Source organism: Pan paniscus, chromosome 9 (genome assembly GCF_029289425.2).
Source record: "Pan paniscus chromosome 9, NHGRI_mPanPan1-v2.0_pri, whole genome shotgun sequence".
NCBI lineage: Eukaryota > Metazoa > Chordata > Mammalia > Primates > Hominidae > Pan > Pan paniscus.
The window spans coordinates 69990611-70131086 of NC_073258.2; the positions used below are offsets into that span (position 1 = coordinate 69990611).

The following is a 140476-nucleotide window of genomic DNA, read 5'->3' on the forward strand; positions in this document are numbered from 1 at the left end:
CTGCTTTCTCCTTGCAGGCGCCTGCAAGTGGAAGGAAGGCTGTGAGTCTCCCTGCTTTGACTCTTGTTCTCTAACTGGACTATGGGCTTTCCAGGGAGTACCTGCTGTGATTTGGGGGTCTCTCCAGATCTCAGGACCATCAGAATCCCCCTCTGCATTGACTTCTCTCCTCTTCCTCTCCTGCGGTTGCTGATACCATGCAAGGCTTGTGGCTGTCAGTGACTTGTACCCACCTGCTTGTGTGCTGTGGACACCTTGCCATCTAGTCCCGTTGTGGCTATAGTTATCCAGAGGTTTTTGGTTTTTCTATCCTAGATGCTCTGTCAATTGTTGGGGAATTTGGGGAGGTGGAAAAAACTATGGCATCACTGTCCCATCTTCCCAAAATTGCTTTCAAACCCACTTACCAAAAAGTAGCAGAAACATTCATTATAAAAGCCACAGTGTGGATGGCAGCCCCCAGTGTTCTTCAGGGGAAATGAGAAGCTTCAAAGAGCAGAGCATGACATGTCTCAGGGCCTGGGCCCCTGTCTTGAGACTGCAGAGACTCTGTGGATAGAGCTCTAAGCAGGGCTGCCCTGTCCTGTTGCTGGGTTGTGCACTCCTCAAGTGCCCCTGGCTGAGAGGGTAAGTGGGGCTGAATCCCAGCCCATGCTGTTTGCTGAGTCCTGCGTCTGGTCCTGGGATGTACCCCTCCCACCTTGATAATGTACGCAGGACCTAGCAGCTTTCCTGACCATAGGGGAGGGGGTGGCTGTGTGGTTTTGAGGCCTTTTTTCTGCGGGGGGCGGAGGGGGGTCCCTGCAGGGAGGCCTGCAAAGCCTGAGTTCTCTCCCTGAGATGGGGAGAGCGACCACCAAGTTCCATGCATGTCCTCCCGGGTCTGAGCTGCACCAAAGTCACTTCTGGTAGAAACGTGGAGCTCCGGCTGGGCGCGGTGGCTCACGCCTGTAATCCCAGCACTTTGGGAGGCTGAGGTGGGTGGATCACGAGGTCAGGAGATCGAGACCATCCTGGCTAACATGGTGAAACCCCGTCTCTACTAAAAATACAAAAATTAGCAGGGCGTGGTGGTGGGCGCCTGTGGTCCCAGCTACTCGGGAGGCTGAGGCAGGAGAATGGCGTGAACCCGGGAGGCGGAGCTTGCAGTGAGCCGAGATTGTGCCACTGCACTCCAGCCTGGGGGACAGAGTGAGACTCCATCTCAAAAAAAAAAAAAGAAATGCAGAGCTCCCTCACCTCTGTCCTGACCCATGCTATCTTCAGCCTCATCTGGGAAAGAGGCTTCCGGGAACAGGAGCAGGGGGACCCTCAGCCGAGCCAGGAGCTGGATGAATCATGCTGGCTTGGCCCAGTCCACAGGGGCTCCAGGTAGAGGGACTCTAGAGCCACAGTCCTCCCGGAGGAGTTTCCCCAACTTTCCAGCCCCTGGCCCGCCATGGACTGCTGGGGTTCCCGGTTGGTGCGGGCCCTTTTCTGCCCCTCGGTTTGTGATCACACTGTTTTCTTTACCACTGTCCCTTGGAAAACTTCCATGCATCCTTCAGGGCCCAGCTCAGATGTCACCTCCTCCAGGAAGCCTCCTCATGAAGCCTTGCTTCTTAGCCCAAGCTCAGTTTGTCCCTTCCGTAAGTGCTGCTGCTCCTGACTCCATTCAACACGTGTGGATTCTATCGTGCATCCAAACACCATTTGCTGAGCAGCTACTATGTGTTCAGTCTCTGTGTGTTACCCTGGGGTAAATGAGACAGACCTGGCTCCTGGCCCCGGGGGGGTGTGCGGTGAGATTATCAGGGAGGGGCACCATGGCAGATATGCTGCTGTCCCCAGTGCCCAGCAAGGACCTGGCATGCAGGAGATGCTTCATGGGGGTTTGGTGCTGGGCGAATGTCCTCAGCGTGGAGGCCTCAGCCAGCACAGCAGGGGAGCAGAGGCTGTCTTTGGCATCAATCCCTGAGTAGCTTCCTGGTCCCAGCTGCTGGCCTGGGGGACACTGCCCACTCTCCAAGCTGCTCACATACATTAGTAGCCGCTGGAGATGGGTGGGGGCTTCTCAGCTTCACAGGGGCAAGGTGCAGTGGCAGAGTAGGCCTTGCCCATGAACCGCCAGGGTCCCCTAGCCGAGATGAGTTCCCTCTGGCAGGCTGTGGAAGGATCATCCCTCCCTGGGTGCGTGACCCCCAGCCCCGCCCGACCTCAGGTCTATCCCGGGGCCTCCCCTCCCACCTCCGAGCTCTGGGTCCCCCGCTGTAAAAAGCCTGCAAGGCTGGCTCAGAGTCTGGTCCCAGGGCAACTGTGGGGTTGGCCGTGGCCCCACCCTACTGGGTCTCACTCAGTCTCAGCTCACCTCAAAGCCCTGAGGTGGGAGTCCTGTGGAGCCCCTTTCTGTGCCGGAGCACACCCAGACTTTTCTCTTCCACCCTGGGGCTCCTCGTCTGAGGGCAGGGCTGCCTTTAAGACATCGTGGGGTTTGGCCACCCCAGTGCAAGCTGCCCCCACCACGGCCCCTCTTCAGGCCCAGGGGTGAATGGCTGCTTGCACCAGGTAACCGCAGCCCAGTCTCAAGCCATTGCGTCCCAGAGGCACCTGGTCCCCCTGGAGGGTTGGCCTTCTTCCCCTCTAATCCCCCCAGGCCTCTCCCAGGGACCTCTTAAAAGCACAGATCCCACGTGTTTCTCTCCCTTGCTCAAGACCGTCTGGCGGCCTTCTCCTTGCTCTCGGAGTGAGGTCTAAACCCCTCAGCACGGACACCAGGCCCCACGGGGTCTGCAGCTGCCCCTCACTTCCTCTGGGTCATCTCCCCTCAAGCTCACTGCTCCCAGCACCGCCCCTGCACACTGCGGCTCCTCCTGCCTCCCTGTCTGTACCCACCGTGTGGAGGACCCCTCATCAGCCTTCAGACTTCAGCTGAAGCGGCACCTCCTCCCAGAGGCTCTCCCTGTTTATCTCATTTAAAGATGGCCCTGCTGCGTGTGCGCTTTTGAAAATTGCACCATAGTTCGCTTACTATAAAATGGGCCCTCTTAAAAGGATACACTTCAGTGGCTTTTAGTATATTCACAAGGTTGAACAACCATGACCACTTTCCAATTTCAGAATGTTCTCATCACCCCAAAAGGAAACCCTATCCCCGTTAGCAGTCTCTCCCTGTTCCTCCCTCTTCCCAGGCCCTGGCAACTGTAAAGCTGCTTTTTCTCTCTCAGGACCTGCCTCTTCTGGACATTTCGTATAAATGGAATCGTGTAATATGTGGCCTTTCGAGCTGGGCTTCCTTCACTCAACATCATGTTTCCAAGATCCATCCCCATTGAAGCCAGTGTCGGAGCCTCACTGCTTTCTGCGGGCGAGTAACATACCGTCCGGAGTGGGTTACGTTGGTTCCTTTCATCAGTCCCTTGGTAGCACAAGTCCAGTTTGTACTTTTTATTTTTATTTTATTTTATTTTATATTATTTTATTTTTGAGATGGAGTCTCACTCTGTCTCCCAGGCTGGAGTGCAGTGGCACGATCTTGACTCACTGCAAGCTCCGCCTCCCAGGTTCAAGCGACTCTCCTGCCTCAGCCTCCCTAGTAGCTGAGATTACAGGCGAGTGCCACCACATCTGGCTAATATTTGTATTTTTAGTAGAGATGGGGTTTCACCACATTGGCCAGGCTGTTCTTGAACTCCTGAGGTCAGGTGATCCGCCTGTCTCGGCCTCCCAAAGTGCTGGGATTACAGGCGTGAGCCACCGTGACTGGCCTGTACTTTTTATTTATCTGTGTGCTTGTTTTTCTTTTTCTTTTTGTATTAATTAAAAAAAAATTGCCGTGTGCAGTGGCTTATGCCTATAATCCCAAAACTTTGGGAGGGCAAGGAGGGAGAATCACTGAGCCCAGGAGTTCAAGACCAGCCTGGGCGACATAGCAAGACCCCGTCTCTACAACCAAGAAACAAATTAGCTGGACGTGGTGGCACATACCTGTGGCCCAGCTACTTGGGAGGCTGAGGTGGGAGGATCGCTTAAGCTGGGGAGGTCGAGACTGCAGTGAGCTGTGATTGTGCCACTGTACCCCAGCCTGGGTGACGGAGCTAGACCCTATCTCAAAGAAAAAGAAAGAAAGAAAGAAAGAAAGAAAGAAAGAAAGAAAGAGAAAAGAAGACGAGTGAAAGTCCTAACCGCCTTTGTCTCTAAAAAACTGTTTTTAGAGACAGAATCTCACCCTGCCGCGCGGCTGGAGCTGCCATGCCATCACAGCTCACCGCAGCCTCAAACCTTGGGTGCTCCTTGTGTGTGGTTGTAGGGGGAGGGTCTGAGCTCGGCACTGCCTCCTTGCAGGGGTGCATGGTGCCACCCGCAGCACGTTTGCACTCCCCGACCCAAGACAGACTGGTGGTGCCCCCTTGCTGGCCCCTGCGCCCCTCCACGCAGGGAGATCTGTGCCCTAGGAACAGCTCCCAGCCATAGCCAGGGACCACCGGGAGTAGGGAGAACAGCCTGCTTCCCCACCTCCCTGATACCTCTGAGGCTTGTTCTATGTGGTCTCCCAGAAGTCTCCACGGGGCCTAGCCCCGCTGCCACTGCTGAAAACTTGCCTTATTTGGCTTCTCCCCTCCCCTGCGCCCCTTCCCTCTTTCCCTCCCACCCTTCCCAGGCTCTCCACCAAAACACACTACTTGTGCTCAAATCCTTGTCTCAGCGGGAGCGTCCAGGGCCCCGGCCTAAGAGCTGGCAAGACCCCAGCTTCCACCCCGCTGGCTGTCCTCCCAGCTAGGCCTGACTGGCCCCTGCTTCTCCTGGGGCTTCACCCCCAGGGCCCCTCCCAGCCTTTTCCCCTCTCTGTACCCCCAACCCCCTCTCCCGGGGCTTCACCCCAGGGGCCCCTCCCAGCCTTCTCCCCTCTCTGCACCCTCGACCCCTCTCCCAGGGCTTCATCCCAGGGGCCCCCTCCCAGACTTCTCCCCTCTCTGTACCCCCAACCCCACAGGCCTCTGGGCTCGGACTTCAGCCCTCACTTTCCCGACGCCACCCTAGTGACTCTCGTCCCCCACCGGCCCCTTCCTTGGCTGCCACCACAAGCCATTTGGTTCACAACATAGCAAATGGCCTGGGTCTCCCCGAATTCCTGTTGCTTGTGTCATATGCAAGAGAACTCAAAATAGCATGTGCAGCCCGCCCTGGCCTGGGAAGTATCTGGTTTTCCCAGGGGTTGGTCCCCAGGGCAGGACAAGGGGGTTTGCTCGCCAACGCCCCATTTTTGGGCCCTGTGCCCAGCTCACACGCTCTCCTTCCCCTCCAGGGCCAGGCTTGGCTTTCACTGTGCCCCTCGCTCACTGTGTGACCTCAGACAAAGCACACAGCCTCTCTGAGTCTTCATTTCCCAGCGTGCAACACAGGGATAATCCCTGGGCTGCTCTGGGCAGTAGTTTCAAGGTTGAAGTGTGACAAGGGATGGGAGAATAGCTCATGAGTTTTTTTTTTTTTTTTTTTTTTTTGAGACAAGATCTCTCTCTGTCACCCAGGCTGGAGTGCAGTGATGGGATCATAGCTCGCTGCAGCCTCGACCTCCCCGGCCAAAGTGATCCTCCCACCTCAGCCTCCCAAGTAGCTGGGACTACAGGCATGTGTCATCACACCCAGCTAATTTTTAAAATTTTTTGTAGCGATGGGGTCTCCCTATGTTGCCCAGGCTGGGTTTGAACTCCTGGGCCCAAGTGCTCCTCCTGCCTTGGCCTCCCAAGGGATTGGAGAATACCTGGTGATTTTAAAACAGCATTTTTTTTTTTTCTCCCAGAGAATGGGCATGAAGGGAAGGGGGTGGGAGGGCAGAAACCTGGCCTGGGGCCCTACCGCATGTCCCTTCTGTCTGCAAACCTGGGCCCTCACCATCATTATCCCCATTCTACAGATACAGAAACCGAGGCTCAGTGAGATCCTGGGGTTGCCAGAGCTCATGGGGCTGGCGGTGGGTGGGTCAGGGCACAGGCTTTGCTCACATGACCATGAGGCTGACGGTTTTTGCTTTCTTCCATGTGATCTTAGCAATCATCAGAGACTGTTACAATGAGCACGTTTGGTGTTATTCATTAGTGCCTAGGACAGTTCATGATATGTAGTAGGTGCTCAGTAGATGCGTGGGTGAATGAATGAATGAATGAATGAATGAATAAAAACCACAGAGCTCCCCTTAGAAAGACCGATACGGATACATGACCCCTGTGGATGCAGCTAAACAGAGGACACCCAGCTGCACGTGGGCAGTCGGCCTGACGCACCCGGAGCCGGGGAAGTAAATATGGCCAAGAAGCACCTGGAGCAGGTCCGGGGTGCTCAACCGCAGACGGCCAGTCTCCAGGCTGCGGGGACGCTCGGGTCCTTCTTGGGAGGTTCCTGCAGGGGAGCGGAGCTCCTGCCTCCCCAGGCATTCTCCGTCTTGGGAGACATTGATTTCAGTGCAGCGCTGGTGCCTCCAACTCATTGCTGGACCTCACAGAAGCCCCGGCAGCCTCCCCGGAAGACATCATTTCTTCCTCCTATAAAATAAAGGGGGAGAGATGATGGGCACTTTGGCCAAAGTAACACAACTGGGGCAGTTTTTGGAAGCCCAGGGAGGTATTTCTGATATTCAAACCAAGTTAGGTGCAACCTCTGAGTGCCTTGGGAGAAAAAGCTCCCAGTCGATGGCACCAGCCCTCGGCCTTGGCAGGACATAAGGGACCCTCAGGCTGAGCCAACATCACTGTCCCCACCAAGAATAAGTCTTTCTCCACTGCTGGTTCCAAAAGACATGCGTGACGGGCAACAAAAGCCACATTGGAGAGTGCAGCTGTGCTGTGAGGGTCGTTCTTGGTTCATTTATGGGGTAGCGGGGCGGGGGGAAGAGGAGGACAGAGTACTCTTATGACTCTCCTGGGTTGTTTTCTAGCCTAGGGGGAGGGTAGGGAATGGGGTTTCTGTGCCAGGGACCCCCTTTCTCATCGACCTCACACAACACTGGCTCACACAGCTGGGCCAGTCTCCTTCGCAAGAGGAAGCCGCTGTGTTGGGGACTTGGATGGCAATCCTATTCCCAGAAGAGGGGTCTTGTCCTAGACCCCAAGAGTGTGTTCTTGGATCTCTCGTGGGAAAGAATTCAGGGTGAGTCGCAGAGTATAGTAAAGTTAAAACAGTTTATTAGAAACCACTCGGCCGGGCGCGGTGGTTCGTGCCTGTAATCCCAGCACTTTGGGAGGCCAAGGTGGGTGGATCACGAGGTCAGGAGATCGAGACCATCCTGGCTAACACGGTGAAACCCCGTCTTTACTAAAAATACAAAAAATTAGCCGGGCGCAGTGGCGGGCGCCTGTAGTCCCAGCTACTCGGGAGGCTGAGGCAGGAGAATGGCGTGAACCCAGAAGGCAGAGCTTGCAGTGAGCCGAGATCACGCCACTGCACTCCAGCCTGGGCGACAGAGTGAGACTCCATCTCAAAAAACAAAAAAAGAAACCAAAGAAACCACTCTAGGCCGGGAGCAGTGGCTTGTGCCTGTAATCCCAGCATTTTGGGAGGCCGAGGCAGACAGATCACCTGAGGTCAAGAGTTCGAGACCAACCTGACCAACATGGTGAAACCCTATCTCTCCTAAAAACAAAAATTAGCCAGGCGTGGTGGCGGGCGCTTGTAATCCCAGCTACTTGGGAGGCTGAGGTAGGAGAATCGCTTGAACCTGGGAGGCAGAAGTTGCAGTGAGCCGAGATTGTGCCACTGCACTCCAGTCTGGGGGACAGAGCAAGACTCTGTCTCAAAAAAAAAAAAAAAAAAAAAAAAGCACTCATTGCAGAGTAGGGCCTCCTCAGGAAGCAAGAGGAGGAATGCTTCTATCTTAAACATAGTGCTTGCTTATACAGGCTGTTAAAAACAGTGTGCTTTATTACAAAGGCTTGTGATCAGCTTGTGACAGACTATTAGCATTATTTTCCTATGTTACTACTGATTTTAATAAGAATTTACCAGTGTACTATTATCTTTAAGAAAAACCTCTTCTGGCTGGGCCCAGTGGCTCACCTGTAATCCCAGCACTTTGGGAGGCTGAGGCAGGTGGATCACCAGGTCAGGAGTTTAAGACCAGTCTGGCTAAGATGGTGAAACCCCGTCTCTACAAAAATTAGCCAGGCACAGTGGCAGGCACCTATTATCCCAGCTACTTGGGAGGCTGAGGCAGGAGAATCAGTTGAACCTGGGAGGCGGAGCTTGCAGTGAGCCGAGATTGCGCCACTGCGCTGCAGCCTGGGTGATAGAGTGAGACTCCGTCTCAAAAAAAAAAAAAAAAAAAAAAAAAGAAAAGAAAAACCACTTCTTCTTCTTCTTTTTTTTTTTGTAGCCCAGGCTGGAGTGCAGTGGTGCAATATCAGCTCACTACAACCTCTGCCTCCTGGGCTCAAGCAGTCCTCCCGGCTCAGTATCCTGAGTAACTGGAACTACCGGCATGCACCACCACGCCTGGCTAATTTTTAATGTTTTTGCAGAGATAGGGTTTCACTATGTTGCCCAGGCTGGGCTCGAACTCCTGGGCTCAAGCAATCCACCTGTCTTGGCCTCCCAAAGTGCTGGGATTACAGGAGCAAGCCACATGCCTGGCAAGAAAAACTTATTCTTAACCCAAGAATGCTTTTTGTTCTTGAAAGATTGGGGCATTTCCATCAGTTCTGGGTCTTCAGTTAGTTAGCATCATCAACTCATTCTCTCAACCATAAAAAACATCTTGTGGGCAAGACAGCCCAACCCCCTGGAATGTAACCCAGTAGGTTTGGCCTTATCTGGCCTTTATTCAAGATGGAGTCACTCTGGTTAGGATGCCTCTGACAATCCCAGCGAGCTGCTGTGGGTTGACCAGTGTATTAGTCCATGCTCACATTGCTAATAAAGACATACCTGAGACTGGGTAATTTCTAAAGGAAAGAGGTTTAATTGACTCACAGTTCAGCATGGCTGGGGAGACCTCAGGAAACTTACAATCATGGCAGAAGGGAAAGCAAATATGTCCTTTTTCACGTGGCAGCAGCAAGGAGAAGTGCTGAGTAAAAGGGGGAAAAGCCCCACTTATAAAACCATCAGATCTCATGAGAACTCACTACCACAAGAACAGCAGCATGGGGGTAACTGCCCCAATGATTCAATTACCTTTCACTGTGTCCCTCCCACAACATAGGGATTATGGGAACTATAATTCAAGGTGAGATTTGGGTGGCGACACAGCCAAACTACATCAACTGGCCTGGGTCAGCCTCACCCTCCTGACATCATCCTACCCTGGGTGGGCCCTGGCCTCGTGTGAAGCAGTGGATGACATACCAGGGCTGCTTCCAGACACTGTGCCACCAGCCCTCTGGGCGATGCAACGTCACAGAGTCCCTCTAGCCTCGGCTTTCTCATCTGCCAACTAAGAAGAGTGACAGTGTCCTTGGCTCACAGGCTGGCTGTGAGAACCAGATGGGAAGTGGGGTGTGGGATCTTAGGAGGCATAGGAGCAGGCGTATACCTAAAGTCTCACCACTGTAAACTTCCACACTACATATTGTGGTAGGCCACCTTCTAAGATGACCCCCAAGGACTCCTACCTCTTGGTGGTCACAGCTTTGCTCTTCCCTCCCCTTGCAGGTGGGGTGGACCTGGGGACTTGCTTCTACCTGATAGAATACAGCAAGAGTGATGAGATGTCACTTCCGAGATTAGGTTGGAAGGATGGTGACTTCCAGCTTGTTAGTCTTCTCTTGGGCTCTTCTTGTTTGCTTGCTCTGGTGAAGCCAGCCACCATGTGGTGAGTTGCCCTGTGGAGAGGCCTATATGGCAGGGAGCTGAGGGAGGCCTTTGGGTAACAGCCTCTGAGAAACTGAGGCCCTCAGTTCAGTAGCTAGTGAAGAGCTCAATCCAGCCCACAGCCACTGAGCAAGCTTGGAAGAGGACCCTTCCCTGCGGCAGCTTTGTGCTATTGTAATATAATAAAGAGTGTATATCTGGTTTTCATCTAGGGTTCCTGGCATAGAGTTTCTAAAACCACTGGAATTTCCTAAGTAAAAGGGGTGAGAGAAGTGTCTTTTGTTACTCATGATAAGCCCCCTTCAACCATACTTGAGTTTATTCTAATGAGGTGACTCATGGAGGTTGGGGGCTGGTAGCCAGAGGAACCAACCACGTGATTGAGGGTTGCAACTTTCAGCCTCACCCCCAACCTCCAGGGAGGAGAGAGGGGCCAGAGATTGAGTTCAATCACCCATGGCCAATGATTCAGCCAAGCATGACTATGTGATGGAACCTCCATAAAAACATTGGGTCTCATGAGAACAACAGAATACAGAGAGCTGGTTTGGTGGACATATGGAGGCTCTGGGAGGGTGGTGGGCCCAGAGAGGGCATGGAGCCCCTCTCCCATACCTCGATTATGCATCTCTTCGATTTGGCTTTTCCTAAGTTGTATCCATTATAATAAACTGGTAATGGTATGTAGACTGTTTTCCTGAGTTCTATGAGCCATTCTAGCAAATTATTTAACTTGAGGAGGAGATTGTGGGAACCTTCAATGTATAGCTGGTCTGTCATTAGTGCAGGAGGCCCTGGACTTTCAACTGACATCTGAAGTGGAGGCAGTCTTGTGGGATCCCTTAACATGTGGGATCTGCATTAACTCCAGGAAGATAGTGTCAGAATTAAATGGAATTGTAGAACACTCACTTGGCGTCCAGAGAGTTGGTTGGTGTGTGGGAAAAAATATCCCACACACTTGGTGTCAGAGATGTGAGTAAAGACAGGTCAGAGACCTTGCGATGATTGCAGCCCTGGCTGACACCTTGATTACAACCTCTTGGGAGACCCAGAGTCTGAGGCACTCAGCCAAGCTGCATTCAGATTCCTGCCTAAGAAAAACTAGGAGATAATCAGCATTGTTTTAAACCACTAGGTTTTGGGGTTGTTATATGGCCATAGATAACTAATACACATATTTATTTCAACATCTCTTAGAAAAATAGAACTAACACATCAAGTTGAGTTTTAGTGTTTTATTACTTGCAATGAAACTAAGTAGAGAAAATGAATCAATGTAAATCAATTTGAAGAGAACCGTAAGATAAACAGAGGTACAGATGGGTGTGGGATGGCAAACAGCAAGGGGTAGAAGGACAGTGACTGAAGTTTGGTAAGCACTGAGCTAATTGAGCTGACCATGATTCCAAAGCCATAGTATGCGCGCTCAGTGTTAGGAATAATGAAGGGTTACCTCTGTCTGGGTGCAGGAGTCTACAGGGTGCAGCAAGTGCCTCCACCTCCAATGGTAAGTTGTGCCCTGCTGAGGGGGCTGCGTATCCAAATCATCCGGGTTCCCGCTGCCTGCCTCCCATAGCTCCCTCCCGTCCCTAGCTCCTTCTTGCCTTACCCCCAGCCTCAGTGCAGGCAGCACACCCATCAGGGAAGGAATGACTTTGTGACCTGTTTGCTGTAGCCCTGTGTCCAGTGGCCTGAGGGGACTGGAGATCCAGGAACCCTGGTTCTTTTTTTTGGTTTTTGGGATGGAGTCTCGCTCCGTCGCACAGGCTGGAGTGCAGTGGCACGATCTCGGCTCACTGCAACCTCCGCCTCCCAGGTTCAAGTGATTCTCCTGTTTCAGCCTCCCCAGTAGCTGGGACTACAGGTGCACACAACCACACCAGGCTAATTTTTTGTATTTTTAGCAGAGATGGGGTTTTGCTATGTTGGCCAGGCTGGTCTCGAACTCTTGACCTCAGGTGATCCGCCTGTCTTGGCATCCCAAAGTGCTGGGATTACAGGCGTGAGCCACCACACCTGGCCAGCATCCCTGGTTCTAGGATGGCTTCTGCCATCACCTGAACAGGAATTGTGGAAGGGTTATTTCTCTTCGCTGGGCTGAGGAAGAGGAACAGTGGTGGGTAGGGTGGAAGAGAAAGGAGAGAGAAAGATAAGGGTAGGGGATAGGTGGGACAGGGTCAAAGGACATCACTGCCCTGCCTCGAGTCCACTGCAGAACTGCCTCCCAGTCTGTGGCACCAGAAAGACCCATGGATGGGGCAGGCAGGAGGACTGGTGGCTTCACCCAATCTCGGCTGCAGATAAGGGGAGATCTTGGCCAAGCCCTTCTTGCCTCTGGGCTCAGTTTCTCCCTCTCTAAAAGGATTGCGGAGGCCTTTCTGGACTGTATAGCCTTGAAGGGGAGGTGGCCAGAGCCACTGAGTCTCTGCCCTTCTTCTCTGGGTCTGGGAAATGCTGTCATAGCCTCCTCTTTCTGGGTTCTGTCTCCTCCACTGGACCAGACAGACAAGGAGCTCTGAGGATGGGGCCGGGCACTCAGACTGTGCCTACTGGAAGGGTGCCCCCTTCACCAAGTGCTTCCCATTGGCCCCGCTTCTGACACATGTCATCTTGTTCGAATCCTCCCTACAGCCATGTGAGGTGCAATTCTCTCCCCACTTTACAGATGGGGAAACTGAGGCTCAGAGAGGGGGTGATGCGCCCGGCATCTCACAGCTGGGCCAGTGTAGGCGTGGAATCAGCAGAGCCAGCAGCAGATCCCCATTTTGCCCTCTCCTCTATTGTATCCACAGCACCTAGAAGAGCACACAGCACCTACGAGGCGCTCAGTAAATGCTTGCTGGGCAGGGCTTGCTGGGGGGTGGTTCCTGGTCAACCTCGCAGAGCAACTGGCCCCGAAGGAGCAGCTCGAGCCAGGTCCTGGACCTCCGCTATTGGAGGCACGTGTGTCTGGGAAGACCCCCTTCACCCAGCACAGGGGCTTGGGCTTGTTACACCCCCACTTCACGGAAGAGGCAACTGAGCAGCCGAAAAGTGCTGTGACTTGCCCGAGGTCCTGCAGAGGCTGGGCTGGTGTCTCACTAGTTTTTTCTTTTTTGAGATGGAGTCTCGCTCTGTTGCCCAGGCTGGAGTGCAGTGGCACGATCTCGGCTCACTGCAACCTCTGCTCCCTGGTTGAACCAATTCTCCTGCCTCACTCAGCCTCCTGAGTAGCCGGGATGATACGCGTGGGCCACCACGCCCAGCTAATTTTTATATTTTTAGTAGAGACGGGGTTTCACCATGTTGGCCAGGCTGGTCTTGAACTCCTGACCTCAAGTGATCCGCCCTCCTCAGTCTCCCAAAGTGCAGGGATTACAGGCGTGAGCCACCGTGCCTGGCTGTGTCTCTCTAGTTTTACTCCCAGGCTAGCACTGCTCCCTTGGTGACAGGTCCCTAAGCCAGGGCCCAGAACACCCACAAACGGTGACTGCCAGGCTGCTGTGAGGATGGTGCTACCCAGAGGGGCCCCTACACTAGCTCTTTCTCTCCCTCCCGAGACCCGTAAGTATGTGGCGACAGACTCACTGAATGCCGGTGAGGGACACAGCCCAGATGCCATCTGTCCGTGCCCCATTCTGGCTGTGCCAGGAACAGGACATTGCCATCCCAGTCTCAGCGCCCTCTTGCGGGACCTCACTGGGCCCTGCCCACATTGTTTGTTTCTGCTCCTTCTGAGCTCCCTCCTGCATCACGCTCCACATGGTGTAAGTAACTGCTTACTGGGAACCACATTCCACTAGGGCCTCTGGGGTTGTGTACCCAAACATCAAGGGAATTCTTTAGTGGCAATAAAGACAATTTATTGGGATGTGCCGTTTTTGCAGACAGCTGCGTGCATCTATTATTTCCTTTCTTTGAAATAAAAATATCTTATACTTTTTTTCATGTTTTAAAATGTATGCTCCTTGTCACAACAAAACAAAACAAAAAACAAAACAAAAACAAAACTCAAACCTGTGGCCACATCCTGAGATCTCTCTCGACCCCACTCTGTTCCCCAGAGCTGTGTCATCTTTTAAACATTTGCTGACTTAGGAGTTCAGTGATTTCATTGTTACTTTAATTTGCATCCCTTTGTAGCCTAATGAGATAGAGCTTTATTTTAGGCATTCCTCACTGATATTTCCTCTTTCTTGGGAACTTCTGGTTCAAGTCTTTTCCCATATGTGGAATTTAAGGCTGAATGTATGGGATTTTAAAGGCTCTGCAGGAAGCAGAATTTTGGCACCCATGATCTTCACTCCTGGTGTCCTGCCTGTGGTTGTGTTAGATGAGATGGCAAAAAGGATTTTGTAGATGCGATTGAAGTCACGAATGAGCTGATCTTAAATTAGGGAGATCATCCTAGATTATCTGATGAGCCCAGTGTAATTGTTACCAGAAAGAGGTCTTGATCTAGATCCCAAGAGAGGGTTCTTGGATCTCCCACAAGAAAGAACTCAGGGCAAGTCCACAGTGCAATGCAAAAACAAGTTTATTAAGAAAGTAAAGTAGGCTGGGTGTGGTGGCTCGTTCCTGCAATCCCAGCACTTTGGGAGGCCTAGGCGGGTGGATCACCTGAGGTCAGGAGTTCGAGACCAGCCTGGCCAACATGGTGAAACCCCGTCTCTACTAAAAACACAAAAATTAACTGGGCGTGGTGGCATGTGCATGTAATTCCAGCTACTCAGGAGGCTGAGGCAGGAGAATCCCTTGAACCTGGGAGGCGGAGGTTGCAGTGAGCTGAGGTCGTGCCATTGCACTCCAGCCTGGCGACAGAGCGAGACTCTGTCTCAAAAAAAAAAAAAAAAAGAAAAAAAAAAAGAAAAGAAAGTAAAGTGGTGACAGAACAGCTGCTCCATAGACAGAGTTAGGACGTTCCGGAAAGTAAGGAGGAACGTGTCCACCCTAGGTATAATACTCGTTTATATATAGGATGAAAAAAGATCAAAGACCATGAGGACACGTGCTCTGCCACTGGGGTTTGTGATAAAGAATTTTCCTAATTACTGTATTTTGCAAGAATTGATATTATTACCTTTAAAGCAAAATTAGGGATGCTTCTGTTCTGAAGATATCAGGATATCAGCACACTCCCAAGTCTAGGTCTGCTTAGTAAACATTATCAATCTGTTCCCTTAACTGTGAACATCTAGAGGCTGGGAATGCCTCACTTTCTGGGAATGCAGCCTGATAAAGCCCCAGCCTCATTTTTCCTAGTCCTCACTCAAGATGGAGTCGCAGCAAGTCCCAGCCTCATTTTCCCTAGTCCTCACTCAAGATGGAGTCGCAGCAAGTCCCAGCCTCATTTTTCCTAGTCCTCACTCAAGATGGAGTCGCAGCAAGTCCCAGCCTCATTTTTCCTAGTCCTAACTCAAGATGGAGTCGCTCTGGTTCGAATGCCTCAGACATAATCATATGAGCCCTTGGCTCACTGCAACCTCTGTCTCCCAGGTTCAAGCGATTCTCCTGTCTCAGCCTCCTGAGTAGCTGGGATTACAGGCGCCTGCCACCATGCCTGGCTAATTTTTGTATTTTTAGTAGAGACGGCGTTTCACCATGTTGGTCAAGCTGGTCTCGAACTCCTGACCTCAGGTGATCCGCCTGCCTCGGTCTCCCAAAGTGCTGGGATTACAGGCATGAGCCACTGTACCTGGCCTGAAAGCAGAGTCTTGACGAATTATTTGTACACTCATGTTCACAGCAGCATTATTCACAATAGTCAAAAGGTGGAAGCAACCCAGTGCCCATCCATGGATGACTGGATAAGCAAAATGTCATGGATACATACAGTGGAGTATTATTCAGCTTTAAAAAGGAAGGAAATTTGGACACATGCTACATGGATGAACCTTGAGGATTTTAGGCTAAATGACATAAGCCAGTCACAAAAGAACAAATACTGCAGGATTCCACTTAAATGAGGAACCTAGAGTCGCCAAAATTTTAGGGATAGAAAGGAGAATGGTGGTTTCCAGGGGCTGAGGGAATGAGGAGTCAGTGCTTAATGGGTCCAGAATTTCAGTTTTGCAAGATAAAAAGAGTTCTGGAGTTGGAGGTGATAGTTGTATAGCATCATTAATATATTTAATATCAATGAGCTGTACACTTCAATATAGTTATGTGAACTAAAAATATCTGAGACAGGTCTCGATCTATTTAGTAAGTTTATTTTGCCAAGGTTAAGGAGTGCCTGGGAGGCAGGTCTATGCCTTCCTCCAAGGATGATTTGTAGGACTTCAATATTTAAAGGGGAAACTGGCCAGGTGCGGTGGCGGAGGTTGCTGAGTGACCTGAGATCGCGCCACTGCACTCTAGCCTGGGCAACGAAGCAAGACTCTGTCTCAAAAAAAAAAAAAAAAAAAAAAAGGGGAAAGGGTGGATATTGGGAAAGAGGGAGAAATTTTAAAAATATGTGGAGAGATAAGAGACAAAGGTTGGGCCGGGCGCGGTGGCTCACGCCTGTAATCCCAGCACTTTGGGAGGCCGAGGCGGGCGGATCACGAGGTCAGGAGATCAAGACCATCCTGGCTAACACGGTGAAACCCCGTCTTTACTAAAAATACAAAAAATTAGCCGGGCGTGGTAGCGGGCGCCTGTAGTCCCAGCTACTCGGGAGGCTGAGGCAGGAGAATGGCGTGAACCCGGGAGGCGGAGCTTGCAGTGAGCCGAGATCGCGCCACTGCACTCCAGCCTGGGCGACAGAGCGAGACTCCGTCTCAAAAAAAAAAAAAAACAAAAACAAAAACAAAAAAAGAGACAAAGGTTGCATTCTTGTGAGTCTTTGATCAGACTTTCACTGAAATACACAATTTACAGGTTGCGGGGGGTAGAGGAATAGTCACTTATGCCTTAGTCTGGCTAGGTGAATCTGCACTTTTATACCAGAGGAAGCAATCAGGTGAGCAGAGGGATGACTTAGAGTTCCATCCTTTGTTTGGAACCTGTGAAGATCAGTTGTCAATGTACATTGTTAGGGTAAAATTCAACAAAACTGTTTTAGGGTAAAGATCTTGGGGGCCCACAAAAAATTTCCTAGCGGGCAAATTGTGAGGGAGGTATGTAGCTTTTTAAATCTTCGTAGCTGTTTTATTAAAGAAGAAAAGGCGAGGCAGTTTGCCCAACGCAGTTCCCAGCTTGACTTTTCCCTTTGGCTTAGTGATTTTGGGGTCCTGAGATTTATTTTCCTTTCACAGTTATGATGGTAAATTTTATATTTATTTTAAACCCTCCCCCCTCCCCAAAAGAGGGGGAAAAAGTAAAGAGATGTGGCAGAAGGGGAAGTCACAGAGATTGGAAGCGTCTTGCAGCACCTTTTTTTTTGAGATGGAGTCTCGCTCTGTTGCCAGGCTGGAGTGCAGTGGCGCAATCTCAGCTCACTGCAATTTCCGCCTCCCGGGTTCAAGCGATTCCCCTGCCTCAGCCTCCGAGTAGCTGGGACTATAGACACGTGCCACCACGTCTGGCTAACTTTTTGTATTTCAGTAGAGACGGGGCTTCACCATGTTGGCCAGGATGGTCTCGATCTCCTGACCTTGTGATCCACCTGCCTCGGTCTCCCAAAGGGCTGGGATTACAGGCGTCTTGCTGCATCTCGAAGCGTCTTCAGCGTGCTCTTGCTTGCTGGCTCTGATGATGGAGGTGTTCAAGCCATCGTGGAAGGAATGCAGTGGCCTCTAGGAGTGAGAATGACACCAGCCAACATCCAGCAAGAAGATGTGGACTTCAGTCCTAGGCCCATGGAGACAATTCTGTTAACATCCTGGATGAGCCTGGAAGTGGGCTTTCCCCAGAGTCTGCAGATAAGAGCCCACGGCAGCTGACATTTTGACTCTAGCCTCGTGAGGCCCTGGGACAGGAGGTTTCCTGCCCCGCAGGACTGAAAGATGATGAATGGGAGTTATTTTATATTTTCAGATTGTGGTAATTAGTCACTGTAGCAATAGAAAACGAATACAAGGTCTTTATGCATTAATGTTGAAAACACTTTTTATATACGTTGTAAATATTTTTTAAGTGTGTCATATTTTTTAAACTTTTCCCTTAATGATATTGAATCCTCCTAATTTCACCATCAGAGGGTAAACTCCAGTTCCATTCTGGGGGGAGTCCTTTGCAGTCACCCCGTGTACTCAATACTCACATGCATCAGAATCACCCCGAATGCTTGTTAAAACACAGATTCCTGGGTCCTCCCCGCAGAGTTGCTGATTTAGTAGGTTTAAGGGCCCAAGAATTTGCATTTCTAAAATGTTTCCAGGTGATGCTGAAGCTTCTGGCCGGAAAGACCATCCTTTGAGAACATATTTCCTCCCCAGCCCTCGGCCCTTAAGCCCCAGAACGCTGCCCCGCCCTGGGTGGAACGAAGCTGAGCTCCACCCTAGAGGGGCGGGGCCCTTTAGCTCCGCCCCACTTAGGAGAACCCCCACCCCCCCCTCCCCGTTCTCATTGGCTGGGACTGCAGGGATCCCCTGCGCCACAGTGCCGTGCGCGCCTCAGCAAGAACGCCAGGGGCGGGGTCTCCGCGCCTGCGCAGTGAAGCTGGGCGCCCTCGGGGCTTGAGCTTCTGAGGGTCGGGTCCAGCGCGCGGGCTGCTGGATGGCGGAACCCCAGGCGGAGTCGGAGCCCCTGCTGGGCGGGGCCCGCGGCGGTGGCGGCGACTGGCCGGCGGGGCTGACCACTTACCGCAGCATCCAAGTCGGCCCTGGTGAGCCGCCCGGACCTGGGGAGGGGACTGGCCCGGGAGACCAGGGTCGCGCGTGGGGGTCCCGCTGTCCCAGCACCCCGCGTTCTGCCGGGCGCGCCCCCACCAGGTTCGAGTCCGAGCGGGGCCCGGGCCGCGCCGGGTGCCAGGCGAGCCGGTGTTCTGAGGGCGAGTGGGCTGCGTCCTGCGGACCCGGACCGGGGTCAGGGCAGAGCTGGGGTCTCTTCCGTGTCGCGTCCTGATCCCGACCAGCCGGGCGAAGAGGCCCTCGCCCAGCCTTGGGCAGCCCCGAGGGAACCGGCCACCTGCGGCAGGCACCTTCCGTGTGGCCGGGCGGGCCCAGACCCCATACTTCCCGACTGTCGCCGTAATGAGGGTCGCCTAATTGACTCAGAGAAGGCAGCACTTTGATTTTTCCCGTTTCTTCTGGAAAAAGCAGAGGCTCACAGAGAGGCGTTACCCTACCCAAGGTCACACACCCAGTAAGTGGCCGAGGTGGAATTCGAACCAGTTGGGAGCTAGGAGTCCTTTCTTTGTAGGGTGCCTTTCCCCATCCCACTTCCCGTGGGGCTGGGGCGGGCCCCCTAGACGGGGGCGGCTTCTTCTCCTTGCCCTCTGCCAGCCCAGAGTCCCCTCTGCACTCCCTCCTGCCCTTCCTGTTTTTTGTCCTGGTCTGAAGATTGCTGAATCCGCCCCCCGAGGGTGGGGTGCGTCCGCCCCTCGCTGACACCAGGGGAATGAGATTCTGGATTAAGAGGTGGAAGGACCTTAGTTTCACTTCACAGATGAGGAAACTGAGGCCCAGAGAGGCCCTGAGACCTGCCCAAGGTCACAGCCCTCTGTTCTGGTGCGGCTGCTGCTCGAACCACTCTGAGAATTCACATCTGGCTCCTTCCCTCTCTGGCCTCTCTTTCCTTCTTTCCTCCTCTGTCTGGAAGGAACTGGGTTGGAATCCTGGTGCCCACCCACTGGTCTGTGGCATGTGCCTATCCATGGAGTAATGAGGGGCCAAGGAGGGGACCCTGACGAGAGATGAAAAACCAGAGGCCAAGGTGGCCACCCTGTCTGCTCACCTCAGAAGCTGCCTCCAGGAAGTTCTTCAGGTGCTTCCTGGGACCAGTCAGGAAGGAGATCTGCAGGGAGCAGCTCTGGCAGGCCCCTTGATGAGACGCCCAGCATATGGCACCGTTCAGGGAACACAGACTTTGTGTCTAGGGGTCTGGGCGCCTTTCTGGGGCTGCCCTGGCTGTGTGACCTTGGCAGGTTGCTTAACCTTTCTGTTTGTTTTTTGAGATGGAGTATCACTGTCACCCAGGCTGGAGTGCAGTGGCGTGATCTCGGCTCACTGCAACCTCTACCTCTGCTGGGTTGAAGCGATTCTCCCGCCTCAGCCTCCCAAGTAGCTGGGACTGCAGGCGCCCGCCACCACACTTGGCTAATTTTTGTCTTTTTAGTAGAGATGGGGTTTCACCGTGTTGGCCAGGGTGGTCTCAAACTCCTGACCTCAGGTGATCTGCCTGCCTCGGCCTCCCAAAGTGGTGGGATTACAGGCGTGAGCCACTGTGCCTGGCCATGCTTCACCTTTCTGAATCTCAGTAAAAGGGAGATAATACTAAGGACTGCCTGGCGGGCATTGTGAGGATTCAGAGAGAATCCAGAGTTTGTCCTCAGCACAGGGCCCGGCGGGCTGGTGTGGGGGCCAGTGGCCGTCCTGGGTAAGCTCTGTGATCATTGCAGGTCCTCCCTGGCAGGTGAGACCCGCTCTGCTGGGCAGTGTGGCTGACAAGAGGAGGCTCTCGGGGAGTGCTCTTTGTCCCTATGCTGTGGCCTCAGCCAGGGCTTCTGAGAACGTGGACAGGACGCTCTGTGTTCCGAATCCCCTTGGCCAGGGTCCCCGGCAAGGACTGGCAACTATGGAGCCGTGGAGACTCCGAAAGGCTCATTCAGTCTCTGTGCTGAGGCCTGTGCCAGGCTTTGAAATGAAGGCCCTGTGCTCTGGTTTGCAAGTCCTGTGGTTGGTCTCTTGCCAACGGGTTGTGGTGGGGGCTGCTGCTGTGGGCGCCCCAAGGACCCCAGTGGACCCTGCTGTTGGGTCGTTTTGACTTGGCCCCACCTGATGGGGCCGGGGTCAAAGGTTGAGAACAGTTGTTTTCTCTTGTTTCTGGGTCAGAAAAATCACACTTTTACTGGTTATCAAACAAGTCAGAGGACAAGGGATTGCGATGCTGTAGAGGCTTTCAGAGTAACTGAATGCTTATGAAGGGCTCACTTAGCAAAGTACTCTGGCTATAGTAAGTCATTCAGTCTGTACTTAGCTCCTATTGGGTGGGGGTCCATGAGGACCTGGAGCACCTAGAGGTTAAGGGACTTGCCCAGGGTCACACAGGATGATGGTCAGGACCCTACACAGGTTGTGCAGCCTGGAGCCTGGAGCAATAGGGGAGCGGGAGCTCAGACCTGGATGTTGCGGGGCAGAGGCTTGGATTAGGAAGCCGTGTTGAGGCCTGGTGTGCCGGATGCAGCATCTCAGCCCCTGCTGTCCTCTGTGCCTTGCAGAACCCTTCAGCCCCAGTGGGTGATGGTGTGTGGAAAGGTGATTGTCCCCCAGGGTGATGAGCTCAGGGCGGGGTGAGCTGCCCCAAGGGAGTCCCTGGACTCACAAATTGGGGGATGGTGCTCCTGGCAGAAGCAGCAGCCTGAGTAAAGGGTTGGAGGCTTTGGAGAGCATGGCCTTGGCAGAGCCCAGTTCGGAATGAGTGGCACTGAGGGTTGAAAGGCAGGAGAGAGGCGGGCCGGCAAATGTGGGAACCTGCAGTGCCAGACCAGGGTGGAGTGTGGGCCTGGAATAGTGGGGGCCCAGGGGAAGCTGCGATGTGCTTCTGAGTGTTTGGAACAAGATCCTTGGGCTGTTGCAGGGTGAAACGGAGGATGGCCAGACCCAGAATTTTACAAACCAGCAACCAAAAAGCCAGGCGAAAGGGAACCACGAGTGCTGGATGGTTCCAGGGGTGCCCACCACTGTTGGCCTGGGATGGCTGGCCTGGGTGGATGTGAGTACTTTCCGTGGTCCTGGGGCTGGAGTGAGGCCCGGAACTCGGCCGCTTGTCTCTTCTCTAAGAAGCTTGTATCACTAGATCTCTCCTGGTAGAGATTTTGTCTTCTCCCAGGGAATCTGGTAAGGTGGGGCCTCTCAGATCACCGGCCCCCCAGGCTCCCCTCAGGGCTGTTCATTTATTCATGGGATAAATCAGCTTTGAGTCCTGTGTGCTTGACTTCTGGGCTCTGCAGATACAGCAGGGAACAAAACAGTGTGGCTTCTGTTCATAGCGATCCCAGGATGTGCTCAGGGGACATAAACAGTAGCCACTTTCAGAGCTTCCCTGGGGAGACATTCGGGTGTCCTCAGGGTGGGTCTCGTGGCTGTGCATGTGGGCACCAAAGCCACAGGGAGGGAAGGCTCTTGCTCCCGGCAGTGCAGCAGGGCCGGGCAGAGCGAGGGTGGGGTCCGGTCTCCTGCCTCTGTCTGGGGCCCCTCACACCTCTAATCCGTCCAGAGCCCAGCTGCCTATACCTCATGCCCCCAAGCAGGAGCCCCGAGGACAGGGGCAGCTGCCTCCCTAAGGATGGCCAGTGGCGTGGGCAGGTCATGGCCTGGAGCTCTGCCTGGGGACCAGCACCTCCCGAGGCCTCTGCTGCTGCCTCCCATGTCACCACATTGTCTTGGTGCAGCTGTGGGCCCCAAGGGGCCAGGTGTGAAAGCCGAGTCTCAACTGAAAAAGCAGCTGCTTCACCCTCTCCCCGTGCTGGGAAGTGTCAGCCTCTCCGGGCTCCTCAGTTGCTTCGGGTTGAGTTTTCCTTCCCTGTTGGCCTGCTGGGGAGCAGCTCTGCAGCGAGGCCACAGAGGTGGCCTGTGCCTACGATGCGGGTGGGTGGCCCAGGCTCCCCGCAGTGGCTCAGTGGCTGACCAGGTGCGCCCGCTGGCTGCTCTGTGGCAGGCGAGGGGCTTGTGAGCAGGCCAGGGTGCTGGGTCCTGGCTTCTGTGCCGCCTGACTTTTCCTGAAGGCCCCTCCTAGTCAGGAGCCACTGCCGCTTTTGCCCAGGCCTGCCGGGAGGCTCCACCCTGCTTGTGCTGTTGGTAAAGGCGGGCGGCCACCCTTCACCACAGAAGGCACCGGCAGAGGCTGGGGGACTCGGGCGTTCCTGCAGCTCTGACCCTGGGAGTGATTTGGGTGGGCTTGCCTGGGCCCATGGACCGGGACAGTGAGGGAATGGGACCTTGGTAGCACTCGTGAAGCCTCATGGCGGTGCCTTTGGGTTCTAGATGCCAGTTCTCCCTGTCACTGTTGAATCCGAGGTCTGGTTTGATGGGGGTGGGTGGGACACTGGGTACAGTGTCCTGGCTCACGAAGGCTGTGCAGGAGCCAGGTAGGGCCGAGCGGAAGAGGGGTGACAGCAGCCCCATGTACCGAGCATGCCTGGGGAGCGTGGCAGGGGGCTCTTGTGCTCCTGCGTTGCACCTCACAGTACCCTCTGGGGAGCCGATTGGGTGGCTGTAAATAGCCCCACTTGACAGAGGAGGAACCAGCCACAGCCTTCCTGCCAGCACGTGGAGGAGCCGGGCTCTGAACCCCGACGCTGGTGCCAGGGCCCTGCAGGACGTGCTGCTTCCCACAGGCTTGCTAGGTGTGTGCGCTGCATGCGGAGGTGCTGTGCCCTGGGCCTGGCCTGTGCATTTGATGCCGAGGCACTTACCTGGTTTGGTCCCTGCCCTGGGCAGGTACGTGCAGCCCCACTGCCGGGTGGAGTCATCTCTTTACAAACGGCCTTGGGAAGAACCACAGCCGGCATCTTTCCTTGATCACGGGTATCCTGGAGGGTGAGGCCATGTCATCCTGCTCGGTCACCTGATGTGTCCCCTCTGCCTGCAGGTGCTGCGGCCAGGTGGGACCTCTGCATTGATCAGGCTGTGGTCTTCATCGAAGATGCTATTCAGGTCGGTGGCACCTGCTCCCTGTGGCCGGGCCTGGGGGGTGGCCGCCCTCCGATTGGCTCGCCCCTCCAGGGGCGACTGACTGGGTCCAAGGCCTCCATTGCTGGACTGTAGGTTAAGAGAACTGAGGGTGGAGCCTCTGGGCACGGCTCTTCGTCAGTCCCCGGAGGACTTGTCTTCTGCATCCTGGACGCATTTGCTGCTTTGATGCACTGTGTTCTGGGGCCTGTTGTGGACCACCCCATTCTAGGTCCCGGGTGGGTGGGGGCATCCTGGAGGATGACACAGCTGCACGGGGCGTGGGAGGGTCAGCCTTGCACAGAGAAGAGAGAGCCTCGCAGGCAGACACGGGCACAGCTGTGCTCTCAGCAAGTGTTCCCTGAGCGTTTGCTCACGCACCCACCCACCCCGGGTGTGTGGCCTGTGAGGTCTTGTGTGTTGGGCAAACCTCGTGGTTTGTGATGGTGTGGGCCTGATGGGTCAGGGCTGGCCATGTCCACACGCTGAAGCGTCCCCTGTGATCCACAGCCTGAGACTTGGGCCTGTCTCTTGTGTGGTGTGGGGCTCGGGTCACGGCCCACCCTGCATGCACCCGTGTCATGCCTCATGTGACTTTTCGCTTGTAGTACCGCTCCATCAACCACCGGGTGGATGCCAGCTCGATGTGGCTTTACCGACGGTATTACTCGAACGTATGCCAACGGTGAGAACGCACCCATGTGGAACTCAGGGTTCCTGCCGGCTTGCGTGGCGGGGGAGGCTGGCCCCCACCTGGGGATCACCTGGTCTCAGGGTCCAGGCAGGCTCCCCACTACATAGATAGGGTGGTTACCATCATCCTCTCTGGAAAGGAGACGGCCTGTGATGGCAGGCTCCTTCTACAACAAGGGTTCCTTTCTGGAATGCTGTGGTCAGCCCTCGGCAATAGAGCTTTGAGCAGATTCGTGATCTCCCCAGTCACGAGTGTCCACGCTCAGGCAGCGCCAACTCCCGTGCTTCGGACTGGGGAAGCTCCTGACCAGCCTCTGGGCCCTGAGGGCTGCTGGCTCCTGTGTTTTCATGTTTCTGTCCCCTTTCCAGGACTTTGAGCTTCACCATCTTCTTGATCCTGTTTTTGGCTTTTATCGAGACCCCATCCTCACTCACCAGCACGGCGGACGTGCGCTACCGCGCTGCCCCCTGGGAGCCGCCCTGCGGCCTGACCGAGAGTGTCGAGGTGCTCTGCCTGCTGGTCTTTGCGGCCGACCTCTCTGTGAAGGTGAGGCGGGCGCCAGGCCCTCTACGTGCTGCCCCGGCCTCCCAGCGCCTGGCCGCTGCTCTCCTGGTTTATTGCTGATTCTCTGGAGTGAGCTGCCTTTTCCCCAGACTTTGTACTTTGACCCGGTGAGCAAGGCACACTTTCTTGGACAAGCAAGTGCCTGAGGCAGAGGCTATGTCAGCTCTCCTCCCTCTCCACCATGCAAACTGAGGCCAGTGTGCCGTCAGCTCTCCTCCCTCTCCACCATGCAAACTGAGGCCAGTGTGCCGTCAGCTCTCCTCCCTCTCCACCATGCAAACTGAGGCCACTGTGCCGTCAGCTCTCCTCCCTCTCCACCATGCAAACTGAGGCCAGTGTGCCATCAGCTCTCCTCCCTCTCCACCATGCAGACTGAGCCCAGTGTGCCATCAGGGGTTGCGCAGGCTGGCAGGGCCTCTGGGAACAGTCCAGTGTCTGCAGTGCTGCTGTAAGGAGAGGTCCCAAGTGAATAAGTGAGGCCCAGGTGGTCCCTCCTCAAGGCTCACCCTGCCACCCCAAAGAGAAGAGGAGAGGAGGTGGGCGTGGGGCAGAAAGGGGTTTCTTATGCACACAGCAGCTGCTGCATGTTTGACTCTGGGTTCTGCCTGTGACGCACGTCCTCCCACAAGCTGGAGGTGGGCATTTGGTGCTCACCTAAGCTTCTGAGCCTCGTCAGAGACTTAGTGCCTTTCCAGGGAGGTGCAGGCTACGTTTTCTATTTTTGTCAAACAGTGATTCCAGTGCTGCGGTCTCAGGGGCCCCCACATCCATGCCCATGGTGTTAGATCAGGCCCTGGCTGCAGCTGTCCTCAGCGCCAGCCCTGCCGCTCCTTGGCTGGGCCTTGGGCTCACGTGGCTTCCTGGTCGCGTGGGGCCTCTGCCCGGCACTGCCCTGTAGTCCCTTGTGGGCAGGGCGGGCTGTGTGCCGACCGAGGGTTGTGGCTGGATGCTGGTGGGTGTGATTGCAGGCCCCGGGCAGTTTCTCATTTCTTCCTTTGTAGCTTATCATGTGGTTAGCAGGTCTGGGGGTTTTTCAACTGGAACTGAAACTGGCAAGAGGTTGTCATTAGCGTTTTTTGAATGGCTGGTGTGTTTGAGAAGTGTCAAAAGGTGAGAGAGGGTACATTAGCAAGCTGTGACCTCTGGGGGCTGTCTTTTATTTTATTTTATTTATTTATTTTGAGACACAGTCTCGCTCTGTTGCCCAGGCTGGAGTGCAGTGGTGCAGTCTTGGCTCACTGCAACCTCCACCTCCTGGGTTTAGGTGATTCTCCTGCCTCAGCCTCCCCAGCAGTTGGGAATACAGGCGCGTGCCACCACGCCTGGCTAATTTTTTGTATTTTTAGTAGAGACGGGTTTCACCATGTTAGCCAGTATGGTCTCGATCTCCTGACCTCGTGATCTGCCCGCCTCGGCCTCCCAAAGTGCTGGGATTACAGGTGTGAGCCACTGTGCCCGGCCGTCTTTTATTTATTTATTTATTTTTGAGACAGAGTCTAGCTCTGTCGCCCAGGCTAGGGTGCTGTGGCATGATCTCAGCTCACTGCAACCTTCGCCTCCTGGGTTCAAGTGATTCTCCTGCCTCAGCCTCCCAAGTAGCTGGGATTACAGGTGCCTGCCACCATGCCCGGCTAATTTTTCTATTTTTGGTGGAGACAGGGTTTCACCATGTTGGCCAGGCTGGTCTCAAACTCCTGACCTTGAGTGATCCGCCCACCTCGGCCTCCCAAAGTGCTGGGATTACAGGCGTGAGCCACCGCCCTCTGGGGACTTTCTTGATGGTGGGAAATGGCAGTTAGGTAAGGGAAGAACAGACCAGACCTCACTTCCCAAGCTGCCTTGCTGTGGCGGCGGAGACCTGCCCACTGAGCCGGTACTCTTCTAGCCTTTTCCAGAGTGCATTCCATGTCTTCTCAGCCTGCACAAGGTGGTTGTTAGATAGGCAGAACAGGCAGGAGCCTCCCATTACTGATGAGGACCCCAGGCCAGAGAGCTTTGGTGCTGCCTGAGACTGCACAGCGAGTCCCTAGCAGGCTTGGGCGGGAGCTCGGGCCTCCTGACTGCTGCTCTGCGTCCCGTGGGGACCACACTGTTGTGGAGGCGCACCCTGCTCTGGTCGCCTGGTCCCTGCCCTGCGCACCGTCATTCTCTGGCTGCAGGGCCAGCGTGTGGGGCTACTTGCTGCTCACCCGCCCGTCTCTCTTGCAGGGTTACCTGTTCGGGTGGGCCCATTTCCAGAAAAACCTTTGGCTGCTGGGCTACCTCGTGGTGCTGGTGGTGTCTCTGGTGGACTGGACCGTGTCCCTGAGTCTCATGTGTCATGAGGTAGGTGGTGAGGCAGCCCTGAGACAGATGGAGAGATCTGGGGCTGGTGTGGGTGCAAGGCCCACGGGGGTGCTGGGATGGAGCCCTGAGCCCGCCAGCCATCCTGCCCACCCGCCCAGCACTGCCCACCTCCCATGGCACTTCCTTCACTTGTTGGCTGGGGATCCTTGTTCCTGTCTCACAGATGAAGACACGGAGGCCTGGACGGGCACAGGGTTCCTCCTGGCTCGCCCTGTTTTTGAGGGCGGACCTGGGAGTGAGCTCCAAGACTTCTGCCTCCCGGCTCTCCGCTCTCTAGCTGAAGGCCTCGGCCGTCCAGCCCCGGATGAGAGCGCCACACCAGGGCCTCACCATGCCCCGTAGTCACAAGCCCCAAGCTCTGTGAGGTCTGACAGTGAGAAAGCCCCCTCACCCGGCCACACTCAGCCCTTTCCACCGCAGTGCCTTGGTTTCCCCTCAGAGCACCCAGAAACACCCCCTGGGCTTTGGGAGAATAGAGCTGGGAGAGGTGGGTGCGGAGTCAGCAGAATCCACTGGGGTCTGTCGGGAAGCAGAGCCCCACAGGTGCCTTGTGGAGAGAATGAACAGAGGGCCTTAAACAGGCTCCGAGAAACCAACAGTGAAAGGAGCCCAGTGGAACCCAGAACCGCCGGGAGCAGTCCCACTCATGGGCAGGGGATGGGGGAGAGATGGGGGTTGTTAGCACCTGGAGGCCCAGGGGAGGGGCCCATAGAGCTGGGACCTTGCCCTCTGTCCTCTGGGAGGGGGTGCTGTCTGGTGGGCGCTGGTGCCTCCCAGAAGCTCAATGAGGTTGGTCCTAGCAGTGCTGATGGGGGGGCTGGAAGCTCCAGGTGCAGCTGATAGGAACAGCCCAGTAAGTGCATCTCCTGTCCCCGCCTGCCCCAGGGCCCTGCTGGCAGGACCTGGTGGGGAGTAGCTGCTGAGGAGAGCTGGAGCGGGCGGCATCGCAGCCCACAGCACGGCAGAGCGGAAGGGTGGCTGGAGGGCAGCCCCGCTGTGCTGCTGCGGGGCCTCCGTGGCCACCTCCTTCCTGTCTCCCTGACTCGGCAGCTTCCCGCAGCTTCCTCCCTGCAAAGGGAGAGCCTCTTGCGTGACTGCCCCAGCAAAGGGAGCGAGGATGGCCCTCCCACCGCCATTTCTGAGTTACGGTTGTGGCAGCTGTATCATGTTCTGTAACTTACAGGCTAAATTGTAAGCCACACCAAGAATCCTTATATGAAATTAGGATGGGGAAGGAGACAGGAAAAAGAGACACAGGTCTATGTTACAAGCAAGGAAGAAAATGAATAAAGGCCTGGTTTTATACCTGGCCGTGGGCCCTGCCTGGATCTCTTCTGCCACCTGCTCCGCGCTCCCTTCGCCTCCGCCAGCTCCCCACCTGGCCCGGGTTTTTCACCTGGCACAGGGACTGGACCTTCCTCCCTGAGGGGCCCGAGTCCTTGGTGGTCCTGCCTTTGGAAGGCTGGAGTTTTCTGCTAACTTTTCCAATGGGACATAGGAGTAAGAGGTGGCCCAGAGGACCCCCACCCAGCCCTCCCTGCTGTTCTCAGTGGCAGCAGCCAGCCTGCCCGCTCACCCTGCTGGCACAGCAGCCCTCTTTCCATGAACAAGCTATGGTCCAGCATGTGTCCCGATGGAAGCATCCCCACCTTGGGAGTGGATATTTCCAGAGCGGGGACCCAGAATGGGGGAGGTGGGAAGTGGAAAGCTGGCCATCCACCTGTGCCTCTTCACCATGTTCACTCCCATTGCCCTTGCCTGGGTCCCAGTGGGTCCTGGCTGGGGGAGAGACAGCCCCGCCAAGTGGCCTCTGGTTCAGAGCCTGTGCTGTGCCCTGTGACCCTAAGCTGACAGCATTGCTGAGTCTTCCTAAGGCTCTGGGACCCTTCCCGCAGCCAGCTACTGTGGGGCCGCACCGGGGCTGCCCCAGCTCTTTCACCTGAAGCAGCATTTGCAGGGCTGTGAGTGGGACACAGTGCCCCACAGTTCATTCCCAGGTCCTGGGATGGTGCTGGGAGAGGCGTTGGGGGCAGGGCAGGCAGATTCATAACCTGCATGCCTGTCTGTCCAGGGAGGACAGATGAGCGATGGTTGTGGGCAAGGGCCCCTCTGTTGTCAGGGGGCTGTCTCGGGCTGGTGCCTGGCCCTGCCTCTGGCTGAGTGGTTGTGCTATTGGCACCAGGCATAGCCTCCGTGTCTGTCGTGGTGGTTGCTTTGTGTGTGGTGGAGGGAGTTAGGAGCAGGGTAGCTGAGGGAAGAGGCCTAGCTGCATCCACAGGATGCCTGGTCCTGGCCAGAGAGCCTCCTCTCCGCGATGCCCATGGTGGGCGTTCACGTGGGGCACCAGCTCCTTAGGCCACGTGCCCTGCAGAAAAGCTCGTTCAGAGCAGCTGGTCCACATACTTCCTCCCAGACCTCGTGCCCAGTCTTCCACTCTTCTCTCTCCACGCCCCTGTCCTCCACCTGGGAACGTCCCCTTTCTCAGTCCACACAGGGGACCGCCCAACCCTGCCCACTGCAGAGCTTTCCCTTCCGCAGCATCTGTGCAGCGCTTTCTTGATGGAGGCTGAAATGCGTGTGTGTGTGTTTCCGGCTGGGCCGGCTATCATTCAGCACGTCTGCAAACCAGGCCTGAGGTTTTCCTCTGTGGCCAGCTGTCCAGTCATAAAGAACTCCTACAGGCATGGGGTGGCTTGCAGGGAGGACTGGGTGCCCTCCAGCCTTGTGGCCGAGTGGGTTGGATAATACGGAGGCTGACGGTCACTGTTGGGTTTTGCTCGTTCACTCTTGTCTTTGCCAGGGCTGTTTGGACGTGGTTTTTCCTCAAGGCCTTGGGTCTGAGGGTCCCAGGGGCTTGACTGGCATTGTGGTTGGTTGTCCTTGGAGGCTGGTCACCTGGATGTACCTTCCCATCCTTATAGAGGCCTCATGGCCCCAGCTGTCAAGGGAAGGCCCTCAGGTTGGGCTCTTGTGTCTGGGGAAGCTGTGCTATGGTCTGTGTCTGACTACAGGTGAGGGTGCAAGTTCCTGGGCAGGGGAGGGGACCCAGCAGCACCTTCAGCACCTCCTTGGCCTGTAGAGGGGCTGAAAGAAGGCTTTGTTATCAGGCCCTAAGACCAGAGTTTCCAACCAGTGGGCAATGAATGGGTTCCGGGTGAGCTGGGCGCACAGGGCAGGGGCCAGAGCCCTGAGCAGTTCTCTGTTCACCACTGTTCTCTTGGCCTTCTCAGTCCTGCGCCAGGCCCTGGGGTCCCTTTTGAGAATGGTGATTCACTTGGAGTGAGCGCTAGGGATCAGTCACTTGCAGATGTTCTGGAGGGCCTGCCGTGCTGCTGCTGGCTGGACCTTGGTGAACAGAATAGGCAGGTCTCTTGTCCTCTGAGACCCCCTTCTGGAGTGAGAGAGAGACTGCCAGCGCACAGAAGTGCCAGACATAGAGTGTGATTCCCAAGTGTGGTGGTGGGTGCCATGCCGGAGAGGAGCCCGGCAGCCCTGGCAGAGGCGGCGTTCTGCAGGTTGCGGGGGCTGAGCCGGCCGGCTGGGCAGACACTGGCAGCTTGAGGGCCGTGGCCTGTGAGGTCTGGGAAGGGGCTGGACTGACTGGCTGGGCCTGTTCCGTGGACCCCGGAGGCCATGGGCAGAGCTGTGGGCAGCTGTCGGAGGGTTTTGGTTTTGTGCAAGGAGCTGACAGCTCTGCGTTTCTAAAACAAGATACTGATGAGGATGCGAGACTGCAGTGGAGAGCGTGGATTTGAGATTGACAGGCGCCAAAGTGTAAACGAGATACTCAAGGGACTGAATCCAGGTGTGAGGCAGAGAGAGGAGGTGGGGGCAGGGTGCCCAGCACAGGCGGATCGGGCAGTGCGGGGACCCACAGGGCAGCTGGGAGCACCAAGGTAGCTGTGTCTGGTGCTGAGGGCGCCAGGCAGGATGGGAAGGTGCTCATGGGGACCCCCAGGTGGGTCCCAGTGGCCAGGAGGGGAGGATGGGCTGGGATAGGAGCAGGGGAGTGAATGGAGGGGAGGGCAGGGAAACGTGGCATGATGGAAGCTGTGAGAACACTGGTGTGTGATGGTTGGGGCAGAAGGTGGTGATTGAGCCAATCCTGAGAGGGCTGGGGTGGGTTGACAGGACTGTGGGTGGTGGCCGTGGGTGGGCCCTTCTGTCCTCACAGAAGGAAGGCAGGGAAGATGGGGATACCTGTGAGAGTGTGTGTGTGTGAGTGTGAGTGTGTGTGTGAGTCTGTTTTGCTTGTCCATAAAGCAAGACCTGAGGCTGGGTATTAATAGAGAAGGGGTTTATTTGGCTCACGGCTCTGTAGGCTGCATGGGAAGCATGGTGCTGGCGTCTGCTTCTGATGAGGCCTCAGGAAGCATCCACTCATGGCAGAAGGAGACGGGGAGCAGGTGTGTCACATGGCGAGAGAGGCCCCCAGACTCCTTTTAACAACCAGATCTCTCGTGAACCCCTCACCTGAAGTCATTGCTGCCGGGAGGGTACCAGGCTGTTCATGAGGGATCCACCCCACGACCCAAACCCCTCCTGCTAGATCCCGCTTCCAACACGGGGAGTCAGATTCAACGTGAGATTTGGAGGGGACGCACATTCACACCGTGTGAGTGTTGAGCGTGGGAGCAGTGAGGCTGGAGGGCGCTGTGTGAGTGTGGGGGTGTGGAGGTGGGGCTCCTGGAGGCAGGGTCTGTGTCTGGGAGGGGAAGGCTTGGAGATGGGGACACAAGGGGAGGCGGGTTGAGGGGTGAGGAGGCGGGGATGGTACCCTGAGAAGCCAGGTGTGCTGGGCAAGGCAGGAGGGTACCAAGGGAGGCATGGGACCACCACCCTTCCAGCTGTGTCCTGGGTGGGCAGAGGGGAGGATGGCCTTGGACAGGGACAGAGACAGGTGTTAGGATTGGGGAACCTGTGTGTGCAGTGCCCAGGAGTTGGGAGATGGGTAGTGGGGAGGCCTGTGACAGGGAAGGACTGCAGAGCATGTGGCCTGGAACAGGTCTCAAGGCCAGCTCTGGAGCCAGGCCCTCCACTTTGAGCTCAGTGACTCTGGAGTGGCCCCCAGGGCACTGGGGTCTCTGAACCGTGTGCCCATCTGGGATGGTCGGTGAGGGGTAGAACTAATAAGCACTTGACGTGGTCCTCAGTTTCCTGGGTCTCTTCCAGCCCCTGCGGATCCGCCGGCTTCTCCGTCCCTTCTTCCTGCTGCAGAACTCCTCTATGATGAAGAAGACCTTGAAATGCATCCGCTGGTCGCTGCCGGAAATGGCCAGGTGGGCTCTTGGTGCTCTGGGCTCGCAGGGTTGGGAAGGGGCTCTCTCTGCCCCGGGCCACGTGGTTGCGGGTGGGGTCCACCGGAGTCTCATCTTGGACTGCGTGCTCCGCATCCCTGGCTGGCTGGTGCTGGTGTGGGGAGGCTGCTGGGGAGCTTTTGGGGTCTCTGTGGTTCCAGCAGTTCCCCAGAAGCCTCCCAGCAGCCTTCGAGCTAGGGCCAGGGCTGCAAACACCGCGGCCCCAGCTCAAAGGCTGCTGAGTCCCATGGGCACTCTCTCCGATGGGTCTCCTCTTGTCCCCTCTGTGGCTGTGCCCTGCCTCTCCCCTCTGCCGTCCCCTCCCACTCATGGTGTCGGCACGCTGCCAGCCTAGACTTCATAAAGCTGAGCTGCTCCTGACGGCACCCCTGCTTGGAAGCCCTCGTGGCTCTTGTTGCCACTAGAAGCGTGGGGCTCTCTCCCTGCGCCCCAGGCCCAGCCTCCATCCAGCCTCGGCTCACCCCTGGTCCCGATCCCCTGCCGCCCTCCGCTCTTGCCAGTGGCAGCGTTGCCCGAGTCCCTAGTGGCTCACGTGCTGACCCCTCACCATCCAGCTCAGGTGGATGGAAGTGGCCTCCCCTCTGAGAGCCCTGGGTCCTTGGATGCTGTCTCAGCTGGGCCCCCAGGGTTTCATTTGTCACTGTCAAAGAAAGGACCCTGCCAGGGCAGGACCAGGCCTTTCCTCTGGGCCCCATGAGCTGAGCATGAGGCAAGGCCCTTGGGGAGAGGGGGACCCAGCTGCTGCCTGGATCCACCCCAGCTGCTGCAGACTCCTGGGCGCTCCTGTCACTGAGCCCTGCAGGCAGGTCAGGTGTCCCTGCCTGCCCGCCGCCTGGCCCAGGCTGAGTGCCGTGCTCTCCCCCAGCGTCGGGCTGCTGCTGGCCATCCACCTGTGCCTCTTCACCATGTTCGGAATGCTGCTGTTCGCCGGTGGGAAGGTAGGGCGCCTGTGGTCAGGGTCTGGGAATGGGGCTGCCCTGTGCTGTGACTAACAGAGGGGGCTGGGCTGGTGTCTGCTGCCCTGGCCTAACCCATGTGCGGACTCTGTCCAGTAATAGCAGTGGCCCATCTGGGGTCCAGGAGTCTGCCTTTGGGTGGCCACAGTGCTCCACCACCCCACTGCCCAGACACCTGTCTGCCCTGGGGTCTCCTGGGCTCAGGGCCACTTGTCCTTTGTCCTGGCTGCCCGCTCCCACCCTCCTCTGCTCCCTCCCATCCTGACTCAGTTCCCCTATCCTCCTTACCACTTCCCTCCCTCCCTCCCTATCCCCCGCCCCTCCCCGCCCTTCCCCGCCAGGCTGTTCACTGAGGGTGGGTCCTCTGGCTTCTCCTCCAGCCCTGTTCATCCTTCCTGACAACCAGGCTTGCCCTGTACCCTCTCTGACTGCAGCCCCCAAGGCTGCGCTGGCCTATTGGGAGGGCCCTCACCTCCCACGCCCTCTCCTGCCAGTAGTCTCTCCCACCACTAGTCTCTCCCACCATATCCTCCTCTGCGGCTGCCCCAGGGCCCAGCAGCTCGTTGCTGTGTGGAGGCGTCTTCCTGTCCCCCCACCCCGCTCCAGTGCTATGTGTTTGTCCTCCTGTCCTGGCCGAGGGCACCATCCTTCTTGGGGCTGGGGCCACGCTGCGTCTCTGCTGCTTTGTTGTGGGAGTGGACAGTGCTCAGCCTGCGCTGCTGTTCCTGTTTGTGGCCCTGTTGGGGTTTGGTGTGTGTTGTCCAGAAGGGGAAGGCTGAAGCCCGTGTTCTCACCCAGGGCGGAAGCGGTCATTGAGCCCCTGTGTGGCTCTGCATGTGTGTGTGGAGTCTGCATGTCTGTGTGCATGTTTGTTTGTATGTGTAGGTGTATGGTGTTTATGTCTGTGTGCGTGTTTGTATGTGTGCATGTGTAGTGTCTGTGTGCATGGTGTCTGTATGTCTGTGTGCGTGTTTGTGTGCATGTGTAGTGTCTGTGTGCATGGTGTCTGTATGTCTGTGTGCGTGTGTGGTGTCTGTGTGCGTGGTGTCTGTATGTCTGTGTGCATGTGGTGTCGTGTGTGTGGTGTGTCTGTGTGCATGCATGGTGTCTGTATGTCTCTGCGTGCGTGGTGTCTGTATGGCTGTGTGCGTGTGCATGTGTGTGCGTATCTCTGTGTGTATGTGTGTGTTTGTGTGCCTGTCTGTGGGTGGTGGGGGCAGCTGGGTTGTGGAGATGGAACCGGCTGACAGAATCTCAGGCCCTCCTCTGTGTGACCGTCCAGTGACCGCTGCAGTAGCGCTGTTTGCCAGAGCCTGTACCAGGTGGATGGCGTCAGTGTGGGTGCTGGAAGTGGCAACAGCCTCGGCCTTGAGGCCAGGGTGTGGTCCTCGGCCCCGGGAAAGCCGAGTGTCCCATCCTGAGGCACCTGGAAGGGTTGGCTCCTCCTCCAGGCGTGGGTTTCTGCCCCACGAAGGGGACCTAGGGGAGCAAGGTGTACCTTGTGTGAGGGGTGCGTGCTTGTCGTGGTCTTGGCAGGAGTCTGGATCCCTGTCCGAGGCAGGACTTGAGAGGAGCGTGGGATGGTACCCGGCCCGTCCTGCCTTCCTTCCCTGGCCATCATGCCCTGCCAGCCTGGCCTGGGGCGGTAGCCAGGCTGTGCTTCTGGGTGCAGTGGCCGCCTTGCTTTAGCTACCTTTGTGAGTGCGGTCCAGAGCCAGCCTGCTTGTCCTCTGCTGGCTTTGCTCGTTGTGAAGCTCCAACCTGGATTGATTTCCAAGAACCAGGGTTGGTGTTGGGGTGTGTGGTCTCCCAGCAGCCGTGATGGTGCTGTCCCATTTTACAGATGTTTCTCAGGTCGGGGCTGTGGGCTGGCTCGGGTCCATCGTCGCTGGTTGTGGCAGGTTGGGCAGGAGCCCAGGGCTCCTCTGTGTCCCTGCAGAGCTGTGGCTTGGGCTGGGCAGGAGGTATGGGAAGTCATGCCTAGGGTCTGGAGCTGAATTGTAGAGGAGGAGCGTGAGGCCTGCTGGGAGGTACACAGTGTGGGGTGGGAGATGGGCCGGGGCAGGGCCACCTGCCTTGGGGAGTTCTGTCGGCTCTATGGACCTCAGCGTCTGTTAGGTGGTGTGCCTCAGCTGGCTCGAAGCCTGGCCCTAAACCTTGCTCCGTGGGCGCTCGGTGGGTTGCTTTACGTTTGGGAACGTGGTGGTTTGACTGGGTGAGGGTGGGATGGGGGAGGCCCGGGAGGCCTGGACCCAGTGCTCTGGTCCTGCTGTCCCCGGTGACTGCTGGAGGCCAGCCTGCCCTCCAGGCCTCGGAAGGCCTTGCTCTGCTCCTCCACTCTGGCTTGGGCTGAGGCCCAGGAGGGGCCCGCCTAGCTCTCCCCAGCAGGGGAGCCTGTCCCTACCCGTGGCTCTGTGCCTGACAGCGCTGCCTGCCTTCTAACTTCCTCTCAGTGGCCCCTGTGCCCCCTCCCCCAGCAGACTGTGGAGTCTTCACCAATTAGCTCACGTGTCCTTGGGAGCCCCTGACTGGACAGACGAGGGGACAGTGCCATTTTATAGGTGAGGCCTTGGAGGCCTCAGTGCTATTGATGCGGCTGTGAGGCAGGAACGGCGGCCTGTGCGACAGAGAGTGGCCATCACAGGTGCCTCCATGCCAGGGCCTGCCTGTGGGGTTGCCCCTTGCCCAGCAGCTGGGATTGTGGCTTTGAAACGATCCCTAAGAGAGGAGGTTGCTTTGTGTGCCAAGTCCCGCTGTGCCACCTGCCCCCACAGTTCATACAACCAGTCTGGTTTGCGGGAACCACCCATCTTCCAGCTGGGGGGTCTGGAGGCTTGGTAGGCAGAGGGTGCCCACGAGCCTGGCCCCAGTGAGAGCCCCGGGCCCGGAGTCTCAAGCGGAGTTGCTTTCCGAGCAGAAACACTGCATGTGCCAGCTGTGTTTTGTGGCTGGGACCCCTCTCAGGAGGGAGAGAGGATAGGGACTCCGGTGTGGATGCCCCCTTACCAATGGCTGTGATTCGCCACAGCCACGAGCACAGTGCCACTGAGTCCCGTGGGTGGCTATGGGCGGCCGTGGGCCCTGACACACAGCCTCTAGAGCAGGCTTCACGAAGGGTCCAACCTATCTCACCCTGGCAGCCTGGGCCCCTCTGCTCCTCCTGCCCCTCCTGCCTCTGCCCCGTAGCCTCACTGCTTGCACAGTGCATGGCAGAGTCGGCTGCGAGCAGGCGAGGTGGCCTGAGGGAGGTCACTAGGCTGGCTGAGGGCTTTTTGCTGTGGTTCTGAGCCGGCCTGCTTCCAGGCACCGTGTCCATGCGGGTGAGCGGTCTCCCTGGGTGCCCACTCTTGCGCCCGGAGATCCTGAGTTTGGTCCTGTCTGGCCATGAGCTCAGCCTGCTGGGAGGCCACAGGGAGATGCAGGCTGGGCGGCGGGTGGATGGTTCCAGCCGATTGGGTCCGGGGCCTGGAGCTCAGCCTGTGGGGTGGGGACACAGTGGTGCCCTGGAGCTGCCGCTTCTGCTCTCAGCAGGATGATGGGCAGGACAGGGAGAGGCTGACCTACTTCCAGAACCTGCCTGAGTCTCTGACTTCCCTCCTGGTGCTGCTGACCACGGCCAACAACCCCGATGGTGCGTGCAGGGCCAGGGAGGGACCGTGGGGGTCGGTGAGCCCAGCACTGGGGGGCCGGTTTGGGCTGCTGAGCCTTAGAACCCAGTGGGAGTTTCTGAGGCCTTTTTATCGATAAGTGGAGAAGAAAGGGTGACATTTTCCTTCCTCCCCTTCTTTTCCTATCTCTTCTTTTTTTGTCTTGGTTTTCTTCTCCCTCTCTCTTGTCCCTTCTCTTTCCTTCTTTCCTTTTCTGTCTCATGACTTTGCTTTCTCACTCCCTCCTCCCTTTTTCTTTTCATCTCCTCTTCTTCCTTGTCTTCTCACTCCTCTGAGAAGCTGAAAGTGGCTGGTGTTCTTCATAGGGCGATGATGGCAGTGGTCAGAGGGGTCTCCTGGTGCCGTCCTGCTGGAGCTCCACACACCCACGCTCCTGTTGCTGCCGAGGTTCAGCTGTGGGAGCCACTGGGCAGCAGCATGTGAGGGCCAAGGGTCTTACTGGCCACGACGCTCACCCTGTGTGATGCTCATGGGGCCTCCACTGCTCAGGTGCAGGTGTGGCCAGGATGGAGGCCACGGTCCTGGGCTTGGCTGTGGCCCAGCCACCCTGGCTGGTGCCTTTCATCTTGCGGACCCTGAGTGCTGTCTCTTGTGTCCTCTGAGTCCTAGGAAGTGACCGCACTGGGAACAGGACTGTCTGAGTCCTAGCAAGTGACCGCAGTGGGAGCAGGACTGTCTGAGTCCTAGCAAGTGACACAGGGGGAGCAGGACTGTCTGAGTCCTAGCAAGTGACCGCAGTGGGAGCAGGACCGTCTGAGTCCTAGCAAGTGACCGCAGTGGGAGCAGGACCGTCTGAGTCCTAGCAAGTGACCGCAGTGGGAGCAGGACCGTCTGAGTCCTAGGAAGTGACCGCACTGGGAGCAGGACCGTCTGAGTCCTAGGAAGTGACCGCACTGGGAGCAGGACCGTCTGAGTCCTAGGAAGTGACCGCAGTGGGAGCAGGACTGTCTGAGTCCTAGCAAGTGACTGCAGGGGGAGCAGGACTGACTGTGGGGAGGGCTGCAGGGAGGCTTTCAGCTCTGTGTGCAGAGGGACATCCTTGATAGGTAGGGAGTTCCCCGTCCTGGAGGGTGTGCGAGCAGAGGCAAGAGATCGAATTTGGACAGGAAGGCCTTTCAGCCCTCCCAGGAGACCTCCTTTCTTTTTTTTCCTTTTCTTTCTTTTTTTCTTTCTTTCTTTTTTTTTGTTTGAGATGGTGCCACGCTCTGTCACCCAGACTGGAGTGCAGTGGTGCAATCTCGGTTCACTGCAACCTCCACCTCCCAGGTTCAAGTGATTCTCCTGCCTCAGCCTCCCGAGTAGCTGGGTTTACAGGCATGAGCCACCACGCCTGGCTAATTTTTGTATTTTTAGTAGAGATGGAGTTTCACTATGTTGGCCAGGCTGGTCTCGGAATTCCTGACCTCAAGTGATCCACCCGCCTCAGCCTCCCAAAGTGCTGGGATTACAGGCGTGAGCCACCACGCTCAGCAATGGAGACCTCCTTTCTATTGCAAAAGCAAATAGTGTAGCGTCAGGATGGGAGTGGGATCGGGTACTGAGGTTGTCCGTTTCTGTTATTTCTTTTTTCTTTTAGTGATGATTCCTGCGTATTCCAAGAACCGGGCCTATGCCATCTTCTTCATAGTCTTCACTGTGATAGGTGAGTGCAGGTAACGTGGCCAGCATTTTGTGACAGGATCCCGAGAGCTCAGGGACCGATACACCCTGCTGCCTCCACGACCTGAAACTTCACATCCGTGTTTTTCACTCCAGAGATCACCCCAGGGATCCCCCGCCAACAGCTTTTAACCCCAGGGATCCCCCACCAACAGCTTCACCCGAGGGATCCCCCACCACACGGCTTTACCCCAGGGATCCCCCGCCAACAGCTTCACCCCAGGGATCCCCCACCAACAGCTTCACCCCAGGGATCCCCCACCAACAGCTTCACCCGAGGGATCCCCCACCAACAGCTTCACCCCAGGGATCTCCCACCAGCAGCTTCACCCCAGGGATCCCTCACCAACAGCTTCACCCCAGGGATCCCCCACCAACAGCTTCACCCCAGGGATCCCTCACCAACAGCTTCACCCCAGGGATCCCCCACCCCACGGCTTCACCCCAGGGATCCCCCGCCAACAGGTTCACCCCAGGGATCCCCCACCAACAGCTTCACCCCAGGGATCCCCCGCCAACAGGTTCACCCCAGGGATCCCCCACCAACAGCTTCACCCGAGGGATCCCCCACCAACAGCTTCACCCCAGGGATCCCCCACCAACAGCTTCACCCGAGGGATCTCCCACCAGCAGCTTCACCCCAGGGATCCCCCGCCAACAGGTTCACCCCAGGGATCCCCCACCAACAGCTTCACCCCAGGGATCCCTCACCAACAGCTTCACCCCAGGGATCCCCCACCCCACGGCTTCACCCCAGGGATCCCCCGCCAACAGGTTCACCCCAGGGATCCCCCATGCCACGGCTTCACCCCAGGGATCCCCCACCAACAGCTTCACCCCAGGGATCCCCCATGCCACGGCTTCACCCCAGGGACCCCCCACCAGCAGCTTCACCCCAGGGATCCCCCATGCCACGGCTTCACCCCAGGGATCCCCCACCAACAGCTTCACCCCAGGGATCCCCCACCAACAGGTTCACCCCAGGGATCCCCCACCAACAGCTTCACCCCAGGGATCCCCCACCAACAGCTTCACCCCAGGGATCCCCCGCCAACAGGTTCACCCCAGGGATCCCCCATGCCACGGCTTCACCCCAGGGATCCCCCACCAACAGCTTCACCCCAGGGATCCCCCACCAACAGGTTCACCCCAGGGATCCCCCACCAACAGCTTCACCCCAGGGATCCCCCACCAACAGCTTCACCCCAGGGATCTCCCACCAGCAGCTTCACCCCAGGGATCCCTCACCAACAGCTTCACCCCAGGGATCCCCCATGCCACGGCTTCACCCCAGGGATCCCCCGCCAACAGGTTCACCCCAGGGATCCCCCATGCCACGGCTTCACCCCAGGGATCCCCCGCCAACAGGTTCACCCCAGGGATCCCCCACCCCACACTTTCTGTTCTGTCCCCACCATTGACCTCGTCATCCTCCCACCTGTGACTGCGCTGGCCAGGCCATGTTTCCATTTGATAGGGGACGCCCCCGGCGCTGTGCTATCCTGTGCCGGCCACCCTTGTGTTGGTTTTGCTGCTGTACTGGTGGCGCCCCTGACCGTGGCTGTCTCCTCTTGAAGGAAGCCTGTTTCTGATGAACCTGCTGACAGCCATCATCTACAGTCAGTTCCGGGGCTACCTGATGGTGAGCGAGCTCCCCCATGCTGGCTGTGCCTGGAGCTGCCGGGAGGCCAAGCAGGGTGTGGCTCGAGCTGAGCAGCTGGGTGACCCTTGCTGGCCAGGCCCCTGGTGGGACGGGAGGGCAGGGTTGCCACCTCTTGTGGATCAGCCGGGGATGCACATGTGTTGTTGCTCTAGCCACTGCCAGAGATGGCAACTCCCAGGACAGCGGACCCTAAACCCTCTTGAGGGGGAGCTGGGGGCGCCCCCAACACACAGAGGAGAAACGCGGCCCAGCATATTGCGCAGCACGCCCGTCAGACACCTTCCTGTGCGGCCTGTCCTGGAAGTCTGACCAATCCTCTCATTCCTGGGGGGTGAGGGGCTGCCCCCTGGCTGTGGGGAACTGGCCCCCCCACCAAGGCTGCCCAGACTCCCCCTCTGCCTGTTCCCAAGGGGAGGGAAGGGTCGGGGGTTCTGAGCTGGGGGAGGGCTGATCCTGCCGTTCATAGCCTTCCTCTTTGCAGAAATCTCTCCAGACCTCGCTGTTTCGGAGGCGGCTGGGAACCCGGGCTGCCTTTGAAGTCCTATCCTCCATGGTGGGGGAGGGAGGAGCCTTCCCTCAGGCGTGAGTGCTGGGCATGGACCCTCTTCTCCCTGAGGGTGGGCGCTATGGCTGCTGGGCAGGGGCCGGGTGTTCATTAGGGGCTTCTTGTGCTTGGCCTGTGCCTCACCCCTGCTGGCTGGCACCCGACTCATGGAAACCACCATGTCCCTGGCGCTCTGTGGTTCCCGGCGTCCTTGTCCTGAGTCCATGCCTTTGTCTTCGTGCCCCCCGGGGACCCTGGGCTGGTGAAGGGCCGAGTGGCCCGGCCTTCTTGTCCCCCTTTGTGCTCTTCTACCCTTCTGTGCTGACTTAGGCAGCAGAGCCAGAGGTGCGTGGGCCAGGTGTCCACACCACCATCCTGCTTGGAAATGAGGGCAGAGAGCTTGAGGGACATTGCAGTGGAAAGTTCTGGTCCTGACTGCTCATAGTGGTGAAGTCAGTTTGCGCCTTCTTGGGGGGACGGCAGTGGCAGGATGCTCGTTACAGGGGCTCTTGGTGTGGCTCAAGCTGCAAAGTGGCTTCATGGCAAAGCTCAAGCCAGACGCCAGGGCAGGAGGACCCAGGCCAGGGTTCCAAGGGAGCCGAGCTGGCTGTGCTCACCGGGCTGTGGGTTTTTCCCTGCAGAGTTGGGGTGAAGCCCCAGAACTTGCTGCAGGTGCTTCAGAAGGTCCAGCTGGACAGCTCCCACAAACAGGCCATGATGGAGGTACCCGCCCCCTGCTCCCAGCCTCCTCTGGGCTCCTCCCGGGAGGTCACTTGGGCCAGCAGCCCCTTTTCAAGACTAGGGGTGTGGCTTCAGGTCACCTGCAGCGTTCACAGCCCGTCGGGGTGGGGTTGGGGCTGGGGGCGCTCACCTTCGAGGGCGCTCACCTTCCCGTGCGCCCCTGCTGACCTGTGCTCCTTCCTGTGCAGAAGGTGCGTTCCTACGGCAGTGTTCTGCTCTCAGCTGAGGAGTTTCAGAAGCTCTTCAACGAGCTTGACCGAAGTGTGGTTAAAGAGGTAACTGGGGCCACAGCCGCCCAGGGTGGATAGTGGGGGCCTTCCAGTTTCCCCTGCCCTTGATCACCTGGGGAACTCTTCTAATGATCAGTGCTGGGATTCACCTGCCAGGGATCCTGGCTCCTAGTATGGGAACTGGGAATGGAAATCTCTTTGGCTCTTGGAGACTGGGGAGATTTTTATGAAATTCACCAGACCCCAGGAACTAGCCTGAGCCCAGCCCGACATGAAGGAGTCTTCCAAATGGTCTTCTCGGTTTCCATGACAGACTCTCCTTTTCCTGTCTGTCCTTCCTCAGGAGGTCCACACACTGGTCCTCTCCAAGGCCTTTGCCTTTCACCCTTGACACTTACAAAGTTCCCAGGTGGGCCTCAGCATCCGACTAAGCTCTGTGTCCAGAAGGCCTGGGCCAGGTGGGTGGAGACAGTGGGAAACAGCCCAGGTGCTCACAGGCAGTGTGGGGGCAGCACGGGGGCTGCCATTCCAGCTGCTCAGCCTCAGAGGACTGAGCCAGACCCTGGAACAGGGATGGGGCAGAGAGGTGGGGTGGCAGACGCCTGCCAGTTCTGTGTCACTTTTCTCGTTTGCTCAGGCTCCTGGGACGGCACCACAGACTGGGGCGGGGGCAGGGCTGAAGCAGCAGACATTTGTCATCTCACAGTCCTGGCTGTCAGTCCAAGGCCAAGTGTCACAGGGCTGGTTCCTCCTGAGGCCCCTCTCAGTGGCTTGTAGGTGCTGTTCTTTCCCCATGTCCTCACCTGAGGCCTCTCTCCGTGGCCTGTAGATGCCACCCTCTCCCTGTGTCCTCACCTGAGGCCTCTCTCCGTGGCTTGTAGATGCCACTCTCTCCCTGTGTCCTCACCTGAGGCCTCTCTCCATGGCTGTAGACATCGCCTTCTCCCTGTATCCTCACGTGGTCATCCCTCTGTGTGTCATCTCCTCCTCTTATAAGGACCCTATTCAGATTGGATTAGGGCCCATTCTAATGGCCTTGTTTTAACTAAATTACCTTTTAAAAGGCCCTGTCTCCAAATATAGTCACATTCTGAGCTACTGGTTAGAGGTTAAAGATACGAATTTCGAGGGAGACAAAATTCAGCCCATAGCAACTGTCACCTGCTTCAGGATTCCTTGTCGGCCCCTGTGGCTGCAGGACCCTGTCAGAGGTGGTTCTCTAAAAAACATTGTTTTCCTAAGGTCCTTCCAGACCTCTGGAGTCAGGCCCTGCCCCAGCCTGAGCTTGAGTGCCATGCACTCGTCCCCATCGTCACTTCGGGCATCCTCTTTAGGGCTGCATTCCTCATTGTGGCACCCCCAGCCCCTTGGGGCATATGGGCGATGAGTGTGGTGAGGATCAGTAGGTGGCAGTTTGAATATTCACGCCATCAAACCTCTGTTTGGGACGAGGCTGGGCAATGCGGTATCAACTTAAGGTTGACTTGAAGATACGAAATAAATTTTACCAGGTGCAGATTTCGCAGAAACTGTGGAGATGGTCCTCAGATAACAGAAAGTTAAGAAGCACCATTCTAGATAAAGGCGCTTGTCCTAGGGGCGGAGCTGTTTGGGGCTCAGGAAGCAGCTCTTAGCGGCTGTCGTAGGCTAGGTTTGCTGTGATCCGGCCCCTGTTTAACCCAGACGGACACCTTGGCCAAGAGAGATTTCAGCATTATCTATTATGTCTAAATTGTTACAAGGAGAAGGTGTTCGTATGTTAGCTGTGTAACTGAGAGCTAACTGATACGACTAAAGGGGCAGGCAGACACAGGCCGGGAGAAGCCAGTCATCCTAAAGGTTCTGGAAAGGTGGTTTTTGTTCCTCAGGCTTTGCTCCTGGTGTGTTCTGGGCCATCTGGGCTCTCCCTGGGCAGTTGTTGCCGTTCCCTAGGGCATGATTGAGTCCTGGTTGTCCAGAGCTGACTCTCCCACCCTTTTCCAGTGTCAGGATTTGGTGAGACCTGGAAAGGGGTTCCTCCTCCCGTGATGATGTGGAGGAAGGGCGGATGGATTGCTTTGGCTGTGACCCAGTAGAGCGGGCTCATGTGCGCACAGGAGTGGGGAAGGCCCAACACGCAGGCCTGGCCTGATTCCCAGCCTGGTGGTCTCCCTGGAGGTCCCGGCGATGCTCTTCCCAGGGCACCGAGCACTGGGCTTTGAGATGGGAGTTTAGGTTCCACAGGTTTTGGGAGCTACAATAGCCTTAATCTGGTTTTCTGACTCCTTCTTTCCTCAATAATGCTGACTGTAGAGGGGAGGCTGTTGCCCCTCGGTATCTGTAGGGATTGGTTCTAGGACTCCATGTGGATACAAAATCCGTGGATGTTTAAGTCTCTTACTTAAGATGATGTAGTGTTTGCATGTAACCTACACACATCCTTCCGTATACTTTAAGTCATTTCTAGACTACTTGGAATACCTAGCACCTAGGAATGCGGTGGGAGTTTGGGGAATAAGGGTAAGAAAACCTGTACATGCTCCGTACAGATGCTTTTTCCCTGAGTATGTTTTGATCTGCAGTTGGTTCAGTCTGCGGACGCAGAGCCCGCTGACGTGAAGGGCTGGCAGAGCTTCAGTTTGGGAGGCAGATGCTTCTGGGATTGCTCAGATTTGGGGCAGCCTGTGGTTTTGGAAGCACAAAGAGGTCCTTTCTCGGCAGGCTGACGTCATGGGAGCTCCAGCCTTTTTGAGAGCCCTCCCGTGTGGGGTCACTGCCTGGGCGTCAGCCTGGCCGTGGCCAGGGAGTCGGTTGGTGCTTGCTGGCGAGCTTCAGAGAAGGTGCCCTGCCTGCTGCTGAAAGAAGTCTCCTCTTCATATGAGAAGCTTTTGGGGTTAAAAATGTAGTGGTCATTCATTATAGACAACAGAGGGAAGTGAGAAAATCCACCTCACGGGCTTTCTACCCAGAGACAAGCACTTTAGTCATATCAGTTATCTCTCAGTTACACAGCTAACATATGAACACCTTCTCCTTGTAACAATTTAGACGTAATAGATAATGCTGAAATCTCTCTTGGCCAAGGTGTCCGTCTGGGTTAAACAGAAAGTGTCATATACGGCAGTGGCAACTACGATAAAAGAGTAACTGCAAGATGTAAGGAAACCATGTGGTGTCCTTGGGCTGAGGGGAGTGCATGAGGAAGGATGGACCTGGAAGGGGACCCTCCGAAGCCGGGGTTCAGACCTCTTGAGAGTAGGTGTGGTTTTGCCCACAGGAATGCAGAGACGTTCACTGGCTTCCCTGGGCTGCGGTTGGTTTGTGGTCACTGGGTAAGCAGGAGGCGACCCTCCCGGGTGCAGCAGGCCCAGGCTGTGAGCAGGCAGTGGCGTGGTCCTGCCGAGGGAATTCGGTGCCAGTGTGGGCAGGTGGCCTTTGGGCACTGGTTTCCACATTGAGGACTGTGGGAAGCTGGGAAATTTTCAGGAGGTCAGGCTGTGGCTGTAGGTCGCCTGGGGACTATGTGTCTCGGACAGAGCGTGTCCAGATGTGCTTAACACCACACCCCGATCCACCCCGTAGCATCCGGAAACCGCAGGGGAGGCTTGCCCTCCTGCCGTGTCCCTCCACCTGCCCTCCTGCCGTGTCCCTCCACCTGCCCTCCTGCCGTGTCCCTCCACCTGCCCTCCTGCCGTGTCCCTCCACCTGCCCTCCTGCCGTGTCCCTCCCCTGCCCTCCTGCCGTGTCCCTCCACCTGCCCTCCTGCCGTGTCCCTCCACCTGCCCTCCTGCCGTGTCCCTCCACCTGCCCTCCTGCCGTGTCCCTCCACCTGCCCTCCTGCCGTGTCCCTCCACCTGCCCTCCTGCCGTGTCCCTCCACCTGCCCTCCTGCCGTGTCCCTCCACCTGCCCTCCTGCCGTGTCCCTCCACCTGCCCTCCTGCCGTGTCCCTCCACCTGCCCTCCTGCCGTGTCCCTCCACCTGCCCTCCTGCCGTGTCCCTCCACCTGCCCTCCTGCCCTCCTGCCATGTCACTCCACCTGCCCTCCTGCCCTCGTGCCATGTCCCTCCACTTGCCCTCCTGCCCTCCTGCCATGTCCCTCCACTTGCCCTCCTGCCCTCCTGCCATGTCCCTCCACCTGCCCTCCTGCCATGTCCGTCCACCTGCCCTCCTGCCGTGTCCCTCCACTTGCCCTCCTGCCCTCCTGTTGTGTCTGTCCACTTTCCCTCCTGCCCTCCTGCCATGTCCCTCCACCTGCCCTCCTGCCGTGTCCCTCCACCTGCCCTCCTGTTGTGTCTGTCCACTTGCCCTCCTGCCACGTCCCTCCACCTGCCCTCCTACCATGTCCCTCCACCTGCCCTCCTGCCACGTCCCTCCACCTGCCCTCCTGCCCTCCTGCCATGTCCCTCCACCTGCCCTCCTGCCGTGTCCCTCCACCTGCCCTCCTGCCCTCCTGCCATGTCCCTCCACCTGCCCTCCTGCCGTGTCCCTCCACCTGCCCTCCTGCCGTGTCCCTCCACCTGCCCTCCTGCCGTGTCCCTTCACCTGCCCTCCTGCCATGTCCCTCCACCTGCCCTCCTGCCATGTCCCTCCACTTGCCCTCCTGCCCTCCTGCTGTGTCCCTCCAGCCCCTCCGCTAAGAAAGCCTCACCTCCTGTTCACTGTGGATGAGACGCTGAAAGGGACCCTGCCCGTTGTGGCAGAGTGCGTATCGAGGAGGATATCGGGAGCCGAGAGGAAGTTCGCTGATCATTGGCACCACCAGTTTGGGTCTCACTGGAGAATAGCCACTCTATTCAACTGGATATTTTGGTGTTTTCCTTCCAGACTTTTCCCTGTGTAATTTCAGGCATTCGTAGTTACCTGGGGAAACAGTTGCTTTGTTCTTCTTTGACGTATACATGAAGCATTGCGATTTTCACTCCGCAGCCTGCCTGTTCACGCAGCCATGTCTTCTTACCCTCTCCATTTTCATATGGACTTTCTAGGGGGATGAGCTGTAGCCACGTGTCACATGTGGCTGTGGAGTACTTGACACGTGGCTGTTGCCACCGAAGAACTGAGTGTTGAATTTTGTTGCATTGAAATTTTCATGAAATAGCCGCCGGTGGTCAGTGGCTCCCGTGTGGGACAGCGGGTGCAGGTCCCCTTGCTGAGAAATGTTTAGGCCATTCCCCTTGTTGACCTCGTGCACACACGGACGTGTCTCAAGGAGGCTGCTGAGCGTGGGAAGTGCTGGGTCTCACGAGGGTCCTGACAGTGGCAGCGTCTGCCCGCCTGCCCCTCATTGCCTTCTGCTGCTGCTGGCCACAGTACAGGAGTCGGTTCTGTGCTGAGTTTCTGTAGCTATGAGTATATCACTTACCTGTGTTTTTTCACACAGCTTTTTTTTTTTAATATATATCAGGGTGACACTTTGCATATGTTTCAGGTGACTCTAATATCACAACATGGTTTACTTACAGCCTCAGTGGACGTTTCAGTTTCTTCTATTTCTCTTTGGGTGTTACAAAGACCACTGAGATGAACACCTTTGTGTATAAAGCGATTTCTGTGTCTGGGATTATTTCCTGTGGCTGGATAGATAGGACGGGAGATGGGGTAGGAAAAAATCAAATCCCAGAATAAGAGGGTGTGAGCATTTTTGGGCTGCAACAGCCACGGCTGCTGGCCTGTGCTTCTGAGCGCGTGTGTTCCTTGCCCAGCACCCGCCGAGGCCCGAGTACCAGTCTCCGTTTCTGCAGAGCGCCCAGTTCCTCTTTGGCCACTACTACTTTGACTACCTGGGGAACCTCATCGCCCTGGCAAACCTGGTGTCCATTTGCGTGAGTGTGGATTTGCCCCAGAGCTGGCGCGGAAGTGCCGGTTCCCGCCCACCTTGCAGGGGAGCCTGCCCCTCCTGCCTCGCCCAGTGCTGTGCTGGGCCAGCCGGCGAGCCCTCTGTTCTGGCGTTGCAGGTGTTCCTGGTGCTGGATGCAGATGTGCTGCCTGCTGAGCGTGATGACTTCATCCTGGGGGTAAGTTCTGAGCTGTCCACCTGTCAGGGCCAGGGTGAGGCTGGGCAGTGCTGGCAGCCCTGGGGCCCAATGCTGGGTGCCTCTTCTGCCCCTTTCAGATTCTCAACTGCGTCTTCATTGTGTACTACCTGTTGGAGATGCTGCTCAAGGTCTTTGCCCTGGGCCTGCGAGGGTACCTGTCCTACCCCAGCAACGTGTTTGACGGGCTCCTCACCGTTGTCCTGCTGGTAAAGTAGGCGCATCCGAGGCCAGCCTCTCCTGGGCGGGTGGGTGAGCGCCACCTGGGCTCTGTGCTGGCCCATCTCAGGCCTCTCCTGAGGACTAGAGGCTGTAGGAAGGTGGGCTTCTGCTCTCAGTGGTGAGGGCTGGCTTCCCTGCTGGCCGAGTTGCTCAGTGGGCAGCCGGTGGGGTCTTTAGGAGGCTGGGTTTCTACTGCATCCGAGTGTCATGGGGGGTAGGCTGCCACTCCCGACCCCCAGGGGAAGCCCTGAAGGACTTGTAGCCCTGGCCAGCGACTCCAGCCCGGGGAACAGCCTCTTAAATGTCACTGATAGACGGTGTGACCTCAGCATGGGTGGAGCGAGGGGCCAGGGGGCTCTCAGGCACCAGGGTGTTCTCGGGAAACGCTTACACTTCCTTTCCCCAGACCCAGTGGGAGTGAGGGCATGCCACACTTGGTGTGTGTGTCACAAGCAGCCACATGAGAGTGACGTTTGCTGTAGCCAGCAGGCCCCTCGGCACACGGGTGAAGAGAAATTTGAAAAGGGCCCTGCAGTCTGTCCTTGACTCAGTATCTTCTCTGCCACCTCTGCCACCCCAATCTGTGCAGTCCCCCGATTCCTGAGGGCAGGGTGTCTTTCCAGCTGAAAGAAGTCCCGACATCTGGAACCAACCCGTGGGGTCCAGGACCAAGCTCTGATTTCTCCCCAAAAGCCCCTTTTGGGGAGAATGTGTTAGAGATGAGCTTTATAATAATTCCTTTAAGGGCCGCCCAGATTAGTGTTGCTGTAGCGAAGCCTTCTTTTCTTTTGTAATTAAAGGTTTTGGAGATCTCAACTCTGGCTGTGTACCGATTGCCACACCCAGGCTGGTATGTGACTGGGCAGAACCGAGGGCGGCTACAGCAAACAGCACCACCACCCAGCGCCCCTGGGAGGGTCTCAGTGGTGTCCAGGGGGCTGGGTCTGCTCTGACTCTAGGGCAGACCCCGTGATGGTGGAATGGGTGGGCCGATCCCACAGCAGAGGCTGTGTCGGGGCAGGGCCCTGCCGTCGCTCTGGGGGTCCTCTCTCCAGAAGCTGGCACCGCGCAGGCTGTGGAGGGAAGCCGTTGTTCCCCCTTGGAGATGGCCTCCAGGGCGGCAGTGGGCTCCCCCTCCCAGCACACATGCTGGGAGCTGGCAGCAGAGATGCCCCTGGCTCAGGTCTCAGGGGACCTGTGACCACTGGGATTCGGCTGGGCCCCTCTGCTGGCAGGAAGGTCCTTGGGATAGCCCCTGCCTCACAGTGTGATCTTGAGTCATCGCCTCCCACTCTGGACATCACTTTAGCCTCCTTAAAATAGTGGAGCCAGGGGCCTGGGGCTCACTGAACTCTGAGGCTGTGTGCTGATTCCCCACTGCCCAGGGTTCTGGCCATGAAGAGACAACCTGGGCAGGGACCCTGGAGCCTCGTGGCACCGCAGGGCCGTCAGCCAGGCTGCTCTGCCCTGAGAGCGAGGCTCTGGTGTGCCCATGATGAGACAGGAAGGGTGGGGCACGGGGCCCAGCGTGCCAGCCTCGGCCCTGTGGTTAGGCCGGGCTCCTTGGGTCTCTGTGTGCTGTGTCATCCACCCCACTGCCTAGGGAGCAGCTGGGAGTCACTTGGTGGGGGTGGGGATGGTGGACAGCAAGAGCCTTGCTATTCCGTCAGCTCCCTAGGAAGCCCCCCAGAACTTAGGAAGGCAGGCAGTGCCACTGTGCTGTGCTGTGGGGCTGGCATTGCCTCGTCTTTCATGTGCACTGAGCATGCCCGCTGCACTTTGTTCTGAGTCATTACCTTGGGGGGCTGACACTGTGGGTGAGAATGGGTTTGAGTTTCAACAGAAATGAAAGCATGGAAAGACCATGAGGGATGCCAAGCGGGGCTTGGGTCAGGGATGGGGTCAGGGTCAGGGTCATGGGACAGGAGGTAGGCGATGGGGGCAGGAACCAGGGGATGGGGCCGGCGCAGGAGACCGGGGCAGGAGACATGGGCTCATGCAGTTCTGCTGGGGCCTGAGCTGGAGCAAGTCTCAGTGTCTGGAACCTCCATGCCCTCCCGTGTGGACGGAGGGTCTGTGTAGAAGGAGGGCTGCGGCCTTCCTGCGAGGGCTGGCTGGGAAGGTGTTGGGGGGATGGGGGTCGCTCCGGGGCTGCAGGTGGAAGCGGAGCAGTGAGTAGCCCAGGCCCCGCCCTCTCGCCACCCTGCAGAGGCTTTTCTGCTCGGTGTTGGCTGTGGGGTGCACTCCCGTCATGCCCTGTTGCCCTCCCTGCGCCTCCGTCCAGGAACCCGCGCGTTTCCTTGTCTCCTCCCTGTGGGGCTCCTGGGCTCCTCCCAACCCGCCTCCCGTGTCTCTCCCCAGGAGGCCGGAGATGCTGGGCCTGCTGTCGCTGTGGGACATGACCCGCATGCTGAACATGCTCATCGTGTTCCGCTTCCTGCGTATCATCCCCAGCATGAAGGTGTGTGCCGGCCCCACCCCCACTCGCCCCACCCTCCTGGGTCATGCTGCTGCGTTGCTCCAGGGTGGGTGAGCCTGGGGCAGGAAGGGCCCGAGGACTGTGCCCGTCACCCTGGGCTCCCTGGCTGCACCCTCAGCTCTCTGCCGTGCTCTTGTGATGCTGGGGAAGGGTCATTAGAAGCAGGAGAGCCCAGCCCTGCATTTCTGGGTTGGGAGAGGAAGGCGGGCAAGGGCGTGGTGGGTGCTATGCTTTGGCCAGTGGCAGGAGCTCCTTGGGGCTGGAGCCCTGGACACCAGCGCTCCCCCAGGTCTCTGAGGTTCCCAGAAAGGCCTTTGCCATGGCTCCCAGGGTGCTATTAATGAGGGGCAGTGGTACCCCTGGCCAGGGAGCTCGTTTCCAGGATCCTCTAATGCGGGCGCAGGTGGCTCATGACCATCTCTGAGGGCTGGTTTCTCTTAATGCACCGGTTAGGAGCAATGGGCACCTTAAAGGGGCAGGCAGGCAGAGGTCGGGGGTCTGGGCCTTGCTGCTCCTGGCACCATGTCCTAAGACCCATGTTCTGAGTGTCCAGGTCCCTCCTCTGTCCCCGTTCATCCTTCCTCTGAGCTGTGCACCTGTCCCACCTGACAGTATGTCCCACTTGAAGGCAGCTCAGGGGTCCTGAGCCTTCCTAGGGGGCTGCTGTGCTGGGACCTTCATACGCACACACACGCGCACACATGTTCACACATAATTACAGCCATACAGGCACAATCGTACATATATACAATACAGCCAAGCACACGTGATCTCACACACAACCACACATGTGACCATGCACATGCATATACACACACAATCACAGGCACACATGATCATACACAGTCACACATATACAATCATGTTTGGATACAATACACATCATCATGCACATACACAAGTACATTAATACACACGCACCCCCACATCACCGTATGCACAGATAATCACATGCAAATATCCATGTGAACTCGTGTCCGTGTAAGACGCATGATCGTGTGTGCACACATCGCATGCAGATATCCATGTGAACTCGTGCCCGGGTAAGACGCATGATCGTGTGTGCACACATCGCATGCAGATATCCATGTGAACTCGTGCCCGTGTAAGACGCATGATCGTGTGTGCACACATCGCATGCAGATATCCTTGTGAACTCGTGCCCGTGTAAGACGCATGATCGTGTGTGCACACATCGCATGCAGATATCCTTGTGAACTCGTGCCCGTGTAAGACGCATGATCGTGTGTGCACACATCGCATGCAGATATCCTTGTGAACTTGTGCCCGTGTAAGATGCATGATCGTGTGTGCACACATCGCATGCAGATATCCATGTGAACTTGTGCCCGTGTAAGATGCATGATCGTGTGTGCACACATCCACAGTAAGGCCTCAGTGCTATCCACAGGTTCTTGGAAACTGTGACTTTAAGGGAAATGGCGCACAGCAGACCCTGCAATCATGCCGTTTTGCTTGAAGTCGCAGTTTCCCAGGACCTCTCACGTGAGTATATACATGCTCACGATGACACGCAATGTGTGCACACGTACATGCTGACTGGTCTCCACTGTGGCGTTCAGCTGTGTTGTCTAATTTGGATTCCTCAGGTGGATTGATGGGGCTGATGTGAAGGCCTTTCTCCCGGCTAGGCTGTGATGAGGAGGAGCGGCTCTTTGGAGCCGGGGCCTCCCTGCTGGTTCTCAGAGGCCCCTTCTCAGACTCAGTTCCTGCAGGTGCTCCTGCCACCTCTAGCTCTGCATTTCTTTGGCGTCTCCAGGCCACAGAGTAGCTGACCCACCTGCAGTGGGTTGGGAGGCAGAGAAGGGCCTCCCACAGGAATTTGAAGTCCGTGCTTGAATGAGGCTGGGGTGGAGGTGTTGGGATGCGGGAGTGGGTGAGTGAGTGCGTGCGGGTGGCGATGCAAGCGTGTGCGAATGCGTGTGGGTAGATGTAGGTGTTGGGGTGCGAGGGTGTGTATGGGTGGACGTGGGGGCCTGACAGGCTGTGTGGGTGTGTAGAGGCGTGTGGGGGTGGCTGTGGGTCCAGGTGTGTGTGTGTGGGTTGGTGGTCATTGGCCTGCCCCATCTTGCCTTTCTGTCAGGGTCAGCGTGGTGGGCCGGGATGGGGTCCCCTCAGTGGGGCCAGGAGGAGTAAGGGCTGTGCTCTCTTCCTGTCCTCAGCCGATGGCCGTGGTGGCCAGTACCGTCCTGGGCCTGGTGCAGAACATGCGTGCGTTTGGCGGGATCCTGGTGGTGAGTCCTAGGCTGCTGCTGGTGGCGGGTTATGCACTGGAGTGGGAGGCTGGGAGGCTGGCGGAAGGCAGTGCCGGGCCGGCTCACTGCTCTGTCGGTAGGAAGGTTCTTGGGTTCGGACGGCAGCAGGTTCCTGAGGCCAGGGAAGTACAGGGTCGGGGTAAGAAGCCAGAGGCATCCCCTTCTTTGTACAGCAGGGAGCTCGGGTGGTGTGGCTGGTGGCCCTGCCTGAGTGAGCATCCTTCCCTCCCATGGCAGAGACTGTTTGGTAATTTTTGAGTCTCTCGTGTTTTCTGGGTTGTGGATCTCGTTGAGAAAGTAATGACAGAAATTTAAGAGGCGCAGGGCTTTGCTCCAGGGACCCCAAAGCCTGCACAAGCCCTGGGATGAGGACTTGGTCGAGGCTCCTTTCTTAGAGGGATTTCAGGGACTCACAGCCACATTTGCTGAGCGAGAACTGTGGGACGCCCCGGCCCCTCCCCGGGGGCCAGCCTTCCAGCTGAGGAGCCCATCTGCTCTGCCTGGTGGCCGGGCTTGGGCAGGAGAGGGGCCTGTGACCAGGCAGGCCCCAGATCCGCGCCGGGCAGAGTGACAGGAGGCGCCCTTTGCAGGAAGCCCGGCCACACTTCAGGCAGTTTTGCCATTTTATTCTGACCACCTTGACGTAGGGACCACTGGGGTGAGAAGGTGTCTCTGGGGCCGCAGGGTGCTCTGGGCTGGACCCCAGCTGTGCCTCGCGCCTCTGGAAATAGACGCTGGGAAGAGAATCTTGCCTCAGGTGCTGTCTGCCCAGCCCCCTAACTTGCACAGCAGAGGAAACTGAGGCCCAGAAAGGGGACCAGGTTAGCCCAGGCGTGTACCCCTTCCACTCTGCTGACACATGTTAGGGACAGGCCTGGGGTTGGCGGGCAGCCTGTCCCCTAACTGTGGCTGCCAGGGTACCTGGGGGCAGGGCCCTAATTCCCTTAGGAGCTCCATGACCACGCCTGCCTGAGCCCCACTGTGTCTGTGGACCCGCCAGCCCTGGGGGAGACCAGCTGCGTGTGTTTTGAAGTAGCAGCCAGGCTGGAATCCCAGCCCTGGGCAGAGGGTCCTGGCCTCACAGTCATCCTCTGGCTTTGCGGTTCTGTCTGGGGAGGGGGGTGGCGGGTGCACCCATGGGTGGGGCTGACCAGTCCCCGGCTCCTGGCCCGCTAGGTGGTCTACTACGTATTTGCCATCATTGGGATCAACTTGTTTAGAGGCGTCATTGTGGCTTCTCCTGGAAACAGCAGGTGAGGTGGGGTCCGAGGTGCCACAGGGAGTGTCTCAGGGGTGCTGGGGTGGGCGGGAAGCCTTGGCGGTGGCCTCAGTGGGCTCAGCATCTCAGGTTGGGAGGGTGTTCTCCCAGTTCCTTCGTCTCCTCCCTCCACCCCCTTTTCCCCACCCCCAATTTCCACCTCCGCTCCGCACCTCTCCTAGGAGCCCTTGCCTGGAGTCTGCTAAACACATTTCTCGTGGCCTGCTCAGAGCAGCACTTTCCCTGCCCCCTGAGCCTCTGTATCCCAATTTGGACCTTCAGGCCAGGCTGAGCACGCCAGCAGAGGAAAGGGGTGTAAGGTATCAGGCCTCAGAACCTGGAGCCCCCGCCCCTGACCCAGGTGTGTTGTGTTCCCCAGCCTGGCCCCTGCCAATGGCTCGGCGCCCTGTGGGAGCTTCGAGCAGCTGGAGTACTGGGCCAACAACTTCGATGACTTTGCGGTGAGCCCTGCGCCCTGTCCCAGCACCCTGCTCCCCGGGCTCCTCCCCTCCCCACCTCCTGGGCCCTCCTGGACCGCTGGTCTCTGCCCCCGCAGGCTGCCCTCGTCACTCTGTGGAACTTGATGGTGGTGAACAACTGGCAGGTGTTTCTGGATGCGTATCGGCGCTACTCGGGCCCGTGAGTCCTCGTCTCCCTGACGGCAGTGATTCTCCGTGCAGCCTGGGGGTTCCCTCACCTCCGGGCACGCTGCATCTGCACTGGATGCCCGGAGCGTGGCTGGGACGGGGACTCGGGCCTTGACAGGGAAGTTGGCCAGCGTGGCATCCTGGCTCGCCTTGTCCCTGCCCCCTGCATAGCCACATCGTGACTCTCAGGATGGTGGCCAGTGACTCTGGGTTTACACCTCCTGGAGGTCGTTGGTGTGTTTGGGGCTTCTGAGGAATTCCATGGGGGTGGGGGAGCCCCGGGAAGGCTGAGTGAACGAGATAGTTCAGCTCTGAGCTTGAAGAACTCAGACTGGCCCCAGCTGATGGTCCTGGGTTTTAATCCCAGCACCGCCTCCTGCTGGCTTAGCTACCTCGGCAGCTTGTTGCACGTTTCTAGGCCTCAGTTGGGTTGTTTCTGAGATGGAAATAGTAACGCGCTCTGCATCATGGTGTGTGTGGGCCGGCTGCCCGAGAGCTGTCCTGGCCACGCAGCAGTGGTGTTTGTATCGAGTGCTCTTGCTTTGCTCATCGTGGTTCACAGGGTGGGTCTCTGTCCTCCGCAGGTGGTCCAAGATCTATTTTGTATTGTGGTGGCTGGTGTCGTCTGTCATCTGGGTCAACCTGTTTCTGGCCCTGATTCTGGAGGTATCAGAGATCCCCACCCAGGCTGTTCTCCATGGTCGTTTGTTTCTAATTCACTTTCGATGGGCCTGAGGCCACCGGCCGGGCCTGCCTGGAACTTTGATGGGAGAGTCGTGCTGGGTTAGGCGGGTCCTGAGTGAGGCTGAGCCCCTCCCGTGGGGCTCAGTGCTGCCCGCCCTGGCTGCTGGGGCCTTGGGGAGTGCTCCTGACATCTGGGCTGCTGGGGCCTTGGGGGGTGCTCCTGACATCTGGGCTGCTGGGGCCTTGGGGGGTGCTCCTGACATCTGGGCTGTGGGGATTCTCAGGCCCCGAGGTCGGGCTGAAGGAGGGACTTGGACATTGGCTCCAGGAGGAGCCAGCAGCCTCGTGGGGCCTGTGCCTGGGTGTCCAGGGTGAATGGCTCAGCCCCCTCAGTGGGTGCCCTGTGGCTGACCCTGGAGGGGCCGGGGATGGGGCAAGGCTGCTTTCACTCGGGGCCCACACTCACTGGCCACTCCTCCTGCTTGCCAGAACTTCCTTCACAAGTGGGACCCCCGCAGCCACCTGCAGCCCCTTGCTGGGACCCCAGAGGCCACCTACCAGATGACTGTGGAGCTCCTGTTCAGGTGTGTGGGTGGGGAAGGCGCTTCTGTCTGGCCCCCTGGGATGGGAAGCCAAGAGCTGGGGGGTGGAGGGGTTGAGGCGGCGGGCAGGCCCTGATGACTGTCCTCCCCCTCCGCCCGGTTATCTGGCTTTGGTCCTGTGCTCTAGGAGAGCAGCTCAGAGCCGGGATCGGGGGGGCTTCTTCTTCCTGCCACTGGCGTCATAGCCTTTGTCCTGCTCTCCTGCTCTTGGATTGGGCATATTTAAGGCACCATCCTTCAGGGTCCATTGGATCCTGTTGGATGTAAACAAGGGACCTGAGGAAACCGCACCCATCTCTTTTCCTGGCAGCTTTGAGATGGTTCCTCTGCTAGTCCAGAAAAGTGACCACCCAGAGGCAGCCCTGCTGTGGGGCCTCTGTGCCTTCCACCAGGGGCTGCCGAGTTGCTGCAGCCAAGCCCTGCGGTCCTGCCAGCCAGTGGGAAGACGTGGCCCCTGGGCTTTTAAGAATGCCGTGTAGATATTTCTAGTGGCTACATCCATCCTGAGGCTCATCTGAGTCCCCGTGTCTCTGTGTCCCTGTGACACTCACTTCGCATGTGTTGCTAAGCTCTGCTCCCTTGTTCTTGTGGGCAGGCCAGGGTCTCCCTCCTTTAGAGGCCCCTGTGTGCATCTTTCCTCAATTCCACAGGGATATTCTGGAGGAGCCCGGGGAGGATGAGCTCACAGAGAGGCTGAGCCAGCACCCGCACCTGTGGCTGTGCAGGTGACGTCTGGGCTGCCGTCCCAGCGGGGGCGGCAGGAGAGAGAGGCTGGCCTACACAGGTGCCCGTCATGGAAGAGGCGGCCATGCTGTGGCCAGCCAGGCAGGAAGAGACCTTTCCTCTGACGGACCACTAAGCTGGGGACAGGAACCAAGTCCTTTGCGTGTGGCCCAACAACCATCTACAGAACAGCTGCTGGTGCTTCAGGGAGGCGCCGTGCCCTCCGCTTTCTTTTATAGCTGCTTCAGTGAGAATTCCCTCGTCGACTCCACAGGGACCTTTCAGACAAAAATGCAAGAAGCAGCGGCCTCCCCTGTCCCCTGCAGCTTCCGTGGTGCCTTTGCTGCCGGCGGCCCTTGGGGACCACAGGCCTGACCAGGGCCTGCACAGGTTAACCGTCAGACTTCCGGGGCATTCAGGTGGGGATGCTGGTGGTTTGACATGGAGAGAACCTTGACTGTGTTTTATTATTTCATGGCTTGTATGAGTGTGACTGGGTGTGTTTCTTTAGGGTTCTGATTGCCAGTTATTTTCATCAATAAGTCTTGCAAAGAATGGGATTGTCATTCTTCACTTCAGCACAGTTCTAGTCCTGCTTCTCTGGAGTAGGGTTGTTGAGTAAGGTTGCTTGGGTTGTGCATTGCACAAGGGCACATGGCTGTGAGGTGTATCCTGGCGGGGGGCTGTCTACCTGCAGTGAGGGGCACCTTTTCTGTTTTGCTCAAAGGCATGTATAAGCCAATGGGTGACCTTATTTCCTGTGTCTTCAGGTGTGTGGCAGGGGGCCTGGGGTGGGGAGGTGGGGCGAGTGAGCAGTGTGTGGAAAGCCTTGTTGTCACCTGAAGCACGCCAGGTCCAGATTGACCAATGGTTTTCTCACTTCAGGGGCCAACCCACGCCCCCTTTCTGCTGAGGTTTGGGTGCTATCTAGTGGTGGGATGGGACTTGGTTGACTACATTTAAGGCAAGGTGGACCCAGCAACTCCCAGAAACAACTCCGGGGACACCACTCCCCGTCACACTCCACACCGAGCCTGGTGCCCGGTCTGTGCCCGAGCTCAGCGGGACCAGGAAGGGATGGGCCCTGCCAGGGTTGCCCCTGCACTGTGCATTCTTGCCTGGGAGGCACAAGTTCTTTCATCTGCTTTTCCTTCAGAGGTGCTGAGCCCATGCCATAGCCCCTGTGGGATGGTGGGGGAGGGGGCGACCCGAACAACAGTGCAGTCGGTATCGAGATTGGGGAGAGGAGCGAGTCCAAGGAGAAGGTCATGAGTTTCTTTTTACTCGTGTCGAATAATAACAATAACAATATGGAAACCACCGCAAACTTGGAGAAAAGTTGTAAGTACAGTAAAGAGAAGCTTCCTTCTGAGTCACTTGAGTGGTTGCCGTTCTGGCCCTGCACCCTCTGTGCTTTGGGACGGCGTCCAACCCGCATTCGTGTCAGGAGTGAGTCGCACGTGGCTTTGTGGTCATGGCGACTTAATCCGCCTGGACGGTGGCTCCGTCTCCCTGGGCTTAGACGACCTTGGCACTTCTGGAGATAAGCCCATGGCTCCCAGGTTGTGTTCATGTGACGTTTCCTTGTGGTAGGTTCTGGGTCTGCATTTTGTCTAGGAGTGTCACAGGATGGACACTGCCTCCTGGCAGGGGCTGCCCAATGCAGTTAGCCTCCTGCTGGTGTTCTCTCTTGTTGCTTGGTGAAGGTGGCCACGGTCAGCTTCTCCACTGCCCAGTGAACGACCCCTTTGTAATGAATGAGTGGGGAGGTAGTGTGAAGCGATGCCAATATCCCATCCCTGTCAAACTGCCTTTACTTTTTCCTTCCTTCCTTGCTCCCACCTGTGTGGATCCTGGTCCCTTCTTGTATTCAGGGCTGTGGTCTGTTATGACGTTTACTCTCAGGCTCAGGTCCTGCTTGTTTGGCCCGTGGGAGCCCCTTCTTCTGCCTTTTGTGTTTTTTTTGTTATGTACCTACAGTTCTTTAGCTGTTTCTTTACTTTCTGGTGCAAAAAGATGTTCAAGCCTTATTTTATACCTGCCTGCCCCTTTCTCTTTCATTTATTGGAGTGAGCTGCAGCTCTAAGGAGACCTGTTCCTTTGAATGGAGAGTAGCATCAGGAACCAGGATGTGGGTGCGAGGCGTGCTCCTGGCTGTTGCAGATTGCTGCGCCCGGGAGCTCTTAGTGGACAGAGCTAGAGGATGTGTGCACGTACTTCCATCTCTCTCTCTGTCTCATCTATTCACAGCTGGGAATGACACTAATACCTCCGATTTTAGCCCAGCACCACAGGGTACGTTCCAGTTTTTCTCTCTTTCCATAGCTGTAAGGCCCTTTCTGGGAATGGTTCTCATTCTCCTCAATCTATTATTGGGTCAGTTTTCCTGCATGTCCCCAGCCTCCCATCACTGCCACCCACTCCCCACAGAGATGCCCTGCTCATCTGACTGGGGCTTTGACTCCCACACTGTGTGCCCCTCTTGTGTGGACGCCCTGCTGCCAAAACCTTCAGCAAACAGCTTTCCAAATGGAAGTTGTCACTGTCAGGGCCTTTACAATCAGCAACAGCAAAATCTACATGCTGCTGAGGGTCCTGGCTCATTAAGATGCAATAAATATGTAAGTACATAAAAACAGCAATAGAAGAAACGTAATGCTTTATTCTCAAATATGATGTCTACATAGAAAAGCCAAAATTATTAAGAATAGTAAGAATTCAGCACAGTTGTTTGCTATGAGATTTAAAAAGTTTTTACTTTATTACTTATTCATTTATTTATTTTAGGGTCTTGCTCTGTTACCCAGGCTGGAGTGCAGTGGTGTGATCATGGCTCACTGCAGCCTCCAACTCGTGGGCTCAAGCAGTCCTCCTACCTCGGCCTCCTGAGTAGCTGTAACTACAGGCACATGCCACCAGGTCTGGCTAATTGTTTTATTTCTTGTAGAGATGGAGTATCTCTATGTTGCCCAGGCTATTCTTGAATTCCTAGGCTCAAGTGATCCTCCCACCTTGGCCTCCCAAAGTGCTGAGATTACAGGTGTGAGTCACTGCACCTGGCCTGCCCTGAGATTATATACTGAAATCAATTGCTTTTCTAGACAGTAGCAATAAGCTTATAAATTATATTCAAGGATTCAGTTATATTCATTTTTTAAAAGATATTTAAATAAGATTAAAAATTCTTAAGGTTTCTAAAAATAAATGGAAGGAAAGATATTCAAGGCCTATATACAGAAAACTATAAAACTTCATTAAAGCCCATGACTGTAGATACAAGTAAATAGAGACTATGGTAGTTTTCTGTTGCTGTGTAACAAGTCCCCACATACTTGGTAGCTTATCACAACCTCATTTCTTAGCTCCAAGCTGCAGGTCAGACATCCAGGCACGGCTTGGTAGGTCCTCCGTTCAGCAGAAATTGGGGTGTCAGTGGGCTGGGTTCCTTCTGGGAGCTCCGGGGAAGAGTCTGCTCCCATACTCACTTGGGTTGTTGGCCAAATGCAGTTGCTTGCAGGTGTTGGGCTGATGTCCGTTTCCTGCTGGCAGTCAGCCAGGGGCTGCTCTTAGGGACTAGAGGCCACCCACATTCGTTGCCATAGGGTCCCCTCCATCTTCAAAGTCAGCAACAAAGAAGCTGCCTCACATTGACTCCCACTCGCCCTTTGAATCTCTAGGAAAAGCCTGTGCGGTTTACAGTTTCACCTGATTAGGTCAGACCCACCAGGACAACTGCCCATCCTTAAAAGTCCTGTGTGCCACCTAACGTAGCCCAATTCCGGGAGTGACTTATTCACGGGAGGAGATTGTGTAAGGGTAAGGATCACTGGGGTCATCTTGGAATTCTGGCCACCACAGTTTTTCTATCTTCATGGTCAAAAAGAATTGATATTGTAAAAATGTCAGTCTTCTCCAATTTTATCCATATAGTCATTATAATTCTAAACATAATGCCATTTTTTCCCCACAAAATTTGATAAGTTGATTGAAAAATTAACATGAAAGTACAAAAACAAGAAGAGCAAAAATCCTTTCTGTGGGAGAATCCAGTTGAGGGAATTGCTGCTCCATTATTCCTGACTTACATTGCTGGGACAGCAGCCACAGCAGCGTGGTCCTGGTGCAGGAGCTAATCGGCTAAGGGGAGAGAGCCCGGAAGCCACGCACATCGGCGCAAGGGGCGGATAGGCTAAGGGGAGAGAGCCCGGGAGCCCCGCACACCGTCGCAAGGGCGAATCTACTAAGGGGAGAGAGCCCGGGAGCCCCGCACACCGGCGCAAGGGGCGGATCGGCTAAGGGGAGAGAGCCCGGCAGCCCTGCACAAATGCGGAACTGCGACGGATGGCAGCAAACCCGCAGGGAAGGGATGGTTATTTAATAAATGCTGCCAGAAATTCCAGCCCAGGTGGGAAAAGAAAGAAATAAGTTCCCTGTTTCACACCTAACACAAAAGTACATACCGACTGGAGGCGGGCTTAAGTGTGAAAAGCAAGTTTTAGAACGTTTAGAAGATGAACTCAATATATTTAAATTAAGAACTTCTTTCTTTAAAAAAGGCCATAAAATAGGCAAGCCACACACTGGGAGAAGATTTTGGTAACTGAGAACAACTAAGAACTTATATCCAGACCACGTAAAGAGTACCTACAAATTAGGAAGAAAAAGACAAAGCAGTAGAAAGTTGGGCTTTTCACAGAAAAGCAAACACCCGGGTTCCATAGCTATGTCAAAAGTTGCTCCGTCTTACTAGTTATTAGGAATATGCAAAATGAAACTGAAACACAACATTTCACTCACTCCATGGTCAAAATGGAAGAGGTTGGACCATCTTAATTGTTGGTACTTATATGTTTATTCTTAAGAGTCAAGCAAGCTGAAACAACCTCTTTGGAAAATTGTTTGATGTCATTTCTTGCAATTGAATAGGATGTACCTTGGTAATTCTCTGCTAGATACACTCACAAGAGAAACCGCTGCCCGTGTGCACTGGAAGACAGTCGGCAGAGTGATCCTAAGAGCAGTATCAGTACTAGCAACACATCTGCCAGCTGAAACGTCCTCAACAGAATGACAGGTACGCTGCAGCTTGGTGACAGTGGAGTATTACACGGCCGTGAACATGAATGAACTCCAGCTGCAAAGAGCTACCTGGAAGAATCTTAGAAACATAATGTTGGGTGAACAAGTTCCAGAAGTCTCCACACGGCACGGTATTATTCATGTAAAATTCAAAAGCAAGGTTAAACAACATACCATGTAGGCACGCATATGTCAGTGATGAGGTTACTTCAACACAAGACGCCCAGAAGCCTATGGTCCGGTCAGTGCTGAGATTACTGCAACACAAGACGACCAGAAGCTTATGGTCCGGTCAGTGCTGAGGTTACTTCAACACAAGATGCCCAGAAGCCTATGGTCCGGTCAGTGCTGAGATTACTTCAACACAAGACGGCCAGAAGCTTATGGTCTGGTTAGTGCTGCGATTACTTCAACACAAGATGGCCAGAAGCCTATGGTCCAGGGAGTGGCCACCTCTTGGGGAAATGGGGATGGGATGGGAAGGGACTGACTGCCATGAGCAAGTTCCAGGGGAAGTTCTTGTCCTGGCGGGGCTGGGCAGGGCTCATGGTCATGGTATTAACCTTAGGAATATGCACATGTTACATGTGTTCTTTTGCATGTGCCAAATATTAAAAGGAGAGCGAGAGGAGAGGCATTGAAGACAGTGAGGATGGACGGCTCCCTCAGGGAATCTCGTTGCAAAGGGGAGGCGGGGTCAAGAGGATATTGTGGTGGTTTTCACGTGGGAGGATCCTGTGTGGACTGATGGGGAAGACCCAGGGAAGAGCCAGAGAAGTGACAAAGCAGGAATGAGGAGGCCAGGCAGGGGTCAGCCACAGGGACGTTGCTGGGCAGTGGCAGGAGGTGCAGTGCCAGGGGCAGCAGTGGGGCAGAGGTGGGTCGGGGCTTGGTGGGGCTGGGCAGGGCCGGGCTGGCAGGTCTTCTGCCCCCAGGGCTCAAGCACAGGGCTGACCAGAGCAGCGGTTCTGCCGGCCCCGCAGGCCTGGTGTCGCCAGTGGGAGCACTCAGTGGCCATCAGGGTCCTCTCCCAGGTTCCCTCCCACGTGCTGTCCCCAGTGCAGGTGGCTGGATGGGGTCCAAGACCCATGCCCAATCTGTTGCTGGGGCCTGGGAGCGGGGTCTTAGTGAGCAGGCTGGGGCCTTTCATGTGGTCTCTGTCCAGCTGGGCACAGCAGGGGGAATCTTCCCTACTGCCAGAACGGCTTGGATTGGGTTTCCCGCCTGAGATAATTAGTGGTTCTTAGGAAAAGGTTAGAAGAGCTCTTGCTTAAAAACCACCAAATGGGACTGGGCACACTGCACTGCTCCTAAAAATCAAAGAGGAGGCGTGGAGCCCAGACAACACTCCTCACATCAAAGTGGCCAGCAGACGGCCCAGGGCAGCGGGCACAGCCTCCTGCACGCCTCTCCCCAGCCCTCTAATCACGTTTCAGGGTGTGTGTGGGGGGCCAGCTATTCTTCTGAGTAATTCAATCGGAGCCTCACAGGGTGGTGGGACCCACACCTGTGGGGGGTCTGGGTAGGCCTGGGTGCCTCCCCGGTTCCGACCGCAGTTGGTTAATCCACACCTGGGCCTGGGCCCCGGCAGCACCTGTCGCCAGGTGAGCCTGCCTGCCTGCCTCCCAGGCCCTGCAGGTTGTGGCCTTTTTAAGCACAGCTGACGGGCACACTGACTTGTGAGGTGGGCGGGGGCCCAATAACACAAGTCCACGGTGAACATTCTAGAGTGGTTCTTATTTCTGAAGCTGAGACCTATGCAGTGCCAGGCAGGTGTCTGCCAGCGCCCCTCAGACATGAGCGTGCATCAGAACTCCCTGGGGAATGTTGACAATGCAGATTCCCAGGCTCTGCCCCAGAGTTTCTGATTGAGATGGCCAGGCTTGAGGATGTACACGTGTGAAAAGTTCCAGGTGCTGCTGCTGGCAGGGGCCACACGTGGGGGTCGACTGGCCTAGGAGCGCCAGCTTCCCTCCCTCCTTCCCTTGTTTTCTTTCAGCAAATTGTAAGGAGCACCCAGAGCTGCTAGGGGCCAGTTTGAAACCAGCAGTGCTTTGGGAGGAGCAGCTACAGAAAGGCCCCTTCTCTGGGTGGTTGGAATGAACCCAGCCTCTCTGGGTGGGGGCATCAGGGAAAAGTGCTGGCTGCTCAGTGCTGCTGTGCCCCCGGCCACACTGGCGGACACGTGGCTTGGCCGGTAGGAGCCAGGCAGGACATTGGCCCGTCTGCCTTGGCTCTGGGGTGTGTGCAGGGTACATGACTGGATGTGGAGAGCCTGGCCGGACCCTGCCACGCTCAGGGGCACGGACATCAGCAAGAGCCCCTGGGCATGAAGAGAGCAGAGATGGGGTCCCGGCCTCTGTGGGGTCTGGAAGTTCCTGGCTGATGCCTCCCATCCCCCAGCTCCATGCTCCTGGGCTTTTGAGCCCCTCCACTCACCCTGTGAGGCCTTGTGATGTGGAGAAATTTGTAGATATTCATGCCATCGAATGCCAGAAAGAACAGAAGGTAGCTTACATCTGGTGCTGTAGCATGCAGTCAGTGTTTATCTGAGGTTACTGTGAGCCAGGCACGGGGCGCTCACGTTCTCACCTGGACGTACCAGGGGGATGACAGCAGAGAAAAGGCTGGGACCAGGAGGAGGAGGAAGAGGCTGGATATGAAGCCCGAAGACCCACTGTTACTCCAGGCCAGCTTGGAGCTTCCTGAGGGCCTTTGGGAAAAGGGAAAAGGTTTCTACCTGAAGAGGCACGGGTCTTGTTGGTGAGCCCTGCCCTTCCTGGCGGAGACATCCCTGGGTGGGCTAGGCCTGGAGAAGGCTACCACCCAGCGTTGGTGACCCCAGCACCATGTTGGGAAACATTGGGATGTGAGCCAGGACCCACAGAAGCCTCAATTTGGTCTCCGTGTGTTTTGAAGGTTCATGGCGGGAGGCCTGGGGGTGAAGGGTATGAAGGCACCTTCTAGTGTTGAAGGCAGGGAACACATGCCCATTGTCTGCATTTCATTTCCCTTAAAAGGAATCTCAGGAGAGTAATAGTAGTGATAATTGGTTGGTAGACAGAAGTCATGTTGCTGGGGGCCTGCTGGCCTCTAGGTGCTTTCTGGAGCCCTTTACCTGCAGGCTGGAAGATGGATGTGTTTAATCTTACAGAGTCACCCGCTGTGGCCCTATTGACAGATGGGGAAACTGAGGATCAAAGAAGGTGGATAACCTGCCAAGGCTGCCTGGCTGGTGAATGGTGCTGCCGCTGCTCCTCCCGTTCCCAACCTTCTCTGCTTTCCACCCCCTGGTACCTCTGGGTGGAAACGTGAGCTCTGCGTGCCTGGCTTGTCCTAGCCCCGGATAAACACTTGCTGAACCAATGCTGCAGCATCAGATGCAACTCCCAGGACGGCCCTTTGCCCACCATGGCAGGGTGGCCAGTCCCAGTGGCTCCGTGTGTCACCGTGGAAGGTGGCAGGTGACACTTGGCCTAGAGTCTGAGGCTTGGCCTGGGTCGTGCCTGCTACTGGCTGTGGTCTTGGACTTGAAATCGGCTTTTCCTGGCACCTGTCCTGTCTTTTGGAAAGGGAGGCGAGTGGGCTTGTTGGGAGAATGGCAGTGAGGAAGCCGAGCCAGCCACCCCGGCATGGGCTGTGAGCTTCAACCACCAGGTTCAACCCTTGGAGCTCCTTGCATGTGGGGTCACTGTCCCCATCTTGCAGGTGAGGAGACTGAGGCACAAGGAGATTCAGGGACCCATGCAGACAGGTGGCAAGGTACAGTGTGAGCCCAGGGCCGCTCTGCCTGCAGCCCCAAGCTGTGGCCACGGACTTCCCACGGGGCGGCTCCTGGGTTTCCAGGCCTGGGCTCAGCCATAGTGACTGCAGTCTGGGTGGACCACCGGCCTCTCTACACTCATGTCCTTAGCTCTCAATCTTCAGGATGGTGGTGGGCATATGGCCTGTCTCCTTTCCCATGTCCTGTGGTAATGACCTTGATAAGTGCAGAGTGGAGTGAAGAGTGAGGGAGGGAGAAGTAGTGTGGGGTGCAGCAGGCAGAGCTTCCGGTAGCAATGCTCCAGGTGAGGGACCTTCGAAGCTGTGGTTGCAGGACCCATCCCTGGTGCAGCTGGGCCCTCCCATTGCCAGGTGAGGGGCGCCAGGCATGTCGGGAAGGAGGGGGATGTGGGTCAGCTGCGGAACTCATGGGAACTCTGTTGGGACGGAGTTCTCTCGTGGGATCCGGCCACTTCCTCTCTCCTGGCACCTCTTCCTTCCAGACTTGCTGATCGAGGCACTGGCGGGAGAGATCAGAGGCGAGGGGCCTTTCTTTCCTGGGTCGATGGAGGTGGGCTCTGACGTTGGGTGATGCGGGTGGCCTCCAGCTGAATCGGGCTCCCTGGGTGCCTGTCCACTCCTCTGCTGTGCCCTTCATTGGCCCAGCACCTCAGGCACTGGGGACCCTGGTCCTCCCATGGGTCCTTAAGCCAGTCTTCAAACAGTTCATGCCAGGGCCCTCTGCCCCTCCCGCGTGGTCCCCACCTGGATCCCAGCAGCCTCAGGTATTCTTGGGCTCACTGGCCGGAGGCTGGAGGTGCCCTCCCTGGCCCACCCCTGCATGGCTGGGCTGCTGTGGCATCAGGCACCATCTCCATGTGGGGGGCACCAGTCTACCCTCCAGGTGGCTCTGAGCCCTCTCACCAGGCTGGGTGTTAGCTGGTGGAGTGGCCACATCGTTTGCACTAACCCCACTTTCTGGGTCCCTCTGGGTGTTCTCTCTTCTCCAGTGGGTGAAGAGGCCTACAAGTCGGGTGCTGGTTTTTATTCATTTCCTTTGTAAATTCTTATGTCCAGAGGGCTCCTGCCTTGGGATTCACATGTCCGGTTTTCAGGTGGAAATGCCTATTTTAAATCCCGTTACAGGTGTGTTTGCAGAGAAACAATACTGCAGACATATGAACGTGTCCTGTGGTTGTTGGGTCAGTGGGGCATTTGCTCCTTTTATTGTCCTTTTTAGTATTTTATTATTTTTTGAGATGGAGTTTTGCTCTGTCCCTCAGGCTGGAGTGCAGTGGCGTGATCTTGGCTCATTGCAACCTCTGCTTCTTGGGTTCAAGCAATTCTCCCGCCTCAGCCTCCTGAGTAGCTGGAATTATAGGCACCCACCATCATGCCCGGCTAATTTTAGATTTTTGTAGAGATTGGGTTTCACCATGTTGGCCAGGCTGGGTCAGGCTCGAACTCCTGACCTCAAGTGATCCGCCCACCTCGTCCTCTCACAGTGCTGGGATTGCAGGCGTGAGCCACCACACCCAGCCCCCTTTTAGTATTTTAAACCATTCCAGGCTGAACTTTAAGAACTATGAGGAAAAATAAGATGTTTAAAGTCACGAACGAACACACACATCTTATCCTGATGGTGAAACAAATAGTTACAAGCTACTTTAAAATACCAGGAAGTTCTGGATTGGCCAGAGGGTGGGAGTCAAGGTTTGTAGCCAATTGGGTGCCAGGGCCTCTAGGCATGTGCTGAATCCGTGGCCCTTTCTTCGAATAATGTCTTTATTTTATTCTATTTATTTATTTATTTTGAGATGGAGTTTTGCTCTTGTCACCCAGGCTGGAGAGTGCAGTGGCGTGATCTTGGCTCACTGCAGCCTCTGCCTCCTGGGATCAAGCAATTCTCCTGCCTCAGCCTCCTGAGTAGCTGAGATTTCAGGTGTGCACCACCACACCTGACTAATTTTTTTTTGTATTTTTAGTAGAGATGGAGTTTCACTATGTTGGCAAGGCTGGTCTTGAACTCCTGGCCTCAAAGGATCCGGCTGTCTCAGCCTCCCAAAGTGCCACACCACTGTGCCCAGCCTTGAATAATGTCTTTAAATTAGCTCCAAATCCACAGAGCCACAAGGAAAATAATTACATCGAGCAGCAGTTAACAGAATATCCCAAACCCCAAGGTGTGACAGAGTAAGGCCTGTGCAGCTGCAGTGTGGCACTGAGCAGGAAGGACGCGTGGAGATGCCGGCTGTGGCGGCCGTGTGATTTGAAGGCACCTGTGACTTCTGCTCCTGATGGGGCAGAGGCCTCATGAACACGACTATGGTCTGTGACATGCTCACATTGGAGGGAGTGCCAGGAAGTTCCCAGGCCCGGGACGGCCACGCCTTCTGTTGGTCCATGCAGGGCTCCTGCCTGTCTTTTATGAGTGTAGTAGCTTAGCTCTGATTTTAAGCTCAGCTGTACCTCAGCTCCGGTGTAGTTTAGTGGCTTAGCCGTGGCAGGGAGGGGATGGGGTCGGCCCAGCCCCCTCCCCAGGAGGGCTTTCCTGATCTCCCCCATCAGAACAACCCCCTCTCAGCTCCTACCACCTGTTCTGTCTGTCCCAACATTGACCTCTCCCTCCTGTCTCACAGCTGGCTGTGGGCCTGTGAGTGCTCCTGGATGGAATGTCCCAGATGCCGTCGGTCCCAATAAATGAGCCCGTAGCATGGCACCCGATCCACCCAAAACTGAGACTCTGCAATACATATGGAAAGCGGGGTGGTGGGGTAGCTTTCCAGCATTGTTCCAGTGGTTCCCAAACATTTGTGTCCATTGGGATTCCTGGAGGGCTCATGGAACAGGCTGCCGGGCCCCATACCAGGGTTCCAATTTGTCAGGCCTGGGAGGGACCTGGGAATTCCGCTCCTGACCAGCTCCCTGGTGTTGCTGATGCTGCCGGCCGGGGGTCACACAATGAGAACCACCTCCCAGCATTAGCATCACTGTAGTGGGCTGAGCGGGGGTCCCCCAAAGTATGACCAGGTCCTAACCCCTGGCACCTCAAATGCGACCTTATTTGGGTAATAGGGTCTTTGCAGGTGTAATTAGGTTAAACACGTTGAGGCGAGGCCATGCGGGATTTAGGGTCGCCCTGAATAGAATGGCTGGTGCCTTATAAGAATAGAGAAGGCAGAGACCACAGAAAAGACCACGTGAAGACAGAGGGCAGAGACTGGAGTGATGCGGCCACAATCCAGGGAATGCTGGGAGCCCTCCGCGGCTGGAAGAGGCAGGAAGGACCCTCCTTTAGAGCCCCCGGTGGGAGCACAGCCCTGCCAATGCCCTGATTTCTGACCCCCGGAACTGTGGGAGAAGAAACCTCTGCTGTTCTGAGCTCCGGGTCGGTGGTGATTTGTTGTGGCAGACAGAGGAGACCAGTGCAGCCCCCGAATTGTGCTCATTAGCAGCCACTTCTGGGTGCCGAGCTCCGCAAGACCTCACATTGCGACCTCCAGGCAGCCAAGGCCACATGGGGCAAGTGCAACGATTTTATGCTTCTGCGCCCTGCTGTTTCTCCATGCAGCGGCCCAGGGGTGCTTCTGGAACACATCTAGGCCTGAGCCCCTGGGTTCCAGGAGCCTGTGGAGAGCTTGCAGCCTGGGGCTGTCCCCAGGGCCCCTCTCTCTCAGTTTTGTTTGGAGCGGTGGCCTCGAATGCTGCCCGAGCCTGGGCTGGGGGTACCAGCTGGGCAGAGGGATGCCCTGTGACCTCTCAGGGGGCTGCGGCATCTGGGGACAACCTGCCCTGGGCCCAGGGTTGGGGGGTCAATGGGACAGGCATGGCGGGGTGGTGCTGGTGCAAAGCTGCCTGCCCAAGTGGGGAGTGCTCCAGCCGCATGGGGCATCAGTCACCTTGGGTATTTCTCCAGGAGCAGGCAGTCTGGGAGACCTCAGAGGAGGCTTGCTGGCTGGTCCACTGGTTTGTCAATCACTGGCAGGGCAGAGAGTGATGAGCTGGGCTTGGAGGGGACACAGTCTTGGATATGAGCCCAGCTCTGTGGGCACGGGCACTGTGGCCCCTTTTCCACTGGCCTCAGGTTCCTGGTGTGTGAGATGAGGTGGAAGTGAGTGGGAGGGGCTCCTGGCAGGGCTGCGAGCCTCCTACCTCTCGGTCCCACATCGGTGCTGGGTCCCAATGCCCACCTTGTCTCAGGGGTGACGTTATCACCTTTTGAAGAAGCCCCAGATGGTGTTGAATAGCGATCGCCACCCCCCAGTGTGCACCAGGGAAGGAGCATCGTAGACCTAGCAGATGAGGGCAGGCATGACTGAGCCCGTCCCAGCTGGGCCTGGGGACCAGAGGCTTGTAACCTACAAGATGCCCTCAGAGCATAATTTGCATACAGGTGAGGGCCTGCGACAGAGGCCCTGCATGTCCAGAGGCAGGGCCAGGTAGAGTAGGTAGGCTAGACACACCTGGAGATGCTGCCCTGGGCACACGCAGTTCCTGGGTAGGCCAGCGGAGGGCAGCAGAGCCTAGCAGCAGGCGACCCAGTGCCCAGGCCCTGGTACCCTCCTTGTCCTGCTCAGCACCAGGCCCGGGAAGGCAGGGGGAGTCCCCTCCTGGCAGGAGCTCCTCCTCCTCCTGGCAGCCTTCCTGGGCCTGTGCTGGGAACCTTACAACCCTTGCCTAAGGGACCCTAGGGGAATCTGTGTGGTGGCAGTGACAACCAACACTTGTTAGATTCTAGCCAGGAGGGAGGGTAGCTTGCTCTTAGTGGGGAGAGGGTGTGATGAGGTGGGCTGCTGGCTCCCACCACCAGGCCAGCCGGCCACCTGGAGTGCAGGGCACTGATGGGGCCCTCTCTGGCTGTGGGGTTCCCACTGGGTGGGGCTGGAGCAGCCCCTGGGTCTGTCCACCTGCCAGTCACTGTGGGGACACTCAGACTCCCTTCTCCCCGGGTGGGCCACGTCAGTGCCCCCAGGCATGTGAGGTGCTGAAAAGACCCTGCGCTTCTGTGGGTATGCGACTCATTCCACCTCATTTCCCCAGAAATCCGGGTCTCCAGGAGGCTCTTGCAGTCACCCCTTGCCGGTGCGTGCGCTTAGGGAAAGGCCATTTTCAGGCTTCACTGGGGCAAAGGAAAGAGGCTCTGTGCCTGGGGATGCAGTGGGCCACTGGTGAGGGGGGTCACGCTTTGCAGACAGGGCCAAAGTCCCAGAAGGGGAAATAGGTTGGGAGCTATCAGAGGCCGAGTTGGACAGCTCCGCCTTTCCCCCCGCACTGCACAGCCCCTTCTCCTGGAAGTGGACAGGGCAGGGAGGACTGAGAGGGGAAACTGAGGCCCAGACATCCCAGGCAATTTCTGAGGTCACCCCAATGTCTGTTCCTTGAGTGCAGCAGTGGCTTGGGCCCTGGGTGCCCTGCCTGTCCATCAGCTCTGCCCACGCCCCCTCCCTGATTTTTCTCCTTGGCAAAGCCCACCCAGCCTCTGGCACAGCCCTGGAAAAATGGTCAAGGAAAACTCTGGATGCTGGGCCAGCATCACAGCAGAGCCTGGGGGACCCTGGACCTCCGTCGGTGGCTGCAGCGGGAACACTGTGTGGAAGTGTGCTGTGCATACTCATGCATCCTCACTTCTGACTTAACAGAGGAGGGAGCTGGGGCTCAGAACATCCTGGAACACGCCCACCCCTGAGCACACCTGGGCTGGCTGCCTCCAGAAACCAGGGTGGTGTTGGCCACTCTGATAGGCAAAAGGGATTGCATTTGTTTTGGGGACTGTCTGAGGTTAGAAGTCACCCAGTGAAGACAGGAGAACACAGGTGGGGGATATTGTCTCAGTCTGAGTGCCCAAAGGTGGCGGTATTAGCTCAGCCGTGGGGACAGGCGGTGCACAGCCTGTGCTCTGGCCAGGAGGAAGGGGTGCATCAGGGGCTCTGTGGCTGGAGGCAAGGAGACCTCTCAGTAGAGCTGGGAAGGAGGAGTGGGGGCCCTGCTCCCGTGAGAGGTGGCAGGTGGGCAACGATGGCCATGGCTGGGCTGGAGGGAAACTGCTGACCCACGTCACTCGAGCGGGACATGAGACTGGCCCAGGCAGAAGGGCCTGAGACCCCAGGACCCTCATCAAACGTTCACCGGCTCCTTGGGGTTTGATGAAGGGTTCGCAGGCCCGGCAGTGTGCCCCCTCTGGGAGGCAGTCTTGCCCGGCTCATCCACCTCTGGCATTTGTTTCAGTTGCCAAGAATTTGTTTGGGGGCGCCAGGGCTGATGGTCCCACTTTCCACCTGGCAAGTAGTCCTGCCGCATAACTGAAAGGCAGTGACTCCACATGACCACGGGGCAGGCAGGATGGTGAGCTCTGCTCCAACCTGCATGGTGGCAGCGGCCCCGGGAGGCGGACTCCGGGCTGGACGGGAGACACGGGGGAAAAGTGAATCTGGTAGAGGTTACAGAGGGGCCACCCACTTGGCTGGTGCAAGCAGGAACCCTCTCCAGAGAGGCCACCCTTCCAGGCTCTGGGGACCCGAGCATAGGGTTGGCGAGTTCTGGCATTTATTATTATTATTTATTCCAGAACAAAATTCAACTCCCATCCTCAGTTGGCCAATAATGTGGTAGGAACAGGTGGGAGCTGACCCCCAGATGCGGGGTGCTGGGTGCTGTGCTGATTTTCTGGGGCTGCTGTGCAAAGTACCACAGCCTGAGTGGCTTTAGACCATGGAGATGTGCTGTGTTGCAGTTCTGGAGGCCAGAAGTCCCAGGTGCAGGTGCCAGCAGGACCGGGCACCCTCTGAAGGCCCTAGGGAAGCGTCCCTCCTTGCTGCTCCTGGCTTTTTGCGGCTCTGGTGTTCCTTGGCTTGTGGCTGCATCGTTCCAGTCTCTGTCTCCCCCTTCATGTGTCTTCTCCTCTGTGTGTCTGTGTCCACATTTCTCTCTACTTATAAGGACACCGATTGTATTGGATTCAGGGCCTTCTCTGCTCCAGTATAACCTCAACTTATTACATCTGCAGGAACCTTATTTCCAAGTAAAGTCACATCTGAGATTCCAAGTGGATGTGAATTTTAGGAGCACCTGATTCTACCTTTCCAGGTGTTTTCTCTCTCACAAGCATTCACGAGCAGGCAGCTTTTTGATTTTTACGGTAAGGGGCGGAACCCAGCAAGGCATTGGGAGGGGTGAAGGCCAGAGAGTGGGGTGCAGGTATCAGGAATGAAGGGATGGGGGCCAGGGAGGCTCTAGCATCCAGTCTTCCTTCTGATCCCAGCCTTGCCATTTTCAGCTGTTTGGTGTTTGGGCAAATTAATGGACCTGCCTGAACTTTAGTTTCCACATCTGTAAAATGGGCCCGTTATTTCTCTGCACTGCACTGGCATCAGTTGCTGGTTCTCTGTAGCAAATGGAGACGACAGAGTCGGTTTGTACAGGGCCAGGAATGGTGTCCTCAGAAATGTTCCGGGGGTGGCCCCAGCTTCTCTTCCACCCACTGGCTGCACAGACTCCTTGTGCCTTGGGTGCCTCATCTGCAGAACGGGAATAACCACAGTTCCTGCCCTGTTGGCTTAAGGCGAGGACAGGTGGGAGACGGGCCCAAAGCCCTCCCAGGTGCCTGGCCCGGGGCCAGCCTTCGATGCAGATCAGCCTCCGTGCAAGTCAGCTCTGGGGCTCAGTCATCTGGAGATGGTCGGGGAGGCTCTTGCAGATCTTTCTTCTTTCCCCCGAGACCCTGGCTCCACCGTGGGTTTTGTTGGCATTATTGGAGGGCAGTGGGGAGTGAGTGGCAGCAAGATGGACCTGGTAGCGATGACAGTTGCCAGCCACATCTCCAAGGTGGACTTGGTCCCAGCCTGGCAGCACAGGTGAAGCTGGGAGTGGTGCGTGCAGGGCTCTCTGCATAAGCGGCATCCCAGAGCCTTCCTCTTGGACACTGACCGATGGGACATCGGGCCACGCAGCGTCCACACGCAAGCACTTGCCACCAAATGTGTCTGCAGCGAGAAGATGCCAGGGGCTTGTGTGGCAGTAGAGCTGTCAGCGCCCACCTGCTGGGTCGAAAGCACCTGTCTCTGCCCAGAAGGGAGGGTCCCGTGGTGGGTGAATGAAGGTTGGGTTGGTTTCACAGACCCCCGTCGTGCCCACTCTTCCCGTCTCTCTGTCTAGACCGAGGCCACGTCAGCTGGCAGGGCCTGTGAGCCCTCTGGCCTTACATTTCCTTGGTCTGGGCCTCTCTGTGTCACATGGCGAATGATCCCTGAGCAACAGTGCCATGTCCTTGGGGAGCTTCGGTTTGAAGGGGCCCCGCCATGGGTCTTTTGTAACGTGAGCCATTGCCCCGTGGGTTGGGGTTTCCATGGATTAGTGGGGCACACCGCACCTGTGGTCAGCCCCCACCCCCATCTTTGAGTCTGGGTAAGACAACTCCGGCCTTGCCCGGCCCGGGGTGCCCCCACAGCTCATTCACCTGGCACAGAGAGGCAGTGAGCAAACCAAGAAAGGCACTTTTGATCTGGGGACGGCTGGCACATTTGCCAAGAGCCCCCAGACAGCCCTGCCTGGCTCGAGCCCAAGACAGCTTCTCAAAGGGCAATTCCTTCGAGAGAGACTGTTGGGAAACACCTTTGAAAAATGGCTTTGTGCAGCCGGCCTGGAGGGCTGTGGACCGAGCCCCAGGGCTCCTCCTTGGCCACCAGCCTGGGTCCCAGGACGCAGGGCCATATGGCAGGTTTAGAAATTAAGCCAGGCCCTGACATTCCTGTGTGCAGCTCCGGAGGCCCCCTCCCCGCCCCATGCCTGCAGCCCACTCCCTACCTCTGCCAGCCTGGGGCTCAGTGCCTGCCCTGTGCTTGGGGTGGGGTGAGGAGCTGGGCTTCCACGCCAGCCGACTGGGAAGCTTCTCCAAGTGGTGAAACCCAAGGGAAAGCCGTGGAGTCTTTCCCCGCTGCCACCCGCCTTGGTTTAGTGATGCTCTGCTGGGCCACGTATCCTGCTCTCAGAGTTCGGAAGGGACTTAATCTATTTTTGTCCTGTTCAGCCAGGATGATTATCTTTAATAAGGCCATCTTGAATGTTTCCTTGTCAGCTCGTTTTAAGGAAATGTTTGCGCATTAAGCATTTTCCCACAGCGGTAAGACAATGTGCTGTCCCTTGCCAAAGATCACATTTGCCATCCTCGGCGTTCCTGCCTCTGGACGGTGAGCCTGGAGGCTGGCCAGCCCATTGCTGCCAGGGGCCCTCCATTGATCACTATCAGGATGTGATTGATTAATATCTCATGGAGGAGGAGGCCTGCGCTTGGCTGGCCCGGAGCTCCCTGCTGCCGAGGGGCTCTGTGGGCAGGGTCCATGACCGCTGGCAGTGGGGAGGGGCAGCAGCGAGGTGGTGCATGGGCTCTGGCAGGTGGCCTGAGTGATGGGCTGAGCTTGGCCGCAGCCGTGTGAACCAGCCGCCCGGCCCTGCTCCAAACTCTTTGAAGCACTTCCAGTTTGCCCAGCTGGGTACGTCCAGTGCAGCCCTTTACACTTCCAGTTTGTCCAGATCCACTAAGCAAAACCAAACTGTCCAGGTCCCCTGAGGCCTGCTGGCCCTGGCTCCCAGGCCCGGCTGCCCAGTGAGGTGCTGTGGGAAGGTGCCTCTGGGTGATTCTCTGAGCCTGTGGGCAGGGGATGGAGGGAGCTTGTCCCAGCCTCCTGTCCTTGGTGAACTGCTCCAGTGGGGACAGGCCTCCCTCCACCATCTTCCCACTCAGGGCTACACAGAGGCCAGGCTCCCAGGGCCCAGCCCTCACCTGCTGAGTGACCAGGGCAGGGGACATCATCTGTATCTGGCTGTGTGGGGGCCCAGCCACAGAAAGGCAGGTGGGACAGCAAATGGCAGCGTTTGGGGTTTTCAGAGGCCACAGCTTCTGGGGAGAGGAGGATCCCTGAGCATGAATGGTTGCAACAGGATGTGGGGAGGGAAGAGGAAGAACTGGTCCAGACAGAGAAGGAGTAAGGAGGGCCCAGGGCAGTGGGCAATGCTGTGTCTGCTCCATATCCAAGAGGTGGTGCTGGGGCTGATGCCTGCGGAGAGGTGGGCAGGCCAGGGACTGCCTGGCCTGCTTGAGAAGCTAATGGCTGGATGGGTAGGGCCATCCAGTGAGGGTATTTTCTAAATTGGAAAGTCCCTGATTTTTTGGGAGCTGGAGAACTTTAAAGTGGGAAGGGCCTGTGGAGAACTTAGCATCAGGCCCCCTGGTTTTGGGGAGGCTGAAACCTGGCATGGCAGGAGTGGCCCAGCCTGCACTGCTGGGAGATGACCAGTGGCTGCTGCACTAAGAGCTTACCTGGGGCAGGTCCATGGGTCTCTCACAGTGCAAACCCCATGGCCTGGAATGCAGTATTCATGCCAGAAACACTGAGAAAGGCTCTGCCATCCAGGGACTATGCTGTGAGGGTTTGCTGAGCACCAGGATTTTCTGAGCAGTGGGGTTTGCTAAGCACCGGGGTTTGCTAAGCACCAGGGTTTGCTGAGCACCAGGATTTGCTGAGCACTGGGGTTTGCTGAGCACCAGGGTTTGCTGAGCACCAGGATTTTCTAAGCAGTGGGGTTTGCTAAGCACCTGGGTTTTGCTGAGCACCAGGATTTTCTCAGCAGTGGGGTTTGCTAAGCACCCGGGTTTGCTGAGCATCAGGGTTTGCTGACTACCATACTGCCTGGGATGCCACAGTGAATGCAGGCACAGCCCCACCTGAATGTTGCTTCAGACAATTCAGCCTCCTCTTATCCCAGCTCTGTGAGATGGGGCCCCCACACCTCAGGGTTGTCCAGAGTATCACACCTCAGGGTTGTCCAGAGTATCACACCTCAGGATTGTCCAGAGTATCACACCTGGTCACACCCTCCTCCCCATCTTGGGAGAAGCCTCTGTGACCCACCTGCTCATGCCCGTGTCCTGGGCTCGGTGTTGATGCTCCCACCCCACCCCATCGCAGTCATCAACAAAGTCCATTTGAACCTCCAAGCACATTTTTGGTCTGCCTCTCCTCATTCCCTCTCCCCTGTCCCAGCCCCGCCATCCAACACACCTGGAGGACTATAGTGGTCCCTGATGGTCCACCTGTTTCTCCACTGCTGACTTCTCTGCTCTGTCTTTGCACCCGCAGCAGCTATTGGATCATGTCCCTCCCCATTGTGAAACTCAGCGATGGCCGTCCACAGCCCTCCACCCTGGCCCCCAGCCCGCGTGCACGAGCCCCTGCCCACTGTGAGCCTGCCACCCCTGCCATGTCACTGGCCAGCACCACACCTCCCAGCCTCAGGGCCTTTGTCCAGGATGTTTAGATTGGGCTGAATGATGACCCCCTTAAGGTATGTCCAAATCCTAACCTAGAACCTGTGGGTGTGACCTTTTTGGAAAGAAGGGTCTTTGCAGGTGAAATTAAGGTAAGGGATGAGATCATCCTGGATTATCTGTGTGGGCTCAAAATCCAATGCCAGGTGTCTCATGAGAGAAGAGGTGAAGACACGGAGAGGAGGAGGAGGATGCACGAAGACAGAGGCAGAGACTGGAGTGATGTGGCCACAGTCAAGGAACACCTGGAGCCCCCAGGAGCTGGAAGTGTCAGGAAGGACCCTCCTCTAGCACTTTCAGAGGGAGGGCGGCCTTGCTGACACCTGGGTCTTGGGCTTCGGGTCCCCAGAACTGAGAAAATAAGTCGCTGTTGTTCTGAGCCACCCAGTTTGGGATGGTTTGTTACAGCAGCTGCAGGAGACTTGTACATATTTGTTCTGCCGACACGCTTTTCTCATTCTCACACGCCTTTCAGGTCTCAGACCCACTCCCTGTGGGAGGAGCTCCTTGGTGCCCATCCAAGCACCTGCCCCTGCCCCTTTGGGAGCCCCACCACAGTTTATGATCATGCATTTATTGATCACTTATTAACTTATTTCTTGGCTAATTACACATTTGTTGATTATTGAAAATGCAAACTATGTCTGGTTTACCTTTGAATCCCAGCCTCTGTGAAGAGCTGGCTCCTACTATTATTATTGTTAATCAGTATTAGTATTAGTATTAAATGAATGAACAGGTACCTCCTCATTCATTCATTTATCCACTCAATTACCTTTTATTGAATGCTGCTGGGTGCCAGGGGCTGGGGATATGGCTGTGAACAAGACAGACCCAAGTGCCTGCCTTGGTGGGCTCTTCTAGTCAGAGTGGCCAGGAGAAGCAGACCAAGTGTCTGGTGCACCAGGCAGTGGTGAGCTCCAGTGGAGATTTAGGCTGGGCCAGGGCAGGCCTGGCTGATGAAGGAACACACATCCAAGGAAAGGGAGGCAGGGATCCCAGTGGAGACCTCAGGACAGAGCAGCACATGCCAAGGCCCTGAGGTGGGGCATGCTGAGCTCCTCGAGGTTCCCTGAAGGGGCCTTGTGTGGAGCAGAGGAGCTCCTGGCGGTTTGAGTGGAGGAAGGATGAGATCCAGTGTACTATGTTAAGGCTCGCCCTGAGTCCTGATGGCTGGGATGTCCATGGCCTTTGAGCTGTGCAGTGGAGAAGTGAGAAGTGAGGATCTGCAGGGGTGGCTCCAGGCATTTTTGAGTCTGCAAGGGAGACAACTGATCACTTTAATCAGGCACTGCAAACTCTTTAGATCAAGGGCTGGGAGATGTGGCCATTTTCTTGCTCACTCTGAGTTGGGAGATAGCTGAGGTGTTGACCAAGATCAAGACAGGGCAGCACCACCGTTTGCCACGCTCTGCCTTTAGGCATCTCCCACCTGGCTGCCTTGAAGAACACTTGCTCCCTTCAGAGTCACAAATCAATCAATTGATAAATCAATCAATAATCAATCCTCATGTTACTTTGTTAATCATCTCCTGTATCAGTCACAGCACTGGCATCTGGCACACATTATCAAATTTAATCCTTCCCACTTTCCCTTATGAGGCCCTTTATACAGATGAGGAAACCAAGGCTCAGAGAGGAAAGTCTGTGGCTTCAGGGTCATCAGCTAGGAAGTGGCCAACTCTGGCACGGACCTCAGGCCTGTGTGAGGCTGAGTTCAGTGTGTCCTGGCATGGAAGAGAGAGAAGTTGGCAGATGCAGTGCCCCAGCATCTACTTGGAGGAAGAGGTTGGGATCCTTGGGAGAGAGGGCTTCTGGAAATGCAAGTGTTCTAGGAGAGAACTGTGTGAGCAGTGCACAGTGCTGGAAAACATGGGGCCAAGAGGTTGGCCTGGTGGGGTTCTCTGTCTCAGAGGCTACAACTGGGGGACACAGCCAGTGGGGTCCCTGACTGAGACCTTTGTAGAGTTCTAGGGAGAGAAAGGCAGGAAATATAAATTATTCTACCAAGACAGTTGTCTTTCTGGGGTATGACCAATTTTCTCCACCCACCATCCATCCACCCATCCATCCATCCATCCATCCATCCATCCATCCATCCATCCATCTAAACATCCATCCATCCATCTGTCCGTCCGCCCGCCCGTCCGTCCATCCATCCATCCAAACATCCATTCATCCATCCATCCAAACATCCATCCATTCATCCATCCATCCATCCAAACATCCATCTATTCATCCAAACATCCATCCATCCATCTAAACATCCGTCTATTCATCCATCCATTCATTCATCCAAACATCCATCCATCCATCCATCCATCCAGACATCCACCCGTCCATCCAAACATCCATCCATCCATGTGAACATTTATCCATCCATCCAAACATCCATCCATCCAACCATTCAAACACCCATCCATCCAACCATCCAAACACCCATCTGTTCATCCATCCATTCAGCCATCCGTTCATCCATCCATCCATCCATCCAAACATCTGTCCATCCATCCATCCATCCATCCGTCCGTCCGTCTGTCCGTCCGTCTGTCCATCCATCCATCCATCCATCCATCCGTCCGTCCATCCATCCATCCATCCAAGCATTTATTCATCCATCCAAATATCCATCCTCCATCCAGACATCCATCTGTTCATCCATCCATCCATCCATCCATCCATCCATCCATCCAAACATCCATCCATCCAAACATCCATCTATTCATTCATCCATCCATCTATCCATCCATCCATCCAAACATCCATCCATCCATCCATCTATCCATCCAAACATCCATCTGTCCATCTAAACATTCATTCAAACGTCTCTCCATCCATCCATCCATTCATCCATCCATCCATCCATCTAAATATCCACCCATTCATCCGTCCATCCATCCATCCATCCATCTGTCCATCTAAACATCCATCCATCCATCCATCCATCCGTCCACCCGTCCGTCCATCCATCCATCCAAACATCCATCCATCCATCCATCCAAACATCCATCCATTCATCCATCCATCCATCCATCCATCCAAACATCCATGTATTCATCCAAACATCCATCCATCCATCCATCTAAACATCCATCTATTCATCCATCCATTCATTCATCCAAACATCGATCCATCCATCCATCCATCCAAACATCCACCCGTCCATCCAAACATTCATCCAAACATCCATCCATCCATCCATCCATCTAAACATTTATCCATCCATCCAAACATCCATCCATCCAACCATTCAAACACCCATCCATCCAACCATCCAAACACCCATCTATTCATCCATCCTTTCAGCCATCCATTCATCCATCCATCCATCCATCCATCCAAACATCTGTCCATCCATCCATCCATCCATCCATCCATGCATCCATCCGTCTGTCCATCCATCCATCCATCCATCCAAGCATTTATTCATCCATCCAAACATCCATCCTCCATCCAAACATCCATCTGTTCATCCATCCATCCATCCATCCATCCAAACATCCATCTATCCAAACATCCATCTATTCATTCATCCATCCATCTATCCATCCATCCAAACATCCATCCACCCATCCGTCTATCCATCCAAACATTGATCTGTCCATCTAAACATTCATTCAAACGTCTATCCATCCATCCGTCCATCCATCCATTCATCCATCCATCCATCCATCTAAATATCCATCCATTCATCCATCCATCCATCCATCCATCCATCCATCCATCCATCTGTCCATCCAAACATCCATCTGTCCATCCAAACATCCATCCATCCATACATCCGTCCATCCAAACATCCATCCATCCATCCATCCATCCATCCATCCAAACACCCATCTATTCATCCATCCATTCAGCCATCCATTCTTTCATCCATCCATCCATCCATCCATCTAAACATTCATCCATCCATCCATCCAGGCATCCATCCAAACATCCATCCATCTGTCCATCCATCCATTCGTTCGTCCATCTGTCCACCCACCCATCCATCCATCCATCCATCTATCCATCCATCTAAGCATTTATCCATCCATCCAGACATCCTTCCGTCCATCCAAACATCCATCTGTCCATCCATCCATCCATCCATCCAAACATCCATCTATCCATCCATCTATCCATCCATCCATCCATCCATCCAAACATTTCCCAAATATCTATCCAAACTCCCTACTTCCCTCTTTGTAGTCTATGACAAACATTCTTCTTGATACTGGGGATACAGGATGGATCCTAGTTCCTGCTCTCAGGAGGCTGGGAAGCTCTGAAGAAATGATTATGCAAATCTACTAGAATTGTGAGGACCACCAGGAAGGAAGGTACAGCACTCACTAAGAGTGTATAACCAGCCCCCCCTCACCTGGTGCTCAGAGTGGGCTTCTCTGGCAAGTGAGCTGAGATGAATTGGATGAGCCAGAGTGACCTGCTCGGGAGCAGAGAAGCGCAGTCCCAGTGGGAGGAACAGAATGTGCAAAGCGTCTGAAGAAGGAAGGGCTTGTTGAAGTGGGAAGACTGGTGTCTGTAGGGGTGGGTGGGGAAAATGAAGAGGCTGTGGAGGAGGCGGGGGGCTCAGGCACTGGGTCAGGGGGGCCATACTCTGATGATGCTGACAGACTCAGGGTCAGGTGATCACTCTGGGGTGTGAGCTCAATGTGGCCCCCTTCCAATTCTGTTTTGCAGTCTCTGCTTTCTCAGAAGGTTACTCCAAAAGGGGACCACAAGGTCAAGATGGGCACGGGGAGGCTTTGGATGCCGAAGCAGTTTTATTTTGGCAAGTCAGCCGAAGGAGCACGTGCGCCTAAAATTAGGCAAGAGTGTGAGCTGCACACAAGTTCACACGCTCAAAACTCCTGTGGGCAGGGCCTGCGCAGCTCTCCTCTGTCTGTTAATGGTACAGTCTGTTCAGACCTTTGGAACATTCCTCAGCTTTTATTTAATGTAGGAAGAATCATTTCTGGAATTAGCATATAAATTGGCAGAAGTCAGCAGCTCTAGCAGAAGTCACTCTCTGTGTCAGGAAAGGAGAGCGAAGGCCTGTGCATGGATGGGAGGTCCACTCCCACTCCCCTGGCGCCCTCCTTTCCCCTTCAAGGGGCAAATACATGGTTCATTTAAAACACTCCAGCCTTCTTCCCAAAATGTGCAACTTGGGAAAGAATCTGTGTCCCTTCAGCTCTGGCTGCAAGGGGAGAGGGGTCGTGGCCAGGGACGGGGTGCTGAGGAGAGCATGGGAAGCCTTTCTGACCAAATGGCTTGCTTCGGGAAAATTTTCCCACAGGAGTGGCCCCATGGCCTGCCTCCCAGCACAAGGTTATTGAAAGGGAACACAGAGAAATGTTCACTGCCCTAAGCTGTCTTGTCTGGTCTGGTCGGGGGCAGATATTTTACACATTTTATAGCCCTATTAGTTTTAGGTCTTTTGGATAGGGGTGACCAGTTGATCATTAACTGTTTGCTACGTGTGGCATTCTGAATTCTGGCCCCAGATAGCTCAGCCCAGCGTGCTGATTCCGCCTGGCCATTGGGCCATGGCTGGGTGGGCCGCCGCCTTCCCCAGCGGGTGGGGCGAATTCTCCTGATGCCAGGGCTGGGGCCCATGTGGAGGCCTCCCTGGCTCCCTCAGGCTCTGGTGTGAACACTTCATTATCCTTTCTGGGAGTTCAGTCCCCTTGTGAACCCTCCACCATGGTGTCTTCACAAGACTGTGGGCGTCTGCCCTAAAAAGGCACCAATGATTTGATTCTGACATTCCTACTTTGGTGTGTTTCCCCCAGAATAAAATAGCAATCAGGCTGGGCGCGGTGGCTTATCCCTGTAATCCCAGCACTTTGGAAGGCTGAGTTGGGCGGATCACGAGGTCCGGAGATCGAGACCATCCTGGCTAATATGGTGAAACCCTATCTCTACTAAAAATACAAAAAATTAGCCAGGTGTTATGGGCGCCTATAGTCCCAGCTACTCAGGAGGCTGAGGCAGAAGAATCGCTTGAACTCGGGAGGCGGAGGTTGCAGTGAGCCGAGATCGCGGCACTGCACTCCAGCCTGGGCAACAGAGTGAGACTCCTCCCCACCCCCCCAGCAAAAACAGCAATAAGACAGGGGCTCTCTCTACGTCCTGGACAACCATGGGGTCTGGGTGTCCTCTTCTCCACCTTTCGGCCTCCAGGCCTGGCCAGGACACTGTCCTGTCCTCGTTGTAAGACTTGCATTTTTGACGTTCTCTACCTACAAAAGGTTCGTGCCAAAGTGCAGCTTTTGGTTGGGAGTCCTCAGGCGGCTTCTTGGACAGGAGGGTTGGGCAGGTCAATGGGGTGGGAGTTGGGGAGCAGCCACACTCATGAATAGATTCTCGTTTTGCACTAATCAGATTTTCTAGCAGAGCTTCCAGAAATGTCGTTCTCTTGCAGAATCAAAGGCAATTGCAAGGCATTAAAAACCAATGTGCCTTCAGTGTGTGGGCTCCCGGTCTCACCCCCAGCTGGTTCATGTTGCCGCCCAGTCCCGTCTCAGACCTCCTTAGGCCGCCTGTTCTCCCTCCCCACCCCCAGCTCAGTGCCATCTCCCCTCCCGGCAACTCCCTGTTCTAACTCCTCTCCTTCTGGGACACGTGGCCTCTGGTGGGCACTTCCAAATGGTCGATGTTGTCACTCACCCTGGGCTTAGAACTGTCTATGGCTCTTCAGGATTCAATCTAAGAGAAAAGCCCCAACCCCTGGTTTGAGCCTAGAATGCCCAGCGAAGCCCGGCCCCTCACTCAGGGCAGCCTCGAGAACGTCCTGCAGCTGCCTGGACATGGCACCGCTGTCTCTCTCTCTGCATGTCCACTGCTGTTCCCTCTGCTGTCTCTCTCTGTGCGTGTCCACTGCTGTTCCCTCTGCTGTCCCCTCGTCCCCACCTGGCCAACCTGCCCCACCCCGATGCCCCTCTTCAGGAGGCCTCCCCTGTTCCCGTCTCTGGGCTCTAGTGCTGCATTCATCACGTTATTCCCTTTCCATGAGTCTCATTTCCTCCCAGGTCTCCTTCCACCTCCATGCATTCTGGGGCCAGAGGCAGCTCTGAGCACTGTGGCCGAGGGATAGATGGACCAGTATGTGGGGAGGTAGGTGAGGGGTGTGCAGTTTTATAGCTCAGCCCAGAACATAGGCGGTGGAGCCAGACGGACCTGGGCTCGAGCCCAGCCCTCGCAGCTGTGTGATCTGAACAAGTTACCTAACCTTTCTGAGCCCGGTTTTTTCATGTGAGCAAACAGGCCGTGCGACAGCCCTTCTGGAAGGTCAGGGAGGCTGTGGCCCAGCTCTCGCTCGGAAGTGCTCAGTGATGGGTTTGGAATATTGTGGGGACCGAGGGGTAGGGATGTTTTCCCTGACTGTGTGAGGATGACCCTGGTGTGTGGAGCAAAAAGGCAAGCTGGCCCCCGGGCGTAGGGGCTGGGGGTGCCACAGGGAGGTGCTTTTATGCTCATGCCTTCCAGAATGGGAGAGCCCTAGGCCTCACCCAGGAAAGAGAAGGACCCGTGCCAGGTGCCAGCTTCATGTCCAGCTCTGCCACCCTCTTTCGTAGGGATCCAGGGCCCCATTGTTCACATGGGGGTGGCCTCTAGGCTCCTGATGATCTCTTGGGAGCTGCCCTTGGTGATGCCGAGCTGCCTACAGGGGTCCTTCTGGGGCCTGAGGCCAGGTGGTCACTGGGCCCCTGCCCCTCGGCCCCTTTGTGAACCCAGCAAAACCTGCACCTTTGGCGCATGACCTCCAGCTCCTTGGGAACCTATGACTGCTCTTCCAGAAGTCCCTCTACCTGGCAACGGGCCCTCCACCGAGAACTCCTGGTGCTGAGATGGACGGATCATGATTTCCTTCTGTCTGCACCAGGCTTTGCTTAGGAGAGAAAATGCCAGAAACAAAAAGGCTTGTCTCACCCTCAGCCTTAACATAGGATTTATTATGAATAAATGAAACTCCCTTGCAGGGCAGTTGCTCTGCGACCAGCGTGGCCTAGGAAGGCTCAGCTCCAAGTGATCAGCTCTGTCCTACAGAGACTGAAGCTTGGAGCAGCTGGTGACAGGACCACGGGCACGTAGCCTGGATTGGGAGAAGTTGGGAGTGGCGATCACTAGTGTTTGCGGAGCACTTGCTAGGAGGCCTGAGCCAAGGATGTTATCTTATTGATGTATGTTATCTTGTTTAATCAGAGTGTGCCAAACATCCCAGTCTGCCCCAAAGTCCCGGGCGACACCTGTCGCCCTGGCGTCATCATTAATAACCCCCGGAAGGTGAAAACTCTCAGAGTGCCCTTGTGGAGCTGATAAGGAGCACGGTTTCACTGTGCTTAGTCCTCTGTTGAGCCCTCTGGAATATCCCTATGATGTGGATGAACAAACTGTGGGTCAGGGGGATGGAGGGACTTGCCCAGGGTCACCAGCTCGGAGGCAGGGTTGGATTCCAGGATTTATAATCTCAGAGGTGGGATTTAAAGCCACGGCCCTCTAATCCTTCCCGAGCAACCGAAGGCACGGAGTGTGTTTGCGGTATCAGGGAGGGTGGTGGGAAGGCAGGGGCGGAGGTCCCTTCAGAGGCCTGACCTTCCCAGGACCCCTCACCAGCGGTCAGCAGCCGGGGTCCCGGGAAGAATTCTGCCGAGAGAGAGCTTTTTCCCCTTCAAGGAATAAAAAGCACACACACACATTCCTCCGAATCAAAGGTGTGTCCAGAGAGAGGGAGGGCAAGGCCCCTTGACCAGCAGCTGCCAGCAGCCTGGGCACATGACAGCCCCTGAAGGCTGCTGGCACTGACTCTGGCCAGGCATTTGCAGTGGACGGCGGTGCCAGGAGAGGGAGGGTGGCCTTTCACCAGCTTGGCACCTCTGCCATGTGACGGCCGCCTCCCCTGGGGGAGGGCGGGGCCGCCCCTCTCCCAGCAGGCGGGTGCAGCCCCAGGGGTGCTGCAGGCCACTGCGGGACCTTCAGGGCCCGGCTCCCGGCACTGGCCTCTGTGCCCTGGCCGTTCCTGGGGTGGGGCATGGGTCAGGAACTCGCACTCTCACTCTCGGGAGATAGGAACTCAGTCCCGTTCATAACCCCACCGTGTAACCTGGAAGGCACTTTGCAGTTTACAAAGGCCGTCATAGCCAGGGTCCTTGAAGGAGGCGTGTCACTGTCCACTCTCCAGAGAGCAGCCTGCGGCCTGGGAGGTGGGCTTCGCCTCCTCGACGTCACATGTTGGGGGCTGTTTCCTCGTTGACTTCCAGTGCAGGGCTGTGATCTGGAGTCCAGGCCTTGCTGGCCGGGACCCCCAGGACAAGGGTGGCCGTGACATATGTTCTGGCGCCTTCAGTACTAGTGAAAGAAACGAGCCGGCCGTGTCAGCTGGGAGATTTCTTGCGGCTGCCGTAACAAAAGATCACAAACTGGTGGGGGCTGGAAACCACAGAAATGCCTTCTCTCCCAGTGCTGGGGCCGAAGCCCGATATCTAGATGTAGGCAGGGCTGCGCTCCCTCCGACGGCTCCAGGGAGGGACCCCGGCCTCTGTCTGCCCTGGTGCCTCCAGGTGCCCTGTGGCTTGTGGCTGCCCCGCTCCAGTCTCCGCCTTGTTTTCATGTGGCCCCCATCTCTTCTCCCTGTGTCTCTCCTCTGAGCCCTCAGGAGGAGGCTGGTCATTGGATTTTGGGTTCTCCAGGATGATCTCACCTCAGGGTCCTTAATTGCATCTGCAGTGCCTGTTTCCAAATAGGGCCGCATTTGGTTAGGACGTGGACACGTCTTTCGAAGCCACCATGCAGGCCACTACAGGAGGTTTCATGAATTCATCTCAATTTCCAGAGGACCTGGTGTTGCTTGGCCAGCCCCCTCCAGCAGTGACTGGAGGTTGCTGAGTAGCAGAAGCTTTAGGTGGGGCAGGCCCTCACCTGTCTGCCACAGCGAACCCCACCCCTGACCCCCGACCCTGCCTGGGACCCCTGACCTGGTCTTCCCAGTCCATTTCACAGCCAGGTAAACTGAGGTAGCTCAGGGTGAGTTATTGCCAGGCCTGGGCTGCCCAGGGCACCCGGCCCACGGGGCAAACCCCAACACAGTCCTCAGTTTACCAATTCTCGTCACATGGAAGCCACCTGGGGGCTTCCCAGGGTGTTCTGTCTGCCCCCCTGTCCCCAAGGGTAGCTTGTGTCAGGTTGGGATGACTCAGAATAATCAAATATGGCCACGTCTTTTGGGATGAGCAGCCATTTATCATTTATCCTGGGGATCAGAGTTTTTTCCTCTGTAAAGCTGAATAATGTTGCCTGGTATAGCCCTAGGTAGTGTTACTTTGAAGGCTGAGAGAGAATGTGAAAGCGTTTTGGAGCCTGAAGAGTACAGAAGGGAGAGACGTGGTGAGCATCAGGGCAGTGCAGTGTTATCTTCCTGAGCTGTACGGGGAGCATGGTTAGGACAGGAGGGACAGACCGTGGTGAGCATCAGGGACAGTGCAGCGTCCCCTCCTGAACTGTATGGAAAGTGTCCTTAGAAACTTCAGGAACTCCTTCCGTGGAGTTTCCCTGTTCTTTGCATCCATCCTGTGCTCAGCCCTGAGGTAGGCGCTGGGGAAGGGGAGCGAGAAGGGCCTCTGTCTCTGTCCCTCTGGGCGTTACATGACTCCAGGAGCTGGGTATTGAACATCACAGGCATGGCTGCCCCGGGCTGCCCGAGCGGCTGGACATAGGTGGTGGGTGTGCGGGGCACGAAGAGTGCCTGGCTCAGGCTTTTGGGGACAGCTGAGTGCAGGAGCTGGGGCAGCATTGAGTCTAGGATGGAGGATGCATTGTGGGGAGACCACAGGGAAGACCATCTGAGGAAGAGATCCTGTGTGACTGGTCACCCACAGAGAGATGGTGGTGAGACCTCAGCATGGCTGGCTCAGAGCCCCTTCCTGAAATGGCGTGGCATCATGGTGATACAGGAACAGAAATTCGGAGCAAGGGGAGGACTACCATGCCTCTCTTCTGCACTCTTGGGGGCAAGGCCAGAGCAGGAATTGGGTGTGGTGGGGGCTACTGAGCTTGGGTCCTATGTTCACTTTCTCCTTCCATTTATTTATTTATTTATTTATTTATTTTTGAGACAGGGTCTGGCGTTGTTACCCAAGCTGGAATGCAGTGGTGCAATCATGGCTCACTGCAGCCTCGACCTCTGAGGCCCAAGTGATCCTCCTACCTCAGCCTCCCAAGTAGCTGGGACTACTGCTATAGTATAGTCCAGTGCCTAGACTGTACTAGTACTATAGGCACATGCCGCCACCTCTGGCTGATTTTTGTATTTTTTGTAGAGATTGGGTTTCACCATGTAGCCCAGGCTGGTATCAAACTCCTGGGCTCAAGTGATCTGCCCACCTTGGCCTACCAAAGCCCTGGGACTACAGACATAAGTCACTGCATCTGGCCTAATTACTTATTTTTTTGGGGATGGGTCTTGCTCTGTCACTCAGGCTGGAGTGCAGTGGCAGCATCATAGCTTAAGCAATGATTTTGTCACTGCACTCCAGCCTGGCAAACCTCAAACTCCTGGGCTCAAGTGATCCTCCTGCCTCAGCTGCCTGAGTAGGTGGGACTATAGGCATGAGCCACCACATCTGGCTAATTAAAACAATTTTTTTTTTTTTTTTGCTGGAGACAGGGTCTTGCTGTGTGGCCCAGGTTGGTCTCAAACTCCTGGCCTCAAGTGATCCTCTGAACTCAGACTCTTCAGTAGCTGGGATTACAGGCGTGAGCCACTGGGCCTACTTCCTTTCCTTTTAGTCTCAAAAATCCAGTGTAGGAGCTTTGTGGTCCATTGAGTAGGCTGCATTGCCTTGCCTCCCTGTTGCTGGAGAAGTGTATCAGCTAGCTTTTGCAGTGTAACAAACCACCTCAAAACATTGTGGCTTAAAACAGCGAGGGTTCATTATTTCTCCAGGTTCTGTGAGTTGGCTAAGCAAGATTTCTGATCCGGGCTGGCCTGGCTGTGGCTGGATGGTTGGGGATGGCCTCTCTCCCATGTTGGGGGCCTCTGCTGGGACAGCGATGCTCTCCCTATGTGCTCATTCATCCTCAGGAGACCAGCCCGGCCTTGCTCATGTGCTGGTGGGAGGTCCCGGTACCGACATAGCAGCCTGCATGCACAAAAGCTTTTCCAGCCTCTGCTTGCATCCTGTTTGCTTCATCCCTTTGGACAAAGCAAGTCACAGGCCAAGTCCAGATTCAGGGGTGGAGAAATAAACTTCATCTCCTGGTGGGAGGAGTGACAGAGTCAAACAGTCATATGAGGGAGTGTGAATAAATTAGGGGTCATTACTGTCATGCTCTACCACTGAGTGTGTGACTCAGTTCTGGCCAATGAGATGTGAGCAGCGTGGGTCTTCTAGGAAGTCTCCTTCCAGGGAATAGGCACACCTCCTTTCTCCCTTCCACATTCCTTGCTGCTTGGAATGTGGATGTGATGGCTGGAGCTCTTGCAGCCATCTTAGACTATGAGGTTGAGAGCCACACCCTGGGAGTGGTGAATTAGTTGGAAGGAAGCTTGGTTCCTGTTGACTTCTTGGTGCCTTAGACTGCCTATCCCTGGACTTCTTTTACATGATAGGAAATTTACGTGGGGTCAAATTTCATCCTGACCGATACATTTGGCAAAGACTCTTGTCTCTCAGAACATGAGGATTTGGGTGGCCTCTCCCCAAAGTTAAGTGGATGGACTTAACACACATGAGGAGGGCAGCTCAGGTGCTTCTCAGGGGCCTGGATACCAACCATGGGTTTCTTGGGAGAGATACTCTGGGGGAACCTCTGGAGTTAGGGCACTAGGGACAAACTGGCTTTGAAGGCCTGAGATCCAGATGGGGAGAATGGCAGCCAGTACCCCTGTGCCCAGCACTGGCCTCACCCCTGTAATCCCACCACCAGCCCTTGTAGTAGCTCTGTCACTATTTTACGGGTGGAGTAGCCAAGGGGTAAAGTGACTTTTGCATAAGGCTGTGCAACCCAATGTGGAATGAAGATTCCAACCCGCAAATGACCTCAGGACCCTGACTCTGAGCCGAGACTGAAGCAGCCCATTCATTCATTCACTCACACACTCATCCATTCATTCAGCACTTTCTGAACACCTTCCATGAGCCAAGCACACCTCACAGTGCTGGGGCACCACAGGGGACAGAACAGACCAAGTCCTATCCTTGTGGCTTGCATTCTCATGGGATCAGAGACTCAGCCCCCTGGGGAAGCAGGGTGGGGAGAGAGGGCAGCCTTGCTGGGGAGGTCTGGGGGTCTCCTTGGAGTAGCATGTCTGAATGGAAGCCACGGCTGGCTTCGCACCGCGGCTGCAGCATGTTAGCTGGGTAACCTCAGGCAGGGTCCACATTGCGCTTCAGTTTCCTCACCTGTAGAACGTGGCCGTCGACCTCCTGCTGATGGGGCTGGTGTGAGGAGGTGGGGTACCCCACGCTCACAGCAGCATGCAGGGGCTGCTCCTCTGCGGGGACTTGGTGGCTCTATTTGTCCCTCCTAGAGACCTCCAGTCTTGGTCTGGCTCTCTCTTTAGCATGGAGCAGGAGATGAGGAGGTGGCCCTGACTACATCACTGTTGCTTTCCCAGGGTCCTGCTGATGCCTGCTGGCTGGGACGAGGGGGGGGGTGCGGTCAGAAAGGGCCTGGTGCCATGTGGCAAACAGGTCGGGTGCACAGGTCACGTGTGAGAGTCCAGCCGCAATAGCGGCTCAGGATCCAGCAAATGGGCTTGGGCCCTTTGCTGCAGAGCTCTTGGGTCAGGTGGTCACACGCTCCTGTGTGCTAGGTCCCTGACATGCCAGGTGCAGGTGGGGGGTGCCTGTCTGCAGTCACGAAGGCTGGACTTCAATCCTGGCTGGGACCCTCACCGGGCAAGTGCTTAGCTGGGCACTCACCAGGCGCCCAAAAGTGACCACTGCTATAATCATGGCAGCAATAAGTGTGACATACTCCAAGGTGGTTATAATTTAAGGAACTTTCTTATGTGAGCCACACATATACTTGCCCACATGCACACACAGGCACAACACATCTATACAAACATGCACACACACATACATGCTTCTGCACACCAACACACATGTACATGCTTCTGCACACAACACACACAGATACATGTTTCTGCACGCCCACACACACATACCTGCCTGGGCATGCATGCACACACGTACATGTTTCTGCACACCCACACACACGTACCTGCCTGGGCATGCATGCACACAGGCACACAGCACGTACCCATAAGCCTCAAGCATGCACATGCCCCTGTGTGCCTTTGGTCTCAGCCTTGAGCTTCACTTACCAAATGTGCAGGGGGCAAAGCCACGCACAGGCTGAGGGCGCCGAGCTGCAGAAGGCCCTCCCAGGGAAGGAAGTGGCAGCAGCTGTTGGGTGTGTGTTATATCCATGCCAGGCTCCTGCTCAGGGCTCTCTGTAGATTTTCTTCCATAAAGAGAAGATTTTCTCATCCCCATCATACAGATGTGGGCATCTAGGAAGGGGTGTGACCTGAGAGGCAGGAGGTGTCCTGCCTGGGAGTGGCTCCCCCAGGGCTGGGGTGGCTGTCCTCAAGCCCAGCTGACTACCTCCCCTGGGATTTTTGGGTAGCTGGTGAAAGGTTGGCTGGACCACTCTGTATCATTGAGGCTCGGAATTGGTGGTTTTGGTTGCGGGGGAGGGCCGTGGGAGCCAGGCAGAGGTGCTGGAGAGAGGGAGACAGTGCCACCCTGCACGGGGGTCCTGGGAGCAATAGAGCGTTATTCAATGCAAGTCATCCAGAGCCTAGTGAGGGGCAGGGGGCAAGGTGGGCCTGAGAACAGGAGTGGAGGCAGCTGGCGGAGGGCAGCTCGGAGGGAGTCAAGCCCCTGCCCGTCTGTCTCAGTCCGATCCCCAGGGACTTTGGGGAGGCCCCTGGTGGGGTGTACTGCTCCGAGGGCAGTGGGAGGCATTGCTTGGAGAATTAAAGAAGAGCGTGATCCCAAGTGGCCGAGAACTTGGAGTGAAGAGCAGTGTGCTCAGGACCCATGTGGAAAGTGGATCCCGGCTCAGCCATCCTTCCCCACCCCAAGGAGCCTTCGGATCAGCCCTGCCCTCCCTGCAGCTGCACCCGCACCCGCACGTGTCTTCCCGGGCTCTGAGGGGCTCACAGGCGGGTTGGGGCGGAGGGTCCCATGCCCTCTGGGAGCCTGCTGGAGGCACTGCACTGCAGAGGGCATGAACCTGCAGGTTCTGGCCTTGCCACATCCTCAGAGTGTGGCCGACGGCAAGCTGGCCTCTCCACGTGCCAGTTTCTGCCTCCCTAACGTGGAGAGGGTGCAGCACAGACAACAGATACCACATGCAAAGCCCCTACCCAGTGCCTGGCACACAGTGGGTGCTTCGGTTCTTATCTCATTGGAACTGTACATGTGCCTGGGGTGGTAGGAATTCCTGTCCCTTTTCCAGGTGGGGCAACTGGGACTCAGACCCATAAGTGGCTTGCCCCAGGTCACACGGCCAGTTTGAGGTAGGGCCCCATGTCTGCGTATATGATCCCATCGTGAGACAGCACCTCTGAGCAGCCAGCCTTCCGGGGCGGCTAGAATACTCTTCAGATCTACAAGGTTTCATTTATATCCAGGGACAGCCATGCCCAGGCAGCGCTTGGCCAAGAGAGAGCACTGTGCTGGGAGTCCAGAATCTTGGCCCCAAATCCCGGAAGGACCCAGGGCAAATGGCTTCCCTCCTGGCGAGTGCCTTTCCTCCTCTTGGGCACAGTTCCGATGTTACCTGGGCTGGGCCATGGAGAATGCTGCCCAAGGGCTGGTCCTGGGCCATTGTTTACCCTAGTTCTGCATGGAGGGTTTGACCTCACGCCCGGCTCCCCACCTGCCCGCCCTGCTGTGTGGCCTCCTCCCTGCCTCGGCTGACTCACAGCTCTGCTATGTGTCCTGCAAACATTCCGGAGCCCTCGCCCCGCAGCAGTGCTCTCTGCATTGGTGGATAATAGGGCAGCACTCTGTACCCGGAACGGGAGGCATTTGGGTCCCCTAAGAAGCATTTGTCATTCTGTCCCTGCCTCTAGGCTCCTCGCCTGTGATCTCAGAAACAGGGCTGGGTGTGTCTCTGCAGCCTTCCTGGGGAAGTTTTCTTTTAATCTGCTAGACCCATGGCGGGGGGGGGGGGGGGGGGCGGGGGGAGGGGAGCCAGAACACTCTGATCTGTTCCTGCCAGCTCAGGGACCTCGGGCAAATCGAGTCAGCTCCCTGTGAGAGGCGGGAGTGGGTGGCATCAGTGGTTTGCAGAGACGTAGGTTGCAGAGCCGGTGAGCCGGTGACATCTTGCATGCAGCCCTGATCCAGGGAGTGAAGGAAGTGCTCAGGCTGGGTGTGAGGGCGGGGAGGGGGCTGGGGCAGAGCTGGCTTTTCTGTGCGCTTCTGCGGAGACCTCTGAATCTCCTCTACCCGTGGTGGGGGAAGCCCCAGAGTTCCCTGCACCTTCGAGGTCTCTCCTCACGCCAGCGGGCTGCAGCCCACGGTAGCCCAGGGTCACATAGTGGGGGCCCAGCTAGAGTTTGAACCCAGACCTTTGTGACCTTGCACCCTGCAAGCATTCCGCTTGACCATTAGGGTGATCAGCATCTGTCCCTGCCGCCGAATGCCAGCTCTGTGAGGTTGAGGCCCCACCCACCACTGCACCCAACACTGAGCACGGTGGTGAGTGCGCGCCAGGTGCCCAAGAGTCCTTTGCTGAGTGGGCGAGGGGTGGGGTCCTCCTACTTCCCCCTGCCCTCCCTCCTGGCCCTTGCAGGGGCTAAGTACCTTTGTACCCCTGGGTGCCCCCGCCACGACCCTCCCCGCTGGCCCACTTCCCCCTTCCCTGTTCTAGCCTTCAAGGTCTGCAGTCTCTGGTCTCACTTCTCTCCTCCCCTGGTTCCGGTAGACAGCGGCCAGAGGAGGCGCTCCTGGGGTTGGATTCACTGTTGGTTTTAGGAACTGAGAAAGGCCCCCAATCCCCGAGAAAATCCAGGGCAGAATGTGGCTGAGGAGCTGGAGGGAGGAGAGGAGACCAGGCGCCCTCCCAGGGCCTCCACCTCAGGCCTATAGATATGAGGTCCCCCAAGGCCTTGCTGTGTGACCTGGGCAAGTTACTCCATCTCTCTGGGCCCGGATAGGGATCAATGGATCCTATCTTGTCGGAATGCGGGGGCATTGAGGGCAGCTGGAGAATGTAAGCTTAGCTCCCAGACTGGTGCTCGGGAGGGCTGGCGAGGGTTCTGCTACGTTTATTACCACCTTTACTGGCGAGTTCAAAAGGAGCAAATCAGCAAAGGCCCCAAAACACTGGGGCCCAACAGACACGCAGTTTCCCCTTGAACAATGCACGTGTTAGGGTTGCGACCCCCTCCCCCATGCAGTGAAAACCTGCATGTAACTTTCGACTCCCCCAAAACTGAACTACTAATAGTTGACTGTTGACCAGAAGCCTCACTGATAACATCAACAGTTGATGGACAGATATTTTGTATGTTACATGTATTACATGCTGTGTTCTTACAATAAAGTAAGAACATGTTATTAAGAAAATCATAAAGAAGAGAAATATATTTACTATTCAGTAAGTGGAAGTGGATCATCATAAAGGTTTCCATCCTTGTCATCTTACATCAAAGAGGCTAAGTCAGAGGAGGAGGGGGAGGAAGGAGGAAGAGGAGGGGGAGGGGAGGAGGAAGAGGAGGGGGAGGTGAGGAAGGGGGAGGGGGAGGGGAGAAGGTGGAGAGGGGGAGAGGGGGAGGGGGAGAAGGGGGAGGAGGGGGAAGAGGGGGAGGGGAAGAGGGGGAGGAGGGGGGAGGGGGGAGGGGGAGGAGGGGGAGGAGGGGGAAGAGGGGTAGGAGTGGGGGGAAGAGGAAGAGGGGGAGGAGGAGGAGGAGGAGGAGGAGGAGTGGGAGGAGAGGTTGGTCTTTGTGCCTCAGGGGTGGTAGAGGTGGAAGAAAACCTGCCTGTAGGTTGAAACCCGTGTTGTTTAAGGGTCAGCTGTAGACAGATGGCTCCCAACTTAGGATGCAGCTTAAGGATCTCTTGACTTCACAATGGTGTGAAAGCCATATGCGTTCAGTAGAACATCAGTAAATTCCATGAAATAGTAAACATCTTATTATAAAGCAGGCTTTGTGTTAGATGATTTTGCCCAATTGTAGGCTAATGGCAGTGATCTGGGCACACATAGGGTGGGCCAGGCTGCGCTATGATGTTCAGGTGGATTCAATGCGTTTGATTCAATGGATGGGTTTGCTGGAACGTAACCCCATCGTAAGTTGGGCAGCATTTGTCATGCGAACCACAGAGATAATTTACAATTTTTGAGTAGCCACATTAAAAAGGTAAAAAGAAACTGGTGAAATGAATTTTAATCACATTTTATTTAACCCAATCCATCCAAAATATTGAAACAGCACATAATCAATATTAAAATTATTGGGATATTTTGCATTCTTTTGTATGTACTAGTCTTAAAAACCTGGTACTTTTCTTACATTGAGAGCACCTCTTACTTCAGACACTACATGTTGAATGTCCTACCTAGACAATAAAGTTGTGTTGAACAAGAGGCTATTTCACATGGCTTCAGTATTTTTAATTTTTTTTTTTTTTTTGAGAAGGAGTTTCACTCTGTCGCTTAGGCTGGAGTGCAGTGGCACAATCTTGGCTCACTACAACCTCCACCTCCCGGGTTCAAGCGATTCTCCTGCCTCAGCCTCCTGAGTAGCTGGGATTACAGGTGCACACCACCACGCCCAGCTAATTTTTGTATTTTTAGTAGAGACAGGGTTTCACTATGTTGGTCAGGCTGGTCTCGAACTCCTGACCTAGTGATCTGCCTGCCTTGGGCTCCCAAAGTGTTGGGATCACAGGCGTGGGCCACTGCGCCTGGCCCACATGGCTTCAGTGTTTAAAAATTAAATTTAATGAATTTTTATGCAGGTCTGTAGTAGGTGTATGTACCTGTGGGGTCCATGAGATGTTTGGATACAGGCATGCAGTGTGAAATCAGCACGTCCTGGGGAATGGGGTATCCATCCCACAAACATTTATCCTCTGAGTTACAAATAATCCAATTATTGCTTCAGTTTTTAAATGTAAAATAATTAAAATTAAATATGTTTAAAAAAAACCCCCACAGTTTATGAGTCTCACCAGCCATGTACAGAGTGATCAGCAGCTGTGTGGCTGGGGGCTGGTGTGTGGGTGACGCTGGCCCAGGCGTCATCTGTGTCCTTCTACCCTCATCAAACTGCACCTGTCCAGGGCCCTGTCCCTCCAGCCTGTGCCTCTGCTGAGTGGCCCCTGGCTCACCTGAGGCTCTCAGGCACACTTGTCTGTGAGAGGCTGAACCCCACCTCCTGTTTAGAGGCATTTAGTGGACATTCGAGGGCTGATCAGATGGGGCTTCAGGCTTCTCAAAAGGGAGGCAGGCAGGGGAGGGGCTTTGCCTCAGAGCCCTATCTGCTATGAGGTTGAGGAGGGCACACACCTGGTGGGGTCTGAGTCCTTGGGCTGGGTGCTTTGGGCCACACGCAGCCCCTCTCTGGGGCTGTCCAGAGGGCTCTGATGTCCCCTCGAGCTCCAGTCTGTCTACCTAGTACTTGCCAGTGCCCATAAGTCAGGAGCTGGAGTCCTTCCCAGAGGACTAGCAGCACCAGACGGTGCCTGGCGGACAGACGGCCCTTCTTGGTGGCCTGGTGCATGGATGCGGGTGCTGGCCTCACTGTGGAGTGCAGTCCGGAATGGCCTTTGTGTCTCACTTGCCGCAGGGGTCTGACTCTGACCTTCCTCAGGGACCCTACCATTCCAGGGTTCTGTACCCCGTGCAGCGACTGTCCAGCCTTGCTTGAGGCCCACCTCTCCCCATATGCTGATGACACCATCGTCCTGACAATAGCCTGAGAGGCAGGTCCTGTGTGGGTTGTACTCTGTGGATGGGGAGACTGAGGCACAGAGAGGTGAAGAGATTTGCCCGGAGTTGCAGAGCTCACGAGTGGCAGAGCTAGGAATCGGACCGGCTGCCTGGCTCGCATGCTCCTGAGAACTGCTGAGCGACTGTCCCCTCTGATAGCCAAAACCCTGGCTCTAGTCTTGGCTGTTCAGCCTCCTGGTTGCAGCTTCAGTGTCTCCAACTGTACCATGAGTGAATGGGACCCTCTGATGGCTAAGTTCCATCCAGCTCTGAGAGCCTCTGCATTGCCTGTTACTTTTCATTTTTAAAGTGATTTTGTTTTGGCGAGGAGGCTGAGGGAGGGTGAGGCCAGGTGGGTGGGAAAAAACATGAAATCGCTCAGCCCCAGGCCCTCCTAGCAGCTTAGTCCCTACAGATTGACGGAGGCCTTGCACACATTTCCCAGAGGCCGTGCTGGGAAGCCCGCCCAGCCGGATCCCGGCGCTTGGAAAAGCCCGCTCTGTGTCTTGGCACTCGGGCCTCACAGCTGCCGGGGACTGGCTGCGTGAGGTCCTGGGGCTGGCGTGGCTGCGGCCGGGTGGGTGTGGGGGGGTGTGCCGAGGGGCACGCATCCATCACTGCCAGCAGCTTGCGTGGGCCCTGCCAAGTCGTGGTGGAACCGAGCCCAGGTGCCAACGTGCTTGGTAACTGGCTTGCTATTTGAAAAATTAAAGCGGTGTCAAGAATATCTAACCTTTGCATTCATATCAGGAGTCTGGAGCCAGGCGGGTGGCAGCCAGAGTGGGGCTGTTTGTGCAGGGCGGCCAGTGGGAAGTCACCCTCGGAAGGAGCAGATTACAGCAAAGAACATTATCCACCCAGCACCCAGGAGGAGGCACAGGTGATAACTGGGGAGGGGGAGCAGAAAGCACAGGCGAGCTGACCTCTCTCTAGCTGCTGGGACCCCTGCAGGAAGGCAGCCTGGTGCGCACCTACTGTGTGCTGGGAGAATGTGCCAGGTGCTGGGGTGGATGGAGATGGGGTGGCACCTCCAGGACACACTGCGCCTGGGCCCATGATACTTGCAGGGACCCACAGTGATGTTTTAATGTCTTTTAAAATCAAAAGAAAGAAATGAACTTTTAGGTTGAAGAAATGATGGTTAATAATGTCCCCACATATGACCTAAAGTGATCTACAGATTCAGTGCAATCCCTATCAAAATAGCAATGACATTCTTCACAGAAATAGAAAAAACAATCCTGAAAGTCATATGGAACCACAAAACACCCCAATAGCCAAAGCAATCTGGTGCCAAAAGAACAAAACTGGAGGCATCACACTACCTGACTTCAAAATATACTACAAAGCTATAGTAACCAAAACAGCATGGTACTGGCTAAAAACAGACACATAGACACATGGACCACAATAGAGGGTCCAGATGCAAATCCATGCATTAATAGCCACTTGATTTTCAACAAAGGCACCAAGAACATGTGTTGGGGAAAGGACGGTTTCTAATAAATGGTGCTGGAAAAACTGGATAGTCACATGCAAAAGAATGAAGTTGGACCCATACCTTACACGATACACACAAAAAGCTCAAAATGGATTAAAGACTTATTATGAAACTACTAGAAGAAAGCATAGGGGAAACACTTCAGGCTATTCGTCTGGGCAAAGATTTTATGGCTGAGATTTCAAAAGCACTGGCAACAAAAGCATATAAAGAACTTGAACAACTCAACAGCAAAAAATCCAAATAAGATTTAAAAATGGGCAAGTATTCTAAATAGACATTTCTCAAAAGAAGACATACAAAGGGCCAACAAGTATATGAAAAAAATGCTCAACATCACTGATCATCAGAGAAATGTAAATTAAAACCACAATGAGGGCTGGGCGTGGTGGCTTACACCTGTAATCCCAGTACTTTGGGAGGCCGAGGCGAGTGGATCACTTGAGGTCAGGAGTTTGAGACCAGCCTGGCCAACATGGTGAAACCTGTCTCTACTAAAAATACACAAAATAGCTGGGCATTGTCATGCATGCCTGTAATTCCAGCTACTTGGGAGGCTGAGGTGGAAGGATTGCTTGAACCCAGGAGGTGGAGGTTGCAGTGAGTGGAGATCGTGGCAGTGCACTCCAGCCTGGGTGACAGAGCGAGACTTCATCACAAAAACAAAAACAAAAACAAAAAACAGAAAACAAAACCACAGTGAGACATCTCATCCCACTTAAAATAGAAATAAAATTATCAAAAAGACAAAAACAACCAAACAACAAATGCTGGTGAGGATACAGGGAAAAGTAACTCTTATACACTCTTAGTGGGAATTTAAAGTAGTGCAGCCATTATGGACAACAGTATGGAAATTCCTCCAAAAATTAAAAGCAGAACTACCATATGACCCAGCAATTCTGCTAGTGGGTATGTATACAAAGACTAGGAGATCAGCATGTGAAAGAGACATCTGCACCCACATTCTCACTGTAGTGGTAGTCACAATAGCTAAGAGATGGAATCAACCTATGTGCCCATCAATGGATGAATGCATAAAGAAAATGAAGTGCAAATACATAATGGAATACTATACGGCCATAAAAAAGAATGCAATTCTGTCATTTGAGGAAAAGTGGATGAGCCTGGGGACCAGGGAATGGGAAGGGTGACGGGGAGAGGGGAATAGGGAGAGATTGGTAAATGGGTACAAAATTACAGTTGGGCAGAAGGAATGAGCTCTAGTGTTCTATGGCACAGTAGGGGGACTACAGTTAATAATTTATTATATATTTCAAAATAGCTAGAAGAGAAGAATCGGAATGTTCCCAACGTAAAGAAGAGATACATGTTTGCGGCGACGGACATCCCAGTCACCTGCTGTGATAGTTACTTGTTGAAATGGGATCATATACATGTATTGAAATATCACATGTGCCCTATGAATATGTACGTTATTATGTGTTAACTAAAAAAAAATATCCCCACAAAATTCACATCCACTTGGAGCCTCAGAATATGACCTTCTTTGGAGATAGGGTCTTTGCAGATGTAGTCAAGTGAAGAGGGGGTAGTTCTGGAGCAGGGTGGGCCCTGACCCCATGGCTGGTATCCTCATAAGAAGAAGAGATCCAGAGACACAGGCCGGGAAGACCATGTGCCGATGGAAGCAGAGGTTGGGGGGATGCGGCCATAAGCCAGGGAACGCCAGGAACCAGCAGAAGCTGGCAGGGGCAAGGAAGGACCCTCCCTGAGAGCCTTCAGCGGATCCAGCCCAGCCGACACCTTGAGTTTGGATTTCTGCCTCCAGAGCTGTGAGAGAATAATTCCCACAATTCTGAGCCACCTGTGGTAATTGGTTATGGCGGGCCCAGGAAATAATACAATGTATAATATTGATCTGTCTCTACTCCGGCATAGTTAGATCAATAGAATTCTTTGCAGGGTGCAGTGGCTTATACCTGCAATCTCAGCACTTTGGGAGGGCTAGGCAGGTGGATCACATGTGGCCAGGAGTTTGAGACCAGCCTGGGCAGCATAGTGAGACCATGTCTCTACAAAAAATACAAAAATTAGCCAGGTGTGGTGGTGTATGCCTGTGGTCCTGGCTACTAGGGAGGCTGAGATGGGAGAATTGCTTGAACCCTGGGAGGTTCAAGGCCGCAGTGAGCTGAGATTGTGCTGCTGCACTCCAGCCTGGATGACAGAGTAAGACCCTGTCTCAATAATTAATAATAATAATAATAGAATAATTTTTTTAAATGGAAGAAGGAATCTAAGTGTTCCTTCAAGGCGATGAACCTTGCCATTCCTGGGTGGGGGCCTTGATGGGGGTGATGAGAGTGGGTGTGGGGGTTTGCTAGGTAGGTGGAATCTGCATGTGCAGGGAGGTGGGCCAGGGAAAGAGATGGAGCACTGGAATCAGAATCTTACGTTCCAATCTTGGCTCTGCCATGTCTGGCTGTGTGGCCTTGAGAGGGAACATGACTTCCATAAGCCTCAGCGGCCGCCTCTGTTAACTCAGGCTCCCCACTGTAGAGGATGCTCCCAGGGAGTCGGGGAGGAAGTGCTATCCGATCCCAGGAAATGCAGCTTGCAGAAGCCCAGGAAATGCAGCTTGCAGAAGCCCAGGAAATGCAGCTTGCAGAAGCCCAGGAAATGCAGCTTGCAGAAGCCCAGGAAATGCAGCTTGCAGAAGCTCAGGAAATGCAGCTTGCAGAAGCCCAGGAAATGCAGATTGCAGAAGCCCAGGAAATGCAGCTTGCAGAAGCCCAGGAAATGCAGCTTGCAGAAGCCCAGGAAATGCAGCTTGCAGAAGCCCAGGAAATGCAGCTTGCAGAAGCTCAGGAAATGCAGCTTGCAGAAGCCCAGGAAATGCAGATTGCAGAAGCCCAGGAAATGCAGCTTGCAGAAGCCCAGGAAATGCAGCTTGCAGAAGCCCAGGAAATGCAGCTTGCAGAAGCTCAGTGGGGGGCCTCGAGGGCTGGCCGGTTCTACTGCCTGCTCAGGGATCGGGGCACCTCATAAATAAGGATATCTGTCTTCTGGAGTTTTCCATCCATGTTTCAAAAGAGCCGAGCCCTCCTTCCTTCAGAGGGTGTCCTCTCCAGCATTGTGTTCCCCTGTGACCGTGTTTCGATGCATTTTATCTATTCCTGACTTTGGAGGCCTGGTGATGTCAGAGGCCTGTTGGCTTGTGGTCCCTGCCGGCTCTTGTCCTGGAGGTCCTCTTAGCATCGTGCTGGTCCTAAACAGAGGCTCAGAAGGCTGTCCCCAACCTCTGCTGTCCCGGAGCCCCTTCCCTCTGGGTGTCTGTGCATCTAGGCCAGGCCTTGCTCGAGGAGGGTGCAGGCAGCCTGGCAGGGGAGCCTCTAGGCATGAGCTGGCCAAGGTCCCTGGCACTGTCCGAGCTGCCCAGGGGTGGCCCGGAAAGGTTCCCAGACTGCGATATCTCGATGGGCCACCGTGTCTTAGCATGGGCCGCCTGGTTTTCCACGGAAGATGTCTGGCCAATCCTAGAGCCACCAAATTTCCAGGCAGTGGGCTGTCCCATGTTCCCAAGAACAACCCTGGGCTGGCTGCCACACGGCTACTAGCTGTGTGTCAGGCCTACGTAGATGTACTTTGCATACACTATCTCCATCAGAGACTGGGGTGTAGATAGGATTGCAATCCACAATTCCCAGATGAGGAAACTGAGGCACAGAGAAGCTGGTAGGTGGCCCAGCCATGATGGGAAGCTAGGGTGGGAAGCGCTGAGGGAGCAGCTCTCCTCCTCAGGTATTCAGACCTGCCTAATGGTGCAAATGCCTCAGCCACATTCCTGCCTCTAGGTGGGGCATCTTGCACGTGTGTTCCCGAGGGCTTTGCCTGCTGGCTGGGAATTCCTGGGCTAAAGAGCTGAGCACTTGCATTTTCTGACTCCCATAACTGTTGGTCAGAACCGAGGTGGGGTGTAGAGGTCCTGAAGCCAGCCCAGAAAGGTCTGGTTACTGACCCACCCACCAGCTGTTGCCTTTCCCTGCAGACCGGGAAACGCGGTGTGGACTCTCACTGCTTCTCTGGCTTGGAAACAGTGTTCCTGTCTTTGCCTTCTCCCTGGGGCTGGAATCCCTCCTGGACAGGCCTAAGGCATGTCATGGGTCCCCCTCCCTCCCTGCTGTAACCCCAGAGCCCCCATGGGGAACCCGCAGCTTCCATCATCCTCAGGGGCCCAGTGTCCCAGGAGGGGACTGTGGAGAGGTGTTTGCACTCCTGGGTGTGTCTGGGCTGCCACTTGCCCAGGGTCTGGGAGGTGACCTTGTGCCAGATGGGGCTGGGAGCTCCCTGAGGGTAGGGGCGGGGCTTACCCTGGTGCACGTGTGTTGCACGTGGCCTCGGATCTCATTCCTGTCATGTCTTGGGGTCTTTTCTATTCCCAAGGTTGTCGTAGGAAGGTGTTTGCTGACAAATGAGACCTGGCTCCCTCCAGATTCTGATTCTGTCCCTCTCTTCGTGAGCCTGGATGGGTCGGGCCCCCTGAAGCCTCATGCTTTCCTCCAGAAAACGGGAGGAGGAGGCTGGCTTGCTGATCCCCAAGGTCTCCCAGGACAGCCTTAGTGGTTTGGGGGGTGACGCTGCAGTCAGGCCTAGGCGGAAGTCCCAACTCCATTCCAGCCTTCCTGGGTGGCACTGGGTGACCTGGCACCTCCAGACCTCCATTTACTCATCTGTAAAATGGAGAGAACCCAGGGCCCCCTGGGTACCTGACCACAGGGAATGCAGCTCCTTGGTTGTTCAGCACCATTTCTGCCACGTAAGGAGTGTTCCTCCTCTTCCTTCAATGTGGTTACTTTCAATGATGAGGAGAGTGAAGTGATTTTTTTTTTTTTTTTGGGTGGAGTGTTATTGAGCCATAATGAGCACACAGCAAAAGTGGCTGTTTTTACAGTTTGGTGACTTCTGACAAAGACACAATCGTGCAACGACCACTGTAGTCCAGGCATAGTACAGCACTGTCTCCCAGAAGTCCCTCAATGCTGCCCCTTGGCCGTCAACGCCTGTCCCCACACCAGCCCCTAGAAACCAATGACCTGGTTTTTATTCCTGTGGTTTTCCAGCATGTCATAGAAATGGAAGTGTGCATTGTGCAGCTCTCTGCCTGTGACTCTATCACTTGCCATATGCATTTGAGATTCACCCGTGTTGTTGTGTGTATCTGTAGATAGTTCCTTTTTACTGTTGAATATTGTGTGACCTTTGCACGAAGGCTGGGTTGTATGAATATGCCACAGCTTGCTTTCCCACATACCAGTTAATGGACATTTGAGTTGTTTCCACTTGTGGCTGCTATGAATAAAGCTGCTGCAAACATTTGTATCCGGGTCTTTGGGTGCACATATGTTTTCTTTTGGGCACATGCCAGAAGTGGGATTATCACTGGATTGTATGTTAAGTGTACATTTAACTGTATAAGAAACTGCCAAACTCTTTCCTGACATGGCTGCATCGTGTTACGTTCCCAACAGCAAGGTATGAGAGTTCCAGTTGCTCCACATCTTTGTCAACACTTGGTATTGTCAGTTTTAAATTTTAGCCACTTTAGTAAGTGTATGGTGGTTTTAATTTGCCTTTCCTGACTCTCTAATGTTGTTGAACATCTTTTCAGTTTGCCATCCAGTTGCTTATTTGCCGTCTGTTTTCATCTTTGGTGAAGTGTCAGTTCAAATTTTGTGTATTTAAAAAATAGGCGTTGTTTTTCTTATGACTGAGTTGTAAGAGTTCTTCTATGTTCTAGATGAGAGATATTTATAATGTACACAATTTGGAAATATTGTCTCCTAGCCTGTGGCTTGTCTTTTCATTTTATTAGCAGTGTCTTTTGAGGAGAAATTTCTGTTTTGATGAGGTCTAATTTATGATTTTGTTCTTTTATACTTTGTGCTTTTTGAGTCCTACCTAAGAACTCATGCCTGTCTCAAAGTTGCAGAACTTCTGCTCTGTTTTCTTCCAGGCTTGTAGTTGTAGGTTTTACATTTAGGTCTGTGACCCTTTGGTGTGAATTCACTTTTGTCTACAGTGCCCTGCAGTGCCCACATCCTGTGGCCACCAGCAGCTGGCCAGGCTTTCCCTTTCACAGTTGCCTTTGTCCACCTGGGCAGCTGTTGGCCAAGTCTTCTCTGCCACCTGTGAACAACAGATGTGAAGCTGTTGGGCCACCCTGCGGGTTTTGGTGCTGGCGTCAGCCTTTGCCCAACTGTTTGTCCTCAGAACTGCAGGGTGACTGTATTAGTTCATTTGCACATTGCTATAAGGAAATACCTGAGATTGGGTAGTTTATAAAGAAAAGAGGTTTAACTTGCTCACCGTTCCACAGGCTGTACAGGAAGCATGGCTGGGGAGGCCTCAGGAAACTTACAATCATGGCAGAAGGCGAAGGGGAAGCAGACATGTCTTACATGGCTGGAGAAAGGGGAAGAGAAAACAGAGGGAAGAGCCACACACTTTTAAACAACTGGATCTCACTCATAGTGAGAACTCACTCACTATGACCAGAAAAGCAAGGAGGAAATCCACCCCCATGACCCAGTCACCTCCCGCCAGGCCATTCTTTTTCTTTTTCTTTCTTTCTTTTTTTTTTTTTGAGACAGAGTTTCACTCTGTTGCCCAGGCTGGAGTGCAGTGGTGCAATTTTGGCTCACTGCAACCTCCGCCTCCTGGGTTCAAGTGATTCTCCTGCCTTAGCCTCTCGAGTAGCTGTGACTACAGGCACGTGCCACCACACCTGGCTAATTTTTTGTATTTTTAGTAGGGATTGGGTTTTGCTGTGTTAGCCAGGATGGTCTCGATCTTCTGACCTCCTGATCTGCCCACCTCAGCCTCCCGAAGGGCTGGGGTTACAGGTGCGAGCCACCACGCCTGGCCTCACCAGGCCTTTCTTTCAGCACTGGGAATTATAATTCAACATGAGATTTGGATGGGAATACAGAGCCAAACCATATCAGTGACCTTGTCTAGGGGACCCCAAGGCTGGATCCTGCCCACTGCTTAGAAAATGCAGTTGCTGGATGAGCCACCACTGCTGTCCTTTCCAGCCCCGGGCAGCTGCTGCTTGCCTGTGACCCAGGAGTTCTCCTCCTCCTCTCTGTCCAGCCTGGAGGCACCTTCCCTATCTGTGTGTGGGCTGAGCCACCCAGCCCAAACACAAACATTTTTATCAGACTCTACCCACTCTCCTCACCCGCCAGCAGGTTCCTGGCCCCATTTCTCAGGGTTAGGGGAGCGAGTTATTTGTCTAAGGTGGAACAGTGTGAGTGGCAGAACTGGGAATCGATCCCTCGATGCCATGTAACTTTCCCAGGTCAGGTCTCACCACGTCAGGCCGCCTAAATCTGCATCCACGTGGGAACCTGGGTGTGATTTAACCAATGTCATTGGCAGGAGCTTATTTCAGGGTGAGGGTGCTGCCGGTCCCCCTCCTGGACAGTGGGTCTCCTCCGGGTTGCAAATTTCTTGTGTTTTGTGTCTCTTCCCTCAGTGACCCAGGAGGCTCTCACGTGGAGTCCCCAGAACAGCATCAACTCCTCACGATGCTCCTGACGGTGGTGGACAGACTCTCCATGCCCTGATGAAGTTGTGAGTCACATACATCCCTGTCCACGGCACCCGGTACTCAGTAGGTGGTCCCATAAATGTTTGTGGCACAAGTGAATGAACTTGGAACCATCCATCTAGTGGAAATTGTAAATTATAACAAAACCCAATGGACCGTGAAAGCCAGGGTCAAGGCTGGGGCCTGCTGAGGCCCTGTCATCGAGGGAGTTTTTGTGCTGGTAAAGATGATGACTGCCCTGGTGCAGGGCCCGTGTAGCCCAACATGTCTAGTCCGTGGCAGGCTCTTACTGGGGATGAGGGGCCTCCAGGAGGAGCAGGCCTGGGCACAGACTTCTGACCTGGGCACAGTTGGGAAGGGTGACAAGGGGTCAGAGCAGGCTCTTGGCCTCAGGTCAAAGGACAGGAGTCCTCCTGACTCTGCTGTGTCTGAAGCCCACAGTGAATGCAATGCAGAAAAAGCAGTGCTTGACCCTTTGTTTTCTCCGGGGTTAGGATCCCTGATATGATTGGGCTGTGTCCCCACCCAAATCTTGCCTTGAATTGTAATGATCCCCATGTGTCAGGAGTGGGGCCAGGTGGAGATCATTGAATCATGGGGGTGGTTTCCCCTGTACTGTTCTTGTGGTAGTGAATAAGTCTCATGAGATCTGATGGTTTTATAAAGGGGAGTTCCCCGGCACATGCTCTCTCTTGCCTGCCCCCATGGAAGATGTGTCTTGCTTCTCCTTTGCCTTCTGCCATGATTGTGAGGCCTCCCTGGCCATGTGCAACTGTGAATCAATTAAACTTCTTTCCTTTAAAAATTACCCAGTCCCAGGTATGTCTTTATTAGCAGCATGAGAACAAACTAATGCGATCTCACAGAGAGCAGCGCTGGTGGTCAGAAGGAAGCTTCTGTGTTTGAGGAGGGACACTCAGGTCCCACCCCAAGCCCATGCCGTGACCTGGGGCTGCAGTTATTTTGATTCCCATTATGTGGGGAACCAAGACCCAGAGAGGGAGGACACTTGCCTGGGACTGCCCAACTTTGGAAGGAAGATCCTGCCCCTCAGCTGGGGAGGCCTGGATGGCACTGGCGGCTGGGGAGGTGCGGCAGGAGCGAGGACTGATGGGTGAGTGCAGGCTGCATGCAGCCTTGCTGGGACCTTGTGGGAGGGGAGACCCTGAGTCCTGATGGGAGTTCGAGAAACCCATGACCAGCAGAGGTGAGGAACAGGCCTGGCCTGCTTTCCTCCTGTCCGTGAGCTGGCCGTGGGTTCTGCTGACACGGCCCTGCCCTGGGACCTTGGTGGACAGGCAGAGAGGCTGTGTATACATCAATGGCCTGGGTTCCTGCAGGGCTCAGGGTCCCCTGGTCTCAGCAAGGGCCTCAAGAACGGCTGGAGAAGGGAACACACCTTTGTCAGGGACTGTCCAGCTGCCAGGCTTGGTGCTGCAGCCTCTCCACCTGCAGCCTCACCAATCCCTCCAAGCTGGGGTTTCTCCACTGTGGTGGCACTATCCACATTTTGGACAGGGTCATTCTTTGTGGAGGCTGTCCTGTATGTTGTAGGATGTTTAGCAGCATCCCTGGCTTCTATCCACCAGATGCCAGTAGCACCCCCCAAGCCCTGCCCAGCATGACAACCAAATATGTCTCCAGACATTGCCAAATGTCCCTCTGTGGGTCCGCTGGGTGAGAGCCACTGCTCGCCATCACTCCACATTTCGAGAGGACAAACTGAGGCTCTAGAGAGGCCGAAGACTCACTCACAGGCACCTGACATGTCCAGGGAGAGCTGGGGCTTGGTTAGCTCACAGTTTCTCTCCCAGCAGGGCTGGAAGCCCAGGAGAGCTTGTCGCATTCCCTGCTGCATTTTCAGGGCTTGGCACTGTGCCTGGCACACAGTAGGTGCTCAGGGACTTTGCATGTGAACGGCGAGTGAGTGAATGAGCTGATACAGGAATAGGTTCTGGGTTGGTCTCAGGTTCCCAACTCTGCCCTGCTTCCTCCTTGTGTGGCCTTCCAAGTGGCTTAGGTTCCAGGTGGAGGGTGTGGCTCTTGTCACCGTGTGTTCCCCTGTGACCGTACTTCAATGCATTTGTATCTCTTCCTGGCTTTGGAGGTCTGGTGACATCAGAGGCCTGGGGTGGGGCCAGGTGGGTGTGCTGAGTTTGTGCTGGTAGTGTGAGCCCCCAGCTTTGGGACACGCGTGTGGGTGCATGGAGTGAAGGCCTTTGGAGCATGGGGGCATCAAGGAGCAAGCAGAAGTGGCAGTGCCCAAGACAGGGCAGGCAGGGCTGGGTGGACGCTGGAGCCAACAGCTGGTTCCAGTCCTGGGTCAGACATGGCCGAGCTGAGTGACCTGGGGCAATGAGCTGAAGCTGCCTTTGTCGGTGGGATGGGGATGCCAAGGATACCCTCTTGCCCCAGGGAGTCAGTGGGATACTTGTCAAGTGTGTACCTTGACCCTGCCTCTACGTAGCAAGGGCCTGGCAAAAGCAAATTCTCATTCTCTCTAGAGGCAGGAGTTGCTCCAGTCACTCTCCTGCTGAGGAGTCCCAAGTCTGCTCTGCTCTCTGATGCTATCATTAGTATCATCTGCACTCCTGTACCAATGGTCCAGGTTCAGGGGCATGAGGGAGCCAGCAGGGTCTTGTCCTCAGGGGCTCCTGAGGTTATGGGAGTGGACACCGTACCAAAGTGTGTGTCAAGTTCACTGTGTGGGGCCCAGGGGAGGGTAAAATTGTGGCCAACCCTCAGAGCAGTCTTCCCAGGAGTGGGAATGGAGGTGGGCTTGACCCTGGCTTCTGAGGAAGGGAAGGACTCTGAAAAACCAAAGAGGTATGTATCAGTTGTTTATTATTGCACAACAAATTTCCCCAGCACTTAATGGGTTAACACAAGAAGAAACATCTATTATCTCACACAGTTTCTGTGGGTCAGGAATTTGGGAGTGGCTTAGCTGGGCAGTCCTGGCTCTGGGTCTCTCATGAGGTTGTGGTCAAGGCGTTGGCTGGGCTGCATCATCAGAAGGCTTGATTGAGGCCAAGGATCTGCTTCCAAATGCAGATTCTCATGTGTTTGGCAAACTGGTGGGAGGCCTCAGCTCCTGGCAACGGAGACCTCTCCACAGCAATGCTTGAGTGTCCTCACAACGTGGTGGCTGATTTTCCCCAGAGCATGTGATCCAAGAAGCCACAACATCTTTTACCATCTAGCCTGGAAAATCACACCCCATCATTTCTATTGGTTGCAGAGGTCAGTCTTATTAGGTGAGGGAGGGCACTACACAAGGGTGTGGATACCAGTGGGGAGGAATAGGGAAGCCATCTTAGAAACTGGCTACAACAAAGAAGGAGATGCATTCCTGGTGGGGCCCCTGAGCCAAACCTTATCAGTTAGGTTCCTACAAGCCTTGGCTACATTTTTGCCAACTGATCAATACGTAACTTTGTTTTATGTGTGTTTCTGTTGGAAGACACCTCATTTTCTATCTGTGGCTGACTCATTAACACTGAACTCATGGCCAGCAGCACCATACCTCATGCCTGAAAGAGGCTCACCTAGCGCAAGTCTATCTCCATTAGGCATGTCACAGCCTTTCCAATTTAGGAATATTAGACGGCACTTTAAGTGGTAGAATCACAAGCAAAATGCACAAACACGTGGATAAAGTGGCATTAAGTACATCGCAGAAATGACACCTGTTTCAGTACAACAGGTTGAGAGCCAAGACAAGAAGGCTGTGTGTCGGCTGGTTCAGCCTCAGCTAGGAACATGGACGTCAAGCAGTGCAGACGCTTTGCCACCTGCACATGTCTATATGTGGCTAGAGGCACTGAGAGTGTTGATTTGAGGCTACACATGCATTTTTAGCGAGTGGGCATAGTCACAAGTGTGGAATCTGCATGTAGCAGGGATGGCCTGCACTAACCAAACAGGACCACACTATGAAAGCAAAGAGATGGGAAGCGAGCTCAGCCAGGGAGGTCAGCAGGGGCCTCTCTGAGAAGGCGGCATGAACTCTGCAACCTGAAGGATGAGGAGCAGGCAGCAGGCGGAAGGTCTTTTCTCTAGGTCAAGTTCAGAGCACTGACCAGGCCTGGGTGTTTGCCATTACGTTCAACATAACTTGGGGGATTTGTTTCCACTCTTTGAGTTTGCCCCATGGGTAGTCTTTTCTCTCTTTTTGTAGCTTCATTTAGATTGCTTTTGCTTCTTTTTCTTTTTCTTTTTTTTTTTTTTTGAGACAGAGTCTCGCTCTGTTGCCCAGGCTGGAGTGCAGTGGCACGGTCTCAGCTCACTGCAACCTCCACCTCCCGGGTTCAAGCGATTCTCTTGCCTCAGCCTCCTGAGTAGCTGGTATTACAGGTGCTTGCCACCAGGCCCAGCTAATTTTTTGCACTTTTAGTAGAGACAGGGTTTCACCACGTTGACCAGGGTGGTCTCGAACTCCTGACCTGTGATCTGCCCGCCTCGGCCTCCCAAAGCGCTGGGATTACAGGTGTGAGCCACTGCACCCGGCCCAGATTGTTTATTTTTCTTCTCATTTTATTTTCTCCTCCTCTACTACTTTGGAACTTATATATTCAATTTCTGTTCTTATGGTGGTGACCCTAGAAATTTTGGATCAACTGAATAATTTGTCTCTTAGATGAAAAATTTGTCTCTGAATATTTGTACTAAAACATACTAAGACCAAAAGTCAAAACATCATATTAGTTAACAGAAAATTGTTGTGATGTGGGCAATAAAAGGGAATTGAAAGCATTATTATTATTATTATTTGAGAGAAGGTCTTCCTCTGTTACCTGGGCCGGAGTGCAGTGGCGTGATCTCGGTTCACTGCAACCCCTGTGTCCGAGGCTCAAGGAATCCTCCTGCCTTAGCTTCCCTAGTAGCCGGCACTACAGGTGCACACCAACATGCCTAGCCAAATTTTGTATTTTTTGTAGAGATGGGGTTTTGCCATGTTGCCCAGGCTGGTGTTGAACTCCTGGGCTCAAGCGATCCACCCACCTTGGCCTCCCAAAATGCTAGGATTATAGGCATGAGACACTGTGCCCGGCAGAAAGGATTATTTTAAAATCAGTTGTGCCATATACGTTTGGCCAAATATGAGGCCAACAAATTGTTACTGAGTGGTGGGCTCACTATCCAATACTATGGCACAGGCTTTTGGAAAAAAGAAAGAGCTTTATTGTGAGTCAATGGCAAGGAGACAGGAGGCAGTGTTCAAATCTGTCTCTCTGATCTGGGGTGGGTGGAGCTTTTATGGCATTTATAACTAGTCCCAGTTGATGCCCACACAGCTGGTCTGCCAGGCTGGCAGCATTAACAGGAGGTTAAAGTGTTTTCTCTTGTGCACGCCTGGGCAATTCCGGCTCTGCATCACCAGTAACAACTTACGCAATGGTTGATCAGTTTGAGCTGGTCTCACGGTTACAATATATTTTAATATCTACATTACCCAAAACCCATATTTCCCTCTCCATAGCATGGCTGCGATGACACTTGATTTTGTGGCTGAAACAGGACTCTTGATTTGCCAGTAATGACCTGGACCACCAAACTCTGTCAGATGCCATTCAAAGTAATGCTTGCATACATCACAACAGAAATTATAGATTTTGACCACACTATGAGCTGAAATTCCAGTAATAGCAGTAGGTGCTTTCTTTGTGACTTCTGTAAATCATAAGAATAGAAGGTGAAGCCATGTTTCCAGGGAAATGTTGGATTTTGTGAAAAAAGCTCCCTTTTCAGAGGCCCATGACAATTGGCAATTTCTCTGAATAGCTGTCTTTGCATTGATGTTGTACCACTCACTGTAAGTACTGGCGAAGTGAGGAACATTCAGGGGCCACAGATAACAACTTACCTTGCTTGAAGAGGTCAGTGGCTGGGAGGCTTGAAGCCTTAACAATAGTAGGCTGTGGTGTATCATGAAAGAAACATCTACCCATTAGAAGAGGTGAAACGAAAATGCCCTCAAAAATAAAACCGCTAAAAAATAAAATCTGAATTTGACCTTCAGGAGTTAATCATAGTTGAAGAATTTGATCTGCAGGACCTGGCAGGGACAAATTGTTAAATTGATCTGAAATTTTGACCAGGTGTGCTAAACTTGTAAAGGTCGAAGTTAATCAATATTTCATGCTTCTTCCAAATGGTACAAAATCATAGAATCATCTCCTGTCTCTCCTCTTCTGACTTATATGCAATTGTGTTATATCGTTTATGTTATGGTCTGGCTGTGTGCCTTGTAGTTCCCATAATCTCATCTTGTAGTTCCCATAATCCCCACAGGTCATGGGAGGTACCAGGTGGAGATACTTGAATCACGGGCGCGGTTTCCCCCATCTGTTCTTGATACTGAGTGAGTTCTCACAAGATGTGATGGTTTTATAAGGGGCTTCCCTGTTTTGCTCAGCACTTCTCCTTGCTGCTGCCACGTGAAGAAGGATGTGTTTGCTTCCCCTTCCCCATAACGTTAAGTTTCCTGAGGCCTCTCCAGCCATGCAGAACTGTGAGTCAATGAAACCTCTTCTCTTTATAAATTACCCAGTCTCGGGTATGTCTTTATTAGCAGCGTCAGAACGGACCTAATACAGTTTACTTCTAATTTTGACTTCGACAAGCAGACCTGACTTTTCTTGTTTTATTTGGTCAGGTTTGCTTAGATTTCCCCAAATGTTCCCCATGCTCTTTGCACACAATCTTTTCTTGCACCTTAAATATTCCTTCTGTGGTAATTTCTCTTTGACCTGAAATATATCCTTTGGAATTGTCTTTATTGGCATTAATTAGTGCAAACATCTTAATTTTCATTTGCCTAAAAATACATCCACCAAATTAGTCCATTGTTTTCCTTTAGGATTGGTACTTTTTATGTGTTGTTAAGATGTCCCTGCCCCCGAGGATCTAAGACGTTACTCTGTATTGTCCTCTAAATGTTTCATAGTTCTGCCTTTGATGTTTAACTGTTAAACCACCTGAAACTGATTTTTGGGTGAGGTGTGAGGTAGGAGCCTATGGTGATCATTAGTGTTCTTACCACAGTATTTGCAGCTTTAAATAGTTCAGGCACATGGTAGGATTTCCAATCTCCACCAAATTCTGTATTAGTCATCTATGCTGTATAACAAATTACACAAACTTAGTGGCTTAGAGCAATACCCACTTATTAGTTCACAGTTTTCTAGGGCAAGAAGTCCAGGTTGGCTAGGTTCTCTGCCTGGGTTCTCACAAGGCTGAAATCAAGATGGCGGCTGGGACTGTGGTCCCCAACTGGAGGCTCTGAGGAGGAATATGCTTCCAAGCTCATGGGGTTGTTGACAGAATTCAGTTGCTTTTGGCGTAGAACTGAAGTCCTTGTTTTATTGCTGGCTGTCAGCTGGAGCCACTCTCAACTTCTAGAGGTTGCCCTCAGATTCTAACCTGTGGCCTCTTCTCTCACAGTATGGTAGCTCACTTTTTCAAAACCAGCAGAAGAATCTCACTCCACTTGGCTATGATGGAGTCTTATATGGTGTAACCTAATCATGGGACTGACTATCCAATCACATTTGTTAGGCTTGAACACGTGACTTGTTTTGGCCAATGGTGTGCAAGCATAGTGGGGCGTGTCACCTCCTGAGAGAAGCTTTAAGAGCTGCCTGGGACCTGCCACATGTCCCTCCCTTGGCTTCTGTAATTGGGGAAGTGTTTGTAGAGATGGCGCCTCAGGTCCTCAAGAGACAGTAATGGGCAGTACTTTATTCCTGAGTTTCCCACACTGACTTTCTAACTCGAAACCTTGGTAGAGTCTGTTCTTATTTTGAATAACTTGTTTGTAGATTATTTTGGAATTTCAACATAGATAATTGCGCTATCTGTGAATAATGACAGGATTTTGTCTTCTTTTCCAGTCTTTATGAGTTTATTTTTTTTGCCTTATTGTCCCAGTTGGGGCCTTCAGTACAATTGATGAATTTGACCATATTACAATTTAGAGTTTATGTTCATCAAAAAACACCGTAAGGGCCAGGCACGGTGGCTCACGCCTGTAATCCCAGCACTTTGGGGAGGTTAGGTGGGCGGCTCACTTGAGGTGAGGAGTTTGAGACCAGCCTGGCCAACACAGCGAAACCTCATCTCTACTAAAAATACAAAAATTAGCTGGGCATGGTGGCACATGCCTGTAATCCCAGGTACTCGGGAGGCTGAGGCAGGTGAATTGCTTGAACCTGGGAGGTGGAGGTTGCAGTGAGCCAAGATTGTGCCACTGCACTCCAGCCTGGGCGACAGAGCGAGACTGTGTTTCAAAAACCAACCAACCAACCAACCAACCAACAAAAAACACCATAAGAAGCATGAAAAGACAAACTACAAACTGGGAGAAGATACTGCAATGCTTAGAACTGACAAATAATTTGTATGAAGAAAAATTTTTTTTGTTGTTGCTGTTGTTTTTTTGAGATGGAGTCTCGCTCTGTCACCAGGCTGGAGTGCAGTGCCATGATCTCAGCTCACTGCAATCTCTGCCTCCCGGGTTCAAGTGATTCTCCTGCCTCAGCCTCCCAAGTGGCTGAGATTAAAGGCGTGCACCACCACGCCCAGCTAATTTTTGTATTTTTAGTAGAGACGGGGTTTCACCATGTTGGCCATGATGGTCTCGATCTCTTGACCCCGTGATCCGCCCACCTCGGCCTCCCAAAGTGCTGGGATTACAGGTGTGAGCCACCACGCCCGGCTGCTATAGGTTTTATTATTATTCAGATATGATGAGGCCAACAGATCAGGAGATAACCATTATTGAAAATACAGTTTGTTACTCACAGATCTGCAGGGGAGGGGACATGCTGCACCCCAGGGTGGATGGGGGGCACAGGGAAGCAGGGGAGTTGGTCTGGAGGGATAGGGACTAAGGGGAAAGTGTGGGCAAGAGCCTTGACTGTGGTTTCTGTAGGAAGAAACGAGTGAGGCAGGGCAAGTAGGCATAGGATGGGCTAGTTTGAATAATGTTACAGGCTCTGGGGCACAGGGGCTGTCCCTGCCTGTCTGGTACCTGGCCCTGGGGTGATTATGGCAGGAGGATGGTAGCCCTGAGTATGAGAACCTGATAGAAGAGGTCGTTGCAAATGTGAGCTCTGGATTAGTTAGTTGGTTTACATTTGAAAGGTGCACTCACAGATGACTTCATTTCTAGAAATTGGCTAATCCTGGGAGGGGCCATCCCTCCAGGGTCAGCACGTTCTCAGATGTCAAAGCATCAGAATACAGGAAAAAGAGGTAATGGTTAATACAATGAAGAATGCCTACAAATTCCTAAGAAAAAGAAACAACCAAAGACTCAACTGGTACTTCACAAGAGAAGAAACCCCAAAGGCAATCAGCATAAGAAAAGTCAATATGAAAATGCAACCCCGAACTATGCCGAGACACTATGTCTCACCCACCAGCTTGGCAAGCACTCAAAAGCCCGTGTTGGTGAGGATGAGAAGTGTCAACCTTAAACAGTGAGATTCAGAAACTATGATTAAATGTAGAGATTCTTTGAGCCCAAAGCATGAGGATAGCCACTTGGGCAACACTGACTCCAAACAAATGGGGTCAGTATTTCAAAGTGGAGAAGTTAAGATTTCTCTTACATAGGCAGAGACAGAGAAATTTCAGCAGGATTACAACATTTTTCATACACGATCAGTGCGTACAGTGACTTGATCGGTTACAGATTGCTGCATTCCAAGGAAAATACTTTATTACTCCATGAGGAGGGGTGGAAATTCAAGGGATTCTTATCTCTGAAGTCGTTTGGTCTTCTTAATTATTTATAGGGAAAAAAAAGGTAGAAGTTGCAGTTGCATTCCATGTGATTCAAGTTGCATAGCCATGTTCCTCTCAAGGCTCTGAATACAGTTCCAACAGCTTTAAGTCTGAATTCTTTAATTTCACAGAAGCAACTGGAAGGAACCCCAACTAAGCTATTGTTGGAAGCGTCCATGAAGCCAGATGCATATTTCCTTCAGCTAAGTGTATATACTCCTAGGTATGTTCCCAAGAGAAACCTCTAGCATGTGTCTTTATTTAAACATTTTTGGTTGAGTATACAATTCTAGGTAGTCACTTCACTCTAGCACCTTAAAAATGTCATTCCACTATCTTCCGCTCATCCATTGCTGTTGAGAAGTCAGCTGTGGGCCAACCTTGCCTCTCTGGCTGCTTCTAAGCTACACTCCACTGTAATAATCATTCTTGATGTCCTGTAATTTGGTATCTTGAAATCATGAGCCAAACTATAGCCAGGCTTGTTTCTATCCTTACTATCCTTGTGTTTTCATGGGTGCACAAAAATCATATCACAAACCCTCTGGCCACAACCCCCAACATCTGTGTTTTGCCTTCTGCCCCATAGGAGACACCCTCACTTAACTTTCCACCACCAAGGGGAGAGTCTTGACTACTATGGTACTTTATTACTATTATTACTATGTCAATAGTAATAGTAGTGATAGTAAAGTCTCCCTTTGTGTTCCCCTGCTCCCTCTGCCTCCTGACCAACCCTCATCCTTCCTCATGTAGCCTGCATAGCATGGCATGCCCCCTGCTCCTGGGAACTGTAAGTAATAAACTTCTTTTAAGGCAGCTGTCTCCATGTCTGTCATGTTAATGTACCTGATTAAAACAAAATCCCAGGTACATTTAAAAACACCTCTTGGTATTGTATGGTGTCACTATGGTGTCCCCAGCTATGGATTGCTTATCACTCATCCTATGTTGGATTCTTTGGGATGCCCAAATCTGGGGATTGATGTTTTTCATCTGTTCTAAAAACTTCTCAGCCATTTCCCCTTCAGATCTAGCCTTTGCCCTATTCTATTCTCTTCTACTGGAGCTCCTAGGACCATACAGTGTAGCTTTTACTCCACCCCCCATGCCTCTTGGCAGCTCCTTCTTGTCTCCCATTGTCTCTGCTGTATTCTGGGCCATAGCTCAGATCTGTCTTTCCGTTCACCAACATAATTTTCAGCCATGTCTGACCATCTGTTAATATCACTTAATATATTTTCATCTCTGGAATTACATTTAGGTCTTTCCAAATCTGCTTGGTCATTTTATAATCTCTTGTTCTTTATGTTTTAAATATTTTCTCTTAATCCTTTAATCATGCTTATTTTATATTATATTCTGATAACTTTGACAGGTCTGGGTCTGATTCTACTTTCTGTTGTTTCTTCTGACAGCAAAAAGCTTTTGATAGATTATGTTCATCTAGAGGTTATTCATGCTAACATCTCCAGCTGCACGGTGGAGCTTTATTTTTCTTCTTTTATTTTTGGTTTTCTGTTTTTCTTTCTTTCTTTTCTTTTCTTTTTTTAAAACTCTTAGCATGGTGGAGCTTTACGGCATATTCTGAGCAATGTCCTGGTTTCTGTTGCCTTCAGTTGCATTGCCCAATGTGGGACAGGAAATCTCACATACACAACAGCTTATTGTTTCAGTGCTGCATTGTACTGCAATATTTTTGAAGATTTGATTTAATTTAATTTAATTTTATTTCCCGAGACAGAGTCTTGCTGTGTCACCCAGGGTGGAATGCAGTGGCGCAATCTCGGCTCATTGCAACCTCCACCTCCTGGGTTCAGACGATTCCCCTGCCTCAGCATCCTGAGTAGCTGAAGTTATTTAAAGTGAAAATTAGGGATTCAAACTTAGGTTATGAGTCAACCACGTGTGGGGACGCAAGGCAAACACCCGGCAGAGGTTGAATAGATTATGGTTTATGCTCAGCTGGGTTCATACAAAAGCAGGGAATGGCAACTTTATTTCTGTCTCCTCCTTTCTGCAGGATCTGAAAATGAGTTTTAATATCTACTAGAAGCTATACTTGATTTCAGAATTATCAAAGTATGAAAAATACATGCCTTAGAACTGAGGACTTATGGGATTCTAAGTGTGCTGTGCCTTGAGGGAACCCCAGTGGCCTTTGATCCCACATGGGCCATCAAATAGCGAGTAATGTCCCTACTTTGAGTGGTCATGTCCATTCTGAAAGGTCCACCAATTCTCAGTATGAGGTCCTCTGAATGTGCTGATGTCTGGTCACACACGGGGGATCAGTCAGGCTGGGCTAAGTCAGTTAGGTGACACATGACCCCATGGCACAGTAGCTCTCAGCAGCATGGGTGGATTTCTCGGCCATGTTACGCATCCCGCCTGGGTCGGCTGAGACTGCTCCATGCACTCTTCACTCCAGGCAGGGCAGCCTCCTTCCTGGAAGGAAAAGGAAGAGGGAAAAGAGAACATTGCAAACCATGCCCTGGCTTATTTATTTATTTAATTTTGAGACAGAGTCTCGCTCTGTCGCCCAGGCTGGAGTGCAGTGGCGTGATCTTGGCTCACTGCTACCTTCTCCTCCCGGGTTCAAGCAATTCTTCTGCCTCAGCCTCCCAAGTAGCTGGGACTACAGGAGCATGTCACCATGCCTGACTAATTGTTTTTGTATTATTAGTTGAGACAGGGTTTCACCCTATTGGCCAGTCTGGTCTCGAACTCCTGACCTCATGATCTGCCTGCCTCAGCCTCCCAAAGTGCTGGGATTACAGGTGTGAGCCACCACACCAGGAAGCGACAGGAGTATTTCCTCCCTTATCTCACTGGCCACTCCTGAGTTCAATAGGGTGGGGACAGGCAGTCGTCCTGCAGGGCAGGGAGGCAGGGGCATGGGGGAGGAGTGATAGAGCCGCCTCCCCTGGCTCAGCATCTTTGCCTGGGGCTCTGCTCAGTGACAGGAGCCTGGGTGTGAACTTTCAAGTCAGGGATCCCAGAGGCAACAGTTACGTTCCACCTCTCTGAGCCTCGCATGCTTTACATGTGCCAGAAATGGACGTTGGATACGGAGGCACCATGTGGGTTGTCACACCCTCTGTGACTATACAGGTTGTTGGTGTTTTCATCTTTGTTAATCGCCCAACAGTGCTCAGTGCTAAGGAAATGTAACAAAATGTAACGTGACGTTCAGTGTTCAGCGGGACTTGGAAATGTGTTGCACGTGTGTGTGCAAATAGGTTAGAGGTGGGGGCCGGCCACATGTGCTCTGTTTCTCGTCTGCCTTCTTGGAGCGCCCACAGCCATGTGTGTACCTCAGCCCTCAGCGGGTTGGTCAAGCTTGGACTTTGCCTGTGGAACCAATGCAGGGGCTGCTGAGCTCTTCTGATTCTCTCTCGGGAGCCTGGGGCTGGGAGGCCAGCAGCAAAGTGTGGGTGCTGGACTTATTTATGGGTGAGGCTGACAGTGCCTTTAGGCTCAGGCAGAGCAGAGGGAGCCAATGAGCAGAGAGAAAGAGAAGGTGGAAGAAGTCAGGCAGAGAGACCCAGTGCCTTAGAAGGAGAGGTGGCCACTGTGCTTCCTGGTGAGGTTCCAGGGGATGTGCCTGACCTAGCCCCCAGCCGGGGGATGTACCTGGGCTAGCCTCCAGCCACGGGATGGGCCCGAGCTAGCCTCCAGTGGGGGTCATGCTGTGTTTGGAATTGGTTTCTTCCGGTGGATTCTTGGTCTTGCTGACTTCAAGAATGAAGCTGCGGACGCTCACGGTGAGTGTTACAGTTCTTAAAGATGGTGTGTCCGGAGCTTGTTCCTTCAGATGTTCAGATGTGTCCAGAGTTTCTTCCTTCTGGTGGGTTTGTGGTCTTGCTGACTTCAGGAGTGAAGCCACAGATCTTCACAGTGAGTGTTACAGTTCTTGAAGGTGGCACGTGGGAGTTGGTTGTTCCTCCCAGTGGGTTCATGGTCTTGCTGACTTCAGGAATGAAGCCACAGACCCTCGTGGTGAGTGTTACAGCTCATAAAGGCAGTGCAGACCCAAAGAGTGAGCAGCAGGAAGATTTATTGTGAAGAGCGAAAGAACAAAGCTTCCACAGCATGGAAGGGGACCCGAGTGGGTTGCCGCTGCTGGCTTTGGTGGCCAGCTTTTAGTCCCTTATTTGGCACCCCCACGTCCTGCTGATTGGTCCATTTTACAAAGCACTGATTGGTGCGTTTTTACAGAATGCTCATTGGTGTGTTTACAAACCTTTAGCTAGACAGAGTGCTGATTGGTGTGTTTTTACAGAGTGCTGATTGGTGTGTTTACAAACCTTTAGCTAGACACAGAGCGCTGATTGGTGCATTTTTACAGAGTGCTGATTGGTGCATTTACAAACCTTTAGCTAGACAAAAAAGTTCTCCAAGTCCCCACTCAACCCAGGAAGTCCAGCTGGCTTCACCTCTCAATGCCTAGGCTAGCAGCCAGCCACAGGACAAGCCCCAGCTAGTCTGTAGCCAGGGGTCATGCCTGGGCTAGCCTCCAGCCAGAGGATGTGCCAGAGCTAGCTCCCAGCAGGGGTCATGGCTGGGCTAGCCTGAGCAGCCTCCTCTTCCTGGTAAGTGAACACTGTCACCCACTGACAATGGAGTCTCTGGGAGGCTCTGAACACAAGTCCCTCAGGGTGGCTGTGAGACCACAGCATTTCTTTCTCTCTCTCTGTTTTTTTTTTTTTTTAACTTTTATTTTAAATTCAGGGGTACATGAGCAGGTCTGTTACATAGGTAAACTTGTGTCATGGGGGTTTGTTGTACAGATTATTTCATCACCCAGGTATTAAGCCTAGTACCCATTAGTTATTTTTCCTGATCCTCTCCCTCCTCCCCTCCCATCCTCCAACTTCTAAACGGCCCCAGTGTCTGTTCCCCTCTTTGTGTTCATGTGTTCTCATCATTTAGCTCCCACTTATAAGTGAGAACATGCAGTACTGGGTTTTCTCTTCCTGCATTAGTTTGCTACAGATAATGGCCTATTGCTCCATCCATGTCCCTGCAAGGGACGTGTTGTCATTCCTTTTTATGGCTGTGTAGTATTCCATGATATATACGTGCCACAACTTCTTTCTCCATTGATGGGCATTTAGGTTGATTCCGTGTCTTTGCTGTTGTGAATAGTGTTGCAATGAATGTACATGTGCAGGTATCTTTATAATAGAATGATTTATATTCCTTTGAGTATATACCTTGTAATGGGATTGCTGGGTCAAATGGTATTTCTCTCTTTGGTCTTTGAGGAATTGCCACACTGTCTTTCACGATGGTTGAGCTAATTTACACTCACACCAACAGTTTATAAGTGTTCCTTTCTCTCCAGAGCCTCACTAGTATCTGCTGTTTTTTTTTGACTTTTTAATAATAGCCATTCTGATTGGTGTGAGATGGTATCTCATTGTGGTTTTGACTTGCATTTGTCTAATGATCAGTGACATTCAGCTTTTATTCATATGATTGTTGGCTTCATGTATGTCTTCTTTTGAAAACTGTCTGTTCATGTCCTTTGGCCACTTTTTAATAGGGTTGTTCCTAAGCAAAAAGAAAAAAGCCGGAGGCATCACTCTACCTGGCTTTGAACTATACTACCAGGCTACAGTGACCAAAACAGTATGGTACTGGTACAAAAACAGACACATGGAGCAATGGAACAGAATAGAGAACCCAGAAATAAGACCACACACCTACAATTATCTGATCTTCGACAAAACTGACAAAAAAAGCAATGGGGAAGGATTCCTTATTCAATAAATGGTGCTGGGATAACTGGCTAGCCATATGCAGAACATTAAAACTGGACCCCTTCCTTACACCATATACAAAAATTAACTCAAGAGGGATTAAATACTTAAATGGAAAGCCCCAAACTATAAAAACCCTGGAAGACAACCTAGGCAAGCCTTTCAGGACATAGGCATGGGCAAAGATATCATGATGAAGATGCCAAAAGCAATTGCAACAAAAGCAGAAATTGACAAATGGGATCTACTTAAACTGAAGAGCTTCTGCACAGCAAAAGAAAGTATCAACAGAGTAAACAGACACCCTAGAGAATGGGAGAAAATTTTTGCAAACTATGTATCTGACCAAGGTCTAATATCCAGAATCTATATGGAACTTAAAGGAGACCACAGCCTTTCTAAGGTGACAGGAGATTTTCCTTGTGGCACATACTTGGTGACAACAGGGCACCTCCCGGTAGCTCAGTTCCACTTTCAGACCCCTGGAGCATCATGGGGTTCTCATGCCCATTGTCCTTGGGCTGGGGTCCTGTTCCAAGGCACACTCCTGCCCACTCTCGCAAAAATCATTTTGTGTGCACATGGCAGGCCTCAAACATGTCTCCCTGTCCTTGTCCCCACTGTTTACCTTTTTGTTTTATTTAGAAATCAAGAGAGAATCTAGGCTTGGGAAATGGCAGAGATTTCCCCAAGCTTAGCACAATTCTTTTATCTTTTTTTTTTTTTTAAATTTAATACCATTAGGTCATCTCCTTTAAAAAAATTTCTGGGAAAATCTTTATTTTGTGTATTTCTCAAGCATCTTGACATTCCGTCTCAGAGTAATGGCCCAATCACTTCCTCCCAACTCCCCTTCAAATTCCCTGTCGGCTTTATCTCTTGCAAATGGCTCGGTGCTGCAGAGCAAACTCCCCCTCCCCGGCCCCTCCACCCCCCTCTCTGGGGACAAAGAAAAGGCCCCATACTCTCACTGAGGCCTTTGGGCAAACCAGATACATCATCACAGTCTAAGACAAGGAGGAGGCCCGGGACCCTTCAAAGGTGCCTGCTCCAGAGTCCGCACAAACCTCTGCCTATTAACTCTTTCAAAGAGCGTTTGTCGGCTGTGAAAGCCGTCTGGGTTCATTGATAAAAAAAAAAAGATATTGTCTTTAGGGCTGCTGAATATATTAATGAGTTGTCACGGAGGACAGTTAGGATTTGCAAAGGGTGATAGTTACCATTCACCTACTTGTTGCCTTAAAAGATAAAATCATGTTCAAATGAAGACAGAGCTTTCAGGCACCTCCGCCAGAACGCACTTCATTTGAGGCGACGGCAGGGATGCTACTAAAACCCCAAAGAGTTAAGCTGAAATGGTTAATATTCCTGTCTCTGCCCCCCTCCTCCTGTATTCTAATGTATGAACCCGCTCATTCAGATGTGAGTGGGACTTGGGGACAGCTTGCCTTCCCTACGCGATTGTGTATAGCCCCCGCTGAAATGTTCCTAAAAACACGATTTTGTAAACGCTTATGCTCCACCAGACATCCAGCGCATCTACTTGTAGCCCAGCGTCCCGAGTGGGGTTCACTTTGTCTCTTCACACCCAGGGACTCTCAGCCCGAGGTGAGGGAAAGGAAGGGGGGTTATTAAGAATTCTGACAAGGTAGGCTGAATAAATTGTGTTTTCTTTGTGAGCCTTAATCCGGTGTTGTATTGGCTTCTGGACATGGCTAATTTATTTGGAATTTCATTCTGTTCCTGACAGCGTCCTTGACTAGCTGTTTGATCACCCCGAGCAAAGTTACATACCAGCTTTCAACCGTTGGGAGGGCAGCGGCGTCCTTTTTCTCAAGTGCCTTCTCCTGGGTCGGGCTTTATGCCTGCAGCAGGGCGTTTCAAACGGCTGAGGCCATCCCTTGTTAGGGAGAGAAACCGCCCGGGCAGGGGTCTCCCTCAATGAGGAAGCCCTCCACTTCCCCCCACTCGTCCCACTGTTCGTGATTTTAATCTGCTTTTGTGGCGCAGGAAGAAAGAAAATTAATTTTCGCCCGTCTGTGTGTAGGGAGCATTTCAGTGGAAACCCGGTTTGAAATGCATGTTCTGTTGATTTCGGCAGCCTGCGCCGGCTGGGGTTTTGAGATGCAGCATTCTCAGGGGAAGAGGTGATGGGCCACAGGCCTTCATGGGGTGGGAACTCAGGCTCCCCGTGGGCCCTGGACGGGGTCCTCATGTCCTGTGCTCCGTCTTGGCAGGAGTAAGAGTTGATGATGTTCATGCTCTCCCAACTCACCCATCTCTGCCATGGTTGCTTTTTTTTTTTTTTGGTTAAAGCAAGCATATTTTGCTGTTGCAAAAAGAAACAAAGAAAAAAATGATTTTCAACAGGACCCTGACATGTCTGAGAATGTCTCACTGTCAACAAGGCTGTAGGTGGTGGTTTTACAATTTTGGCGGAATCTGTTCTAAGGAAAACACGTGCTTCTTTTAATTTGGCCTCCCAGCTCCAATGCACGTGGCCGTCCTTGCTGAGAGTCTTCTGGGTGCCTGGAACTGTGCTAAGTCCTGGGGGATTCAGCGAGAGCTCGAGTTCTAGAAACACATGGAAGAGTTCAGAGGATGTTGGTGCTATGAAAATAACAAACAAAACCAACCAACACACTGAGGCCCTGGGGGATGTGCCTGGTGGTCCCTGGGGGAGGGTGTTCAGTATTATTCCTGGGTCCTGCATTTGAGTCAGCCAAGTCCAGCTCATCTCGATGACATTTGGGCGGGGATTTCCCCTGCAAAGCACTCTTATCCCCAGCCTTGCTTGCAGAAGCTGGGAAGGGATTATCATCCCCTCACCGTTTTTTTTTTTTTTTTGAGATAAGGTGTTGCCCAGGCTGGAGTACAGTAGCTTGATCATGGCTCACCGCAACCTCTGCCTCCCAGGTTCAAGTGATCCTCCCGCCTCAGCCTCCTAGCTAGGTGGGACAACGAGTGTGCACCACCACATCCAGCTAATTTTTGTATTTTTTTTTTTTTTTTTTGTAGAGATGGGGTTTTGTCATGTTGCCCAGGTTGGCCTCGAACTCCTGAACCTTCTCATGTCAGCCTCCCAAAGTGCTAGGATTATTTTCCCCTTTTATTGAGGGGAGGAAACTGAGGCCCAGTGATGCTTCAGTGGAGACCAGCTTGCCTGGGGCTCACAGGAAGCTGTTCACAAGGTTCTTGGGGCTCTGTCCCAGGCTGTCACCTGTACTGAGGGCTGGTCCTGGGCAGGGACCAGGCTTTGGGGGCAAGAACTTGCACCTCCTTGTTACTTCCACTCCAGGCCTTCCCCACGGAGCTCACCTGTGGAGAGGTTTCCTCTGCCAAGCATTTCATCAGGAAACAGTGAGTGAGGGTGCGTCACTCACTGCTCTGTCAGCGTTGAACATTTGGGTGCAGGAAGATGCCTTGGCTCTTTGAGGTCCCGATGGCAACTTGCATCCCCGGATCCATCCTCAGAGGCCCGGTGCTGGGAGCATCCCCGGATCCATCCTCAGAGGCCCGGGGCTGGGAGCATCCCCGGATCCATCCTCAGAGGCCCGGGGCTGGGAGCATCCCCGGATCCATCCTCAGAGGCCCGGGGCTGGGAGCATCCCCGGATCCATCCTCAGAGGCCCGGGGCTGGGAGCCACCACCGCCCAGCTCCATGCGTTCCCATTGGCGGGGTCTGGGTCTGCGCTGATGAGGCGCTCGTCACTCTTATCCTGGATTATATTCACAGGCGGGTAACTCGGGGGGTGGTGTGATGGGGAGACACAGGAGGGAGGAGCAGGGAGGGCAAGATGAAGGGGAGCAGTCTGGGAAGGGGGCGACTCCAGGCACAGCCGCACATCCCTGGGATTTTCAGGGGGAGCTCTGGGGGTTCAGAGTGGCCTCTAGTTTGTCCTGGTCCAAAGCAGGGAAGCTGGGCTACGTCCTGCCCAGGTCAGCCTTAGGTTAAGGGCTGCCTGGGGGAGGGAACTTCCTGGGCCTTCGGGTCTCTGTGCACTGGGGTGGCTCCTGTGGCCCAGAATGCCCTGGAGAAGGGTCCTACTGGAAGCGAAGGTGCAGGGCAGCAGGGCCTGAGGCACAGGAGCTGGTGGAGGCTCCCAGCACAGGTCGCCGCCCCAGTCACATCACTGCTGATGGTGGGGGGACTTGGGGAGTTTCCCCCGAGAATGGGAGGTCTCACAGTCCCCATGCTGCAATGCTGTCGGTGCACTGTGTCTGCAACGTGCTCATGGTCACTTGCTTTTTCTCTGTGGCCCCGGCCGCTTTATCCAGCAAGCAGCCCCCTCTCCTCTCCGGAGAAGCCGAGCCTGGATGCCGCCGGGAGGAGGTCACTCCCTTCCTCTCTCGAAGGGCATGCCGTCCTCGTCCTTGCTGACTCCCAGAGGCCCAGGGACGTCTGAGGGGGAGGGGCCGGGCCTCCTTGACCCCTGCGTGTGGACACCATGTGACTGGGGCGTGGTTGACTCTCTGTGTCCAATTGGGTGCTTGGCAAACACAGAGAGTTTTGTCCAAGGCCACCTTGGTCCCCACCTGTCCAGGTTGGGAGGTGCCCTGCCTGGTGTGGCCTGAGCTGAGCACCTCTGGCCGGAGCAGACGGCCCCGGCTCCCCCAGGACATGTCACCTGGAGAGGTGGCCCTTTCAGGTAAGGGACATGCCCATTGGCAGCAGCCTCTGCCCCCTCCCTGCATACACAGCTGCTCCCGTCTGGGGACCCTCACCCCACGTGCAGATGGGCTTCCCCAGGAAGTCAGCAGGACTTTCCCTGGCCTTCTGGAAGTCCCCATCAAGCAAATGCTCTATCGATGACTTACTCTATGACGGGGTCCAGAGAGCTAACTCCCCACCCACGTTCGAAGTGATCTTCAAACCGCTGTGCGTGGAAAACAAGCCCAGAGCTCAACGTTCCCTAAGTGAGTGGCCTTTGACAGCAGTGCCAGGCAGCCCAGTGGGTGCAGGGCACACCACAGATGGAGGAAGGGCCAGGCATGCTTCCCAGACAGCCTCTGCCAGTCCAGGCAGGGGCTCCAGGGTGGCTGCAGGAAGGCAGCTTAGGCGGTGCCCTGCCCAAGGTGAGTTAGCATCACGCTCCACTTCCCGTTTGAACGTGTGGTCCCGTTTGAACCTTCTGGAAAGGCTTGGCAGGGAGGACACTCATTTTGTAGACTGGGAAGAAACTGAAGAGCTGGCTTCCGGCAACCAGCGATGGGCCCCAGATCCCTGTGGCCAGGAAGGCCCCCATTGCTGTTCTCTGTAGCTCAGGCTGGACATTTGCTGGTGAGAACTGGCCGGACTCCCAGGACCCAGCCGCCAGAGACCTCTGTTCCTCACGCTCAGCCCCCTAGTTCCAACTGGGGCCCCTTTGCTTTACAGGATGTAGGCTTGGAGTTAGAGGGGGCAGTTCTGGCGGTTTATCTCTCACCCACAGAAACTCGGCTGTGAGAGGCCAGAGCTGGACTTGGGGGGCAGAGCCTGTAGAGGTCAATGTGTCCTTTTTGGGTGTGTGTGCACACACGTATACATGTGTATGTGCGTATGTGTGTGTGTGCGCGCGTGTGGCAGTCAGAGAAGGCTGGGCAGACACTGTTATTTCAGAAAAGATGTGGAGGCCTTTCTGAAGACATCCACTGAGAGGCAGGGGCCAGGATCTCTGTGCCCAGGTGCTGGGCGTGGCCCCTGAGAAGTGCTCTCTCCCCTAATCCTTCAAAGCAGGAGGTATTTGCTTCACTTTCTAAGGCAGGATCTGCAGCTCTGAGAGGTTGCACAACTTGCCCGAGGTCACTCAGCTAGTAGAAGGCCTCAGGTCCAGGGTGACTGTGAGGATGTCAGGGGACCCTGCAGGCCTGTGCGCCCCAGCTTAGGGCTACAGGTCCCACCTAAGGCTTCTTGATGGAGGTTGGAGGGGCGAGCTGGAGGGAGGTGCTGCTGGGGGTCCACCGGTCCCCTTCCTGGGGGATGAAGCCGGTTTCCCGCGCTGACCCCCTTGCCATCAGAGGCCCAGAGCGCGGTCCTTGTGCTGCTGAGCTGTGTTTGGGGCCGCCTGTGGGCTGTGGCCGCCTGTCCTCATCTTCTCCCCTTTTCTCCTTGGCTTTTCATCCTCAGGCTCCGTCCTTCTTCCCCGCGGTGGCCCCAGCCTCCCCGCCAAGCTTCCCGGCCCCCGCCCCATCCCGGGCCTGCTGCTGCGGAGACCGTGGGCCGGCGCTGGACGGCGCGGCCTCCAGAAGTGATAGCTAATTGGGGAGAGAAAGGGCCCAATTGTCTGGCGGGGCCGGAAGAGCCGCGTGGGCTGCTGAAAGCGTCGGGAGGAGGTGGCCGCTTCGCCCAGCAGCTGCCGCCGGGGATGTTTGCAGATTACGTCAGCGCTGGCGAGCAGGGGGCGCGGGGACAGCGAGGGGGGCGGGCTCCCGGCGGCCTCCCGCCCCCCAGGCCCCTGGACAATGCTGTCATTGTCAGCACAGAGAGTGGTTAATTCTGGATGAATGGTACACGGGCCTCTTGACCAAGGAGGCTGCTCGTCGTCCCCAGTCTGTCCTCTCACATGCCAGGGAGGCCCCGGGCTGGAGTCTGGCGGGCAGATCTGGCCTGCTTGGTGGCACCGGAGAGAACAGGGCGGTCCCTTGGGGGCGCCGGCTGCAGAGGCCCCAGGCTGGACGGAGCTTCCTGTCCTGGGTCTGCACGGCAGCCACTTGGCAGTGCCGGGCTAGGGTGGCAGGGCCCCACTGCATCTCGGTTCCAGGGCAGAGGCTGCTGCTGCCCTTTGGGGCTGACTTCAGGCATGACCTCCTGGCCAGGTGGCAGCTTTGGCCCTGACCCGCTCCTGGCCCTGCTGGTGGTGATCCTGCTAGCACGCCTCATCCTGTGGTCCTGCCTCGGGACCTACATCGACTACAGACTGGCCCAGCGGCGGCCCCAGAAACCCAAGCAGGACTAAGCCTCTGCAGGCTGCGGCCTCCACGCGCCCTGTCCCGAGACTCAGCCGGCCCTTCCAGTGGTGGTGGGAGGGAGGGGAGCAGGGCAGGCGCATGATCCCCATGTCCCACCCCTGGGGCAGGAGCTCAGAGAGGCCTGAGATGGATCGTGCCTGCCCAGACTGACCACGGCTGTCCCGTAGAGGCAGCTGGCCATGTGGGGAGACGGAGGGGCCGGCCTTGCAGGTCCATCACCAGGTTCTGGGGTCCCCGGTTGCAGGGAGTGGTCCTGGGGGTGGGTCTTGCTTTAAGACCTTCTCTGCCTCCAATTCCTTATAAATATGCCTGCAGGAAGAGCTGGGTAAGCCAGAGGACTCAGGTGGAGGGGCCACAAAGACAAATGTGACCTCATCACAAGCTGGCCCTGTTACCAAAGGCCACGTCCTGTCTCAGCTCACCACCCTCAGAACTAGTCTCCTCCTGCCTCCCAAGGGACGAGATAAGTGCAGATGGCTGTCCTGATTTCTCCAGAGCAGACCCCTGGGAAGGGTCTCAGGACGCACTTGTGAGGCTGAGTTGACAAGCCAGATGCACTTGGCTCTGGTTGACCCTCTGCACACTCTCTAACGGTCTGAACAGTTAGGGCACAATGATCCCTGCCTCCCTCCCTCAGCAGGATATCATGTAGGGGACAATTTAGGGGACAAGCCAAGGCACCCATCAATGCCCTCTGTTTATCTGTTCCTGCAAGTGTGTGGCTGGGAAGTGCCCAGGAAGGCTGACAGGGCAGGGAAGTTGATTTGAGGCCAAGCATCCAGTGCTCCTGCTCCACCTCCGTAGCACGTTAGCCGTGATGCCAGTGACTTAACCCACAGCTTGGGGAAGCTCAAAGGCTCCACATTCGAGCCTCTTGGGGCAAATTCGGCAAACACCCATGTCCAAGTTCCACACTGTATTTCCTGGGATCGTTCCAGCAGATCGTGGATTGCAGCGAGGGCTGCTGACTACATGCGGAACTGTGAGATGGAAGGGACTATGGGCGGCAGCTCCAGGGAGGAGCATCGAACCAGATATCGTCCCTGGGAGGCTGGGCCTGGTGATGTGGCAACGTCTTGCTCCCTGAGAGGTGATGGGTATGCTAGGGACGCTCGCTCAGGGAACGTGGGCCAAGTCCTCTGAACACGAAGCTCGCAGAGGGGGTGATTCCTGTGAATTCTGAAAGGACTTGGGGGCGTCCAGCAAGAGCAGGAGCTTAGATGGTGGTTCCAGGGCTGGTGTTGCTGACTGGGGCGAGTGGACCCCCAGGGTGGGCATGGAGTGGGGCACTGGCTGGGAGCCTCTGCCTTGCTGTGTCCTGGCTGAATGAACCCAGGTGAGGACCAGAAACGCTGTTATCACTGTTTCTGCGGCACCCGATACACTCACCTATGCCAAGGAAATTTTTTTTTTTTTTGGTTTCTGCAGGACTTGCTGTGCTCAGATCCTCCATTCAAGAGAGCTACAGACATGGGGGTGCTGGTGAGCAGGAGCCGAGACCATCTGGGGTGGGACCGACCAAGAGTTTGAGGTGTCCAGGGGGTGACGTGAAGATGACCTATCGCAGAGGGTCCCTTCTCATTCACGCTCTGAAGTCTGCACAGGGGCAGGGGCCACCGTGCTCCATTTCAGTTTGGCCTCTGTTGTATCAGCCAGAGGCCAGCAGAACTCTATGGTCACTCCCCCGTGTCACGGACAATTTGCCACCTCCACCGGCAGCCCAGGGCTCTGCCTGAATATTCTTGCCTGATCGTAGGATTGTGGGGAGGGATATTCTCATTGATCTCTAAGGAAAATATTGTTCGCTTTTTAAAAACATGATCTGGTACCATTTCATTGATCTCTTTAAGGAAGAAAAATCACATCGTTGTCATGAGCATGTACCGACAGAGCTAGGAGGGCCAGCTGTTCCGGGTTGCCCAGGGCTGTCTTGTTTTTAAAATGGAAAGTTCGATGTCCTGGAAAACCCCTCAGTCCTGGGCAAACCAGGTCACGCTGGATAGAAGGAGTTAGACGTTCATATGATGTGCCGATGTCTTGCCAGTTGTAGAGTTTTGTGTAAACCTGTGTGTAGCCTGTGTGTCCACATGGGTGTGTAGGATGGCGCCTACACACATACCTGAGGTCACCTCTTGGTCCAGTGAGCCAGAATCCTGGGACTTCATCATCTTTTTTTTTTTTTTTGAGATGGAATCTCACTCTGTCACCCAGGCTGGAGGGCAGTGGCGCAATCTTGGCTCACTGCAACCTCCGCCTCTGGGGCTCAAGCAATTCTCCTGCCTCAGCCTCCCGAGTAGCTGGGATTATAGGCGTGTGCCACCATGCCCTGCTGATTTTTGTATTTTTTAGTAGAGATGGTGTTTCACTATATTGGCCAGGCTGGTCTTGAACTCCTGACCTCAAGTGATCTGCCTGCCTTGGCCTCCCGAAATGCTGGGGTTACAGGCATGAGCTACCATGCCCGGCCTCAGAATCCTGGGACTTCTGCTGGAGCCAGGGGTCAGAACAGACTCCTCTACTGGGACTGCCTGGCAGGGAGGACAGACGCTCAAGGCAGCCCCATGAGAACACAGCCACCTGGAAAAATGGTGGAAGGGAAGATTCTGCCAACCTCCTCCGACTCCCTATCTCAGTTACACTGGTCCATAATTTCTTTTCTTTTTCTTAACTCTGTTTCATTGGTTTCTGTTCCTGGAAAATGGACACAATTCTGATGAATTCATGTATTCTGCATCCACGTGTCAGCATCTCCAGCCTTGTGACGCAGTGCCTGGCTCAGAACAGGCAATCAGGCCATGGCATCTGAATGAATGAGAGGGTGTGCCCTGGCCGTATCTCAGGCAGCAGATGCATTCAGCTGCAGGTAACAGACACGTAGACAAACAGTGGCTTAAAAAAGAGAGGCTTTAAAAGTATTTTGTTTTTCTTTCTTCACGTAGCAAGAAGTCTGGCATTTGGCATTCCCAGGCTGTGGCGTGACAGCTTTGTGAAGTTATCAGGGTCTCAGACCCTGACATATTTCTGCTCTGCTACCCTCAGCATGTAGATTTGATCTTCACGGCTACAAGAAACCTGCTGCTACTGCAGGCATCTTACACGAGTTCCAGGCAGGAAGAGAAAGGAAAGGGTGACAGAGACAGAAAGCAATGTCCCCAGATACCCTTAGTTTTCCATCTCATAAGCCAGAATGATGTCACGTGGCATCCCTGGATGCACAGGAGGCTGAGAGATAGTGGCGTTTGTTAGCTGGTCTCCTAGCCATCCTGAATGCCAAGTTTGTTATAAAGAAACAGAGGCAAAATGGCGATCAGGCAGGCAACTGGGTGGTCTCTGCCACGGGCCCCTTGGCCATTCTTTGTCATGATGGTCTTTGTCTTGGACCCTATTTTGGATATTTGGGCACCTTTGTGGTACCCTTATGTGCTGGTTTTGCTGTTGTCTGCCCTTCAGGAATAGCAGCTGAGTCAAGCTGTCCTTGGCTGCTCCAATCTGGAGTCAGAGGTTGGAGATTTCCATGGCTCCCCATGGCTCCTTGGGGCCTCCTAAGAAAATGTTTTAATAAGGAAGTCCAAGGCTGAGACAGACATGCTCCTTCTTAGAGACACATGGGAACATGCCTCTGCTCACAGCTGGTAGCCACAGATGCAAACTGTAGCCCATGGAACGGAGACAGTGAAGAATTGATGGATAAATGAATAATGATGATGGACAGCAGATGTATAAAAGGCATAAAAGGATAGTGTTAGGGCTGGAATGTCTTCCCCCCAATTCATATGTTGAACCTTTAATGCCTAATACTTCAGAAAGAGACTATGTTTGAAGATATGGTCTTTACAGAGGGAATAAAGTTAAAATAAGGTCATTAGGGTGAGCCCTAATCCAAAGGATGGGTGTCCTAATCAGAGGAGGAGATTAGGACCCAGACACACACACACACACAGAGCCAGGTGAGGACACAGGGAGAAAATGGCCACGTACAAGCCAAGATGAGAGGACTCAGGAAGAACCAGCCGACTCCACCCTTCAAAACTGTGAGAACATAGATGTCTGCTGTTTGAGCCACCCCGTCTGCAAGCAGTCAGCAAGCATTCATTGAGTGCTTGCAGTATTCAAGGCACCACAGATACAATGTTGAATAAGGCAAAGCACCTGCCCTCAGGTAGCTTGCAGTCAGGGAGGTAAGGGTAGTGGGCAGAGAGACCTGGAAACAGATATTAGACCTGCACTAAGCATGTGTGGTTATTGAACAGTAAAAATGTGGCCACCACAAATTGCGATATGATGTAACTAAAATGTGTACTGGCTATTGAAGACTTGGCACAGAAAAGTAATGTAAAATCTCATTAGTAATGGTTTTATATTGATTACGCATTGAAATAATACTATTTTGGACAGATTGGGTTAAATAAAATATTAAATTTGATTTCACCTGTTTCTTTTATTTTCATTACTTATTGGCCATGATATTTTATTTAACTTTTAACTTTTATTTTAGATTCAGTGGTACATGTGCATGTTTGTTATACAGGTAAACTCATGGGGGTTTGGTGTACAGATTCTTTGTCACCTGAGTACTAAACTTAGTACCCAAGAATTATTTTATCTGATCATCTCCCTCCTCCCACCTTCCACCCTCAAGTAGGCCCCAGTGTTTGTTGTTCCCCTTTATGTGACCATGTGTTCTCACAAGTGAGAACATGTGGTATTTGGTTGTCTGTTCCTGTGTTAGTTTGCTGTGGACAATGGCCTCCAGCTCCACCCATGTTCCTGCAAAGGACATGATCTTATTCTTTTTTATGGCTGAATAGTATCCCATGGTGTATATGTACCACTTTTTCCTTATCCAGTCTACCATTGATGGACATTTAGGTTGATTCACCTATTCCTTTTAATAGGTCTTAATATGGCTAGTAGGAAATTTAAAATCACATAGGTAGCTTATATTATTTTTGTTATGGACAGTGCTGTGCTGGACCTTCATAATGCAGTAAAAGGGTGGTGGGTGAATGCATGGTGTGTTACAGGAACGCAGGAGGGAGCTTCTTGGAGGAGGTTCTTAGTCCATTTATGCCTGAGGTTGCCGTTTTTAAAATTTTTGCAATCAGACCTTGGTGATGACCTTGAGCAGTAGGATATATAAATAACTCCCACATGCTTAGCATTCCAATAATGGAACACTAGGCATAAATGGGTTGAGTGATAATGTTTGGACTGCAAACCAGAACCTATGAGATGCAGCTAAAGCAATTCTTGAAGGGAAAGTTATAGCCTTAAATATTCATATTAACCAATAGAAAGAATGAAAACATATGGATTAGGCATATGGCTCAATATATTGAACATAATAGAACAAAACTAAGAAAAACAGAAGGAAGAAATAAAGATGAGAGGAAATATATGCATTAAGAAGCAATAGAATTGACAAATGTACCCAAGTGCCAGATTTTTCAGGGGCATAAAAAAGGATGCTGTTAGTCAATCCTATCAAGAAAAAAGAAGAAAACATAAATGAAATAAAAGTCTATGGGGAAAACAACCGCAGAGACATAAAATGGCAAATAACCACAGGAAACTGGCACTGGGATACATAAAAGATTTTGAGACTTTGAAAACATAGAAAATATAATTTATTTAAAAAAAGACTCCAAAAGAGATGTAAAGTCTAAACAAATTGATTACCATAGAAGAAATAGAAAGTTGTCAAAGTTGACTTTCCTTAAAAAAAAAAAAAAAAAAAAAGCATCAGGCCTAGAATGTTTTATAGGAGGATCCAACCACACCAAAAACGAACAGGTAATTAAACACTATTTAAACTGTTCTAAAGCATAAAAGAAGGAACATTTTTAACTTTTTATGTAACAAGCATATCATTGATGCCAAGATCCATCATAGATGGCATGGAAAGAGAAAACACACACCAGTGTTGTTTGGGAACATTGATGTAAAAATATTAAGTCCCTGAATTAAGCAGCACATTAGGGGAGTAAATCATTGCAACGACTGAGCGGAATGGATTCCAGAAATGCGAGGATGGTTGGGTATTAGAAAAACAATTAGAAAAGAGGAAGAAATCAGAGGTGCAAACACTGGGAAGGAAAATCATTATTTACAGAGAGATGGATGATTTTCTTGGAAAATGGAAGAGAGTCAACCAGAAGCAATTGTAAATGCTAATACCAGAATTCAGTCAAGTGAGTGGGTCTAGATCAATACAGAGAAACCATACACACAGCAATCCACTAGGAGATGAGAAGCATGAAAGACCCCATTTATAAGAGCAACATAAAGAGCAGAAACATGGTTGGCCACTGTGGGTGATCAAGTTAGGGCTCACAGTGATTTCCTTTAGTCTGTTTTCATGTGCAATCGCCATGGGTGCTGTAGACAAGATTTATTATGGACACGAGACCCTGACAGTGTCGAGGCTGGTGGAGAAGCCCACACAAAGCTGGTGTTTGGCCTGGGGGCCCAGGTGACCTGCAGGGGAAGCTGGTGGCTTTGCCATGTTGCTGAGACTAGGAGGCCTAGATAAGCTAGAGGAACAGCCTCGTTGGAGGGGCTGTGGCCGGGGACCACTGTGGGCTGGGGACTCCACTTGGACTGTCAGAGCACAGAAGCTGACTCTCCTTCCCCACGGCTGCCAAGTCCTGTGCTCCTGGACCTGTCACTACCGTGGAGCCAAGAAGACACAGAAAAAAGCCATCGCATTTTTTGCGGGTGGCGATGGTGGGTGCCTCCATATAGGGTGAGTACTTGGGGTGGAGGGGTTCCCTGGGCCATGGGACTTTCAACACTAAAATGGGGAGGGTCGTGGCCACATTGAGATGGCTGGTCATCCTGTTTATAGGACAGGATGTAGTAAAGTGTAGTAAAGAGTCTGACCCAAAGAGAAGTCTAGTCTTTGTCCTTGGTTCCTGGGAGGGGATCTCCAGGCCCTCGGGATGTCCTGCTTGAGAAGAGCATCTTTGTTTGCCTGTCATGAGGGGAAATTTGGGTCACGTGGTCTCCTTTTGACCTCTGGAGGGGCAGAAAACTAAAGGTCAGTCACTTGGGCATCAGTCCATCATGCCCACGTGATCGTGATCAAGCCCCAGTAAAAACTCTGGACACCAAGGCTCCGGGGACATCTGCTTGGCAATACTCGACGCATCTCATCACGCACCATTGCTGGGAGGAATTCATGCGGTCCATAACTCCACTGGGAGAAGGAGATTGGAACTTCCTTGCACTCTGCCCCATGCATGTCTTCCCTTGGCTGATTTTAATCCTTTCACTGTAATAAACCATAACTGTAACCATTACAACTTTCAGTGGGTTGTTGAAATGGAGGATGATGAACTTGAGGACCCCTGAACTTCCAATTGCTGTCAGAAGTGAGGGTGGTCCTGGGGACTGTTTCCTAATTTCTGCATCTTCGTTCTCTGTTTCTCCTTCTCTTTCTCCTCCTCTTCCTTGAAAACTGCAGAAGGATATACCATGAGCAAGGATTCTGCCTCCCCCAAGACATCTCATCTCCCTCCATCAATGCAGCCCGAGCTGCCTGTTTCTTGTGTCTCATCCAGAGATATCCCGTGTGCTTCCAGGCAAATGCAAATGTCTTCTCCCACCAACCTCATTTTCTCCCATAATTAATAGCATGTTGTGCATACCCTATCCTTATTGCCCCATATGAATTTTTTGTGGATTTTCTAGTTTTCCTATAATGAGCATGCATTTTTTAAAAATGAAGAAACAAGTGGGTTACACAGATTGGAAAGTATAGTGAGCAAGGCTCTAAGAAATGAGTAGTTAAGGGTAGTAGTAGTAAGCTTAGGGAGCTGTTGTTCCCTTACTTTTTGAGACAGGGTCTTGCTCTGTTGCCCAGGCTGAGTGCAGTGGTGCAATCATGGCTTACTGCAACCTCTGCCTCCCAGGCTCAAATGATCCTCCTGTCTCAGCCTCCCAAGTAGCTGAGACTATAGATGTGCACCACTGTGCCTGGCCAATTATTTTTTTTGGTAGAGATAGGGTCTTGCAATGTTGTCCAGGCTGGTCTTGAACTTCTGGGCTAAACAATACACCTGCCTTGGCCTCCCAAAGTGCTGGGATTATAGGAGTGAGCTATCACACCAAGGGGTGAGGTGGACTGAGGCCGGGCAAAGGTGAGCTGTGGGCCCTCGGTCCTGGGCACGGATCTCATCACTAGGAATTCCTCCTCCCCATTCCCCCACCAAAGGGGCCACAGCCCCGGGAAAGGGGTGGCTCTTCTGGGTCCCCAGACTGCTCCCAGCTTTTCCTCTGTGGAGGCAGGTATGTGAGAAAGGATGCAGCCAGGCAGGTGCAACACACCTGGGCAGCCCGTGGCTGTGGCCATGGCCATGGCCAGTCTGCATGTGGAGGAAAAGATGGTGAGGTGAGACCCTGAGAAACAACTCCCTGATCTCATCCACCTCTCCCCTCCTAGGCGGGACGAGATGGATGCACCCTCTGCCGCAGCCACCTCTTCTGCAGGTGCCCGGCTTCTCCAGACTTGCTATTTTGGAGGGGCAGGTCAGTGGGAATGACCGACTGCCTTGCATCTCAGCCACTCGTGGGCCTCAGAGTGTGGACAGGGGCAGCTGCAGCCCTCTCGAGCCTCTCACTCCCTGCTTGGCCTCTGTAAGCCTGTCCGGCAGCAGCTCACAGAGCCCCTGTGGTGGAGATGAGTCACTTGTTCTAAAAATAAAAGAAGTGAAGTCATGAAATAGTGTATTTCCTTTTTAAGCCCGATGTGCCTGCAGGGGGATCCCCAGCAGTGTGCTGGCGGCAGGGACCCTGACAAGGTCTGGAGCCTCAGAGCACACCTGCCCCCACTTACAAGCCCCGTCCTCGGGGATTGGGTGGAGTGTCCCCTGCCTCCAATGGCTCCCAGATGAGTGAGTAAAAGATGGCACGTAGACCAGGAGCGGGGGCTGACACCTGCAATCCCAGCACTTTGGGAGGCTGAGGTGGGAGGATCACTTGAGCCCAGGAGTTTGGGGCCAGCCTGGGCAACATGGTGAAACCCTGTCTCTACTAAGAATACAAAAAAATTAACCAGCGTGGTGGCACATGCCTGTGGTCCCAGCTACTGGGGAAGCTGAGGTGGGAGGATTGCTTGAGCCTGGGAGGTCAAGGCTGTAGTGAGCTGAGATTGCACCACTGCACTCCACCTTGGGTGACAGAGTGAGACCCTGTCTCGACAAACAAACAAACAAACCGATGGCATGTAAATAGCACCCACATTGGGCAGAGAGTCTTAGGCTGTAAGAGAGGGCAGAGTGCCCTGGAACACACACAAGGGAAGGGGCGCTGCTCTCTCTTGGGGTCTGTGGGAGGCTTTCTGGAGCAGGTGTCCCTACAGGTAGGACTGGGGGGACTCTGCTAGGCTGGTAGGAAGGGAACAGCATTCCAGGCAGAAGGAACGGTGTGAGCAAAGGCCTGGAGGCTACAGAGCTCCCGGCAAGCTCAGGACATGATCCTCTGTAGGTCTCCCCAGACCACCTGGGGAGCTGGTGACACGTGCAGATTCCCAGGCCCGAAGACCAGCTGGACTCCAAGAGCAGGGCCCAGGAATATGACTAATAATTCCCCTGCATGATTCCCATACCCTGCAAAATTTGAGACCCTCTGGTTCAGATGCTAGTGCATAGAGGAGGGGATGAAGAGACGTACGATGGCAAGGCAGGTTGGGTCCAAATTGTGAGGGTTTTGAGGGTTGTTTAGGAGTTTGGATTTTGGTGTACAGGCAGGAGGGGGCTATCAAGGGTGTTTAAGTAAGGGAGTGCTGCTCCTGGACCTGCTCCTGAGAATGGCTCCTGGGAGTGATGTAGGTGACTGATTGATGGAGTGGGACGAAGCTGGGCAGAGGCTTGGGGAGCTGGGACTGTAACAGTTATGTGAGAGGAAGCGGGAATCTGAGAGAGTTGCAGGGGCAAAATGTAGGCCCCCAGCCCCTGGTTCAGGGGACAGCCCAGGGATAGTCACCAGGGATCCAGCGATGTGTGTGTGTGGAGTGTGAGCAAAAGAGGGGGAATTACATGCTTGTTACCAGAAGTGGGGTCGGAGATGGGGAGAGAGAGAGCAGTTCTGTGTCCTGGAGCAGCAGGGCAGAGGGGTTCTGGAGATGCCAAGTGCTCAGGGCACAGAATGGGGCCCGGATGCTTGATGGGGGTATGGGGAAGTCCTTAGAGAAAACAGAGCCCAACAGTGGGCTTCAGGCACCCACTGAGGGTCTTGGGTGTGGTGCTGGAGGGGCCGGGAGGGAGGGAGAGGGTAGCGAGGGAGAAGGGATTCTGCACAGACTCACCTGGTAGGGAGGTTGTTTCAGGTATATGTTCAGAGCCAACGATGGCCTGGCCTTGAATCCCATGCCCTCCACCTCTACCTGGGTGGCCTGGGCACGTGTGCTGAGCCCAGTCTGAAAGTATGAAATGGAAAATTTCAGAAATAAATAATTCCTCAGTTTTAAGTGGCATGCCATTCTGAGTCGTGTGATGAAATCCCATTCCATCTTGCTCAATCCCCCTTGAAGTGTGAGTGATCCCTTTGTCCAGCGCCTCCACGCCTTGATGCTACCTGCCCTCAAGTTACTTGGGAGCCCTCTCAGTGTGGGATCCATTTGCTCCATACTGCAGGGCTTGTGTTTAAGGTACCCTCCTCCTCTTTTACTTAATAATGGCCCCAAAGCACAAGAGTAGTGATGCTGAGGTCGGGCGCGGTGGCTCACGCCTGTAATCCCAGCACTTTGGGAGGCCGTGGCAGGCAGATCACTTGAGGCCAGGAGTTTGAGACCAGCCTGGCCAACACAGCAAGACCCCGTCTCTACTAAAAATACAAAAATTAGCTGGGCGAGGCGGTGGGCACCTGTAGTCCCAGCTACTTGGGAGGCTGAGGCAGGAGAATTGCTTGAACCCAGGAGGTGGAGGTGGCAGTGAGCTGAGATAACACCACTGCACTACAGCCCGGGTGACAGAGGGAGACTCCGTCCCCTTACCACCCCCCCAAAAAAAAGTAGTGATGTTGACATATTGTTACAATTGTTCTATTTTATTATTGGTTATTGTTAATCTCATTTGGTGTCTATTTTTTAGATAAAACTTTATCATGGTATGCATGTACAGGAGACATGTATATAGGTATGTATGTACATAAAAAGTGTATATGATACTATTCATGCCTTCTGGCTTCCCCTGGGAGTCTTGGAATGTGTTCCCTGTGGATAAGGGAGGACCACTGTACTCATAGAGACTGGGGTGCCAGTTGTGGAGTTGTGGAGTGCTAGCCCAGAGCTTTATGAGCCAGGAATGTGGTGGGGTGAGAGAGGGCTTGGCCAAGCTCTGCTGGGATTGCATGGGACATGGGTCTTGCTGGAAGGCGGTGACTGGTGTCTGCATCTCTCCTTTGAACTCCGGAGGTGGGAAGCTGGCTGGAGCCGTCCCCAGGGCAGAAAGAGGAGAAAGGGCATCAGTGAGCCCCTGTGCTGCCCTGTTAGGGGTGGCTAAGCGTGGCTAAGATTCTGCTTTTCCTGTAGGGAGGAGTTATTGTCTCCATTGTTAAGGATGGCAAAGGGAGAGTCCATGGATTGCAGGTGATGCAGGCAGCAGATGGAGGAGAATGAAGCTATTATCTGTTCTGAGCCTCTTTTGTTACACAGCTTCATCTAGTCCCTGACCCACGCACCCTTCCGGGAAACCTACCTCTAACCTCCTCACTCATAAGACAGACACAGGCTGCCCCACCTCCAAAAGTCTGGAAACACCGAGGACACACGGACAGCCTTTGTGTTGTCTAGAAGGCAGCTCTTTTCCCCAAATGCCTGTCCTCCCTTCCCTGGAATCCTTCTGAGGCTAGGACCCACAATGATGGCCTGGCCCAGCACCCCATCCTCCGCCTCCTCAAAAGCATTTGCTGCCTGTCGGGAACACAAATCCCTGTGACCTTTGGCTGTTCCTGTCATGTCCTCAGAAGGACAGAAATTAGCAGGGGAATCA

General features: G+C 54.2%; 2 protein-coding genes across 10 annotated transcripts; both read left to right on the top strand.

The window, feature by feature from the left end:
- Window positions 1-18255: 18255 nt before the first annotated feature.
- On the top strand, window positions 18256-106786 carry TPCN2 (two pore segment channel 2). 9 transcript variants are annotated; one of them, XR_004665148.3, is made up of 26 exons: window positions 18286-18508; window positions 23434-23498; window positions 24122-24198; window positions 24576-24753; window positions 26980-27096; window positions 32290-32396; window positions 33301-33373; window positions 36920-37022; window positions 38636-38701; window positions 40296-40360; window positions 40863-40963; window positions 41567-41648; window positions 41855-41941; window positions 47579-47698; window positions 47831-47890; window positions 47989-48117; window positions 48931-48980; window positions 50492-50591; window positions 52793-52864; window positions 54062-54138; window positions 54523-54604; window positions 54700-54782; window positions 55375-55456; window positions 55964-56058; window positions 56727-57218; window positions 105904-106786. XR_004665148.3 is itself a non-coding variant. In XM_063608207.1 (25 exons), exons 1-25 carry the CDS (start codon window positions 18400-18402, stop codon window positions 105992-105994), a joined length of 2271 nt encoding a protein of 756 aa, XP_063464277.1. In that variant the 5' UTR covers window positions 18256-18399; the 3' UTR covers window positions 105995-106786. The 9 variants fall into 9 exon arrangements, 7 of the variants coding, with proteins under 7 accessions (XP_063464277.1, XP_003828809.1, XP_054950615.1 ...); XR_010113359.1 differs by lacking the exon at window positions 105904-106786 and adding an exon at window positions 59050-61198; XM_063608207.1 differs by lacking the exon at window positions 56727-57218 and having other exon boundaries at window positions 18256-18508.
- Window positions 106787-126367: 19581 nt separating this feature from the next.
- Window positions 126368-132909, top strand: SMIM38 (small integral membrane protein 38). Its single transcript, XM_034933229.3, has one exon. It carries the CDS (start codon window positions 128081-128083, stop codon window positions 128471-128473), a length of 393 nt encoding a protein of 130 aa, XP_034789120.1. The 5' UTR covers window positions 126368-128080; the 3' UTR covers window positions 128474-132909.
- The last annotated feature ends 7567 nt before the right edge of the window (window positions 132910-140476 follow it).

What these genes read in the sequence shown, in the direction of transcription:
- TPCN2 (XM_063608207.1), top strand. Translation starts at nt 18,400, where the DNA reads ATGGCGGAACCCCAGGCGGAGTCGGAGCCCCTGCTGGGCGGGGCCCGC. An exon ending in CACGGCCAACAACCCCGATG is followed by an intron (nt 37,023 to 38,635) that starts GTGCGTGCAGGG and finishes TTTTTCTTTTAG; the next exon opens with TGATGATTCCTGCGTATTCC. An exon ending in GGAGGAGCCTTCCCTCAGGC is followed by an intron (nt 40,964 to 41,566) that starts GTGAGTGCTGGG and finishes TTTTCCCTGCAG; the next exon opens with AGTTGGGGTGAAGCCCCAGA.
- SMIM38 (XM_034933229.3), top strand. Translation starts at nt 128,081, where the DNA reads ATGCCAGGGAGGCCCCGGGCTGGAGTCTGGCGGGCAGATCTGGCCTGC.